Genomic DNA, 125,513 nt, shown 5'->3' on the forward strand with positions numbered 1-125,513 from the left:
TACACTGAAACCTCGGCCTCCTGGGCTCAAGCAATCCTGCCAGCTCGGCCTCTTCAGCAGCTGAGACTACAGGTGCACACCGCCATACCCGGCTAGTTTTTAAATTTTTTGTAGAGACGAGGTCTCCATAAGTTGCCCAGGCTGGTCTCAACTCCTGGGCTGAAAGGATCCTCCTGCCTTGGCTTCTCAAAGTACTGGAATTACAGGCATTAGTCACCACACCCTGCCCTATCTTATAATTCAGAATTATATTCCTACTAGTAAGAAAAAAATATTTAAAGAACTGAGTTAACAAATAAAAAGTAGTAACTTCTCATAGAAACTCATGTAAAATGGCACTCAGAACCTCTAGATAACAATACTTCCTCCATTAATAATATTTTTAAAAACTTGGCCGGGCAAGATGGCTCACACTTGTAATCCCAGGACTTTGGGGGACCGAGGCAGGCGGATCATTGAGGCCAGGAGTTTGAGACTAGCCTGGCCAACATGGTGAAACCATGTCACTACTAAAAATACAAAAATGAGCCAGGCGTGATGGTGCATGCCTGTAAACCCAGCTAGAAGGGAGACTGAGGTGCAAGAATCACTTGAACCTGGGAGGTGGAGGTTGCAGTCAGCCAAGATCATGCTACCATGGCACTCCAGCCTGGGCAACATGGCAAGACTCTGTCTCAAAAATTAATAATAAATAATTTTTTAAAAATCGCTTAATAATTTCACATAAACTTTTAAAACTGTAACATACTAGTAATTATTTATATGACTAAGATAACTGAGAAATTATGAACATTCAAAGCAGAATTGATTTTGCCAGTAAAAAGCATTATGCTGTATAGAAACTACGGAAGCAAACATTAATTTACAGCAATTTACATATTGAAATTAACTTGTATTAACAAACATTAGTAATACGATAACAGGATGGATGGATGGCGGCAGGAGGGAAGAAATTTAAAAAGACCCCTTAGTTCATGAAATGAAGTCAATTCATTACAACACTCCTCCAAGCACCAGAACACTTTCAACTTCATTAATAAAAAATATTAGGCCGGGCATGGTGGCTGATACCTACAATCCCAGCACTTTGGGAGGCCGAAGTGGGAGGATCAATCACTTGAGATCAGGAGTTCAAGACCAGCCTGAACACCATAATGAGACTGCGTTTCTACAAAAAAAAAATTTAGCTGGACGTAGTGGCGCGTGCCTATGGTTCCAGCTACTAGGCAGGCTGACATAGGAGGATGGCTTGAGCCCAGGAAGTCGAGGCTGCAGTGCGCTGTGATTGTGCCACTACACTGCAGCCTGGACAAGAGTGAGACGCTGTCTCAAAAAAAAAAATGTATAAATACATTCTCAGTAGGGGATTCTGAAATGTTTTAATGTACAGAAGTAGATATGCCTTATGGGATATGTATGTATATGCACATACATAAAAATCACTGAACTGCTATCTATCATATAGAATAACCAAGTGTAAGGTAAGGAAACACAACTCTTTACCACCATCAAAGATATTAGTAGGAATACAGAAAGAAAGCTCAATTTTTCTTAAGTGATTACCTTCTATTTTTTGCTATTTGCTCCTGGTCTTACTAATTTATTATTAGAACTTTCTAGTAGGCTGTGAGTTGAATACTCCAATTTCATCTCCCCAGAATAGGGAAGGGGTATGAAGAAATGATGTTTCTAAAATGGACATTTGATCATTAAAAACCTCCCACTTAGAACAACTCCAGCTGTCACTATACAAGATCATCAAAATACATACTCTGTAGCATGGCTAAGAGTGCTGTTCTAATTTCCAGATGCAGAGATATCACCTGGAGAGCTACTTAAAATACAGATTCCGGCTGGGCGCGGTGGCTCACGCCTGTAATCCCAGGACTTTGGGAGGCCGAGGCAGGTGGATCACGAGGTCAGGAGATGGAGACCATCCTGGCAAACACAGTGAAACCCCATCTCTACTAAAAATAGAAAAAATTAGCCAGGCGTGGTGGCGGGCGCCTGTAGTCTCAGCTATTCGGGAGGCTGAGGCAGGAGAATGGTGTGAACCCGGGAGGCGGAGCTTGCAGTGAGCTGAGATCGCACCACTGCACCACTTGCAGTGAGCTGAGATTGCACCACCACTGTTGCCTGTGCAACAGAGCAGACTCTGTCTCAAAAAATAAAAAAAATACAGATTCCTAGGTCCTACTCCCAGAGATTATGTACGCTGAGGGGGTGCCTGAGAATCTGCATTTCTATCAAGTTCTCCAGTGATGCTGATACTGACGCCCAAACCACTTTCTGAGTAACACTGTTGGCTCTTCTGTACACTGGCTCTTAAAGGTCCAGACTCAGCTCTGATCACTTCTCCAAATGCAATATGATCCAGTCACAAAAAATTAACTGTAGTTCCCAAGCACAAGCTCATCCTTGACATTGTCTTCCCAAAACATCTTTTTTAGGGGCACAAATCGCTTCTATAAAACCTTTCCTAGCCTTACTAAAGTTGGTTGTTGCCTCCTCTGAATTCACTCTGCATCTTAACACCTCTAGGAAAGCACTTCCACATTGCATTCCATCTAACTAATAAGCTGTGAGTAGGATCAAATCCTATTTAGATTGTGGCTCCAGAGCTCAGCAGAGTGCCTGGCCCATAGTAAGGCACTCAACATTAAGTGGATGAACAAATGAAACAGGACAATCCAAACCTGTCAATTCTACTATGAGAGACATCAAAGCTCAACTTATAAATAGATATTTGAATTATCTATGTTTCGTAAGATCTTTACTTGGAACTGCTAAGAGGCATTAAGATATGGTAAATATTTCCAACATAGTTTTATGACTACCTTGTAGAATTTCAAAATGGTGACCAAAAATTATTTAAACTCCAGAGGTTATAGTAAAGAGAATGGAAATCAAAGAGGACTTTGTCAGAATTTCTATAGAAAAAAACTAATTGGGGGAAGAAAGATAGGTCTTACCTATGAACAAAGTCTGAAGTGTCAGTAAATACAGATATTCTCTAACAAAATTATCAAACTTGGCATCAAAACTAAATGAACAGATTCCAATAGCATGTGATGCTGGTTTAAAGACTGAATGTCAGTCAGATAGATGCTTGAATCAAAACTGTCTTTATGACTTAAAGGTATTATGTGGACTCTCTATTATGAAAAAGTGAACGAAATCTCATGTTTTCATCCAATGGCAGAGGATAAAACTTCTCCCAGTTAATAAATTACAAAAGGATAGTGGGAGTCAAGTTGTACCAATTAAGAAACCGAATTAGCTAAGTCAGTAGCTAACAAAGAGTGAGGCATTAGAGGGACTTGAAATCCAAGATTTCATCACTTGGAAGAGCAGACAGCAGCTGGTACTGAAGCACAGGTGTCTGCATAGTGTCCTTTGACTTCATTCATTCACCAAACACCTACTGAGTATCTCTCATGCAGGCAGTATCCTTGGCCCTAAGGATGTATACTTAAAGATGACATGGCTTGCGGTCCTTCAGAAATCACAACCCACAATTTATTATTCACTTTTTATGATATCCACAGTAAGAGACAACTGGAATAACGACAGCCCTTCCATAAAAAAGCTTTAGGTTTTTCTCAGTTTTTCTTGGGACAAAGATTCACTTCCAAGGTGATGTATCAAAGAAGCGAATGACAAAAGAAAATGTTCCCTTCTGTCTTTCTCAAGCATGTCCAATTAATAATTACGTACCCTGATAAAAAGCGCAGTCCTCTCGGGTCCACTGCTCTGTAACAGGGCTCCAATAACTGCAAAGAAAGTTTGCTGTAATACAGTCGGGGGCACTGGGAATTCCTCACTCAGTGTTAACTGCTCCACCGCCAAGTTTCTAGCCACGTGACACACGACTTCCTCACCAGTGAGAAAGTCAACAAGATTTCTGATGCCTTCAGTGGGCAAGTCTGGGAACTCGTCTTCAAGAAATTGTGTGAGGCAAGTCTGTGAAAAAGATGTCCCTTGTTCAGATAGTTCTTGATTACTTTTAAGATTCAGAAGCACAGCTTCTTTCTCTATCCCAAGTTGCTGGCGCTTGGCCTCCTCACTTTTAATATAGCAGCTATTAACAAATGCAGTTTTGAGAAGATCTAAGGAAAAGTTTTCCTGTAACCGATGTCCAAAAGCTTGTATTTCTGCATGGTAATCCCAGTTCGGCTTCTCGGAACTGAAAATGTAAAGACAGTAAGAGATGGTAAAGAGAACAACCTGTTACTGTGATATAAAAATTTTTCACTGTGTTGTAACATTATTAATTATATAAAGGAAATGAAAGAAGGTTATACTTCTTTTTAATGCCAGGCTGATATTCTAAATGTTAAGATTGAAGTCAGATAAATATTGGAAGTCCTTTGCTATATTCTACATATATGATCGGATTAATTTTCCCTTTGATCCAATTGTCACATGAAATTGGTTCTTCAATATAAAAGACTAAGCCATTAGCCTAACTTTTAGGTTCCTTATTTCTGCTCTAACCATGAAACTATGTTTTACACCTAAGTATGAAACAAATGATAATTTCACAGAGTCAAGCCATAAACACTAGGTATGTTATATTTACGGTCATCCCTCAATATCTGTAGGGGATTGGTTCCAAGGACTCTCCTGAATACTGAAATTCATGGATGCTCAAGTCTCTTATATAAATGGTGTAGTACAGGCACACTTCATTTCATTGTACTTTGGTCTATTGTGCTTCACAGATTTATTGCATTTTATTTTTACAAACTGAAGGTTTGTAGCAATTCTGCATGTGCTCACTTTGTGTCTCTGTGTTAACATTTTTTAGCAATAAAGTATTTTAAATTAAGGTACATACATTGCTTTTTAGACAATACTACTGCACACTTAATAAACTACAGAATAGTATAAACATAACTTAGGTATGCACTGGGAAATTTAAAAGTCATGTGACTCGTTTTATTGCCATGGTCTAGAACCAACCCTACAATATGTATGAGGTATACCTGTATTTGCATATAACCTATGCACATCCTCCTGTATACTTTAAGTCATCTCTGGATTACTTACACATAACACAATATAAAAGCCCTTTAAGAAACAAAGGGAAGCAAAGTATAAAAAGCTGGGTTGAAAGTCATAAGATATACATATAATGTATACACCTATATAATCTATACAACCCATAAAGTTTCTTCCAACTTTGAGAGTCTAAAATACTTAACCTTATAATAAACAAGGGAATGGGAATTAAGAAGAGATTTTATTTTTTGCCATAATCTTATCTGTTAGAAGACCGTTCCTACTGGTAGGAGTACAAAGTGGATCAACATTTTTTGGAGGGCAATGTTAAAGTACTAATAGCATTCAAAATTACATACTACATATGCATCCCCAAAGGTGAAATAAAGATACACGCTGTTACACAGGTTTTAATGGCAATAATATGGAGCTCATAGGTCCATAAACAGAGCCATAAAAAAGAGTGAGGTACATCTCTTTGTAATGCCATGACAACATGTCAAAGACACATTATTAAAGAGAAAAAGGAAGATGAAGGAATTTAAATTATGTAAAGTATGATCTGATTTGAAGCCATAAAAACTTGTCTCTCTGCCAAACCTGTTACCAGAACAACATTAATTAGGGCAAAAATCTAAAGCTAACTTTTTTTCCTTTTTCTCTAGACAGCAGACTTCAGGTTGTAGATTAATTTTTTTTTCTCCTTAATTTACGATGCTGTGGACCGCTTTCTTCTCGCTTATTGGAATTCTCAGGTATTACAAATGGGGGCCACAACACCCAAGTTCACATAAGGAAGACCTCCGGCCAGCCCCATTTCTCCCAATTTCCAGGAGACAAAATCCTAAATGGTAGTTTCAAAACGTCAGGAGCAGCCTGAAGCTCTACTACCCGCGGCACAAATCCATTTTCTTTGCCTCAGGCCACGCGCCCACAGCTCACGGGTGTCTCTATCGCAAACTTCCTAAAGCTTAATCCAGGGGCGCATCAGCCGCAGGCACAACGCCGCAGGAGGAAGACCCAGTGTCTGCGACTGCCACCCTGACACCCCTTCCCGAGGTGTCTCCTACCGGCGCACGGGCGGCGGCGGGCACCGCAGAAGGCGCAGCCGCTCTAACTCCTTCTGGAAGCGGAAGGCGGCGCGGAATCCCTTCTTCACTCCCCGAACCGGAGGGACCAGCTTGGGGACGACTGGAGCAAGGAGGCAGCGAGGCCCCTGCTGCAGCAATCTTACCAGCCCGGTAGCCATTGCACGGGAGAAAGCGATGGAGGACGGAACGAAAGTAGTCGGGCCAGTGTCCCCGTAACACACTTCCCCCGGAACCCGGGACGCGGAGAGAGGACAGGGACGGAGACAGCCCCCGGGGCGGGGCGACTGAGAGAGGGCGGGGACGGATACAGCCCTGGGGCGGGGTGACGGCAGCCGCCTTGGTGCTGCGCGTGCGCTGGTTCTCGCCTCAGTTGGAGTTGCTTTCCAAGGATCCGGGCTTGAGGGCGTTTGCGTTCAAAAGTTTCTGGGAGAGGTTGCTTCACCCAGTCAGTTTGTCAGTTACTCTCTTGTTCCTTCTTCTCTCATTACAGCAAAACAAACAAAAATCTGTTTCACTTTCAAGTTAAGGAAACATTTAAACCTTCAAAAAAGAAAACATTTTAAATTTATATTTAGTGTTCCACGCCATCAGTACAGCCACTATTGAGCAAGTATTTACCGAGCTTCTATTTTTGACCCAGCACGTCTCCAAAAGCCTTGGAGTTTTGGAAACCGTAGACTCAGAAATGTTGGCTTATCCAAAATTAAAATTTTTCTTTAAAAGCAATCTAATAGTACATCTTTTTAAACATCCAGAAAATGACTGGAAAAAAGAATCATAAAACGGTAACAGTGGAATTAGTTTCTTCCTTCTTTAACACTCTGTAACAGTGTAAGTCTATTGCTTTCCTATCAAACTGTTAATACAGTACAATGTTTAAAAGAACGTATTAAGTCACAAAGGGAGGCTTGTTTGAATTCCCCGTTTTGAGTTGCCTGCTGAACATCTAGACTCTCAAAGAGGCAATGCTTTCTGAGATCTATTTTTTAAAGGCATCTGTGTCTCCAGCAGTCACCCAGATTGAACTCCTGTGTCTTTGATTGTTCTTTCCACAAACCTCCTCTTCGGTCCAGTTACCACCAAGTGGTTTTTCAATTTATTTCCACTGCAGGTACCTGGTGGCTCTCCTCGCCTCTTTCCGTGGTTACTGTAATTGGCCTGGTACCAGCTCCCTTCCCCAGATACAGCTCACTTACCTTCATCTCTGAAACACAGACCACAGGCATGTTATGACTTAGCTGGAGAATCTTCAGTGCCAGGATCATACAACTCAGTTTGGGTTTCTCAGCTTGACCATTTCCAAAGGGAGAATCTAAATGGTTCATCTCAGCTTATAAAAGGGTTCCCTTTGGGAAGAGAGAGAGCAAAAGAGGGACTGAGCTCACACGGTTGAAGGAAATTCTCCAAGAAGGGGTGAAAGGAGGTTACAGTTGACCTTGTTATAATGTATGAAAAGTATTGAAAATTCATGGAACATCAATCCAATAAATGGTAGGAGAAAAGGCAGGGAACTGTCATTTCTGTAGAATTTCATTTATTAGGAAAAATAATCTAAAGCCAGTTGTAGCACAATCATGTCAAGTTAAAATGAGGTGTCTCTGTGTTGAGAGTTTCTCAGTCATACAACAATGAAAGCATCATTTGCAGATTAAAAAAATGTAGGTTCTCAAAAGATTTCTCCTACCAATGCCCTTCATGGAGCTCAGGAATTAACCAGTTTTTAAAAATTTGCTCATACATTTGTTAATTTATTCAATAAACACATAATAGGAGGAGCACTTGGTTCCAGGACCCAGGCTCAGAAAACTTTAAGGAAGAAAAAGGCCAATGTGTTTTTTGGCCCTCAAAAACCTGATTTTTCCTTTAACCTGCTGGTAGCCCTAATTTGATCAAAGCTCACAGATGTCAACAACTTTCAGGTTTTCACTGGGTTAGGGTCAGGTGCAAGGGTGGGGAAAAGTCGCACTTAGGAAGAGGAGGTAAGGTGATTGAGGGTTCACTTTGACCCTTGGGGAACACTTCAACTTTTTGTGTTTTGATGCCAGGGATATTGCTTATATATTCCTTCAGCGATGGTGAGGGCAGCTGGAATACAGGGCACAGAAAGATGGATAACAAAGTTAGTGAATTCTGCTATAGGACCTTCCTGGATGGTGAAGCAATTCTGAACCCCTGAGATTACTTGCCACTACTTCATAGATTAGCTAAGGAATAACTACCAAATAGTGGCCTTTAATCCAACTCATAAGGAAAATTACAGACAGAAATAATTACCATAGGATGAAAATTACTATAGTTAAAACTGTTCAAAAATACAAAATTGGAGTTACTGATAAATATCGATATAGAATCAGTCTTCACCAAAGTTACATCTGTTCAACCTACCTTTGGAAAATTTGACTTGATGGAAATTTTGACTTGATAGATCTAAAAGCCACAACAGAAAACTCACGATAGTAAAACTGATTAGCAAAAAAGCCCTAGTAAACCTGAGCAACGAATAACATCTTAGGAAACAAATGTGGAAAAAAATTCAAGAAAATACATTAAGTAAGCAATAGAAATATGAAAATACAATTAGAAATAGGATACTTGAGCTGTATAGAAAATTGATCAAGACATTTAATTGGTTTCATGGAGCTTATTCCAGAAAACATTTTCTCAAAAAAAATGCATCAGTGTTAATATAACTCTGTTAATTCAGAATTATGGAAGCAAAAACTTTTTTGGTGTGTTAGCAGCCAGCAAGATGGCTCTCAACAAGCCCCACCTCCTGGTACTTACACCCTTGTATATTCCCTTCTCACATTGTGCTGGGATTCGTCTGTGTAACCAATAGACCATGGATGTTTTTATCAGTTCTGGGGTTAGGTAATAAAATACATCATGGCTTCCGTTTTGGTCAGATACCTTGTATTTCTTGGATTAGTCTCCTATCGGGAAGTCAGCTGCTATGTTATGATGTTGCCTAAGAAACTATGTGGAAAAGCTTATGTGATGAGTAGCTGAGGCCTCTCACTAACAGCCATGTGAATGAATGAGCCGTCTTAGAAATGGATCCTCCACTCCCAGTCACACTTTCAGATGACTACCTACTGGCCAATGTCTTGACTGCATCCTCATGAGAGACCCTCTGCCAGAATCACCCAGTTAAGCTGCTCCCAAACTCCTGGCCCTCAGGAAATAAGTAAACATTTGTTGCTTTATGCCACTAAGTTCTGAAGTAATTTGTTACATAGCAACAGATAATTAATACACTTAGGGTCAAATCAACTGGATGAAAATGGCAAAATAAAAAATACTGTATATTCATGAGACTTAGGGGATGGCCTCAGAGTGCTGGGTCTAGATGGAAGTGTGGATTTTGCTGGATGCAGAAGAGATGGAAAGGAGGAACGACATTCCATAACATGCACAAAGTCATCAGGAATGATGATGACTTAGTAAATTCCCCTCCAAAAAGTGAAAGCTACCTGACCCTTTAACCCCTGTAGGTACAGATCCTCTTTCCTGTCATTAGGGATCCTTTTGAGAAACAAGTTCAGGGAATATCAGGGAAGATGTCACAGTGTTTCCACTTTACCCATGTTCCTTAATGTTTCTGCTAAACTGAGCAATGTTTGGATCTGAGAGAGGGATGCCTATGACAGGAAAAAGGAATATTTTAAAGGGTTATAAAAATAAGTAAAAACTGGTAATGAGGGGGAAAGTAGAGATACTAGACCACTATGACTATAATATTGAAACTTTACACTTTTGTTTCGCTTTTTAAATAAAACATTGTAAAAGTGGTTTGAGATTTTTGCAATGTGATCATTATGCTGGTCTGCAGTGTAAACCTTGGGTAAAATCCAGAGGATGGGTTAAAAGAACTCCTGGCAAAACTACTGAACAAAATTATCAAGTCTTCTTTCCTCTCTCGGGTGAAATTGTGTCTCCAAATCTTTTGTCAAGGCCCAAGGAGACGAAGCATGTCCAAAAGCAATAAATCACTGTAGACTTCATTTTCAGTCTATTCCACAGATTTAACATGTATTGAATAGATAAACATTGATTAAGTATACGTTATAACAACTGTTGAAAGACACTGATAAGTTTTTGAAGTATTTCCTCTTGATTGGAGTTAACCAAATTATAGCCATTACAAGTTATAAATTTAAGAATCTGGGCCGGGCGCAGTGGCTCATGCCTGTAATCCTAGCACTTTGGGAGGCCGAGACAGGTGGATCATGAGGTCAGGAGTTCAAGACCAGCCTGGCCAACATGGTTAAACTCTGTTTCTACTAAAAATACAAGAATGATCTGGACATGGTGGCTTGTGCCTGTAGTCCCAGCTATTCAAGAGGCTGAGACAGGAGAACTGCTTGAATCTGGGAGGCGGAGGTTGCAGTGAGCGGAGATAGCAGCACTGCACTCCAGCCTGGGTGACAGAGCAAGACTCTGTCTTGGGGAAAAAAAAGAATCTGGATAATCTGGATACTGCATACGAATAAGTTATTATTTATGAGACTATCATTTATATCATTACATGGTTTATATCTTTTTTGAAAATAATTAGTGAAATATTGCCTTATAATTTACATATGTAATGTCATATTCTCAGTGAGTTATGTCCTACAATCCTCATGACGGCGTTAAAAGAAAAACTTTAGACCAATTAAATTTAAGAGTTTAATTGAACAAGGAACGATGAATCAGGCAGCCCCCAGAACCAGAACACGTTCAGAAAGACTCCAGGACTGTCACATGGTCAGATAACATTTATGGACAGTAAAAGGAAAAAGTATGTACAGAAAATGCAAATGAGGTACGGAAACAGCTGGTGTCTGCTTTATTTAAATAGGGCTGCCTGTGGTTGGGTGAGACTCAGCTACTTTTACAAGAGCAAGTGACAGTCTTTTACACATCAAGTTAGGTTACAGTTCATTGTGTACTGAGAAACCTTTAGGCCAAAATGAAAATATGTACAGCGGAAGCTTTAGTCCAAACTTAATTTAACAGTACTATAAGTTAAGTAACAGTATCACCATAATTGTATCAGTCAGGGTCTTAACAAGAGAGCAAAGGCACACCAGATGGTTCCAGGAAGGAAATTTAATACAAGGAACTAGTTACAAAGGTGTTAGAAGAACTGAAAGGCTTAAGAGATTAGGGACAGCAAGACTGGAGAGACAAAGGGAACAGATGGTACGAGCACAGGAGTTAGGTGAGCCCAATGGGACCAAGAAGCCCAGCAGAGACTGCCTGTTGAGGGCTGGGACAAAAGAGGGAAGCTATAGCCAGTGGGGACTGGAGCCACAGAGAAGGCACACTCCCTAAGCAGGAACAGTGGAGGAGAAATACCCTGGTTTCTTCTTTCCTCCTACCTTCCAATGTTCCACCACTGCCTCCATCATACAAACGTATCAGGAAGCAAGTCTGGGATATGTAGTTTGCAGAAGTCAACCCCCTGCAATATAGACCAAGCGAGGTACACATAGAGTGGATCTGATAGCAACAGGCAAATGGCTAGCCTGTGATTACACTCAAAGTATCTGAAATGTGAATGGTAGAAAGTCAAGGCCACATTAGAGTGCTGACCCATGAAGTTAACATACCTTAGTTCATCCAAATGTTGAAGGTAGGAACTTATTTGTTTTTTTTGCATAAAGGAATATAAAACTATTAACCACTGTTCACCAGTATCTACAATAAAGTAAACAATATATAGTTGGATAACACTCTGATTACTACAAAGTTATTCTTCCCGGCTTTTGTTGAACCAGTAAAGCAAATAACTGAAAATTGAGCCTATATGTAAGGAACGAGTTGGGGGTAAAGAAAAATCATGCAGGTCAATAGATTACAAAAGGTTGTTCACAGATTTGTGGCAGCAGGTCCTAAACTGCCAACATCTCTAACTATCTGATTAGGTTTATATGAGCCAAGTCTTACATATTCCATTCATCATGACCTTTTAGTCAATGTAGCACCAGGGATTTCGACATTTTGTTAAGGAATGGCCACTAGGGAAAGTTTTAAATGTTCATTGAAGTTAGTTGTGTTTAGCTAGTTAAAATACACTAGCATTTGTCTAGTTTCCTTATCTGGATGAGGAAACCTGCTGTGATGGCACTGATAACATTTTTTCTTTTAGGAATTTTGCAAACAAACCACTGCAATTATAGATACTTCAAAATCATCCAATTTAAATTATCCTATTTAGAATTACTTATTTCACTTGAAATGTATGGCTTCAGGAAAATAGGAACTTCTTATTACAAGAAATAATATTGGCATTTATTATTATCATCATTATCATTCTTACAGTACAACTATAAAATACTCCCTCAAGGAAGTCGAGCATGATATAGGTATTTAGAGTCAGAGGAGGTGATGGCAGGACAGACATTTCGAGATCAAGGTCCAAGGTAAGGGCTAGACACGGTGGCTCAAGCCTGTAATCCTAGCACTTTGGGAAGCCGAGGCGGGTGGATCACTTGAGGTCAGGAGTTTGAGACCAGCCTGGCCAACATGGTGAAACCCCGTCTCTACTAAAAATACAACAGTTAGCCTGGCATGGTGGCATGGACCTGTAATCCCAGCTATTCTGGAGGCTGAGGCAGGAGACTCATTTGAACCAGGGAGGCAGAGGTTGCAGTGAGCCGAGAACGTGCCACTGTACTCCAGCCTGGGCCACAGAGCGAGACTCCGTCTTAAAAAAAAAAAAAAAAAAAAAAAAAACAAAGTCCAAGGTAAGAAGCACGAGTTAACAATAAATACCACACGTTATCTCTGCAACACCACTAAAAGGTAACATTATTATTCTTACTTTAGAAATGCACAATTGATAAAGACACTAGCTTGCCAAAGATTTCACTGCTAGTTAACAGCAAAGTTCTCTGACTATAAAGACCATGCTGTTTCTATTGTTAGGGTAAAGTGACTTGTCCAAGATCACATAGCTGTCAGTGGATGGTCACTGGATGGAACTTTATTCATAGATTCCGCCTTCTAACTCAGCAGGGCAGCTCAGAAATCAATTATCTCTGTGTCTGGGAGCTAAGCTATGATGACGCAAAGACGTAAGAATAATACCATAGACTTGGGGGGAAGGTGGGGGGCAGTTAGGGGGTTAGGGATAAAAGAGTACACACTGGGCTGGGTATGGTGGCTCATGCTTGTAATCCCAGCACTTTGGGAGGCTGAGGCTGGCGGATCACAAGGTCACGAGTTCGAGACCAGCCTGGCCAATATGGTGAAACCCCGTCTCTACTAAAAATACAGAAATTAGCTGGGTGTGGTGGGGGGGTGCCTGTAGTCCCAGCTACTCGGGAGGCTGGGGCAAGAGAATCACTTGAACTTGGGAGGTGGAGGTTGCAATGTATCACATGACTACACTCCAGCCTGGGCAACAGAGCGAGACTCTTGTCTCAAAAAAAAAAAAAAGACTACACACTGTGTACAGTATACACTGCTCAGGTGACGGGTGCACCAAAATCTCAGAAATCACCACTAAATAACTTATCCATGTAGCCAAACACCACCTGTTCCCCAAAAGCCATTGATATAAAAAAAAATTCTCTTTGTGTACCTAGAGTCTTTCAGTTCCAAGAGGCTGTGCTAAGACTCTTCCATCACCACTTGAACCCACTCCAATCAGGTTTTACCCCTGCCATTCATGGAAACTTCCATTCATTTCATTTCATTTCATTTGGTTGATCTGCAGCATTTGACACAGTCGATCACTTCCTCCTCCTTAGAACACCTTCTTCCTTTGTCTTCAGGACAACACACACAATATCCATTTTCCTCCTCCCTCATGGAGTCGTGGGGAAGGGGAGCAGGAGGAGGCTGGCTCCTCTCCAGTCTTTTTTTCTGGTTCCTCCTTCTCTTCCAGACCTGTTGATGTTTCCAAGGTTTCTGTCCTCGTACCTCTTTGTTATTTACACACATACTCCTTCTTGGATTTCATGTACTCTTACAAGTGTAAATGCTATACGCATACTTGATAAAATCATTTTGTGTTTAAGCACTGATTTTGCAAAATGTATAAAGGTGAATTAAATTTAGAGCTTAATTTGTTTATGTAAATTGTCTTCAAAATATGTTATAGCTGAGATGTTTTCCATGTGTTTTGTAAGAAATCACACAGAGTAACTGCTTTTTCAATAAACTGGATCCGTGTTACATCTTTGGGTCAGTTCACTGTCATTGTGCAAGATGAGAGTTATGTGGGCCTTACCTTATTGTTCACATTGAACCATTCTGGGTGATGATTTTTCTTATTTGTAAGACAATTCAATACATAAGGCCTATTATAAAGGTACATTAGGCTAGGTGCAGTGGCTCTCACCTGTACCAGCACTTTGGGAGGCTGAGACATTTGGATCACTTGAACTCAGGAGTTCAACACCAGCCTGGGCAATATGATGAACCATGTCTCCACTAAAAATACAAAAATTAGCCAGGCATGGTGGTGCACGCCTCCTCCCAGATACTCCAGTGGCTGAGGCAGGAGAATTGCTTGAACCCAGGAGGCAGAGAGGCCGCAGTGAGCTGAGATTGTGCCACTGCCCCCGAGCCTGAGCGACAGAGTGAGATCCTGCCTCAAAAAAAATAAAAAATAAAAAGAGGGCTGGGCACAGTGGCTCACGCCTGTAATTCTCACAGTTCAGGATGCTGAAGCTGATGGATCACTTAAGGCCAGGAGTTCGAGACCAGCCTGGCCAACATGGTAAAACCCCATCTCTACTAAAAATACAACAATTACCAGGGCATGATGGGCACATGCCTGTAGTTCCAGCTACTCAGAAGGCTGAGGCACAAGAATCGCTTGAACCCGGGAGGCAGAGGTTGCAGTGAGCTTAGATCCCAGCAGTGCACTGAAGCCTGGGTGACAGAGTAACACTCTGTCTCAAAAAAAAAAAAAAAAAGTAAACCAAGGCACAGTAATATTTTAAAGGGCTTATTTGTGCAAACAGCAATTCATGAATTGGGCTGCTCTAAACGGAAGTGTTTCCAGGGCTCTGTTGGAGAAGCTTGGAAGAGTGAATACAGAAATAATGCAAAGAAAATAATTGATTACAGTTATAAAGTGGCTTTATTTGGTCTATCCTGTGGGAAAATCCCGAGTTATTTAATTATAAGTCTGTTGACTGCATCTGAATGGTTGAGCTGAAGTTTTGTTTTTCTTTAATATAGGCATTTAGAAGCAATACCTTAAGTGAAGTTTCACTTACGTTTGCAAATCAAGCAAGGTTAAGATCACTTAGGAAGACTGACTGACTTTGTCTCTTCAGGAATTCTTCAGCCCTGGTTTCCATTTTAATTTAGTTTAACAGGCAAAGCCCTCATTAAAATTTTTGAATAATTATTTGTAGAGAGCCTTTCTCTCACTTAATTTTGACCATCCTGCTGCCTTAAGAGCAAGCATGAACTTGGCTCCTGTACTCTGCTACCACCCAGTGAGCATCTGCTGATCCTGCAGAGGGTGGCCCAGCATATTCCATCCCTGTGCATTTAACTCCCAAAATAATGGCTGCAGTCTAGACCTCTCTACTATTCAGTAGCATATACAAAACTCCTATATTCAGGCTGGGCACGGTGGCTCACATCTCTAATCCCAGCACCTTGGGAGGCTGAGGCAGGTGGATCACCTGAGGTCAGGAGTTCGAAACCAGCCTGGCCAACATGGCAAAATCCTGTCTCTACTAAAAATACAAAAATTATTTGGGCATGGTGGCACGCGCCTGTAATCCTGGCTGCTGGGGAGGCTGAGACAGGAGAATTGCTTGAACAAAGGAGGTGGAAGTGCAGTGAGCCAAGATCGCACCAGCACACTCCAGCCTGGGCAACAGGGCAAGACTCCATCTCAAAACAAACAAACAAACAAACAAAGAAACAAACACCTTCTGTATCCAGCTGTCTACTCAGCCCCTTCACTTGGAGACGTAGTACTCATCTCAAGCTTCCTATGTCCAAAAGTGAATTCCCCTTCTTTCCTTCCAAACCTGCTCCTCCTACATCTTCCACAGATCAGTAAATGGCAGCTCCACTTTTCCAGTTGCTGAACCCACAAATCTTGGTGTCATTCTTAACTTCTTCATATTCCATATTCAACAAATCTCACTGGCACCACCTTCTGGATAAGTCTAGAATCTGATGTCCTCTCACCAGCAGCACCCTTAGAAAGCCACATCATTTCTCAATTACTCTGTTAATTTCTCAATTAACTTCTTGACTGACACCTTGTTTCTACTCTTGCCTTTTAAAATTGAAGGCAGATTAGCCCAGGTGCAGTGGCTCATGCCTGTAATCCCAGCACTTTGGGAGGCCAAAGTGGGCAGATCACCTGGGGTTGGGAGTTCGAAACCAGCTTGGCCAACATGGTGAAACCCTGTCTCTACTAAAAGTACAAAAATTAGCTGGGTGTGGTGGCGGGTGCCTGTAATCCCAGCTACTTGAGAGGCTGAGGCACGAGAATCACTTGAATCCAGGAGGTAGAGGTTGTAGTGAGCCAAGATCGCACCACTCCACTCCAGCCTGGGTGACAGAGTGAGGCTTGGTCTCGAAAAATAAATGAATAAAAATTTTAAAAAATTGAAGGCAGATTAAACCGGCCTTCTGTTCAAAACTCTCCAACGGCTTCCCATCTAATTTAAAGTAAAAACCAAAGCCCTTATCAATGCTCTCTGGGCTCAACATGGTCTGTCTGGTGACCCGTCTGTACTGTCTTTCTCTGAACACTCCCTCACTCTGCTCCAGCCTCATGGGGTGCCTGGCTGTCTCTACAAAACCCCTGGCATGTGCTCACCTCAAGGCCTTAACACATGCTCTTTTCTTTTCCAGAACAGTACTTGGCCCGCATTTCCACATGGCTTACTCCCTCCTCTCCTTCTTGGCTCAAAATGTAACTTTACAGTGAGGCTTTTACTGGCCACCTGTCTCAGGTTGCATTCTCCAGCAGCAGATATGATAATAGAGGTTGGCTCAGAGCGTATTTATTAGGAATCAATGCCTGTGAAGGGAGGGGGAGGTAACAGGATTAGGCAGGAGAGGTCAGCTGCAGTACACGCCTTACAAAGCCTTGTCCCATCAAGGAGGGAGTTCTAGATCAAGTGTTGCCCATCGGTCTGTCTTGATGGTCAGGCTTTTATCTTCCTATCTTGTTCAGTTACTGAATGTGGGCTTCCCTGTGAAGGAAGCAACTGAGACCCAATGGTTCTCAGCATCTGGGGCAGTCCCTGAAGGAGTTGAAGGCTAGAGGCTCTCTGCTGACCACTCTTCTTCCCTGAAAGCAGATCTCTGCAGTGTATTCCTGAATCTATCACACCATCCTATTTAAAATCGCAACATCACCTAGAGTCCCTATCACTCTTCCCTGCTTTATTTTCTCCATTGCATTGAATAGCATTTAACATCTTCTAATATATTATATAATTTATTTTGTTTACTATCTGTTTCCTTCACAGGGATGTAAGTTCTAACAGCAGAGGTATTTTTGTCTCTCTTGAGCACTGCTGCATTTAGAATGGCACCTGGCTCACATCAGGCACTTGGGAAATGTTGGTTGATTAAACAAAGTTGTTCAGTAGCCTGTCTAGTCATTATACTGTACAGCCTCACAAGAACCATGCCTTATTAATCTCATCAGCATACAGCATATAGTAAATGTGCAATATATGTCTGTTGAGTATATGAATAAATAAATTCGTGAATGTTTGTTAATAACTTCATCATGAGAAAGTATTAGTACAATGGTGGCTCATGCCTGTAATCCCAGCACTTTGGGAGGCTGAGGTGGGCAGATTATTTGAGGTCAGAAGTTTGAGACCAGCCCGGCCAACATGGTGAAACCCTGTCTCTAGTAAAAATACAAAATTAGCCAGGCATGGTGGTAGGTGCTTGTAATCCCAGCTACTCAGGAGGCAGAGACAGGAGAATCCCTTTAACCTGGGAGGCAGAGGTTGCAGTCAGCTGAGATCGCACCACTGCACTCCAGCCTGGGTGACACAGCGAGTCTGTCTCAAAAAACCAAAACCAAAACAAAACAAAACAAAAACAAAAGTTCTAGTACATCACTGTACATAGAAGTACCATGTGATTCACATCTGTAAAGTTTTTATTAGCTACCTTAAAAAAATAAGAAGCAGATCATATTAATTTTAATAGTATCTAACTCAATATATCCAAAATAGTATCATCTCAACATGTAATCATTGTAACAATTATTGATGAACTATATTACATCTTTTTTGCTTTGTGCTAAGTCTCTAAAATCCAGTAGTATTTTGCACTTGTACTACATCTCAATTTGGACAAGCCACATTTCAGGTGCTCTATAGTTATGTGGATAGTACAGTTCTAATGCAATTCTGCAATTCAGGTGTCAGAATAATATAGTGGGGTCAGAGGTTTGGAGTCGTTGACTTCCTGAGTCCAAATCTTGGCTCTTGAACTTACTAGTTGTCAATGACCTCTAGCCAAAAACCACCAGGAACAAATGGAGTTGATTGCTGGTTGGAGGGAGAAGACACACCATTGGGAATGGTGAGGTGTCTGGGTAAAGTAGTTTTATTAAAGGATTTGTGTTGGTGTTAGGTGACCTGGGAGGGCTTAAGGAAGAGAGGTTCTCCTCTGGACTGGATGTTGTCAGGAAATGGGTATAATTCTAAGGTTGCATATCTTAATAAATCTTATCTAAATGGAGGAAGACTAGATAGTGGTTAACATTATAATTAATAAAGAAATACGAGTCACTCATATGGGCCAGGATAGGGGGATGTTTGGTAATTTTTGTGGCTTGTACATTGCTCATATTTTGGCCGTGTTTAGATGTGATTATGGAGTGGCTTCGTCTGATGTTTATGTTCCACAGGAAGTAAACACCTCCTAGCAACACCAAAGCTCGGCTGATAGTACCAGGCAGCTCCTGGAGATCAAGGGTTGCTTTTCTTCCTCTCATAGCTATGCAATCTTAAGGTAGTGATCAAACTTACCCGGTTGTTTTCTCATCTCTAAAATGGGAATACAAGAGCATCTATTTCTTCCTCTCTTAAGATTATCAGTATTAAATGAGATCCAAAGACACTGAGTTAATGCCTGGTATATGGTTACCACTCAATGAATGCCATCTATTGTAGTTCAAAGATTCTAAGATGCACTACATTTTTTCACATTTTAACATTTCTGAAAGTGTGTGTCTTTCAAACAATGGCTTCTTCGAATGGATGAAATGTAGTATTGTTATTTCTGAAATCTCTGGTTTGGCGGACAATTCCTTGTCCCCTCCAGGTGCTCAATTTATTCCTGGGTAAATGGCTTTACTTTTAAACCTTCCTTACTTTCCCCGTTTCTCCGCAGGCGCCCTCTGGGGTCCTCTCCCAGCCACAGACTTTTGGTTTGCGCGGCATCCCCAGGCAATACGGGCGGTGCGGCGGCAGCACTCGGGGGCTTACGGCGGCGCGGCGCCCACGAGGCCCCAGCAGCAGAAGGGAAACCGGAGCGTCCGCTCCCGCCCAGTCGTCAGCTGATGGGCGGCCTGCCGAGTAGGCAGCCGCCGTCGCCGCGCGAACATGGCGGCCGAGATCCACTCCAGGCCGCAGAGCAGCCGCCCGGTGCTGCTGAGCAAGATCGAGGGGCACCAGGACGCCGTCACGGCCGCGCTGCTCATCCCCAAGGAGGACGGCGTGATCACGGCCAGCGAGGACAGGTAGGCCCCGGGAGCAGCCGGGGCGGCCCGAACTCCGCGGCGGCGGGGTGTGGGGGCGGTGGGGTCCACGGCCCGGGTCCTTCCTGCGTGAGGGGGTTCCCCCCGGCAGCGCGGCCCCACACCCACTCTGTCCCTCTTAGCTCCGCCGGGTTCCTAGTTCCCTCCCGCCGGTCCTCCAGTCTCGACTTGCACCTTTCCAGCCTGGGACCCCAGTCCCGCCGCGCCCCTCCAGCCCGGATCCCCGGCCACTGCGCTCCTCCAGGCCGGGAACTCTGTCTCACCGCGCCACCCAAGCCCGGGACCCCTGTTCCAACGCGTCTTTCCAGCCCAGGACCCCTGTTCCAGTGCGCGCTACCGCGCCCCTCCCAGCCCACCTCGCACCTCCAGCCCAGGACCCCTGTTCCAGTGCGCCCCAACGCGCCCCTCCAGTCCGGGAGCCTTGTCCCACTGCTCCCCTCCAGCCCGGGATCTCTGTCCCACCGCGCCCCTGTAGCCTGGATCCCCTGTCCCACAGCACCCCTCCAGCCCAGGAACTCTGTCCCACCGCGCCGCTCAAGCCCGGGACCCCTGTTCCAGTGCGCCTCAACGCACCCCTCCAGCCCGGGACCCCTGTCTCACCGCATCCCTCCAGCCCGAGAACTCTGTCTCACCGCGCTGCTCAAGCCCGGGACCCCTCTTCCAGTGCGCACCAACGCGCCCCTCCCAGCCCACCGCGCCCCTACAGCCCGGGACCCCTGTCCCACCGCGCTCCTCCAAGCAGGGAACCCCGACCCGCGGTGTCGCAGTAGCCTGGGACCTTCGTCCCGGTCTCTCTCCCTTGCGGGGTTTAGCCTGGTACTCGGAAGGTATTTCTTGGCCCTCCCGGGTCAGTTCCAGATCGTCTCCTCTGGAAGCCTGGAGGACCGGCAGCTGGTCGCGGCGGGCACTGGTGCCCGGGTTTGCTTCTTTGCGAGGAACCTCCAACCGCCTTCGCTCTCTTCCTTCTCCTGTACTCAGGGATTTCACGCCACGCCAGGCCTCTAGATCAGTTATTTTTGCCATGGCTGCTAGAATACCTGAACTCTTATTTACTAAATAGGTTTTTGTGAAAGTGACTCATTTTTAAAAAGATTTAGATGCATTTATTTTAAAAGGAAGTTTTATTTATATCATTAGGAAAACTAGCATTACTCACCAGAGTAAACTAATAACTAAAACGTGTTAATTGGCGTGCACACAGAGTCCTCTCTTGTACTGTGACATTGGGCATTGGATGCCCACCGTGCTTTGGGAAACACTGATTGGGTCCAGTTTTCTCATTTCTCCTTAGAGGACACCGATGCTGGTGGAGGTGTAGCTTGTCGCTAAGTCACAGAGATACTGGTGAAGCCAGAAATGCAGTCCAGGACTCCCATCAGCTCTGGGCCTGAGTGATTGGATTGGAGCAATATTTATGATTCGACTTTAAACTTTAGCGTCTTTCAAATCCTAAAGATTTACAATGTCAGTAGCTTTCCAGTGGGAATTTGAAGGAAATGACTGATGTTTATTGAATGAAACTGTGTTTCCTTGATGCAATGAGCCGTCTTAAATAGAGATAGTCCACAAGTCCAAAGGCTTTCTGGAGGATGGAAAGTACTGCTGTTCTCTTAAAGCTAAAGGCATAGTCTCTAGCCTTGTGTAATTATACCTTTTGAAGTAACTTGGACCCTGTCCTGAATGGGAAGAGAAAGCATGAAGCCCCCAACTCCTGTTGGTGCTTTGGATTTTGCTTTTGAGGGAGCTTGTGCCTTTTTCCTCAATTAGATAACAAGCTGGTTATGAGCAGGCAGTGGCCTCTCCTTGCTGGTTCACTTGTAGCTGACTTCAAACAAGGAGGGGAGTGATTGGTAGGACCTGGGTGTGGGTGTGTAAAGCAGAAATGAGTGAGAGAGATCGAGTGCATGAAACATGGGGAGAAGATGAGGACCTGAAAAAGGCAAGGGCAGAATAATGACTTTTTTTTTTTTTTTTTTGAGATGTTGGCTTGCTCTGTCACCAAGGCTAGAGTGCAGTGGTGTGATCTCGGCTCACTGCAACCTCCGCCTCCCAGGTTCAAGCGATTCTCCTGCCTCAGCCTCCTGAGTAGCTGGGACTACAGGCGCCCACCACCACGCCCAGCTAATTTTTCTATTTTTGGTAGAGACAGGGTTTCTCCGTGTTGGTCAGGCTGGTCTCAAACTCCTGACCTCAGGTGATCCACACCCCTCCGTCTTCCAAAGTGCTGGTATTACAGGCATGAGCCACTGGCGCCCGGCCGGAATAATGACTCTTGCATGATGTGAATGTAGACGCAAAAGACAGTCTTTAAAAGTTAGCAGCCTTTATTCAGTCAAATATTTTATGCATGACTCATGCGTGTTGGGTAAGTTGCTGAATATTTGAGATTGCTGGTCAGGAGCAGTGCTGATAAATGTTTTTGGAAAGTGATTACTAAGCTGCTCTGGGACTGAAACGTTCTAGGGGAGCTTGCATCTGCTCGCTTTTTCACTCATGCACCGCTGTTATTGCAGAGCCCAGGTAGATGACTGGACCAGGAGGGGGTTGGCGTTTGAGGTTTCTGTTGTGTTCAGGCTCTTGCAACTTCCTTGAAGGGAGAACAACCTTTTTAGTAGGTGCTACACTTCATGAGATGTAGTGAAAGCACATGGGCGTGGGTTTTTTCTTGGTGTTGGCCATGGTGGTTTGTTTTCACATTGTCATAAATACATGTCATGCTCTTCACTCATTTACTCATTCATTTAGAAAAAGTTTTTTGAGTGTCAAGCCCTGAGGATACAACAGGGGTCAAAAGCCACAGTACCTTGGCCAGGCAAGGCGGCTCATGCCTGTAATCCCAGCACATGTGTGGGGCCCATGCTAGACCTGTCGGGGAGAGAGACAGCTGACAGCTAAGTTGCTCTTTCCCAAGGGCTGAACAGTCTAGTGAAGAGATGGCACCTAAGTAGTCAGCATCCGGTGCTGGGAAGACATAGGAAGGGGAGGCTTTTTGGGCTGGGGCCAGGTTATGGGGACAGCCTCCTAGAGAAGGTCTTTGAGCTGGTCTCCATGGATAGAGGAGTGGCATCTAGAAAAAAAGGAGGGATGCACCCCCATCCCAGGCAGAGGAAGGAGGAAAGGACGGGAGGGAATTGTAAGAGAAAGAACCATAGCTATTTCTAGGTGACCAGAGCAAAAGGTGTGCAGTGACAATCACTTGAACCCGGCAGGCGGAGGTTGCAGTGAGCTGAGATCACGCCGCCGCACGCCAGCCTGGGCAACAAGAACAAAACTTTGTCTGAAAAAGTTTTTGTTTTTTAGAGACAGGTATTGCTCTGTTGTCTAGGCTGAGTGCAGTGGTGCGATCGTAGCTCACTGCAGCCCGAACCCCTGGACTCAGCATCCAGTGCTGGGAAGACATAGGAAGAGGAGGCTGCTTCAGCCCCTCAAAATGCTGAGATTACAGGTGTCAGCCACCATGCCTGGCGAGCATCCAGTTTTGGAAAGGTCTTCCTGTGTGACACTCTTAGGAATTTGGATCTTATTTTTCAGGCAGTGCAGAACCATCAAAGAGTTCAAAACAAGCAAATGACATGATCGGAATTTGTAGTTTAGAAATAACAATAGCTAACCTGTTGAAAGTCCCTTTATGAGTACAGAATTGGACCTTATGTGTTATTGGATTCAATCCTCACACTCCCTCCCTGTAAGGTAGATATAGTCCCCTTCTCTTATCAGCAGTTTCAAAATTTAGTGCATTCTAAATGTCAGAAGTGTGTATGTGTGTGTATGTAAATTGGACCTGAAAACTCATTTGGTGCTAAAATTTGGCCTGAACAAATGAGACTATTTGTAATCTTTATGTACTTCATGCATCATAGTGATGTGATCTCGGCTCACTGCAACCTCCGCCTCCCAGGTTCAAGCGATTCTCCTGCTTCAGCCTCCTGAGTAACTGGGATTACAGGCACTCGCCACCACAGCCGGCTAACTTTTGTCTTTTTAGTAAATACAGGGTTTCACTGTCTTGGCCAGGCTGGTCTTGAACTCCTAATGTCGTGATCCACCCACCTCGGCCTCCCAAAGTGCTGAGATTACAGGCACAAGCCAGTAGCTTTTTACATTTAAAGTAGGGTCCAGCTGAAGTGAATTCATTTTACAAACGCTGAAAGCAGTGAGAACTAGCTGAGAGCATTTTGAGAGGAAAAGTGAAAGGTATGAAGGTCTTCCTGAAGTTAGTGTCTGCTTTCGTAAAATCTAGGCCAGTGGTTCTGGGCCAGGGGTGGTTTTTACCCTCAGGGGACATTTGGAAATATCTGGAGACATTTTTAGTTGTCATGACGTCAGGGAGGTGATATGGTTTGGCTGTGTCCCCACCCAAATCTTATCTTGAATTGTAGCTTCCATAATTCCCATGTGTTGTGGGAGGGACCCAGTGGGAGATAATTGAATCATGAGGGCAGTTTCCCCCATACTGTTCTCGTGGCAATGAGTAAGTCTCAGGAGATCTGATGTTTTTACAAGGGAAAACCCCTTTCACTTGGTTCCCATTTTTCTCTTGTTGGCTACCGTGTAAGACGTGCCTTCTGCCTTCCACTGTGATTGTGCGGCCTCCCTAGCCACAGGGAACTGTGAGTCCATTGAATCTCATTTTGTTTATAATTACCCAGTTTCTGGTATGTCTTTATTAGCAGTGTGAAAATGGACTAATACCATATGTGACTAATACTGGCATCTAGGTAGAGGGTAGGGATGCCTCTCAGTATCCTTTTATACCCCACACCAAAGGATTATTGAGCCCCAAATGTCAATAGTGCTGATATTGAGAAACCCCAGTCCAGGCTTCACGTACTTGTTTATCTGGCCTCTCTAGAACACTGGTTCTTTAACTTGAGTGTGCATCAGAATCACCTGGAGGTCCTGTTGAACCTCAGGTTGCTGGACCCCATCCCCAGAGTTTCTAATTTGGAAAGTCAGGTGGGGCCGAGAGTTGGTATTTCTGCCAAGTTTCCAGGTAACGTTGATGCTGATGCTGCTAGTCCAGGGACTACACTTAGAACCACGTCTCTACGAGAAAGGAGGGTTATTTGTCACTGTGCTTGCCTATGTACAATCACCAAGAAAGAATACTGAATACAAAAGTTAGCCAGGCATGGTAGTGTGCACCTGTAATCCCAGCTACTTGGGAGACTGAGATGAGAGGATCACTTGAACCTGGTAGACAGAGGTTGAGGTGAGCTGAGATTGTGCCACTGCACTCCAGCCTGGGTGACAGAGCAAAACCCTGTCTCAAAAAATAAATAAATAAAAATAAAAGAATACTGCTTACATTTTATCCCCCCCCCCCTTTTTTTTGTCACTTTCTGAGGTATATTTACCTGGGGTCATTCACAGATAGCCACCTAGTTCACTGTAATCAAACTACATATGACAAAGCTAGATACGATCAGCCCTCCAAAAAGTATTAAGCAAATATGGAATATCAAAGCTTAATGCCGTTATACCTGGGAGTCACAGGTCATTAGTGGTTCGGGTGGTCAGCTTAGGGTTCTGCTTAGAAACCTTTGTGGATTAAGGTGTCATGAATGGTTAATAGAAAATAGTACTTCTTGTATGAAGTCATTTGTATTTTACTAAAGTAATAATTTCCTTAAGCTCTTTAAATTTCACTCTTTTGCTAAACCTAAATTAGTATTTTTAACTTTAGTTTAAATTTCCTGAACTTTGGAACTAAAAATTTTTGTAAAGTATTATTAATTTTTTTTTTTAGGAGATGAGGTCTTACTGTTTTGCCCAGGCTGGATTTGAACTGCGCTCAAATGATCCTCCTGCCTCAGCCTCCTGAGTAGCAGGAACTACATTGCTTGTGCCGTCATACCTGGCTAAAATTCTTTTTGTTGTTGTTGTTGTCTTTTGTTTATTTTGAGGCAGGATCTCATTCTGTTGCCAAGGCTGGAGTGAAATGGCATGATCTCCACTCACAGTAGCCTCTACCTTCCAGGCACAGCTGATCCTCCCACCTCAGCCTCCCAAGTAGTTGGGACTATAGGCACATGCCACCACGCCCAGCTAATTTTTGTATTTTTAGTAGAGACAGAGTTTTTTCATGTCATCCAGGCTTGTCTCAAACTCCTGGGCTCAAGCAATGTGCCCTCCTCAGCCTCCCAAAGTGTTGGGATTACAGGCGTGAGTCACTATGCCTGGCACCGGCTAAAAAGTAGGACCGTCTTTCTATCTAGAAATTGTATTAAAAAAAAAAGAAAAGAAAAACAAGATAACTTCAGTAGTAAGTTTAAGAATTTGAACTACAGTGATGACTTTCCTGGTAGGGGAAACAGAAAATAAGACTCTGCTTTCAGAACAGAACTAAAATGGTGAGACAGTAGGAACCAGTATGTTTGCTTTTTGGACTTTTTTGCTGTGGACTGCACCAAAACTGTAGACAGTCAGTTGATTGATACAATTTTTAAAAGGTAAAAGCTTTATAAAGCCTTATAAATCAGTTAAGGCTATAGGCCTACCGTCTTCACTTTTGAGAAACAGAGTTTGTGGATGGACGTGCTTATCCTGTTGCATTAGGGGCTTGTAGGCCAAGATTGGTTTCTGCAGGCAACTCAGTTTTGTTTGTCCCAAGTTAAAGATAAATCTCATGTGATTTAAACTGTTTTAAGATATTGCACTTAGGCTGGGAAAGAGTAAAGATTACAGAAAACCAACTTTTAGATGTTTTTTAGCATTTTCCTTTTTAAAAAATTATACCAAATATTTAATATATTTGCTTCCACTTAGATATATCTAAGTTTATTAAGACGGTTTGGGGAAAAATTTGTATATTTACTGATTGTTCACATAGAAACAATCTTAAATAAACAACTTGATTTTTAAGTGTTATGCCTGGGAGGAAGCCTGGCATAGCTGGAATTCAGTAGTTAATACAGAAAACCAGGATGTTAACTGCTGTATTTTCATTGTCATGCAGAGCCTACAAGTAGGCTTTAATTTGTGTTATAAAATAAACTGAAGACCTGAGAAGGCAGGAAGCCTGGGCGGCCACACATTTACTCCTGTATTGTTAGAGTGAGCCTTCATTGTTACAATCATTTTCTTTTTATAGCATAGTTAAGAACAGAGGCTTGGGAGCCAGAATGCCTGTTTGAATCCCAGCCCTGTGAGCTTAGACAAGTTATTTAACCTCACTGTATCACAGTTTTCTCATGTGCAAAATGGACGTGAGTCCATTTTGTACCTGCTTTACAGAGTTTTGTGAGGATTAGGTGAATTAAATAATGTGGAACAGTGCCTGGCCCAGAGAAAACATTATACAGTGTTAGCTGTTATTGTTTTCATTTCCATTTATTTTCCATTTAATTGCTTTAATCTTATCAAAGACTAAACTGGCACAGCTATAGAAGTGTTTTAAGCTGCTATTATTTTCATTCCCATTTATTTTGCATTTTATTACTTTAATCTTATGAAAGAGTAATGTTTCTACTTACTCCGTATGCATGTTTGTGTGTGTGTGTGTGCACGTGCATGTGTGCAAATAAAAAAAATTTCCCTGTTTGAATAGGACAATACCATTGGAGGGGTTGTTTACAATCCTAAATTCTTAGAACTGTCTTTGAGTCATGACTTTTCTTTATTTCCATATTTGGTTGCTTGCAGGTCATGTCAGTGATTAGTTTCCCTGAGACATCTTTCCCCTGCTGTATTTGAGATCCTGAAGATCAGGTTCATTGATTCACTAGAAAGACTGACACGTTATAGTCATACACATGGCTGTGATTTATCATAGCCAAAAGACGCAAAACAAAATCAGCACATGGGATGAAATCCAGAGGAAACCAGACACAAGGCTTCCAAGGGTCCTCTTCCTGTGGAGTCACAGGACATGCTAATTCAGATTGAATTAAGACAACATGTGTGAGATATTGTTTATCAGGGAAGCTCATTAGAGACTTTATTCAGTGTTAGAGGCTGGTCATGTAGGCACCCTTGGCCTAACATGTACCAAAATTCCAGACTCCCAGAAGGAAGGTAGGTGGTCAGCATAAACCACATATTTTATACAGGCATGAAGCACAGTGAGCCATTCTTAGGAGTTAGGGAATGGTGAGGCCCCCTCCGAATAAACGAGGTCCCAGACACCTGCCAAGGGCCAACCTTGCAAGCAAGCCTTTCTAAGGACAGCGGCATCAGGCCTGCTGTGGGAACTCTTTTCTGCCTACCTGCCCATAATTACCCGAGTGTTTGTCCTCATCATCTTTTAAACCTCATCTTTCAAAGCCTGTTAACTGGCTTCCTCGAGTTCCAGCATACTGTACTTGGAGCTGTCCCAGCAATCTCATATCTTTAACCAGGCTTTTATTGTGTCTTTCTCCTGCTCATGACCTTTCATTAGCTCCTTATTTAATCATGTCTATAAAAGGACTTTGGGGGCCGGGTGTGGTGGCTCATGCCTGTAATCACAGAACTTGGGGAGGCTGAGGCAGGCAGATTGCTTGAGGCCAGGAGTTTGAGACCAGCCGGGCTAACATAGTGAAACTCTATCTCTACTAAAAATACAAAAATTAGCCAGGTGTGGTGGCACATGCCTGTAATCCCAGCTTCTTGGGAGGCTGAGGCACAATAATTGCTTGAACCCAAGAGGCAGAGAGGTTGCAGTGAGCTGAGATCGTGCTACTGCCCTCCAGCCTGGGCAATAAAGCCACAAGAATCTGTCTCAAAAAAAAAAAAAAAAAAAAAAAACTTTGGGAACTCCATAACTGGTCCCTGCTAAGCTTTATTTCCACCTTTTATCTCTCACTTATTACGGTTCTTTTGTGTCCAGTAAAGTCAATGTGTGTTCTGCCCCACTCACATCTGGTACATTTCCCACCTGGGTGCCTTGGCCTTCCTCACCAGGAACCTCCCTTGCCCTCTCTCCTGTATTCAGACCCTCCTTTGTCTCCTAGATCCACTTCAAGTTCCACCTCCTCCGTTGAATAATTCTTCCCAGCCCGTCATTCTCTGTCCTTTCTGAGCTTCCTTCAACACGCCTAGTATATTACTGATGATGCCTAGTTAATTACAGTCAGGTATTAGTTCCTGTTGCTTTGTGTTTATTCACCTTATCTTCCCGCATAGTCTGTACTCTACCAGGTACTGCATAACTAGCCACTGGTTGAATGATACAGACTTAACCATTTCTGCACAGTAGACATTTCCTCCGCTGCGTTTACCTTTAATAATATGCTAGTTCTTTCCTAAGAAGCAGATTGTAATGTAATGAATATTTGTTTCTAGAATTTAGGTATTCATCTTCCCTCTCTACAAAGTGTGCTCTGTAAATCTTTCTGAGAGTTATTAAGATATGAGCACATGTATACTGATTTCATGATGTATTTTTGTCATACTTCATGGTGAAATAATCTCTTTAACCATTCATTTTTCTTTGTCAACCACATACTACTTAGCTGAGAACACTTCTCTTCAAGGTCAAGATGAATCTACAGCAGACCACCATCAAAGAAATTTTAAGTAAAAAGTTGACTTTCTCTTTCGTTCTCCTCCTCTTTATACTTGATTTAGATACTTTCCATCAGTAGAGTCCAGTTTCAAAGGTTAATGGGGAGATGAGGGTGCTTGTAGTGAAACCAGTATTGATGGGGGGCATTTTTGGTTTCTAGGTTATGGTTTGTAGAAAATACAGCCTAGTATGGAATTCCTGGGATACCTGCAGTATCCCAAAGAGGCTTCTTACTGCTGTGCTGCTCTCCCTCGCTGAAATCCTCTTCTCAGTTTCGTTTGCTTAACTCCCTCTCATCTATTCGAACTTCTTCTGCAATGTTTGCCAAATCCCCCAACCCACTATCCCACCATTCCCACTCCCTAACATTAATCTACCCTTTTGTAGTCCTCATAGCTCTTACCACATTGTATTATTATTGTTATTCATTTACATATTTGCCTTTACTAATTAAATGGTGACCTTTAAAATTTTTCTGGCTGGGCACAATGGCTCATGCCTGTAATCCCAGCACTTTGGGAGGCCAAGATGGGTGGATCACCTGAGGTCAGGAGTTCGAGACCAGCCTGGCCAACGTGGTGAAATCCCATCTCTACTAAAAATACAAAGATTAGCCAGGCATGGTGGTGGATGCCTGTAATCCCAGCTACCGGGGAGGTTGAGGCAGGAGAATGGCTTGAATCTGGGAGGTGGAGGTTGTGGTGGGCTGAGATCGTGCCATTGCACTTCAGCCTGGGCGACAAGAGTGAGACTGTCTCAAAAATAAAAAAAAATAATAATAAAATTTTTCTAACATGTAAAACAGTGTAAAGCTTATAGTAATGTCTCAAGTGTTAGTTTGATTGAATCAGTCAACAAATCTGTTAGGAAAAAGAAGCATGGAACATAATCTAAAAATAGGCCACTGTCTGGGTGTCATGACTCATGCCTGTAATCCCAGCACTTTGGGGGGCCGAGGTGGGTGAATCACTTAAGGTCAGGAGTTTGAGACCAGGCTGGCCAACGTGGTGAGACACCTTGTCTCTACTAAAAATACAAAGATTAGCCAGGCATGGTGGTGGATGCCTGTAATCCCAGCTACCGGGGAGGTTGAGGCAGGAGAATGGCTTGAATCTGGGAGGTGGAGGTTGTGGTGGGCTGAGATCGTGCCATTGCACTTCAGCCTGGGCGACAAGAGTGAGACTGTCTCAAAAATAAAAAAAAATAATAATAAAATTTTTCTAACATGTAAAACAGTGTAAAGCTTATAGTAATGTCTCAAGTGTTAGTTTGATTGAATCAGTCAACAAATCTGTTAGGAAAAAGAAGCATGGAACATAATCTAAAAATAGGCCACTGTCTGGGTGTCATGACTCATGCCTGTAATCCCAGCACTTTGGGGGGCCGAGGTGGGTGAATCACTTAAGGTCAGGAGTTTGAGACCAGGCTGGCCAACGTGGTGAGACACCTTGTCTCTACTAAAAATACAAAAATTAGCTGGATGAGATGTTGTGCGCCTGCAGTCCCAGCTACTCGGGAGGCTGAGGCAGGAAAATGGCTTGAACCTGGGAAGCAGAAGTTGCAGTAAGCTGAGATTGTGCCACTGCACTCCAGCCTGGGTGACAGTAAGATTCTCTTTCTTAAAAAAAAAAAAAAAAGGCTACTGTTCCTTATTACAAACTGTGCTTCTTTGTGGTTCCTTTGTGTTTCAAGACTTCTAGGCTATGGATAGAGTTTGAGACTTTTTTTTTGAAATAGGGTCTCACTCTGTCTCCCAGGATGGTGTGCAGTGGCACGATCAGAGCTCACTGCAGCCTCCACCTCCTGGGCTCAAGCGATCCTCTCACCTCAGCCTCTTGAGTTTCTGAGACCACAGACATGCGCCAGCATTCATGGCTAATTTTTGATTTTTTTGTAGAGATGGGGGTCTCACTACGTTGCCCAGGCTGGTCTTGAACTCCTGGGCTCAAGTGATCCTCCAGCCTCAGTCTGCCAAGTAGCTGGGATAACAGACATGTGCTACCATGCCCGGCTAATTTATTTTTATTTTTGTAGAGACAGGGTCTTGCTATGTTGCCAGGCTGGTCTCAAGCCCCTAGGCTCAAGTGATCCACCCACCTTGGCCTCCCAAAGTGCTGGGATTACAGGTCTCAGCCACTGTGCCTGGCCAGACTTTTTGTCATGTAAGAAAGTATTGCCTGGATCCTCCATGTACTCCAGCCTGGCTAGATTATTCCTGCTCTTCAGTGATCAGAGTAGTTTCTAGACTTCTTGATGGCACAAGGATCACAAAAAATTGTTTTTATGCTAACAGTGAAGAGATTACAGCAAGAATTGTTTTGAGAAAAAACCAAACAACAACAACAAAAAAAAACATCTGCAGGTTTTCAGCCATCTGGCTTCTGGAAGGGTGGTATTTGTTTAAAGGGGGTGCAAATGCTGGGGCCACCCGGTGGCTTCCTCCCTGGATGAAATCTGCCTGTGGTGACATCAGCAGTCTAATTCTTGGTCACAGACCCTTGAAGCTGTCCAGTAATTCCTCCCCTAGATTGTGGGAGGGGATGGAAATTTCTGTTTTTCTCAGCCAATCTAATTCTCCTCTACACAATGAGGCTGGTTTCTCTGCCTTTTAATTTAGAGAATAAATTCAATAACAATCTAGTGTTTTCTCTCTCCGTTACCGAAGGAGAAAGACTTCTTTTTGCAGCGAGAATGAACAGGGCAGAATTCCGGAGACTCTTTGGAAGGAAATTGCTATTTATTCAATAAAAACAGATGGCACTGATGGCTATGTTGTTGCTTCTCCCTTTCAAGCAAACATCTTAATGTTATAGAAACCATCTAGCATGCCAGAAGTACACTTTTTTTTTTTCCTGTATCCCCTGGAAGTACTGTCAGACTAGGAAAAAATATCCTTTGCTATAGGTGACAGAAATGTTCACAGATTTACCAAGATTTGAATTAGTATCAGCATCCCTAAGAATGACCAGAAATTCAGATTTTCTCAGAATTACTGTTTGCCCAGAGTTTAAAAGAAATCAGGGCTTAATTTGTAACATATAGTCTGTCCTTTTTAGATGATTAATCGATCTCTTTTTATCAGTTTAGAATTTAAAGATGGTTAAATTGCTTTAATTTAGCTGTTTTTGGAGTGATTAGGGTGTGTTTTCAAGAAAGTTTAAAGAAGACATTCAGTTTTAGAGATGTTGCTGTTTCAGGCCAGGTAGAACTTGGCGTGATTTTATAGAAATAATCATGTGCTAGTTGAGTCTGCTTATTAAAGCATGGACATCAATTTCAAGGTAATCGACTGGGCGCAGTGGCTCACGCCTGTAATCCCAGTGCTTTGGGAGGCTGAGGTGGGAGGATCCCGAGGTCAGGAGATGGAGACCATCTGGCTAACACAGTGAAACCCTGTCTCTACTAAAAATACAAAAAATTAGCTGGGCATGGTGGCGGGCACCTGTAGTCCCAGCTACTCGGGAGGCTGAGGCAGGAGAATGGCGCAAACTAGGGAGGCGGAGCTTGCAGTAAGCCGAGATCGCGCCACTGCACTCCAGACGGGGTGACAGAACGAGACTCCATCTCAAAAAAAAAAAAAAAAAAAATAGGTACTCATACTGGTAATACATACTAGAAAATATGTATTGAACCCAAATGTATATCCTTATGGAATTACAGGTTTAAAAATATTTCCAGTGCCCTTTTGGTACGGGGAAAAAAAAAAAAGAAAAAATATTAGGCCAGGTGCAGTGGCTCACACCTGTAATCCCAGCACTTTGGGAGGCCGAGGTGGGCGGACCACTTGAGGCTAGGAGTTCAAGACCAGCCTGGCCAACATGGTGAAACCCTATCTCTACTAAAAATACAAAAATTAGCTGGGTGTGGTAGTGCACGCCTGTAGTTCCAGCTACCTGGGAAGCTGAGGCAAGAGAATAGATTGAACCTGGGAGGCAGAGGCTGCAGTGAGCTGAGATCACGCCACTGCCTTCAGAAAAATATTAATGACTCCTGCAATATGCCTCCTGGTTTGTGAGCCAGTGGTTTTCAGAGGAAAAAATCGTACCTTGAATCTTATCTTTGCTCCTACTATATTGTGGCTTAAATAGATGAGGCTTTCGAGGCTTAGTGATTCCCTTAAATGTATTTTAACCTTGTTTTAATTAGCTCTTTGATAGAGTTTAACAGTAGAAGAAATAAGAAGGAATCCTTCGACTTATTATGATCATCAGGCATATCTTTCAGCAGATCAAAGATTAATCTCCCTGGAATAAACACTTTATTCTTAATCGTAACTGTGGTTATAACTCCACTTTTCATATATCTACTATAGGAAGGTAAAGCATGCAGAAGTTTTATCCTTGGTAGACAGGATGACAAACATTGTATGATATTTAAGAGTAATAACTTTATTTTGTACTTCCAGTGACTGCTTGCATTTTTAAGGATTCAAATTAGCACTTGTGCAAAATGGGAATCCTATATTTCAATTAAGAGTTGAAATGGAGTTATTTGTACTATCTACTTTGAAATCCTTGGCATTCAATAAATGCCAATTGCTTTTTATTTTTAATTTTAACCTCAGATTCCTACGTATTCTTAAAGGTATATTATTTATTTGGAACAGAAAGCATGGTGTCAGTTAGCTCGTGCAGCATAACAAACCACCTCAAAACTCAGTGGCTTAAAACAGCAGGGATTTGTCATTGTCATGAGCCCACAGGTCACCTAGGCAGTGCTGCTAGCCTCAGCCAGGCTCACTCATGCTTGTGGCCAGCCATGGGCCAGCTCTGCTGAGCTTAGCTGGACTCTTTCTCGTGCCTGGGAGTGAGCTCACTACAGGCAGGCCGAGGATGGCTTCAGCTGGGACAGTTGAGCTCTCTCCCATGTCGTCATTTGTCCTCTGGTAGACTGGCCCCTGTGGTTTATGTGATGTGGCAGTCTTCCAAGACAGGGAGTGAGAGCAAACCAAGCCTCTGGACTCAGTGCTAGCAACCCATTCAGCCACATTATTTTGAACATAGCATCACTAGCCAACCCATATTCAAGGCTCAGAGAAGTAGGCCAGGTGCAGTGATTCATGCCTGTAAGCTTGGGAGGCCAAGGAGGGCAGATCACATGAGGTCAGGAATTCGAGACTAGGCTGGTCAACATGGTGAAACCCTGTCTCTACTAAAAATACACAAAATTAGCCTGGCGTGGTGGTGCATGCCTGTAATCCCAGCTACTCAGGAGGCTGAGGCAAGAGAGTCGCCTGAACCCTGGAGGCGGAGGTTGCAGTGAGCCGAGATCAAGCCACTGCACTCCAGCCTGGGTGACAGAACCAGACTCCATCTCAAAACAAAAACAAGGCTCAGAGAAATATATTCCATCTCTTGATGGAGAGAGCTGCAAAATGGCTGATCGTAAGGAGCATGGATACAGAGAGGAGTAAAGAATTGAGCACATTGTGTTTTAAATTGTTTCACCACAGGCACTTACAAACTATATTGCACACTGTAGCTAGACTGGGCTAAATCTAGACCTGGAGGTAGTGAGAGACTTTGTTGGAATCACCACTCCTATTTAGCACAGAGGTCAGTATTTCTTTGAACTAAGTGAGCTTTGAAGTTAGACCTGAACTGTTCCATACTCTGATTTATTTGGGGGGAAAAAGTAATTTAATGCTTCTTATTTCCTTATTGTTTAGGAGTTACTGCTTTGGTGGATAAAGTGTGGATTTCTAAAAAGCCTTTTAAAAAGTTTTACTGATTTACCATATAAGGCTGCTTTGCTTTGAATTGTTTACTTTGGTAATGTTTTCAAAGGTGAACTTCCACCGTCTTCTGATAAGAGAGAAAGTTGGTCAAGCAACTAACTGAAGTCAGTGTGATGCAGTGCTGCTGTTGGTTTCTATGATTTTCAGACTATCTCTCCTTGCTTCTGCTTCCTTAAGTGTAGAATGAAGGCAGAAGCGCCTGCCATCCCTGCTATCAGGATGTGGCACCTCGTTCTCAACAGACCATAAGCTTTTCATAAATCTCTCTCTCTTTTTTTTTTTTTTTTTAGAGAAGGTGGTAGAGTAGAGGGAAGTTCAGGGAGGTGCAGGGAGGTGGGAAATCACAGAGTTGCTTTTCATGAATCTTGATGTGTGTCTAGAATGCAGGAAGTGGCCTTGTGTGTGCCACAATAGTTCAGTGTTGTGAGCTTGCAAGAAGTTAAGCAGGAGGTTGGGCGTGGTGGCTCACACCTGTAATCCCAGCACTTTGGGAGGTCAAGTTGGGCGGATCCCCTGAGGTCAGGAGTTCAAGACCAGCCTGACCAATATGGTAAAACCCCATCTCTACTAAAAATACAAAAATTAGTTGGGCATGGCGGTGGGTGCCTGTAATCCCAGCTACTGGGGGGCTGAGGCAGGAGAATCGCTTGAACCCGGGAGGCGGAGGTTGCAGTGAGAAGAGATCGAGATCACACCATCGCACTCTAGCCTGGGCCTAAAGAGCAAAACTCTGTCTCAAAATAAAGAAGTTAGAAGTTAGGCAGGGACATATGTTGCTGGAGGCACAGTTTATTGCCTTGTAACTTTCAGGCCCAAGAGGTAGGTGCCTTTTGAGAGCATCTTCTCCTTCACTGTCCTTCTGCATCTGATGTCTTTGCCAGCTCTCCTGGCCCTGCCTTCTGCTCACTGCTCCTTTGGGCACGATGCTGTCAAGGCCCCCGGCTACCCAGGCACCTCTAGTCTGGTGTCCAGTTCCATGTCTCCTTTTTGGTGCTGGGGCTGTCTCACCTCTGCAATAACATCTGCAGACATGTCAAATCCCCTGACTCATTGAGGGCAGATGGTGCTCCAGAATCCCAAGCCTGACCCAAGGCACAAGTTCATGTCGAAGGCCAGCATAGGCCAGGGTGAGCATCCTCAGTGATGGACATCTGAAGCCTCTGGTGTCTGCCTTATTGGAAAAAGGAAAGTCATGCCACTATATTTGAAATTGCTTCTGATTCCAGTGACTTCTGTTTTTGCTTTTGGTGGGGACAGCAATTTAAAGGATACACTCTTAGGGAATGGAACATTTTTACATGTAGAATTTTAGGTAGCCACTCTTGAAAATCAGACAAAATAAGTCCCTAAGTGCCTCAAGGCTCATTGCGCAAAGTGTTTAATTGTGGCTCACTGGGGAAGTCAGCAGGTACCCTGCTGTTCTGTCAGAACTCAGCCTCCGCGTCTTTTCTCTGGGGTTCTCACAAGAAGCCCAAGACATTGTCTGCCTTGGAGGGGGGTTCTCTTCTCCTCCCCTTCTCCTGTCCCTTATCAGCCTCCCTACCTGCCCTGCCCAGCCTGATGTAGTATGGATGCCTAATTTAGTTATATGATTTGATACAAGCATACCTTGTTTTATTGTGCTTCTCAGATACTCCATTTCGTACAAATTGAAGGTTCATGGCAACCATGCATCAGGCAAGTCTATCTGTGCCATTTTTCCGATATGTTGTGCTCACTTTGTGTCACTGTGTCACATTTTGGTAATTCTTGCAGTTTTCCAAACTTTATTATTATATCTGTTGTGGTGGTCTGTGTTCAGTGATTTTTGATACTACTATTGTAATTGTTTTGGGGAGCCACAAACTGTGCCCATATAAGATGGCAAACTTAAATGATAGTGTGTGTGATCTGAATACTCCATCAACTGGCTGTTACCCTGTGTCTGTCTGTCTGTCTGTCTCTCTCTTTCCCTCCCTCCCTCCCTTCCTCCCTTTCCCCCTCTCCCCTCAGGCCTCCTTATTCCCTGAGACACAATATTGAAATTAGGCCAGTGAATAACCCTACAGTAGCCTCTGAGTGTTCGAGTGAAAGGAAAAGTCACTTGTCTCTAACTTTAAATCAAATGTTGGAAATGATTAAGCTTAGTGAGGAAGGCACATCAAAAGCTGAGACAGGCCGAAAGCTAGGCCTCTTGCACCAAACAGCCAAGTTATGAATGCAAATGAAAAGTTATTGAAGGAAATTAAAAGTGCTAATCTAGTGAAAACATGAATAAGAAAGCAAAACAGCCTTATTGATGATGTGGAGAAAGGTTTAGTGATCTGAATAGAAGATCAAACCAGCCACAACATCCTCTTAAAGCCTCATCCAGAGCAAGGCCTTAATCCTCTTCAATTTTATGAAGCCTGAGAGAGGTGAGGAAGCTACAGAAGTAAAGTTTGAAGCTAGCAGAAGTGGCACATTAGGTTTAAGGAAAGAAGCAGTCTACATAACATAAAAGTACAAAGTGAAGCATCAAGTGCTAGTGTAGAAGCTGCAGCAAGTTATCTAGAAGATCTAGCTAAGATAATTGGTGAAAACAACTACATTAAACAATAGATTTTCAATGTAGACCGAACAATCCTTTTGGAAGAAGATGCCGTCTAGGACTTTCATAGCTAGAGAAGAGAAGTCAGTGCCTGGCTTCAAAGCTCCAAAAGATAGGTTGACTTTCTTCTTGGGGCTAATGCAGCTGATAACTTTTAAGTTGAAGCCAATGCTCATTAACCATTCCAAAAATCCTAGGACCATTAAGAATTGTTAAAGCTACTTTGTCACGTGCCCTATAAATGGAACAACAAAGCCTGGATGACAGCATTTCTGTTGACAGCATGGTTTACTGAATATTTTAAGCCCATTGTTGAGACCTACTGCTCAGAAAAAAAGATTCCTTTCAAAATATTATTGCTTATTGGCCAGGAACGGTGGCTCACGCCTGTAATACCAGCACTTTGGGAGGCCAAAGCAGGCAAATCACTTGAGGTCACGAGTTTGTGACCAGTCTGGACAACATGGCAAAACCCTGACTCTACTAAAAATACAAAAATTAACCAGGCATGGTGTTGCACGTCTGTAAGTCCAGTTACTTGGGAGACTGAGGCGTGAGAATCTCTTGAGCCTAGGAGGCAGAGGTTTCAGGGAGCTGAAATCGTGCCACTCCACTCCAGCCTGGGTGATGGAGTGAGACTCTGTCTCAAATATATACATATATATATATACAGATATATATCTACACATACACACATTTGTATATATATAAAAATATATACCCACACACACATATATATATTTACTTATTGAAAATGCACCTAGTCACCCAAGAACTCTGAGGATGGAGACATACCAGGAGATTAATGTTGTTTTCATGCCTGCTAATACAACACTCATTCTGTAGCTCGCGGATCAAGGAGTAATTTCAACTTTCAAGTTTTATGATTTAAAAAATAACACTTTTGCTGGGCACAGTGGCTCATGCTTGTAGTCTTAGCACTTTGGGAGGCTGAGGTGGCAGGATCACTGGAGCCCAGGAGTTTATGACCAGCCTGGGCAATATAATGAGACCTTATCTCTACAAAAACCTTAAAGTTAGCCAGGTGTAGTGGTATGTGCCTGTTGTCCCAGTTACTGGGGAACCTGAGGTGGGAGGATCCCTGGAGCCTGGGAGGCATAAGTTGCAGTGAGCCATGATTGTGCTACTGCACTCCAGCCTGAGTAACCAAGGGAGACCCTGTCTCAAAAAAAAATTTTTTTATAAGGCTACAACTGCCATAGATAGTGCCTCTGATAGATCTGGGCAAAGTAAGTTGAAAACCTTCTGGAAAGGATTCACCATTCTAGATGTCATTAAGAACATTCATGATTCTTGAAAGAAGGTTAAACTGTCAATATTAACAGGAATTTGGAAGAAGTTGATTCCAACCCTCATGGATAACTTTGAGGGGTTCAAGCCTTCAGTAACTGCAGATGTGGAAATAGCAAGACAATTAGAATTAGAAGTGGAGTATGTAGATGTGACTGAATTGTTGTAATTTCATGATAAAAGCTAAATGTATAAAGAGCTTCATATGGATGGGCACAGAAAGTGGGTTCTTGAGATGGAATCGACATCAATGAAGATGCCGTGAACATTGTTGAAATGGCAGCAAAAGATTTAGAATATTCCATTAACTTAGTTGATGGGGGAGCAGCAGGCATTGAGAAGATCGACTCCAATTTTCAAAGAAGGCCTTAATCCTCTTCGATTTTATGAACCCTGAGAGAGGTGAGGAAGCTACAGAAGTAAAGTTTGAAGCTAGCAGAATTGGCACATTATGGGTAAAATGGTATTAAGTTGCATTGCATGCTACAGAGAAGTCTTTTGGGAAAGGAAGAGTCAATCGATGCAACAAACATCATGGTTGTCTTATTTTAAGAAGTTGCCACAGCCATGCCAACCTTCATCACCGACCATCCTGACGGATCAGCAGCATCAACACCGAGGCAGGACCCTCCACCAGCAAACTGATTACCCCTGGCTGAAGGTTCAGATGGTCATTAACTATTATCCCTCGCCGAAGGTTCAGATGGTCGTTAACTATTATCCCTCGCTGAAGGTTCAGATGGTCCTTGACTATTATCCTTCGCCAAAGGTTCAGATGATTGTTAATTATTACCCCTCGCTGAAGGTTCAGATGATCATTAACTATTATCCCTTGCTGAAGGTTCAGATGGTTGTTAACTTTTTTTTAGCAATAAAGTATTTTAAAACTAAGGTATGTACGTTGATTTTTAGGTGTAATGCTACTTCACACTTAACAAGCTATAGTGTAACCACAACTTGCCTGTGGGAAACCAAAAATTTGTGTGACTCACTTTGTTGCGATATTTGCTTTATTGTGATAAACCTGCAGTATCTCTGAGGGTTATAATAATCTCTGTGGTACGCTTTTTTTTTTTTGGAACAAAAAAGCTGACCATTTCATAAACATTTTCTTGGGACACCAGGTCTTCATAACTATTTGTAATGATTATATAAGCTATTGAATTACTCTAGCATTAACCGATTTCATTTTTTAACATATTTTCCCCATTTTTACTCCTTGGATAAGGCTTATATGAAGTTTTTTAAATTTGTAGGTCTTTTTTTATTCTATTAAATAATTTTTATAGAACCAATTTCCAAGCCTGGAATTCCTTAATCAAAGTTTATCATTAGTGGTGTTGTCATTATTATTATTGGGCAGTTGTATTTGTTTCTCTCTCTATTGGAGCAAAATTCTTGCCCAAGAGTTAGTTCTAATTTACAATTCTGACAAAGAAGTATGAGAGCCCTCAAAGTGGCATTTTGTTATTGTTCTGAGTTATTCATTTGCTTTCCCTGCACAGTAGTACATTTTAAAAACATTTAAATCTGAAATATTTAACATAAGAAAGAATCAATTTGGGAATTTTATTTACTTGGAAAATAAATGAATCATCTATAGTGCTGAACAATGATAAAGTGATGGAGCCAGGTGTGGTGGCTCACACCTGTAATCCCAGCACTTTGGGAGGCCGAGGTGGGCGGATCGCTTGAGGCCAGGAGTCCAAGAGCAGCCTGGCCTACATGGTGAAACCCCGTCTCTACTAAAAATACAAAAATTAGCCAGGCGTGGTGACACATGCCTGTAATCTCAGCTGCTCGGGAGGCTGAGGCACAAGAATCGCTTGAACCTGGGAGGCAGAGGTTGCAGTGAGCTGAGCTTGTGCCATACCACTCCAGCCTGGAGTGAGATGGAGTGAGACTCTGTTAAATAAATAAATAAATAAAGTAAGTAAGTAAGTAGGTGATGGTAGTGGCATGCATACCCTGTAAGTGATATATGTATAACATAGTCATATGTGGAGATAGCTTTTCTCATTTGTTCCTGGAATATATTGCAGCTATAAGTCCTTGCTTCTCTAATTAAAGATGCAGAGGAGATAGGCGATAGAAGTCCTCCATAGGAATGGTAGCATGGAGGAGTTTGGAAAACATTTATTAGGCTCTGAAAGCAATAACACGGTTCCTTTTCAAGGACCTTTTGGAAAAATATCAGACTATTGTTTTAAAACAACTTAAAAATAGAGCTTGGAAAAGAATGAACACATTTCTAAGGTTGTGGTTTTAAGGAAAGATTTCTTTTTCCCAGATTGCTGTGGTCCTGGAATATAAAAGAAAATCTAGCCATTAGAAAAAATGGGCAGAATAAGCAGCAGGAAAAACCTCAGATGAGTTTATGTGGGTGTAAAATTGTCAAAATATTAAAGGAAAACATAAGCCGTTTTATCTTAGTGGAGAGAGTGGTTTAGACATTCAATCTAGACAGAACATATTGTGATTTCTACAAAAATAATACCATCTGATCTTGACACTTTAGTTTATTTATTTGTTTACTTTTTGAGACTGAGTCTTGCTGTGTCATTAGGCTGGAGTACAGTGGCGTGATCTCGGCTCACTGCAAGCTCCGCCTCCTGGGTTCACGCCATTCTCCTGCCTCAGCCTCCCGAGTAGGTGGGACTGCAGGTGCCCACCACCACGCCTGGCTAATTTTTTGTATTTTTAGTAGAGACCGGTTTTCACCGTGTTAGCCAGGATGGTCTCGATCTCCTGGCCTCGTGATCCACCCGCCTCGGCCTCCCAAAGTGCTGGGATTACAGTTTATTAATATCATCCTAGACTTTTAAATAGTTTGTTCCTGTAAATATTACTAAACTGTATTATTATGTTGCTTTCAACTTACTGAATAGTAGATTTTACTTCCAATTTACTGGATAGTAATTTTTTTAGTCTGGAATTTGTTGTATTTTAAATAAGTGGCCCAACTTAAAACTATTTTTACAACCATTTGGTAAATATTCTGAACATGATACAAAATGCATTCATATATTACTCATAGAAATGAGCATCTCTGTTTAATAGATAGGTTCTTGGGGTACAATAGTGTTAAGGGTTAAACTTAACATTGGTCTGATTTAACCTTGGAAGAGGAAGGGTCTGGTTTGAAAAGAGATGGAAGGGAATGCCAGGTAAGGGTGTGAAGACAAAGGTCGCGCCAACCATCCAGGCTAGTTGCCTCATTTAGAACCTGATTCCCAGACAAGGAGGAGGGCCTTCTCTCAGCTGGGATGTGACCGACAGCTTTCAAACAAAAAACCCCAAGAGATCGTGGAAGTCTTGACAGTTTCCTAGTTTATTAGTTGGGTCCTAGCATGGGTCCAATTTGTGCCAACCAAACTGTATGCTGATGTTTGTCTTCCAAAGGAAGTAATATTGTGTTCAAAATGCTGGAGTCTAAGTAGATTCGATTTTGACTTTGGGCTAGTTTAAGTATTCTAAAACTGTATGAAATTAACATTAGACTTTTCCAGGTTAAATACTTGGTTGGAAGAGACAACCTTTAAGATTTTCTTCTCCCAGCAGAGTTCTCTGATGTCTGAATTGTGCCCGCCCCCTTTCCACGAGCACCAAGGAAGAGCACATGCCACTGGAAGCTTTGGGCCACCTACACATTCATGACCTAAGATGCTGGGATTGATTCGAAGAGGTTTAGGACGTGTCAGCATTCCATTCTTCCTTTGACCTAAAAAAGTCGAACACGCAGGCGGCTGGCAGATTTACTTTGTGACTGTACAAATGAAGCCTGTGAGTGTGAAGTGGTGCTACATGAATCCTTGATCTCCAGGTGCCTTGGCCTTCGTCACCGTGTGTTTGGAGGTGGAGGAGAATCGTTGGACAGAGTTAATGCTTAGCAGGAAGTTGGCCTTTTTGTTTATTGCAATGGTTTTGGCTTCATCCCCTATGTTGGAATATATCCATAAACATTCTGATTTAAGTAATATGGAATAGAGTCAAATATTGCAGTAATAAATTGGTCATTCATGTCTAAGGATCATCATTGGATGGAAGCATCCACTGATTCGTTTAGATGAAGAAGTTATGCCGAGATGGCATCCATCCTGTGATCTGCCCAGAAAACACTGTCTAGAGAGAAGAGTTCTTGGTAGGGTGGGGAGGAAGGCAGATTTAGGGCATAACCTGAGCTGGACATATTCGGGGAACGTGAGGATGACAGTTCTCTGGGATGCAGGCTGTGGGATGGGGAGTCATAGGCACTAAGGTTGTCAGTTGAATCTGGATTCGAGACAACCACTGGTGGGTTCTGAGCATAGGAGCACTGTGATCCAGGTGGCTCCCTGGGAGAGGTAGCTGGGGGTCAGCACACTGGAGATGGAGCAGAGGGAGGCAAGAGTCCACTACTCCTGTGAGAGCAGGCTGACTGCTGTGTGAAAGATGGGACCTAGACTGTGGTAGTCATGCTGAGGATGACAAACGTGATATATAGGAATTATTGTTTACTTCTTAAAAAACAAACAGTGACACCATTAACACACCCAAAGGAATGAGCAACAGCCAGGTGTGGTGTTACACACCTGTTGTCCCAGCTGCTCAGGAGGCTGAGGTGGGAGGATCACCTGAGTCCAGGAGTTCGAGGCTTCAGTGAGCTATGATCACACCACTGCACTCCGGGAGACCTTGGGTGACGGAGTGAAACCCTGTCAAAAAAAAAAAAAAAAAATCTTTAAAATATTCTCAAATATCTATACATACCTTTTAGTTTGAATTAGGATTTAACTAAGTCTACATATTTTAATTACTTGATAGACCTCTAAAATCTCTTTAATCATAGGTTTGTCCTTCCTCTCTATTTTTTTTTCCCTTGCAAGTTATTTGTAGAAGAAAGTGAGTCATTTCTCTATGGAGTTTCCTGCAGTCTTGACTTTGCTGAATGGTACTCAATATGTTCCCATGTCCTGTGTATTTCCTATCAATTGGTGGGTGGATCTAGAGGATTGATCCAGTTGTGTTAGCCCTAAGCCTTGTTTCTATCCAGTTCACATACAGAATAGCGTTAATCTCACTGTGGTGCTAAGTCATCTTATTTGTTTGGATAAATAAAGACCAACTACTAGTTTTACTTTAATCATATATGATAGTGTGTACAGATCTTGGGTAGAGTTGGACAGGTTCTAACAAATACATATACCCGTGGTCACCAACACCCGGAGCCTTGCCGTTCCCCTAGGAAGTTTTCTTTCTTCCGGTTGCATTCAGTCTTCCTCTTACCCCAGAAGCAACCACTATTCGGATTGTCCCTCTGGTCTCTGACCAGTTTTACTTGTATTTTTTGTTGTGTTCTGCATCAGTGATTTTAATAAAGAAAAACCGGCTTCCAAGGAAAGATAACCAGGCCCACTGGTCTGCAGTCCTGTAAACAAAGTGATGTGATGCTTAGCTGAAGGCGAGGATAGCCACTGTCAAGAGTACCTTGTGTTCCGTACGGTTCAGCCGCTCTGTTTTAAGCAAAGATAAGCCTTGCCCATCTTTTTCCCTTGAGGAGGGATGCATCCACTGAGGCAAGTGAAAAGTGAAAAACTCCATTTTTCACCAGATGGTTTTACTTTGAGCTCCATTTTCTTGTCAGGATCCTGCACCAGCCATGCCTAGTGAGACTTTGTTTTATTGCAAGGTTTCCCACTGCCAGCGTGTTCATACACAATGGGGCACTCTTCCTCCTGAAAGGAGAGGTGGCTCTGGAGTTTACATGCAGCTGTGCAGGTTCCACCCTGTTCTTCTCTTGGGCAGCGACCCACGTCCCTTTCTGGGATGTGTTTTCATGTGCTGCTGAAAATCATCTTTCCATGTAAATGTTTTCTGGCATACTGCACGTGTTATTAATACTTCCTCCTTAGGAGTTTCTCTCACATTTTAGAAGTTCTATGTTTTGGCCACCAAGGAACATCCCTTTGCCATATACTGTGCAGCCCTCATGGGTCTGTGGCCGCGTGGGCCCAGCCTGCTGGGTGCGGTGGGTGCTTCCTGATCCCCCCGGGCACACTTGAGCAGCAGGTCACTGGTGTGCTGGCCCTGTTGGATGTCCCGCTGCCGATGCTTCTTAAAGATCTTCTGAAAGCCTTCAAATCGCATAAGTGTTGTCTTTGCGCATTTTCATGTTTGCATTGAAAATATTTCTTCAAGTTTGATTTTGTGTTGAATTTTTGCTTACAGCCACCAGCTGCACAGCTTTCCTCTCGTGTGAATGAGGACATGGGGACTCAGGTGGTAGTCCCTGAGAAGGTCTTATCATGCCCTTCATTGCCACAAACAAATGGTCTCCGCCTTGTGCTCGCGTAGGTCTGGCTTGCAGGCCTTGTGGTAACTGGCTCTGCGTCGAGGACAGAGTGGATAAACCTCCTGGGAAGTGCTATGGTCAGGGGATGTGAGGGTCTCCCTGGTCTCAAGGGTCAGGGAGGACATTGCCTCCAGGACACGCTACTTATGCATCCCACCATCCAGTTTTACTTGGCCTCAAAACTGGAAACATATGGTATCAATATTTAGGCTTCGTGTATTTTAGGTTAAGGGTGTAAACATGTATTCAGCTCCTACTGTATGCCAGAATCTACATTGCTGTTAGAAATATAAAAATGGGTCAGGTGTAGTAACTCATGCCTCTAATACCAGCACCTTGGGGTCCTGAGGTGGGCGGATTGCTTGAGCCTGGGAAGTCGAGGCTGCTGTGAGCCGTGATTGTACCACTGCACTCCAGCGTGGGTCACAGAGCGAGACTGCATCTTAAAAAATAATACATAAGAGCCGGGTGGATGACTTATGCCTGTAATCCCAGCACTTTGGTAGGCCAAGGCAGGTGGATCACTTGAGGTCAGGAGTTCGTGACCAACCTGGCCAACATGATGAAACCCTATCTCTACAAAAAAATACAAAAATTAGCTGGGCTTGTTGGCATGCGCCTGTAATCCCAGCTACTTGAGAGGCTGAGGCAGGGGAATCCCTTGAACCCAGGAGGTGGAGTGAGCCAAGATCGTGCCACTGCACTCCAACGTGGGTGACAGAGCGAGACTCTGTCTCATCAATAAATAAATGAATGAGAAATATAAAAGTGATTGTCACAGAGTTGGCAATGGGGACAATAAGCTGGTTATGAGTACAGAGGCAGAGTGGGGTGATCACCCGCGGAATCCCCGATGTCCTAGAGATGCAGGAGATGGAGAGGCCTGGCACCCAGAGGCCTTCAGAGTGCAGGAGCAGGAACCGAAGGGCTCCCATTGTTTCTCTGAGGTCATAAACCTGAATATGAAACTTTGGCTGTTTTGGTCGTTTGTCATTTTCCTGCATGTGCACAGGATTTCCTCATCGCCCTGTGCGTGTTCTGATGAAAAAGATCCCCAGAGATGTTGTGTGGAATGATTTCCTCCGGGGGGCGGAAGGCAGAATGCCATGCCCAAGCCTGAGCCTGCTGTGTACTCCCGGTGTGTGTGGCGCCCCTCTCCATGCCACTCCTCCATGAGCCTCTTCCCACTCACAGCCACTGCCTTCCTCTCGGCCCAGATGGTCAACCACCAAGTGCACACAATTTGTTTTTACCAAGAAAAGCAGTTAACAGTTCTGTTTTCTTTCAATGTCATTATGTAATGAACATTTTTTTTTTTTTTTTTTTGAGACAGAGTGTCACTCTGTCGCCCAGGCTGGAATGCAGTGGCGTGATCTTGGCTCACTATAAACTCTGCCTGCCGGGTTCACGCCATTCTTCTGCCTCAGCCTCCCAAGTAGCTGGGACTACAGGCGCCCGCCACCATGCCTGGCTAAATGTTTTTTGTATTTTTGGTAGAGATGGGATTTCACCGTGTTAGCCAGGATGGTCTCGATCTCCTGACCTTGTGATCTACCCGCCTGGGCCTCCCAATGTGCTGGGATTACAGGCGTGAGCCACCGCACCCAGCCGAACATTTTCATATTATTAAAATGAATTGAAATCCTTACTCCTAGGTACTGCATAACTTATATCATCATACTTTATGTGACTATATATAGTATGTATGTGTATATGATGTGCATATATGATATACTATATATGTATCTGTATATAATATATATGTTATATACTATATATGTATGGGTACATATATGTATATATTTGTCCAGTTTGTCCAGTTAATTTTATAAGGTCAGTTAGGAAATAGTATTAAACAAATTTTAAAAATTAAATTCTCATGGAACACAAAAGATAAAATTACTAAAAACTACTCCATTTTTTCTTTTCTTTTCTCCACAGAACCATCCGGGTATGGCTGAAGAGAGACAGTGGTCAGTACTGGCCCAGCATTTACCACACAATGGCCTGTAAGTAACTGAACTGTTCCATTTGAGAGAAATGTCTCTAATGTTATTGATGATTTAAATTTCAAAATGTCGGCTGGACACGGTGGCTCACACCTGTAATCCCAGCACTTTGAGAGGCCAAGGTGGGTAGATCACCTGAGGTCAGGAGTTCGAGACCAGTCTGACCAACATGGCGAAAGCCCGTCTCTATTAAAATACAAAATTAGCTGGGCGTGGTGGTGTGTGCCTGTAATCCCAGCTACTCAGGAGGCTGAAGCAGGAGAATCACTTAAATCCGGAGTTGGAGGTTGCAGTGAGTCGAGTTTGCTCCACTGCACTCCAGCGTGGGCGACAGAGTGAGACTCTGTCTCAAAAAAATAAAAATAAATAAGTTTCAAAATGTCTGATTAAATATTGCTGCTAGATTTCAAAATGAGTTTCTTAGTTGCCTAATACCTCTGACAGGCTGTAATAAACTGCAGGAAAATCCTTTTCTTTTGCAAAGGAAGTTGAGTCTATGGCTTAACTGAATTAGACTTGAGCAAAACTGAAAAAAAAAATAGGAAAATGAACATGTTCTCCTCAGTTTTTCTTTGTCTTAATTTGGCCAACTTATATTAGTAGTAACTTTGTCCTTTGTAGTAGCCAATATTGACACGAAAAAAGGACTGTGCCCTCTACAGCGTCATGACTACCTTTGCCCAACCTTTTCACCAACCTCTGGACCTATTGAGAGACATGGTCCAAGGTACAACACATTCTAAATAGAGAATTTTCTCAGCAGTCAGGTGTGTTCTATAAATAAATCTGGATGACGAAGCTTCTGCTTGGAGCCTTTAAAGCAGCCCTGGAGGCCAGGCGTGGTGGCTCATGTCCGTAATCCCAGCACTTTGGGAGGCCAAGGCAGGCAGATCACCTGAGGTCGGGAGTTCGAGACTAGCCTGGCCAACATGATGAAACCCCATCTCTACTAAAAATACAAAATTAGCCAGCTACTCAGGAGGCTAAGGCAGGAGAGTCGCTTCAACCCGGGAAGCAGAGGTTGTGGTGAGCCGAGATCACACCACTGCACTCCAGCCTGGGCAACAAGAGCAAACTCCATCTCAAAAAAAAAAAAAAAAGCAGCCCTGGGATATACTGACATAAAGTGACACATAAACTTTAACCCTTGATGTGAATCTTAGCAGCATCACCATCCTTATCTCCCACTTCTTTTCTTCAACCGTTCTTGAAAAGAAAGCCCTGTAGACAATGCCTGGATGTCACCAAAGTTCAAACGGGGAGTCAGCTCCATTATACCAAGTAGCCAGACAGAAGGCCTCCGTAGCTGCTAATTTCCTTGAGGCCTGGTCCTTAATGAGTGATTTTCCTCAGTTAAGAATTTTAATACACAGAGGACCCCCACTAAGAAAAGAAAAAAGGCTTCAGTGCATGCTTGATGGTTTGTTACTGAAGACCATTATCAAGTTTTCCAAAGAAGAGCTCTTGACAGTGGTTGCAGATGCTGCTGATGCTGTCCACTGCTTTCTTAAGAGGTATTCCAGGGCTGTGGAGTTTGTTATAAAGACAGAACAGCCAGTTGTTCAGCAAACTACATCTCATCAGCTTGAGTGCCTTTCAGGCACTCTCTCCTCTGGTAGCACTTTCTCCTTTACACATATATTTCATTGTGCATGCAGCATTTAGATCCTGTAATAATTTTCACAAAAAGTTAGTAGTTTATTAGGGTTTTTTATTTTTCTGCCTTCTACCAACAGCCTGGGCAGGCTAGCCAGCTTCTCTGTCTTGGTAGTCATTCAGTGAAATTGAGAGAGACCTTTTGGAACCCTGGCATAAAGATAACTATTATGAAAGGAACAGTAAAGCTTTATAATACGTAGGACATTTGAAGACTTCTTGAAAACCTGGTCATAATTTATTGTGCCAAGTGTGCCAAGCAGTGGCATCTCTTCTGTTACCCATGTCTACATGTACTGTGGATGCATAACCTTGGTTCTCACATTAAATTCTCACCTTGAGATATGAAGTAACCGATGTCTTAGTGAAGGTGTTTATGGAGCCTGTCTGATAAATTTACTTTGGAAATTTTGGCAGCAGGGTAGAGGTAGGTGGGACATCCTGGGCCTCTGAGCCCACCTGTGACCCAACCCGCCCCAGTCTCCCAAAAAGACTTGTTAGGCTAATTCCTTACTTTCCAGTGACCCAGAGATAGATCTGAGAGCTGGAAGTAGCAACAGCCCGAGGAACACATATCAGTGCAGGGAAATGTTTTGTTATCATTGTGGAAAATGTTGTTAATACTATGGCTCTTATGCTTCCCACTCTTCCCTTCCTTCATAATTAGCTTTTTGGTCATAGCTTAATCTCCCTGAGTCCTTAATCTTGAAGTTCATTCTCATTAGAATAGAGACAGAGACTGAGATGGATTTTGTCCCATATTTAGTTCAGTTACTCCTTGACCTGCATTTCCCCCAAATATTTTGTACAACTTTCTGATGAATTTCTCTCCCAGGGCACCAAAACCTTAGCAGTAGAAATGTGTGTTCTCTCTTGGCTGTTAGATCTCAAGCAAGTGGCGGTGGATCTCTCTGTCTTCATCCCTTTCTAACTTGGCTTAACTGTCCCCTCCTGAAGGAGCTTCTAGCTCAGGAAGGAGGAACTTGAAAGAACAGACACAGCTTCGCAGTGGGTAGTCGACACCTGTATGTTTGTATCTGCACATGTTCACTGTGTTACTTCTAGATGCTTCTTTATTGCTTCTGTTTGGACCTGTATCTGCTGATAAAACTGCAGGTACACCACAAGAAGAAAACAGAGTGAACGAATTGTGAAAAATAACTGCTTATCTGTTTTAGAATGACTTTTTATTTCAAAATTAAATTTAGAATATGAAAAAGCAGAATGCCATGTTAGTTCTAAAAGCTATCTGCAGATTATCCAATTTAGGATGTCTTAGTGGTTATATCCACTAATTTAAACTTTTTCCTGTGACTTGACAGAGTGATCAATAAGCCAAGCCTTATTATACTGCTATATGCAGTCCAATTATGTTCTTTCTATAACATGACCTCACATAAAAAAATAACGTTCAGACTCTGCTTTAGCTGAAGAAAAATGGTAACTCTTGGCTTCTATCTTTACTGTGTATTTCGTGCCTTTTTTTTTGGTAATATAGTTTTATGAAACCATCACAACAGCTATGCAAGGCAGATAATATTTTTACCATTTTGTGAACAAGCAAGCTGAGGTTAGAAGGGTTAAGTTGATTTCTTGTCATTGGAATTCCAATCCATGTTCATCTATGACTCCAAACCTATGCTTCCCACCACAGTGATGGGTAGGTCCACAAACTTTTTAGGCAAAGGGCCAGACAGTAAACATTTGGACTACATGGGCCAATCACTGTGGCACTTACTCAAGTCTGCCTTCCTAGCATGCAAGCAGTCATAAATAAGACATAAATATGGCATGTGAGCAATCATAAGTTATACATAAATGTAGCATGCAAGCAATCATAAATGAAAGGGTCTGACTGTGTTCCAAAGGGAAAAAAAAAACTATTAACAAAATATGCAGTCAGCTGAATTTGGCCCTGTGGTGTGATCCAAAGTTTTAAACATTTGATTTTGGACTGCAATGATGGCTTTTTAAAAGTTCATTGACTTGGCTGGGCACGGTGTCTCAGGCCTGTAATCCCAGCACTTTGGGAAGCTGAGGCAGGCTGATCATTTGAGATCGGGAGTTCGAGACTGGCCTGGCCAACATGGTGAAACCCCGTCTCTACTAAAAATACAAGAATTAGCCTGGTGTGGTGGTGGGTGCCTATAATCCCAGCTACTCGGGAGGCGGAGACACGAGAATCGCTTGAACCGAGGAGGCAGAGGTTGCAGTGAGCTGAGATTGCACCACTGCACTACAGCCTTGGTGACAGAGCGAGACACCATCTCAAAAAAAAAAAAAAAAAAAAAGCTAACTGATTTGAAAGATGATTCCTGTTTTGCTTTATATCCAACCCCTCCCCTTCTATATTACATTTATATTGCTTATCTCAATTAGAAACCTCCTTTCCAGGGAGAGAGCCAGGATATCACTATATAATACAAAACAAACTAAGGAAACCCTTTTTTTCTTTTTCAAATGTTGTAATTGTCTAGCTTCATAAAATTACCCAGCACTTTGTAATTTTTACACAAAAGAGGGATTTTACATATTTATGTTGTTTGTTATAGGGTTGGGCATTAAAAAAATTGAAAAGAAGCTTAAAACTAATGCATTTAGTGCCATCTAGAAAGCAAGCAAAATGATGACAGTGAATCTCTGAACGCATCAAAGCATGATTTGATTTGTCAAAGATAAGTGTATGCATGGTTATTAAAGAGCATTTTGATAGTATAAAGATATGTATATTTATCTTTGTGGTCATAATTCTTAAATTTGATTGTTCTTTTCATCTCAAACATCTGTATGGTGGATAAGGAGTATACAGGCTCATAGTCAATTCTAATTGTTTTGTGCACAATTTCAGTATGTACCTTTCAGAGTCAACTACACAGTTCTTGGATGCAACTGAAACAGTCTCTATGGTCTGATCATGCAGTTAGCTATGTTTTCGCTTTGGGGTACAATCCAGTATTGTAGTTTACTTCCTTTGGCGAGGATATCGGCCTACGAGAGAGAGAGAACTTTAAACTATATTCAAATGATGACTTCATTTAAAAGACGTTTTTTCTTTTATCTTGTTTTTTTTTTTTTTTTTGAGATGGAGTCTCACTATGTTGCCCAGACTGGTCTCAACTCCTGGCCTCAAGCAATCCTCCTGCCTTGGCCTCCCAAAGTGCTGAGATTATAGGCATGAGCCACCATACCTGCTCATCTTTTACAAGAAGTTCTATTCCAAAGTAAATTCAAATTTGTTTGTTTTGTTTTGTTTTTCCCTAGCATGCATTTCCTTGTTTTGGTTCTTCCATTGCTAACTAAAATTCCTTAGGCTGAAACAAACCCAAATATATATTTTTTCAAATGTTCCAATTTATAAATCACTTTAATTCTAATTTTTGGTAAAAGGAGACAATTTAGAATTTCTCCTTTCTGAAACTCGTTCTCTAGCCTGTGATTTCTGGAAGTGGGTAGGTAGAACATGGAAAGAATGTTTACATGAGGAGAGGCAGCTGTTCTCCCAGTCACATAAGACTGCTATGGCCAAGGAAACCTGTGTGCACCTCACAACTCACATATGCCATATATCTGCACCTCACATATGCTCACATATGCCATAGAATAGGAATTCTGGTGCTGGGAACCCATCTTTGCACAGATTCTAGCTACTCTTTGACATTTGATGGGAAGGGTGGCAGGGGCAGGATGACCTCCTGAGTGTTTGGGCAGCAGATCACACACTGCAAGCCCTGGTCCCCAAGGCTTGCCAGACTACAGGTAGGACTTTCAGTCAGATGAAACTTCATGCTGGCTCGCTTCACCCAGCATTATAGAAATAACAGAAGATTTGTGAAAATAAGGTTTTAAACTAAGGCAACAGAGAGAACTTTAATAACATTTCCAATTTACGTAATTTTTAGAAAACATTTTTGCTCTCTCTCTGTGAACCTAAATAATATAGTTCTTAATCAGTCACTTTGAGGAATGACTTAAAGTGCTTAGCTTTGCTGGTAATGTGCTCTTTGTCTTTCTGGCAGCTCCTTGCTCTGCTATGGCTTACCATCATGACAGCAGACGGATATTTGTGGGCCAGGATAATGGAGCCGTAATGGTAGGTAGCTTTTAGAATGTATTTACTATATTCTTTATATTATATTCTTTATATTGACCTCCCATGTCCCTTATTGGCCTGTTAACTTTGGATTAACAATGAATGCTTGATTGTTTGGCATGAAAAATGTTTAATTTAGGCCAGGCACGGTGGTTCACATCTGTAATCCCAACACTTTAGGAAGCTGAGGCGGACAGATCACTTGAGCCCAGAAGTTTGAGACCAGCCTGGGTAGCATAGTGAGACCTCATCTCTACGAAAAATCAAAAAAATTAGTTGGTAGTGGTGCATGCCTGTGGTCCCAGCTACTTGGGAGACTGAGGTGGGAGAATGCCTTGAACCCAGGAGGTCAAGGCTGCAGCTAGCTGAGATTGCACCACTGCACTTTCGCCTGGGCAACAGAGGGAAACCATGTCTCAAAAAAAAAAAAAAGTTTAATTCAGTATAGATATTAGGTCAAAATGGATTAAGTTGTTACTTAATTTTAAACTAGTTCCTTGGAACTCAGAATGCTGTCGTAATTGATAGCTGGGTGCTCGGACTGACCCACAGATCATAGCCTTCATAGAGTGAATATGTCACCTACAGTAATCCCTATCCCTCAGCCGTGATGGTGGAGAGCCTCTGTGTGTGTGTGTGTGTGTGTGTGTGGCCATTCAGCCAGCAACTCACAGAACTCTTTAAGGCAATACTTCTCAAACTGTCTTTGGCAAAGGATCTGATATTTAAGTTTCTAGTCGATTATAGATTGGCATTTTTGTGGGTCGAATTGTATGCATATATTTATTCTTAATTGAAACATAACTTATATAACATAATTATATTTACCATTTTAAAGTATATAATTCTGTGGTCTTATAGTATATTCATAAGATTGTGCAATCATTACCATTCTCTAATTCCAGAATATTTTCATCACCCCTCCCTGCAAAAAAATCCCATATCCATTAGCAGTCACTCTCCATTGCCCCTTCCCCCAGCTCCTGGAAATCACTAATTTACTGAATCCAAGGATTTGCCTATTTTAGACACTTTAGATAAATAGACTCATACAACATGTGTGGCCTTTTATGTTTGTCTTTCACTTAGCATGATGTTTTCAAGGTTCACACCTGTTTGAATTAATTCATTCTTTTGGCTGTGGAATAGTATTCCATACTGCACTTGGTTTATCCCTTTATTAGTTGATAGACATTTGGGTTGTTTTCACTTTTTGGCTATTATCAATAACGTTACTATGAAAATTCAGGTACATATTTTTTGTACATATTCCGGCTCTCCAAATCCTTGCTAACACTTGTCATTTTCTGCTTGTTTTGTTTTTGTTGTGGTCATCCTGGTGGATGTGAAATGGTACTAGATTGTGGTTTTGATTCGCCTTTTCCTAATCACTAGTAATGGTGAGGATCTTGTTAGGTACTTGTTGGTCATTTATATCTTCTTTGGAGAAATATCTATTCAAGTCCTTTTTCCATTTTTAAGAGTATTTTTTAATTGTTGAGTTGTAAGAGTTTTTTCTGTATGTTAGATACTAGACCCTTATCAGATATATGTTCTGCAAATATCTTCTCCTAAGAGCTGCCTTTTTACTTTTTTATTTTTAAAGTTTAGTGAAGTCCAATTTATGTATTTATTTTTTTTGGCTACTTAAGCTTTAGATACCCTATCTCAGAAGCCATTGCCTAATCCAAGGTCATTTATACCTATAAAGATAAGTATAAATCAAGATTTACACCTGTATTTTCTTCTGAGAGTTTTATAGTTTAGCTTTACATTTAGATCTTTGATTTACTGTAAGTTAATTCTTATATGTGGTATCACAGAGGGGTTCCACATTTATTCTTTTGTATGTGGACATCCAGTCATCCCAGCACCAATTGTTGAAAAGACTATTTTTTTCCCATTTAATTTTCTTGGCATCTTTGTCACAGAGCCAGCCGGCAGAGAGCCAGGGAAGTTTCCAGAAGTCAGTGTCCAGAAGACCCAAGTGGGAAGGATCTCTGTGCATCAGAGGACTCAGAGGAGGTTATAGTGGCTTGCTGGTGTGGGGTGATAGAGAGGCACCCTAGGAAGATTGGAGAAGTGGGCAGAGGCCACCAGGTCATGCAGGGTGTTGTAGGTCTGGGTAAAGCTTTAAATTTTAATGTAATTGCAGTGAGAAGCTGTTAAAGTGTTTTCAGCAGATGAATAGCATGATATAATTTACATTTTCCAAAGATCCCTCTAGCTGCTGGGTGGAAAACGGATTGAGGGGCGGCCAGAGTGGCAATGGGATAATCGGGCTGTTTTAGCGGTCTGGGTGAAAGGACAGTGGCCATGAAGAAGGACAAGTGGATGGACTTGAGATAAGTCTTGGAGACATCTGAGATAAGTTGACTGTGTAGAGGAGAGGAAGAGAAGTCGGGTGGCAGCCAGGTATTTGGCTTGATCAGTTGGGTAAGAAGTAGTATTGTTTGCTGAGAAAGGTAAGGCTGGGCTGGGGAGGCAGTTGGAGGGAGGGGGACAGTGAGAGCCAGCCTCGTTTGAGATACCAGTGAGCTTCTGACTGGCCATGTGAAGTTGGCACAGGATAAACAAAACGAGCCCCGGAGAGGTCTGGGCAGAGGACATCATCATCAGGTCATTTTTCAAGCCACAAGAACGACTGAGTAGCTGGGGAGGGAATGAAAGAAGTCGGGGCCCAGACCTGAGGCCTAAATAATGACAGTGTTTTGGAGTGGAGTTGAAGGGGAGGCCAGCCAGGGAGGAGGGGAAGTGATGATCCTTCAGTGTGACTTTAAGGGGCCCAGACCACCTTATGTAAGCTGAATTTCCTGACCTTGCATAGTCACGCCAGTCATTGAGGGGACTTACGAAAATACAGATTCCCCAGCTCTTTACCAGACCCAGAGCTTCGAAATCACTAGAGAGGGACCTGGGGATCTGTATAATAAGTAGCAAGTCCTCTAGGTGAACCCAAGGATCAAGTGCTTTAGGGAAACTACATGGTTTCGCTAAAACCATTGAGGAGCAGGAGCAGGTTTCTGGTTTTTGTCAGCTCAGAAATGTGTAGCAGGCTTTGAAGGGACAAGGCTGAAAGTACAGGTGCCAGTTAGGAGGCTGCCTCGGATCCCAGTGTGAGATCATGAAACACCCGGGTAGGGAGGGAGAAGAAGCCGGTGGCCTCAAGAACTGTCTGGGAAGCAGGGCTGGGTGTTTGAATAAAGGTGCGTGTTGAAATAGCCTCTTTAAGATGACTTTCAGGTTTCTAGCCAGGAGTTAGCTGCTTCAGAGACAGAAAAGATGCTGATCTTTTTGGGGGAAAGGTATTGAGTTAAGTTTTGAGAACTGAACTTGGGTGTGTGTGCCTGAACCTCAGGGTTTGGTCTGGGCAGGGGTTGGGAGTTCCCTGAATGTTGATGTCAGTGGAAACTACAACAGTGGCTGCCGTGAACTAGAAAGAGCTGGTAGATTGAGAAAAGCAGAGGGCCAAGGTCACATTCCTAGGGAAATGTCAGTATTTAAAGAAAAGCCAGAGGGCTGGGAGCCTAAAGGAGAGACAGGAAGAATAGGCAAGGAGGGAGGAGAGCCAGCCAGGACAGTGCAGCCACGGAAGCCAGAGGGCAGTGAGTTTCAGGGAGGAGGTGAGTAAAGGTATCAAGGGCAGGAGGGAGAGGATGAAATTAGGCCTGGGCAGTGCCCTTGGGATGGCACTTAGAAGGCAGCTGCTGATAACAAGAAGAGCCTTTCCATGCAGTGGGGTAGCCCTGGTGAGCCATGGACTGAAGTGTGACTCGAAGATGAGGGAGCCAGAGAGCCTGAAGGTAACCAGGGTGGGCCGGTCATTAGAGAAGCTTTTGGCTGAGAAGGGGACAACGAAAGTAGAAGTATAGTTATATGAGAGTTTCTTTTTTTTCACTGAAAGAAGCAGCCTTGGACCAGGTGTGGTGGCTCATGCCGATAATCTCAGCACTTTGGGAGGCTGAGGCAGGAGGATTGAGCCCAGGAGTTGGAGACCAGCCTGGGCAATATAGTGAGACCTCATTTCTACAAAAATTTAAAAAATTAGCTTATTGTGGTGGCATACCCATGTAGCTCCACTACTCAGGAGGCTGAGGTGGGAGGATCACTTGAGTCTGGGAAGTGGAGGTTGCAGTGAGCAGAGATTGCACCACTGCACTCCAGCCTGAATGGCAGAACAAGACCCTGTCTCAAAAGAAGAAAAAAAAAAAAAAAAAAAGGAAAAAGCAGCAGCAGCCTTGAGGTAAGGGTCAAGAAGAAAGATCTAGTAGAAGGGACAGGCTCCCTGCCCATGCAGTTCACACAGCAGCAGGCGGCAGGCGAGGGTGCTGGAAATGCATGACACACTAGTGAATGCCAAAGCTCTCCATTTTAGCCTTCAGTAAATTCTATGGGAATATCATGATGATGTGCATGCACATATATAACGAGAAGCCACTAAGTACAAGCTTCACATAGTGCAGTAGTGCAGTGTTGGTGCATTTATCTCCCTAGGGACCCTTTTTGTGGCCTTCAAGGGGAGACTGTCATTAGGATGGCACATAAGAACTGTTACAGTTGTTCAATGGAAAGGGGCAAGGCCAATCTAATTTAACATTAGTCAGCAGTTGATCAATTGCTCTTCCACTGAATACAGATGAATATATACTGTGCTGATACATTTTTTTCTACTTTGCAAAAACAAGATGGAGAACAAGAAATCTGTATTCTTTTGTATGCTTTTTTTCCCCCTCACTCTGGTCTGTCAACAATTCATAATATCTATGTCAATTTAGCATTGATCAATAATAGTATTCTTGGCTGGGCGCAGTGGCTCATGTCTATAATCCCAGCACTTTGGAAGGCCAAGGTGGGTGGATCACTTGAGACCACGAGTTCAAGACCAGGCTGGCCAGCATGGTGAAACCCTGTCTGTACTAAAAATACAAAAAAAATTAGCCAGGTGTGGTGGCACGCACCTTTAGTCCCAGTTACTCAGGACTCTGAGGCACAAGAATCGCTTGAACCCAGGAGGTGGAGGTTACAGTGAGCTGAGATTGCATCACTGTACTCCAGCCTGGGTGGCAGAGCGAGACTCTGTCTCAAAATAATAATAATATAATAATAATAATGGTAGTACTAGTCATTAGTGATTTTTCTTTAGAGTTTTATTTTTATAGTTTTATGTTGAGGTTGATTTTTTTTTCAATAAAACATATGTACTTTAAATTTCTTTTCCAAGTTATAAAGGATTACATCTATAGAAAATTTGGGGCCAGGTGCAATGGCTCACGCCTGTAATCCCAGCACTTTGGGAGCCCAAGGTGAGTGGATCACCTGAGGTCAGGAGTTCGAGACCATCCTGGCCAACATGGTGAAACCCCATTTCTACTAAAAATATAAAAATTAGCTGGGCGTGGTTGTGCACTCCTGTAATCCCAGCTACTCGGGAGCCTGAGGCAGGAGAATCGCTTGAACCTGGGAAGCAGACGTTGCAGTGAGCCGAGGAAGCAATAAGAACGAAACTCTGTCTGTAAATAAATAAATAAATAAATAAAATTTGGAAAACACGGGAGTATAAAAAGAAACCAAAAACCACCCACAATCTCAACACTTCTTTTTTGTTGTTGTTGTGTGTGTTTGTATATTAAATAGGTGTACTTTCCCCCACTAAATTGCTGAGCTACCCAGCGCCCTGTTTTTACTTTGCTGAGAGCTCTGTTAGTGAGGGGTCTTTGCAGTTTTGCTTTAATATGCAGTGTCTTGAGGGGATTTTTGTGTTCCTAAGAGAATACAGTTTTGTAGTAGGAGGGAGAAGGAATACGGAGTGCTGATTTGGGCAGGAAGAAGTGGACACAAATCCCATGCTGGTCAGCAGCACTTACTTTTATTCAATTAGGTCTGTTCTCCCAAAGCAATGTTGGCCTGAGGACAGGTCTGATGAAAGAAGCAATTCATATCATTCCTAAATAACTCATCTTAAGTCCCAGGTCTTGTGAGAATCATTTTTGGATTTTACTTCAGTTTTGAAAGTTAATTTTCTGTTGTTTTATAAAACCATAACTCTTTCAAAAATTTTTATTTTGTGCATTTGCTTTTAGGAATTTCACGTGTCTGAAGATTTTAATAAAATGAACTTTATCAAGACCTACCCAGGTAATTATAATACATATTATCTTGCGTACACATACATGTAGACATACACAAAACTAGAACATCATTTCTTATGGTGCAAATTAGATTTTCACATTAACTTGTTAGTTTTGTTACCCCCACAATGCGAGAGACTGTTGTCTTTTAGTGATATTTCAGCTTTTTCTTGCTCATTAGCATTTAAAATTTTGTGTATCAGGCACATTATCAGATTTAATTAACCATTCTTTTATTATTGGATATGTGTACTGCTTCCATTTTTTTGATAACACACACTACTCTTCATACATGTATGTGTGTGCATATAACTGTGAGTGTGTGTACAGTTTTTTGATATGTATATACATGTGTGTGTGTGTGCGTGTGTATTCTTGAATAAGTGTATACACATATGTGGGGGGGGTATTCTTGACTGTTACTCTGACTCTAATCCTATAATTCATTTGTTTCGTTTTGTTTCATTTAAATAGAGACGAGGTCTCAGTATGTTGCCCAGGATGGTCTGGAACTCCTGAGTTGAAGTGACCCTCCCACCTCAGTCTCCCAAAGTGCTAGAATTCAGGTGTGAGCCACCACACCTGGCCAAATCTGTAATTCTGATTATTGAAGACAAATCCCTAAGTGCTCAGTGAGGAATTTTTTTTTTTTTTTTAAGACAAATTCCTACAAAGTGGAATAACCAGGTCAGACATTAAAAAGTTTTTTAAATGCCCTAGATTTACTTTGCAAACTGCTTCACAGCAATAGTGCAAGTTTTTACAGTCCTGCGAATGGCGACTGAGAATATGTGTTCGTGACGTCTTCACGATATTGCTGCCTTATAATTTCTTTTTCCTGTTTAATAGTCAAGAAAGTTCTCAATTTGAAAATGATTTAAGCTTTATTTAATGTTGACCACTTGTCATATTTTCTGAATGTCTGTTTATGATTTTGTGCGTATTCCCAGGGAGGTGTAGTGTTTTCTTACTGATTTGTAAGCACTTTTCACTACAAAGCTATCAATACTTTGTGGCATCTGTGACATATACCTTTTTTTCAGTTTTTACTTTATTTAGTAAATTTCCGTATTTTAAAACTTAACAAAAGCAAGATCCCAATGACAACTTCAGATTGAAGTTGCAAAACTAAAGCATTTTGATGAAGTTGTGGATTCCCATCAGACCAATTAGCTGATTCCCAGAAACGTCACCAGAAGACATAACATGTAGCCTCATTTTATTCACTGTATACGTCTAAAATTTTATATTTAATCCTTGTGGATAAAGGTAAGAATTAGAGTGTAGATGTTTTACGTACGTGTTCATCTTGGTGAAATGTGGTCTAATGATAGGATACTTGATCAAGAAGGCCAAATTGCTTTGCCTACGTATTGTTTCACCTGTTCCAAATTTAAAAGAGGAGAAAAGCGTCCAAGTGCAGTGGCTCACCCCTGTAATCCCAGCACTTTGGGAGGCCGAGGCAGGTGCATCACTTGAGGTCAGGAGTTTGAGGCCAGCCTGGCCAACGAGGTGAAACCCCGTCCCTACTAAAAATAACAAAAATTAGCCGGGCGTGATAGCACATGCCTGTAGTCCCAGCTACTCAGGAGACTGAGGCAGGAGAATTGCTTGAACCCGGGAGGTGGAGGTTGCAGGGAACTGAGATAGCACCACTGCACTCCAGCCCGGGCAACAGAGCGAGACTCTGTCTCAAAAATAAATAAATAAAATAGGAGAACAGTGATGCAGCAATGCCCATATATTTGCTCTTGGAGTATGTTGGTCAGGGAAACTGTTTTGTGACAACGAATGATAACACTTTCTAATCTTGCATTGAGTAATGTACTACTGGCATCATGGTGTTATTATAACACCAGAAATAACTTTGAATTCTCAGCTATCATGCACGGGTTTATCTTTAAAATAATCAAGAATCTGTAAGTTCCTTTACGAGGTATATACCTACGAGTTTGGAGACCTTTAAATGCCTGATTTGGAGACCCTTATGGTCAGTGTTTTTGTCAAAAGGCAAATTCCTTAATAAATTATTTCACCTGGCCAGTTGTGGTAGCTCCCACCTGTAATCTTAGCACTTTGAGAAGCCAAGGAGTTTGAGACCAGCCTGGACAACATAGACCGTACCTCTGTAAAAAATTAGCCAGCCATGGTGGCGCACACTGTAGTCCCAGCTACTTGGGAGGCTGAGGTGGGAGGATCATTTGAGCCCAGGAGTTAGAGATTACAGTGAGCCATCATCAGACCACTGCACTCTAGCCTGGGCAACAGAATGAGACCCTGCCCCTCCTTTAAAAAAAAAAAAAAAAAAGAATGTGTGTGTGTGTGTATTTTTCATCTGTCATTAAGGATGAAATTATTTCATATTCACATCTCATGTTATTTTTATCTATATTTTGGTTGTCAAAGTTCTTTTTTTTTTTTTTTTTTTTTTTTAGAAAGAGCCTCACTCTGTTGCCCACACTGGAGTGCAGTGTTGCGATCTCAGCTCACTGCAACCTCCGCCTCCAGGGTTCAGCCGATTCTCCTGCCTCAACCTCCCTAGTAGCTGGGATTATAGGTGCGAGCCACCATGGCCAGCTAATGTTTTGTAGTTTTAGTAGAGACGGGGTTTCACCATGTTGGCCAAGCTGGTCTTGAACTCCTGGCCTCAAGTGATCCACTCGCCTCGGCCTCCCAAAATGCTGGAATTATAGGCATGAGCCACCATGCCCCGCCAGTTGTCATAGTTCTTTATGGGCTATAAGGCAGCATAGGGTTCTTTTGCAGTGGTTCTTGGACCTTTATATTTCATTGACTAATAACATTTTAGAAAACGTTTGGAGGACTAATATAGGGATTGCTGTACTTTTTATTTTGCCAAGTGAGAGTTTAAAAACTAAAAATGAAGCAAAATAAGCATGACTATATCTCACCATACTTTCACAAAAGAAAGGACATCTAAAAAATACAAAACAACAGAAAGGATGTAATCTTAGAAATAGGATAGTTCTTCCCAGGAAAAAATAGTTGACTCTTCACTACAGCATCTTTACCACAAACTAGTTTAAACCCTATGACTATTTGGCCCGAGTTTAACAACTACAGGTTTAGTGGAAAAAGTGTTTTGAGTCAGACAGACCAAATTAATCTATCACTTATTAGACTTTGGGCATATATTGATATTGATATTTAATTTATATTTATAAATATTTAATAAATACTTAATATTTGCTTCTCAGTTTTCTTATCTGAAAATCAGTATAATAATACATACCCTGTAAGTATTTATGCAAATTAAATATTAAAGCAGAAAAAGCATTAGGCTCCACATCAGATGCTGAGACAGATCTTACGAGATATGGCCTACTCAAATTTAATATTTTTTTCAGTTTTAAATTTTTATTTCTTAATTAGAGACAAGAGTCTCACTGTCTTACCCAGACTGGAGTGCAATGGTGCAAACATAGCTCGATGTAACCTCCAACTCCTGGGCTCCAGAGATCTCCCACCTCAGCCTGCTGAGTAGCTATGACTATAGGCAAATGCCACCATGCCCAGCTGGTTTTTAAAAATTTTTTTGTAGAGATGGGGTCTTGCTTTGTTGCCCAGGCTGGTCTCCAACTCCTGGCCTCAAACAGTCCTCCTGCCTCGGCCTCCCAAAGCATTGGGATTATAGGTGTTGAGCCACTGTGCCCAGCTGAATTTAAGATTAATAGCTATCATAGCATTCTTTAAGTTTCAGAATCCTTCATGAGTATGTCATTGTTCAATGTAACCTTTTAGCGGTGGATGAATCTGACTTTCACGTAGACTTTTGGGGAGAGTCCCTCAGTTCTTCCTAAGCAGTCTGTACAGCTGAGAGCGAGGTCAGCAGTCTCTCTGTCTGGCCTTTGACTTCATTCGTCAGATTGGATGCTTATTAAACATCTACTGCATGCAAAGTTCTGTACCAGATGAAGTAGAAGGCGGGTTACACTGCCCCAGTGTGGCTTATAATTGACCTGGAAATATTTCCAGAGTTAGGTAACAGACAGAAAACCTTCCTCATTCTCAGCTGTTATTTTGGAACAGAGAACTTCACAAAAGCTTTGTCTTTATGAATAATAAAATGTTACACACTGATAAAAAGTATTCCAGAAACAAAATACATAACACCACTTTTTAATTTTAGAAAACTGCCATTGCTCTTATTTAGAATGCCAGTGTTTTCGGAAGGTTCAAAACACTGAAGTTACAGACGATTAAAAAAACATTGCCCTGTTACAACTGCTGCTTTCCACATAGTCCTCGTTCATAAAGTTTTTTAGAGCAAAGTAAAAATGTTCTCTTGAGCATAGCAAAAAAAAAAAAAAATTTATATATATATATATGTACACACACACACACACACACTAAGGTATTATTTGATTTCTCTTTGGGCATTACTCTTGAATGATTCCTAGCTTCTGGTGGCCCCGACTAGGGGGAGCAGAGGGCAGGGCCTTGGAGAGAGCCTGTGCTAGTGAGTTGTTGAGCTGGAGAAGGTTGTCTGAAATATATTCACAGAGGATAGGCATTTCCAGTACACTCTTGTACACAACTGTGTCCTGGCTGAGCAGATTGAGAGATTGAGCCTCAGTTCTTCCCCATAGAGTGCTGTTTCTGGAGATGACATCTCTTCACCTTTCTGTTCCTGCAGCTCATCAGAACCGGGTGTCTGCGATCATCTTCAGCTTGGCCACAGAGTGGGTCATCAGTACTGGCTACGACAAGTGTGTGAGCTGGATGTGCACGCGAAGCGGGAACATGCTCGGGAGGCACTTCTTCACGTCCTGGGCTTCGTGTCTGCAGTATCCTTCAGAGCCACGGACCTCTCCTTCCCCTGGCCTCTGCTTCTCAGTGTTTGGTTCTGAATCTCATCCCAAACTGCTAATTGAAATCTAAAGACTGAATGAAACCTATTTAAGTTTGGGCAAAAGTAATTGTGTTTCTTTTTTTTTGCCATTGAAAGTAATTGCAAAAATTGCAATTACTTTTGCACCAACCTAATACATATTTCACCGAAAATCCAAGAACTTCCATATTTGCTGTTCTTGCTGTAAATTGGGTTTATTAAAAATAATAATGAAATGAATTGTTCTCTGCTGGGAGGTGCTATAGGTTTTTAATACAAAACTATGGAAAACCCAGGCCCATTAATGCAAACCCTTCCTCTCACGTCTTTGCGTTTCTCATGGAAATACTTTTTATTGTGTGAAGAAAGGAAAACAGGAACTTGTCTGCTAGTAATTGGTTATTTGCAGACTCTGTAAGTGTATATACTGAATATTAAGGGTTTATAGCCTTGGGGTTTGTTCCTAAAGGGGCTACAAGGAATTTTACACAAAATTTTTGCTTAATGCTTTTTTGTGTGTGGAGAGGACCCATAATCCTTATAAAACTCTCAAAGATGGCTCAGGATCCCCCAAAGTGCTGAAAATCACTGCCTAAAAAATTCCTGCTGCTACATGGAATTTGCTTCCTGTAGAGCTCGCCCTTACCTAAGGATCTCCCCGCCTGCTGTGTATCTTAGTGATGGCAAGATCAAGGTTATCAACAACAGACAGACACCCTGTGGTAGTTTCTCTCTCAGAGTTGAATGTCTGGCATAGTACAATTCCATCCATCGAAAGCCTTTCTTTACAATGTTTGCCACAAATGAATGCACAGCGTGAAATATTTAAAATAGTACCATATGCTTTAGGATCAAACAAGCAAAAAATACTCAGATACAGTGTGTGCTACATAAGCATTTGTGTTATGTGCTAGGCCTCTGATAATGGATTTGTGGAAAGTGACACAGAATCACAGTCATGCCCTAGTTTACAGTGCTCTTTTTGACTGTGTTTTGGAAGAGTGATAGTTACCCTGTTGTAAATAGCTTTCGTATTATAAATACTAGTTAACATGTTGTGTATAAATTTCTGGTTTTCCAGAAATATCTGTGGCCACAAATTGAGAAAGTAATGAGTTGTGACCAATAGTTAATATATTTTCTAAATTTAAATGTACTACCGCCACAAACAACTGCGTTTTGGATTATTGAACTATCCACAGTAATTTAAAGTGAATCATCCTCTTCATTTATAGCTAAATTCTCTAGGCCAAAAGAAACATGGATTCATGTCTTGTATTTACTGTCAGATTTGCATTATTTTCAGAGATATTTCATAAATAATCATTACGTTTCAGAGCTTTCTTGCTGTTTTCAGTAGTTAGCATTCTTTTCTTTTCTTTCTTTTTTTTTTTGGCTCTGTCACCCAGGCTGGAGTGGTGCAGTGGTATCATCTCAGCTCACTGCAACCTCTGCCTCCTGGGTTCAAGCTGTTCTCTTGCCCCAGCCTCCCAAGTAACTGGGATTACAAACGTGTGCCACCGCACCCAACTAATTTTTTGTATTTTTAGTAGAGACGGGGTTTCACCATGTTGGCCAGGCTGATCTTGAACTCCTGACCTCAAGTGATCTGCCCACCTCAGCCTCCCAAAGTGCTGGGATTACAGGCATGAGCCATTGCACCCAGCCCAGTAGTTAACAGTTTCACCCTTTGACACTTTATTGTACTTGATTATGTCTACTTGTTTTTGTGTGTGTCTGCACTACCAGCTCTTTTTTTATTGCCAGTTCCTGGGATCTTGGTTGATATAGTAACAGGCACTCAATGAGTTCTTGTTGAATGAATGAATATAAACTTTCTCAGTAATAACAGCTGTTTTAATGTTTACCTTCAATATTTACATACTGCATGATTTTCAGTTGGGTATTTCCTTTTTTGTTATAGTTTTAGGTATATGCTTATTCTCTTTAAAATGCATGTTTTCTGACTTTGGAAACTAACTTTGACCAATGCTGGTGTCTCTCTTATGAGAGGATTTTCAGGTGATTTCTGTTCTACATCCTTGACTGCTTCTCCCCAGATATGACTTTGACACTCAGTATGCTTTCGTTGGTGATTGTTCTGGGCAGATCACCCTGCTGAAGCTTGAACAGAACACGTGTTCAGTCATCACAACCCTCAAAGGACATGAAGGTAGGCTGTAATATCACCCAAGAGTGTTTTTTGCCTAACTTGGGCATTCAAATTCAGTTCTCTGTCGCCCGGGCTGGAGTGCAGTGGCCGGATCTCAGCTCGCTGCAAGCTCCGCCTCCTGGGTTCACGCCATTCTCCTGCCTCAGCCTCCCGAGTAGCTGGGACTACAGGCGCCCGCCACCTCGCCCGGCTAGTTTTTTGTATTTTTTAGTAGAGACGGGGTTTCACCGTGTTAGCCAGGATGGTGTCGATCTCCTGACCTCGTGATCCGCCCGTCTCGGCCTCCCAAAGTGCTGGGATTATAGGCTTGAGCCACTGCGCCCGGCCCAAATTCAGTTCTCTTCTATGTGGATTCATGAATGCTCTGTTCCTCATGATCTGTCAGATTTCATTTTGATTGAGCCAGATATGAGATTCAGAGTGAAAACTAAGTGAAGGTGGGGTGATGGGTTCATTTCATATTGTCGAAATCCCTTCTAAATTGCTTGTGTGGATAATACTTTCTATGTTGCTTACCTTTTTAAATTAAGTTATGGCTGGCACATTGGTTCACACCTGTAATCCCAGCACTTTTGGGGGCCAAATTAGGTGGACCACTTGAGGCCAGGAGTTCAAGACCAGCCTGGCCAACACAGCAAAACTCCCTCTCTACTAAGAATACAAAAATTAACCAGGCATCGTGGCACATACCTGTAATCCCACCCCTGGCTACTTGGAATGCTAAGGCAGGAGAGTCACTGGAACCCAGGGGGCGGAGGTTGCAGTGAGCCGAGATTACAGCACTACACTCCTGCCTGGGTAACAGAGTGAGACTCTGTCTCAAAAAAATAGAAATAAAAATAAAATAAGTTATCGTGTTGACAAGACCTTTAAAATTACTTCTAACTGGTAAAACCTTTGGAAGAGTTGTTATTATTACTTTAAAAAAATTTATCAGTTTCTAAGCCCCTGAGCAAGACCTGATAAATACAATTAGAAGAAATGTGTGGGCTGGTTCAGCCTCTGCTTGGGAAACATACCCTGCATAGCGACTGAGGGGAAAGAATTATTGGGTGGAATTTCATTTCTGTAGTGCAGTGGGTTAGTGAAGCTCTGTGGAGAGGTTTTTAAAGTCTGTTGATTGTATGTGACTGGCCACATACACACATGTAATAAAGAGGTTTCATTAGATGCTGTATTGGGCCATTCTTGCATTGCAATAAAGAAATATCTAAGAATGGGTAATTTATAAAGAGAAGAGGTTTAATTGGTTCGTGGATCTGCAGGCTGTACAGGAAGCATGGCACCGGCATGCTTCTGGTGAGGGCCTCAGGAAGCTTATAGTCATAGCACAAGGTGAGGTGTGAACTGGCACATCACATGACCAAAGCAGGAGTGGGGGTGTGGGGGTGCCACACACTTCTAAACAACCATATCTCAAGGGAGCTCATTTACTATCTCAAGGAGAGCACCAAGGGGATGGCACTAAACCATTCGTGAGAAATCCACCCCCGTGAGCCAACTACCACGCCCCACCTGCAACACTGGGGATTAGTTTAACATGAAATTTAGAGGCCGGGCCCGGTGGCTCACACCTGTAATCCCAGCACTTGGGAGGCTGAGGTAGGCAGATCACTTGAGGTCAGGAGTTCGAGACCAGCCTGGCAACATGGTGAAACCCCATCTCTACTAAAAATACAAAAAACATTAGCTGAGCATGTTGGCGGGCACCTGTAGTCCCAGGTACTCAGGGAGGCTGAGGCAGGAGAATCTCTTGAACCCGGGAGGTGGAGGTTGCAGTGAGCCAAGATCATGCCACTGCACTCCAACCTGGGTGACAGAGGGAGACTCTGTCTCAAAAAAAAAGATAAAAATAAAAAATATATATATATATATCAACAAAATTTAGAGGGGACACATGTCTAAACTGTGTCAGACGCTAAGCTGTAATGGATTGAAGTTTTCATACCGATCACAAGATCAAATTCTGATATGTGTCACAAAATACAAACTTTGAGGCCCTCTGGTTTATGGAGAACGGGGGAGTTGCTGAAAGAATTAATGATGAACTTATTTATGACCATAGTTAGCGTTTTAGTTGTAACGAGTTATAATAAATGTACACTATGCTTTCTATGTAATCTATTTAGGTGAAATAGAGTATATCAAATCAAGGACCCTGTAGGGGAAAAGAAGAAAAGAGAACAGCAAGTTAAAATGGATTTGGGCAGGAAAGCAGAGGCCCGTGAAGAAACCACTTTCCGTTTATGACTAATTCTCTCATGACCCCCAGGCTCGTCAGTTTTTTCAGGGTTGCTAAAGGCAGAATAGGTCTGGTAACTACTTAGTAGTTTTCATGTTGAAAGACTGTATTTATCTGCTTTTAGGCCTCTAACTGAAATGGATGGCACATAGATTACACAGGGTCAAAAGTCATGTGAAACTAACCCCTGAAGCCTTTGCAGAATATTTGTTTCTGCTTTTGTTCTGTTTTTGGAAAGTGTGTGTGAGAAGTAGTTTCTGTTTGCTTTTGAATATGGCATCATTAATTTTCTGTATACCTACCAAAATTATTATTAGCTTGTGTGGCTGGTTCAGTTTTACTCAGTTGATTAATAATATTTTTTCTAGACAAACAGCAGTTGATGAACAGGGAAAGGATCTACTGAAAGATCCACCTGTATGTAGAAAGAAAGATTTCCTCAAGGGTTTCAAATTTGATACGCTAGCCAATATAAAGTATGAGATGGGAAGTTCAGATTTTTCACTTAAATTACTTGGCATAATTGTGTAGTATACAACAGACTTTTTTCTGTGGTACTTAATTTTCTTAAACATAGACATCTTGGAGTAAAACACCCAAAAGATTCCAGAGACCCAGAATAATCTATATTTTTTTATCTTGTGTAGGTTGGACACAGTAAACTTTACTGGTTTTTCTCGCTAAATATTACTAGCATTTTTTTTTCCAGTAACTTTTTCTGAACATTTCATATGTAAGCTACTTTGTAATTTTTGGCACAGAACAAGGAAAAACTTCTTTAAAAATCTTTGTATTCCAAGCAGTTTTTTTTTTTTTTTTAAAGACAGAGTCTGCCCAAGCTGGAGTGCAGTGGCGCTATCTTGGCTCACTGCAACTTCCACCTCCTGGGTTCAAGCAATTCTCCCTCCATAGCCTCCTGAGTAGCAGGGTTTACAGGAACCCGCCACCATGCCCAGCTAATTTTTGTTTTTTTGTTTTTGTTTTTGTAGAAACAGGGTTTCACCATGTTGGCCAGGCCTAGTCTCGAACTCCTGGCCTCAAGTGATTCGCCCTCCTCGGCCTCCCAAAGTGCTGGGATTACAGGTGTGAGTCACCATGCCCGGCCCCAAGTAGTTTGATGCACAATTGAAAATTCTAATCTTACAACTGTGGATAATGATGCTGTGTCTCCTGTATGACTCATGATGGCATGGTTGAATGACCCGTTGTACACCATGAAGGAACCTTTTTGCTTAAAGACTCAGCTGGTCTTAGTTTGGTCTTCAGCTGTCAAATGTATGCCTCCTGATGTAGAGTTATATTTTACCTCTCCTCCCTCCCCTCTCCCCTGCCTCCCCCTCTCTCTCTCTCACAAATCCCTAGGTAGTATCGCCTGCCTCTGGTGGGACCCTATTCAGCGGTTACTCTTCTCAGGAGCATCTGACAACAGCATCATCATGTGGGACATCGGAGGAAGAAAAGGCCGGACGCTCTTACTTCAGGGCCATCAGTGCGTGACCACTTGTGGGGGTGGGGAAAGAATCCGAGTTAGTGGGGAGCTAGTGAAAGGCATTAGTAGTCTGATAACACTTTCTGCAAACCCCGCCTTCTAAGATGGCAATTATCATTGATAGCGCTCAGTTCACTTTTAACTGCTTTCTGTCAGCCCTAAGTGTCTGATGTTTAGTAGCAAAACAACAATAACAAAAAACGAGTACAGGGCTTTCTTCCTTCTTAGTCCAAAGAGCACTTGCCACTTTCTCTCTTAAGGAGTCACCTCGTTGAAATATCTGATTAAGGCAGGCATAGAACAGAGATGCAGGTGAGGACTTTGACCATGGAAGGTTACATGTAACAAGATACTAAGCTGTTCTTGAGCTGGGAGCCTAACTCGTTTTTTGTTTTTGGTTTTTTTATTCTAAAAGATACTGAATTGAGAAATAATGTCTAGTTTGACAGTGGAATTCACCTGAGTGATACCATTGTATATTTAGGACCTTGCCCTCTATCCCTGAAAGAAAAAGAAATACCTCTTCACCCCACTTTCCTTTCTTTCCTTTTTGGCTAGGCTGCAGCTGTTACTGTAATCACAGTCAAGCTGAAAATTAGCTGAGGAAACATATTGTACACTATAACAGGCCAAGAGCTTGTTTCCTTGGGCATCCTAAAGGGTAGTATGACAGGCATGCAGGAGGGACAGAGGTCTTCACCCCATCTGTGTGTGTGTCTGTGCATACTAGCGATCTTTGTGGTGTTGGACTCCTTGTTCATATGAATTGTGTTCAGTAAGGGAGTTATACCTCCTTTGTTCTTTTTTGTTTCTGAACAAATAGATAAATTTTATGCATCTGAAAGGGAAATCATGGTGGTTGGTCCTGAAAACCATAGCCTTCATCAAATCTCTGGCCTACAATTCTTAATGACTGATTTGAAAGTACTCGTATATTTTATAGAAAGTATCATTTTGTATTATGAATTATAAAATGCCAAGTGAAGTTTATATTAGAATTCATTTTACCATGCTGGATAGTCAATGGTAAAATACCACTTGCTGGTTTTAATGAGAACTATTTGAGCCTAAATGAGATAGTTTCCACATAGAGACAAGTGACTATTGTGTGTGCTGTTTGCAGTGACAAGGTACAGTCGCTGTGCTACCTTCAGCTCACCAGGCAGCTCGTCTCCTGTTCCTCGGATGGCGGAATTGCAGTGTGGAACATGGATGTTAGCAGAGAAGAGGTAAGAGACAAGGGCAAGTCCAGGCCGAAGGGGAGAGACCTCCCAAGAGCCTGGCTTCTTGGCTTTTCACCCAGCGAGCTGTAAATGCCGGTCCAGGTGCAGACAGTCCCAACTTCCCCTTCTGCTAATGGGTTCTTTCTGACAAGGTCCTTTGTGTCATTATGCACTGCTTCCTTCCTCTACTCATTTGAGAGTTTCTACCAGTGACATGCAGTATATACAATCAGCATTTAGGCTGGTTCTCAGCCTTGAGCAATACACTGAGAGAACACTTTGAGACAGATTTCTGGCATGTCCAGGGATCTGGACTGCACAGAGGTCCTCTGAAGCACCATTGTGGTCCTGTAGGAAACCCTGCGGTATGCATCAGTGACTGCTGTCAGGGGCATAGCTAAACACTTGACATGTTTCTAGGAAAATATATTTCCATTGCTCTGCTCTTACTTCCCACATTGAGTTCTAGTTCACTGAGGCCATGTCGACATAGTAATCTTTTCAGGTGACCTAATTTCTAACTTGGTTGGGCCACTAACTAGTTGTGAGACCTTACTTGGTTAAGTGCCTTAATTTCTCTAAGTATCTGTTCCCTCCTACATAAAGTGGAATTGTGGAATGAAATGACTTCTCAGTTGTCTTCCAGTTCTTTAGACAGACAGTCTAATTGTCTAAACAATCTCTCTCTCTCTTTTTTTTTTTTTTTTGAGACAGGGTCTTGCTTTGTCACCCAGGCTGAAGTGCAGTGGCATGATCTTGGCTCTCTGCAGCCTCAACCTCCCAGGCTTAAGCGATCCTCCCACTTCAGCTTCCTGAGTAGCTGGGGCTATAGGCATACGCTACCATGCATAACTTGTTTTTCAATTTTTTTTTTTTTTTTTTTTTGGTAGAGACAGGGTCTTGCTGTGTCATCTAGGCTGGTCTCAAACTCCTGGGCTCAAGCGACCTTCCTGCCTCAGTCTCCCAAATTGCTGGGATTATAGGCATGAGCCACTGTGTACATCCTCTTTTTTAAATATTTTGAAGAATGCTGCAGTGAATATTCTTGACCTTGTCACTGTGTGATTGATCAATTATTTATTTCAGACACATTTCTGGAAATAGACCTTCTGGGTCCAAGCATATATACATTCTTAAGGCTTTTTATAGATGTTGTCAAATGATTTCCAATCAAGGTTTCCATTCTCATCTCTGCCTGCACTGGCATTATCTTTCTTTTCTAAGTGACGTCTATAACTTATGATGTTGTTAGCAGAAAAAGTTGATTCCAGAGAAGATTTTAGACCATAAGGGACGTTAATGACTTGCAGTTTAACTTTGAAAATCTTTGTTGGGCACCTACAGGGTGTCCTTACAGTCGGGAAACGTAAGTGAATGTATATAATAAATGGCTCATTGATATTGCATTGCCATACCTACTGTGTTGCACGACATTACATGATCTGCTCAGGATCCTGTCCTTTATGGCAACGTGTTGTTCAGTGTGCTGTGCACCATTGTAACAGACATTTTGCGTTGATGCAGAATTCCCACCAATCCCTGCACATGTGTCTGCTTTGTGTTGTCTCTGATTCTTTGTGAGTCTGATTCTCACTGATTAAACCTTCATTTTTAGCATATTCCAGTAGAAGTAATCAAGGGGGCTTTCGTCTACTTTTTTTAAATGGTGACATTACTCATTTACAGACTTTATGGCTACCATACACAAAGATACTTGCCACAAGAAATTTGTAATCTAGTGGAAGAAATAGACTACCCTATAAATAATAAAATACAGTCTGTAATCCAGAGACGTACTGATTGTGAGACTTTTTTTGTAACTTTGTAAAACAAGTCAAATAGAGGAAATTTGGATTACAAATTTCTGGTTTATATCTCTTTTTGAATTTTCTAAAAAATATTTGGTAAGGCGTAGAATATTTTATTATGAAATGCAGATACACTGGCTCAATAGTATAGGATGTGGCTGGCACAGTGGCTCATGCCTGTAATCCCAGCGCTTTAGGAGGCTGAGGCGGGTGGATCACCTGAGGGTCAGGAGTTCAAGGCAAGCGTGGCCAACATGGCGAAACCCAGTCTCTACTAAAAAATATAAAAATTAGCCAGGCACGGTGGTGGGTGCCTATAATCCCAGCTACTTGGGAGGCTGAGGCAGGAGAATCACTTGAACCCAGGAGGCGGAGGTTGCAGTGAGCCGAGATCATACCACTGCACTCCAGCCTGGGTGATGAGCAAAACTCTATCTAAAAAATGTGTGTGTGTATAAAACAGGATGTATAATACTGTATTTTCAAAGATTTATTTGGACTGTGTTTTATGTTTTATCAGCTGCTAGTTATATGCACCAAGAACAGCTAGTATACTGTTCTGTTTCCTGGCTCTTGGCCTATTGTTTTTCAGTCTTATTCTGAGAGAGCAGAAAACTCGAAGAGAGAGAGAGGCTGTATTCCCTGGATGATGAGGGGAGGAGACCGTTGGTGCCCAGCACTGCTGGTGGCTTTCCTGAGGGTTTCACAACTTAGATTTTTAACCTGCTGTTTTTATCATCGGTAAATTCTTTTAGAAAAAGTATTTAGAAAGTAGAAGTGGGATTCCTGCCTTCAAAGTGCATCATTGTGGACTGTATTTCTATATCTAGGGAAAGAAAAAAGTCCCATCAATCAAGGTGTTTCCTGTGTGCACAATTCACTGCATCTGTAGAAGAGACAGGAAGGCAAGTTGTGTCAAAAAGATGCATTATTTTTAGTAGATTTTTTGTTTTTTAATAACTTAGAAAATGTATTGCAAGGATAAACAGGCTGTAGTCTATAAGGTTCTGACCCGGCCTTAGGGTTTTTAGGGCTTTTTTTTTTTTGAGGCAGGGTCTAACTCTGTCACCCAGGCTGGAGTGCCGTGGCAAGACCTCAGTTCACTGCAACCTTTGCATCCTAGTTTCAAGTGATTCTCCCACCTCAGCCTCCCAGGTATCTGGGACAACAGGCTCATGCCACCATACTGGTACCTGGCTAATATTTTGTATTTTTAGTAGAGAGGGAGTTTCACCATGTTGACCAGGCTGGTTACGAGCCCCTGGCCTCAAGTGATCCGCCCGCCTCAGCCTCCAAAAGTGCTGGGATTACAGGCGTGAGCCACGGTGCCCAGCCTTTAGGGTTTTATAGGACTTTCTTAGACTAGGGCATAGAGGATTGGTCCCAGATCCTCTAGCTCTGCAATGCTTGCCTGGAATTTCTCTCCAAGTCCCCTGTCAATACTAACTGGAGCATTTACTACCCACTGTGGCTTCAGCCACTATGCTGTCGAGTTGGAAGCAGATTTGCCTCCCTGCCAGGTCATAATAAGGGATCATTTGTTGGAAGTAGGCACAAAATATATATGAGCAAGAAACAATAATTAGAGAGAATGAATCTTCTTGAAAAGATAACTTTATTTTAAAATTAGTAGATTACAGAATGTATAGCCTTTTATATACTAGTGCAATGTGACGAGTACAGCAATTAGTGGTAGTAGAACAATGGAATTTATTCTTGTCTTTGTTCAGATTTGGCAGGTGGAAAATGATGTGGAAAAGAGAGTGATGCAATTATAATACCTAATTAGTACTCTCTCTTGCTCTTCTCAGCACAAAACGAAAGCTTCTCCTTAGATAATAAGTATATACTAGGATGGCTCATGTTAGCTTATAGTGTAACGCTATATTCTGAGTATTAAACGAAATAAAGTTAGGGTATCTCTTATATTAAGATATGTTCTAAAAAGCTATTTGTTTCTGATTTTGATTTTAGTTTGTTTTCGTAAATTATTTTAAGCATATATTTTCGTCACTGCAACCTCTGCCTCCTGGACTCAAGCAATTCTCATGCCTCAGCCACCCAGGTAGCTGGGACTACAGACATGTGCCACCATGCCTGGCTAATTTCTGCATTTTTAGTAGACACGAGGTTTCATCATGTTGGCCAGGCTGGTCTCGAACTCCTGGCCTCAAGTGATCCACCTGCCTCAGCCTCCCAAAGTGCTGGGATTGCAGATGTGAGCAACTGTGCCCAAAGTTATATTCTTTCTTAAACCCTTAAACAGAATCATGCTCCCTGAGGCAAGAGCTCAGATCTGTAGGTTGCCATAGCCCAGGACCATGTTTGGAGACCCCCACATGTAGAAGTGGATAGGCCTCGTATGCAGAGACTATGTGGAGCATAGGGATACACCCAGAGATGCAGGCTGGACTCCTGGATCTCCCCAGGATCTGCATCTGCTCATTAACAGTTGCTTTAATCTCTGAGCCAGTTTCATTGCCTGTAAAATAGGGATAGTGTTGCTCTGTATCTCCTAGGACATATGAAAATTAAGTAAAATAAAAAAACATGAAACACTTGGCACATTGCCTGGACTTAGATGTCACTTACTGTATGCCAGGTAGTATTCTGAACACTTAATATTAACTCACTTAATTCTCACAATCTTATGAAGTATATACTACTGTTATCCCATTTTACAGATGTATTAGTCTGTTCTCATGCTGCTAATAAAGATATACCTTAGACTGGGTAATTTATAAAGGAAAGAGGTTTAATGGACTCACCATTCCACATGGCTGGGGAGGCCTCACATTCATGGTGGAAGATGAAGGAGGAGCAAAGTCATGTCTTACATGGTAGGCAAGAGGGCATGTGCAGGGGAACTCCCCTTTATAAAACCATCAGATATTGTGAGACTTATTGACTACCAGGAGAATAGCATGGAAACAACCCACCCCCATGATTCAATTACATCCTACTGGGTCCCTCCCATGACACGTGGGGATTATTACAATCCTAAGTGAGATTTGGGTGGGGACACAGAGCCAGACCATAACAGTGGATGAGGAAACCTAGGCACAGAGAAGTTGAGTCATGTGCCTGAGAACAGTGCTGACAAGTGGCAGATTGACAAGCCAGGATTTGAAGGCAAGAGATCTGACTCCTAGACTTGGTGATTATAGCTATGACTATTAGAAATGAATTGAGAGGCCAGGCACAGTGATTCATGCCTGTGATCCCAGCATTTTGGGAGGCTGAGACAGGTGAATCCCCTGAGGTCAGAAGTTCGAGACCAGCCTGGCCAACATGGTGAAGTCCCAACTCTACTAAAAATACAGAAAATAGCCAGGCATGGTGACAGGCATCTGTAATCCCAGCTACTTGGGAGGCTGAGGCAGGAGAAACACTTGAACCCGGGAGGCAGAGGTTGCAGTGAGCCAAGGTCGTGCCATTGCACTCCAGCCTGGGTGACAGAGCAAGACTCCATCTCAAATAAATAAATAAATAAATAAGTAAGTAAGTAAGTAGGTAAGTAAGTAAGTAAATAAATAAAATTGAGAATTTAAGCCAGGCGTGGTGGCTCATGCCTGTAATCCCAGCACTTTAGGAGGCCGAGGCGGACAGATGAGTTGAGGTCAGGAGTTTGAGACCAGCCTTACCAACATGGTGAAACCCCCATCTCTACTAAAAATACAAAAAATAGCTGGGTGTGGTGGTGGGCACCTGTAATCCCAGCTACTTGGGAGACTGAGGCAGGAGAATCGCTTGAACCTGGGGGGCGGAGGTTGCAGTGAACCGAGATCATACCAATGCACTCCAGCCTGGGCAACAAAATGAGACTCTGTCTCAAAAAAAAAAAAAAAAAAATTGATAATTTAAAAATGACTTATCTGTATATCTTTTTAAAATCCTTGCTTGAAATTGAATCACTTGATAACATTAAAATGTTAGGAAATCCATTGATGTACTGCTTAACAGACATTGCTGGAGATAGAGGCCTTTTGTGTTAAAGGAGTGCTCTGGGTGATTGAAACATAATTCAAATGCCAGCCCCTTATGAAGACAATCACTTTGATGAAAATGTACAGCTGGGCACAGTGGCTCATGCCTGTAATCCCAGCACTTTGGGAAGCTGAGGCAGGCAGATGACTTGAGCCCAGGAGTTCAAGACCAGCCTGAGCAGCTTGGAGAAACCATGTTTGTACAAAAAATTTGCTGGGCGTGGTGGTGCATATCTCTAGTCCCAACTACTAGGGCAGCTGAGAGGAGGGAGGATCGCATGAGCCAGAGGTTGAGGCTGCGGTGAGCCATGATTGTGCCCCTGCAGTCCAGCTTGGGTGACAAAGCGAGACCCTGTCTCAAAAAAAAAGGAAGTGTAAATTTGATGTAATTTACTAATTTCTTGATGCAGGCTCACCATTCTGACCACAAATGTTGCATGCGTGTTTCATGATGATACAATTTTGTATCTGTGTAGAAAACTATTTCATGTAGGACTGAGAATGTTTTTCCTGAAACTGTTCTTGCCTTCAATTCTACCCACCTTAGTCCCTTTAATCTGTTATGTCCTAGGAAACAAATTTTAAAAATTTGTGGATCAAACCAGGCCAATAATGTCATAAATGAGAGGCTAAGGGGGGAGAAGATGCAGACATTTCTTTCAGTGATTTTTCTTTTTTAGCTCAAGAAAAATAGAAAATTTAATCCTCCCTGTGTTTTGGTTGAGAGCAGATTTCTGAATTCCAGACCAGTAAAGTTTGTTTTAAGATTTTTGTGTTAAGTAATACCTAATAGACACTGTGTGGTCAAGGGAAATAGAAAATCCAACCATTAACTGGAGACAAAAGAAAGAAGTAAATTTCTAAAGCACTGAGCAATAATGGGCAAGTTTGCAAATCAGTTCTTTTTTACACTTAACATTTTTGTGCACTAAATTAAACATCGAATTCCCTGCTGCTAAGTATGGGGGATATAAACTGGAAGGAACTTTCATCTATCGTTCTGTTTCCATTAAAGCCTTCATTGTATCATCCTTAAAGCACATTAGCCCTTACTGGAGTTGTTTGGAGATGGCTTAGTGAATACATTTGTGTGCTGTTTTTTGGTCCATGTGACTGCGGTTTTGCAAGAGTTACACTTGGGCATGTCCCAGACATAAGCTAGGAAGTTATACTTACTTTCCTTCCTCCGGCAATTAAATATCCTGTGCCCCTGGCAGCACGGCCTGCTGCGTCTCACTTAGGGCCAGTGTCCCCAGGTAGTATCCCCACACAGCCGCAGCCTCCATCACCACCTGCCTTCTATTGATCACAGAAACAAAGAAGTAATTCTATATCAAGAAAATAATTTTTCTCACATAGATACACATCTCTTTATTTTTCTTTCATCCCTTCTCATCACCAACATTCCCCAGTTATTTAAGGAAACCTTTCTTCTATCTCAGCCTGTTTCAGTCTACTTGTGAGTGCCTTCTGCACACACCTCCCGCCAAAAAAAGACCTTTCTAATGTCTGTTATATGTAGAAATATTTCTAGTGACAGATCCAAAATAAGAAATAGGAAGGCCAAAAGTTTTGATGCAATGGGAGACAAAATGAAGAACTAGGGGCACCCATCATTCAAACCACTAAATATATTAATATATATTTTAGAAAAAATATTTTCTATCTATTTTTGTTGCACCTATATAATGTTAAGTGATTGGGCTTAAACATTATATAATGTTTCTTTTTGTTTTGGGGTTTTTTTTTTTTTTTTTTTGAGACGAAGTTTCGCTCTTGTCGCCTAGGCTGGAGTGCAGTGGTGCAATCTCTGCTCACTGCAACCTCCACCTCCCGGTTTCAAGCCATTTTCCCACCTCAGCCTCCTGAGTAGTTGGGATTATAGGCGTGCGCCACCATGCCTGGCTAATTTTGTATTTTTAGTAGAGATGGAGTTTCACCATGTTGGTCAAGCTGGTCTTGAACTCCTGACCTCAGGTGATCTGCCTGCCTTGGCCTCCCAAAGTGCTGGGATTACAGGTGTTAGCCACTGCGCCCGGCCTAAATAGGCTTTTAACAAGTTTGTCTTAGAATTGGGTATAGTTTGTAATTTTTTGTTTAGAGAAATATTTTTTTTTATTATTATACTTTAAGTTCTAGGGTACATGTGCATAATGTGCAGGTTTGTTACATATGTATACTTGTGCCATGTTGGTGGGCTGTACCCATCAACTCATCAGCACCCTCAACTCGTCAGCACCCATCAACTCATTGTTTACATCAGGTATAATTCCCAATGCAATCTCTCCCCCCTCCCCCCTCCCCGTGATAGGCCCCGGTGTGTGATGTTCCCCTTCCCAAGTCCAAGTGATCTCATTGTTCAGTTCCCACCTATGAGTGAGAACATGCGGTGTTTGGTTTTCTGTTCTTGCGATAGTTTGCTGAGAATGGTGGTTTCCAGCTGCATCCATGTCCCTACAAAGGACTCAAACTCATCCTTTTTTATGGCTGCATAGTATTCCATGGTGTATATGTGCCACATTTTCTTAATCCAGTCTGTCACTGATGGACATTTAGGTTGATTCCAAGTCTTTGCTATTGTGAATGGTGCCACAATAAACATACGTGTGCATGTGTCTTTATAGCAGCATGATTTGTAATCCTTTGGGTATATACCCAGTAATGGGATGGCTGGGTCATATGGTACTTCTAGTTCTAGATCCTTGAGGAATTGCCATACTATTTTCCATAATGGTTGAACTAGTTTACAATCCCACCAACAGTGTAAAAGTGTTCCTATTTCTCCACATCCTCTCCAGCAGCTGTTGTTTCCTGACTTTTTAATGATTGCCATTCGAACTGGTGTGAGATGGTATCTCATTGTGGTTTTGATTTGCATTTCTCTGATGGCCAGTGATGATGAGCATTTTTTCATGTGTCTGTTGGCTGTATGAATGTCTTCTTTTGAGAAATGTCTGTTCATATCCTTTGCCCACTTTTTGATGGGGTTGTTTTTTTCCAGAACCTACAAAGAACTCAAACAAATTTAGAGAAATATTTTTAAGTTTTTGTTTTGTTTTGTTTTGTTTTTTGAGACTGAGTCTTGCTCTTGTTGCCCAGACTAGGGTGCAATGGTACGATCTTGGCTCACTACAACCTACGCCTCCTGCGTTCAAGTGATTCTTCTGCCTCAGCCTCCCAAGTAGCTGGGATTACAGGTGTGCGCCACCACGTCTGGCTAATTTTTGTATTTTTAGTAGAGACGGGGTTTCACCATGTTGGCCAGGCTTGAACTCCTGACCTCATGTGATCTGCCTGCCTCGGCCTCCCAAAGTGCTGAGATTACAGGCGTGAGCCACCACACTTGGCCTATTTTCTAGGTTTTTTAACAAATTAGAGACTGCTTCCTCTGTTTCAACAAAAATGCATTAAGAACCTACTGTGTGACAGACTGTGGATAGATCAAGATGAATAATACAAAAAAATAACTCACTGGTTAGAGGGGAGAAGAAACATGTACCGAGATTTACAAAACCAGAGCTTGCTGCCCAGTGAAGGCTGCAGGACTCCTGTGTGGCCCCAGGAGGAAGGGACCTGCTGCTGTGGCTGGGAAGGGAAGGGTGGCAAATCTGCCGGCATAGTCTCTACCCAGAGCAACTAGGTGATGGGATTTTGTTGGATCTCTTCTATTAGTCACCTGTGACCCTGCAAGCCTTTCCAAGTGGTAGGTCACCAGATTCTGCTGCATGCATTGGGTTTTTACTCAACTGGATTTAGAGTTCAAACATCTCCAGCATAAAAAAGAAATACATAAAGACAACCCTTAAGGGTTCACAGTAAAAACTGATTTACTCCCTCCTATCTATAGATTACAAATTGAACAACCCTGTAACCGTGGCTAAAATTGTCATGATTACTTAACACACAATTAAGGCTGGGTGCAATGGCTCATGACTGTAATCCCAGTGCTTTGTGGGGCTGAGACAGAAGGATTACTTGAAGCCAGGAGTTCAAAATGAGCCTGGGAAACATAGTGAGACCCTGTCTCTACAAAAAAATTAAAATAAAAAATTAGCATGGTGACACACGCCTGTGGTCCTAGCTATTCGGGAGGCTGAGGCAGGAGGATCATTTGAGCCTGAGAGGTCAAGGTTGCAGTGAGCCATGTTCACGACACTGCACTTTAGCCTGGGTGACCGAGTGAGACCCTGTCTCAAAAAAGACCCTCCCGCACACACACAATTAAACATAATATTGAATAATTAAATATAATATTGAATATGACAACTAGCTAGAATATTTTGTGGAATTAAAAAGAAATACTAACTGGCTGGGCATGGCTGCTCATGGTTATAATCCCAGCACTTTGGGAGGTCAGGAGTTTGAGACCAGCCTGGCCAACATGGCAAAACCCCAAGTCTACTAAAAATACAGAAATTAGCCTGGCATGATAGTGCATGCCTGTAGTCCCAGCCACTTGGGAGGGTGAGGCAGTAGAGTCCCTTGAACCCAGGAGGCGGAGGTTGCAGTGAGCTGAGATCACATACTGCACTCCAGCCTGGGCGACAAAAAAAAAAAAAAAAGAAGAAAAGAAAGACTAACCCCGGCAAGGTCTAGAACTGTTGTATTAATTTTGAAACGCGGAAGTAAACGTAGACACACTGATGTTGGCTTTGACTTTCTGCTCCCCCAGGCTCCTCAGTGGTTGGAAAGTGATTCTTGTCAGAAATGTGAGCAGCCCTTTTTCTGGAACATAAAGCAGATGTGGGACACCAAGACGCTGGGGCTGAGACAAGTGAGTAGCCACTGTTGAGTCATCGCTGGTGTGATTGTGTATTTCACTATTTGCATACTTAATCGGGGGCTTTTTTTGAATCACACTTTGTTTTTGCAAATGCTATTAATTCCTGCATTTTCTGTGTCTTCATCATTGTGTGACTAATAATGAGGAAGACCTTTCCCGGGGCCAGTGAGACCGCTACCTCACTGTTCTGTTGCTCGTCCTGTATTGGAAAGGCAGGGGTGCGTAGAAAATCCTGAGAACCTATTTTTAAATAGATAAAAGATCTTTCAGTTTAATACTATTACTTATTAAAGTCAGTGTTTTGTGCTAGCCAAGAACAAAGTTGGAATAAATTAGGTCATACAGTTATATATACCTTATGTTGTCACAAACAGATAAAAAGTAATAATTTAGTCCTCACTTGAATGCCTGACCCTATGAGTTTAGATTATTTTAAATTGTTCCCTTATAAGCATACCTGGAACATTTTTATTAAGCATGTTTTGAGTACTGGTTTTTAAATTTTTTTAATTAAAGAAATATGTTCCAAATAGCCTGTAGATTTCAAAGGTGCTATTAACTTCAGGGATTCTTGTAATACTAAAGTTCTACAACAAACAAGCTAACAAAACAAAAAACAAACCCATTTCCACAGCAGCCTTGAAGGTAACCACTCAGGGTAAATATGAATTTGTGCAGGTAAGTAAAAAAGATGCTGATTTTATTCCTTTTATTATTGGTTTCACCTCTATGAGAGATTAGCCTAAAGTTTGTATGTGTTAATAAACTTTTTTGGCCCTGCTTAGTGGCTCATGCCTGTAATCCCAGCACTTTGGGAGGCCGAGGCGGGTGGATCACCAAAGGTCAGGAGTTTGAGACCAGCCTGGCCAACGTGGCAAAACCTCGTCTGTACTAAAAATACAAAAATTAGCTGGGTGTGGTGGCGGACGCCTGGAATCCCAGCTACTCGGGGGGGCTGAGGCAGGAGAATCACTTGAACCTGGGAGGCGGAGGTTGTGGTGAGCCAAGATTGCGCCACTGTACTCCAGCCTAAGTGACAGAGCGAGACTCTATCTCAAAAAAATAAATTAATAAATAAACTCTGAAAAGTTTTACAGAGCTACTCCACAATAAGGTCTCATATGAGACTGGTGGGCAAGAAGGGGATTATTTTAGTGCTCAGACCATTATAGAGCTCTGAAATAGCACCTGAGTTCTGTCTGTCGTTAGCCGAGTTCTCACAATGCAAGGCTGATGGTAATTAGTGAAGTATAATTAATAGGAGAAGTATTCCCTACTTATAAAGGAAGCACAGAGAAATGGATTTTACTCCCATTTATTAGCAGTTAAGAGAGAAGAGGTGCTGGTCACTAAACTGTTGGTGGTAAAAGAATATGTCAAAATCAGTAATAATAATTGGACTATTTTGTAATGTTCTTGAGGCTTATTTCCAGAATCACAGTTTGAGAGATTTTAAAATATAGCAAAACATATGATTATGGGCATTAGTTTCTTAATGAGAGTGTAGTGCATTTAAAACTTATTTTAGGCCCGGTGTGAGGCTTACGCCTGTAATCCCAGCACTTTGGGAGGCCAAAGTGGAAGGGTGGCTTAAGCCCAGGAGTTTGAGACCAGCCTGAGCAACATGGTGAGACCCTGTCTCTGTAAAAATAAATAAATAAAACTTATTTAAAATAATAATGCCTTGTTTATTATGGAGGAATACATTTTTCTTTCCCCAAATCTACAGTGATTAGACTCCTAAATGAACTAAATTTGGTGTTAATAGTATTGTTTGTTAACATGTAGACAGATAATATGAATGAATGAAAAGCAACATTTGACCAGTACAGCAAGGTTTTTTGGAAATCCTTGACTAGTGTCAAAATGTCTGTCTTGTGAGCGTTAATTGATACATTGAATTGGGGTGATTACCATTCAAGGCATATCCTCCCCTGTTCGCTTACTCTAGAGGGAAACCATGTGCTTTAAAGCAAAAGCTAGGCTGGGCGCTGTGGCTCACGCCTGTAATCCCAGCACTTTGGGAGGCTGAGGTGGGTGGATCATGAGGTCAGGAGCTTGAGACCAGCCTGACCAAGATGGTGAAACCCCATCTCTACTAAAAATACAAAAATTAGCCGGGCGTGGTGGCAGGTACCTGTAATCCCAGCTGCCCGGGAGGCTGAGGCAGGAGAATCGCTTGAACCCGGGCGCCAAAGGTTGCAGTGAGCCGAGATCATGCCACTGCACTCCAACCTAGGCAACAGAGTGAGACTCCATCTCAAAACAAAACAAAAAACAAAAAGGCAAAAGCTAACACCCTGTTTTCCTCCTCCCGGTCACCCGTGAAGCATCACTGCAGGAAATGCGGGCAGGCTGTCTGTGGGAAGTGCAGCAGCAAGCGCTCAACTTACCCAGTCATGGGCTTCGAGTTCCAAGTCCGGGTTTGTGATTCTTGTTACGACTCCATCAAAGACGAAGAGTGAGTGTTTGCATATTTTTGTCTCGTTGCCTCTTATTACATCTGTCTAATGGTTCTCTGAAATGTGAAGAGCTTCAGAAGTGATACGGATATGCTTAGCCATGTGTTTGTTTCTCCTGAATTTCCTAAGCCATTTTATTTGTTGTTTGTTTGTTTTTTGAGACAGAATCTTGCTCTGTCACCCATGCTGGCGTGCAGTGGCATGATCATGGCCCACTGCAACCTCCGCCTCCTGGGTTCAATCGAATCTCCTGCCTCAGCCACCCAAGTAGCTGAGATTACAGGCACCCCCACCACCTGGCTAATTTTTGTATTTTTAGTAGAGATGGGGTTTCACCATGTTGGTGAGGCTGGTCTCGAACTCCTGACCTCAAGTGATCTGCCCACCTTGGCCTCCCAAAGTGCTAGGATTACAGGCATGAGCCACCGCGCCTGGCCCGTAAGCCATTTTTGAAGAAAGGACCTGCCCTAGCTTTATGACTTAAGACCACCACTGTGTATCTGAAGCTGCCCCTCTGACTGGGCAGCTTTCTCCTGAACATGATGAGGAATGCTGAGTTACATGGTCCAGTAACTGAGTGCACACCCTGAGCCTCCATATCCCACTGACTGCCGTGCAGGGATAAGTCCATGCACCTGTGGATGGCAGTGGTTGAGCTGGTTCTCTATAGAAGTATCTAGTCCCTAGACCTTTGTTCACACATGCATGTAAATTTACTGGGAAAACTCTAGAGACCAATGTTCTTTCTTTCACAAAAATCTGGCCTAGCAGTCTATTTTTAAATTGCTCTTTGTGTGTAAGACACATCTGTTTGTTTACTCCACTCTGCACTGATTTTTAGGCAAATCTATTAGGACAGAACCACCATTTTCTTTCCTTCCCTTTGAATCATCTTTTAAAGCAGCAGAGGCAAGTGTTGGCAGAGGTCCACATTGGAAAGCTAGTGCATCACGACTGGTGTTGGTAAATGAACTAGTGATGGGATTGGGGCAGCTGGGCTTTGGGGCAGAGTTGAAGCCGGTGCTGTAAGAGGCACTGCTCCTGTGCATGGCAGAGGTTTCAGGGAAAACTGCAGCTCTCTGATGAATGTTTTGCCCATGGTCTATGATTTTATCCAATGCAGTTCTTCTTTTATAATGAAGATTCTTGTTTTTATATCTAGGAATGTATCAGCCTTTCCAGTTTAAAAAAAACCAAAAAACATTATTTTGGGAGTTTTATAAAACGGTCTTGTAATTTATCATGCTTTCTGTCATCATTAAATTATAAGGTTAGTTTTCAAAACCATAGCCACAATTTTAGGAGCAAATTTTAACACTATAATGAGCATTTACTTTTTTATTTTGGAGACTGAGTCTTGCTTAACTGGGCTGGAGTGCGGTGGCATAATCTTGGCTCACTGCAGCCTCCACCTCCAGGTTCAAGCAATTCTCCTTGCCTCAGCCTCCTGAATAGCTGGGATCACAAGTGTGTGCCACCACACGGAGCTAATTTTTATATTTTTAGTAGAGAAAGGGTTTCACCATGTTGACCAGGCTGGTCTTGAACCCCTGACCTCAAGTGATCCACCCGCCTCGGCCTCCCAAAGCGCTGGGGGTACAGGCGTGAGCCACTGCACCTGGCCATATTTGCTTATTTTATGTTGCTAAAAAGGCTTACCCCATTAGCTCTAGGTACAGTCAAGTACATTTTCAGTGATCTCTTTTCTCTTGTTAGTCGGACTTCTCTAGCGACCTTTCATGAAGGAAAACATAACATTTCCCACATGTCCATGGACGTTGCCAGGGGACTGATGGTGACCTGTGGGACTGACCGCATTGTAAAGGTAAGCTGGCTAATTGTCTGTCAACATCTCAGTTGAGATTGCCTGTTATCATGCTGTGAATGTGCGGGAGACAGTCACTCTTTCTGATTGGCAAGCTTTATAAGCAACTGATTGCCAGTTTAAACCCTTGAGTAATAAATTGCTTGTCTGCGAGTTTCCATGCACTCAGTGGTGGTCAATCCCAGTGGCACCTCCCTCTGCAGTGTCTGTCTGGCAGAGTGAGTCTGGCACCCTGTATATCCCCATGGGTGGAGCTCACCTCAGGGTTCTCCCTTGCTGGCCTGGGCCCTCACCCCTGACCCATCTCAAGACATTCCTACCTTTGCCAATGTTCCTTTTCATCCTGGGTAGAATGCGTCCTCATTATAAGGAATAACCACACATTTTAAAAATTAAATCCCTGAGTCACTAACATATAAATTGAAATGAAGTGTTTTATACTTAATACCACTCTTTTTTTTGAGATGGGTCTTGCTCTGTTGTCCAGGCTGGAGTGCAGTGGCACAATCACTACTCACTGCGGCCTTCACCTTCCAGGCTCACGCAGTCTTCCCACCTCAGCCTCCCAAAGTAGCTACAATTACAGGTGCCTGCCACAGGCTTAGCTAATGTTGGGGGGATTTTTTGTGGAGATTGGGTCCTACTATGTTGCCCAGGCTGGTCTCAAACTCCTAGGCTTGAGCAATCCTCCCACCTCAGACTCCCAAAGTACTGGGATTGCAGGCATGATCCACCATGCCTGGCCTAAGTACCATTCTTCAGTGGTGAAACTGTGAGATATTTTATATTCCTGATGGGCTTTTCTAAAAAAAAATTTGAATTTATACTAAAACATTATTATGATGTAATTTTTATGTGTAAAGACACTACCTATAGGCTTTATTCACATTTTAGTGGACTACATTGTTTTATCTTTCTAAAAATCTTTTTGTTTGAGACACGGTCTCTCTCTGTCACCCAGGCTGTAGTGTAGGGGTGTGATCTCGGTTCAGTGCAACCTCTGCCTTCTGGGCTCAGGTGATCCTCTCACCTCAGCCTTCTGAGTGGCTGGGACCACAGGCATGTGCCACCACACCAGGCTAATTTCTGTATTTTTTTTTTTTTTTTTTTGCTAGAGGGGTTTTGCCATGTTGGCCAGGCTGGTCTCGAACTCCTGGGCTCAAGCGCTACACATGCCTCGGTCTCCCAAAATGCTAGGATTACAGGCATGAGCCACCGTGCCCAGCCACCTGGCCTCTTTCTGTAAATCTCTTTTTTTTTTAATACTTTAAATTCTAGGGTACATGTGCACAATGTGCAGGTTTGTTACATATGTATACATGTGCCATGTTGGTGTGCTGCACCCATCAACTCATCAGCACCCATCAACTCATCATTTACATCAGTTATAACTCCCAGTGCCATCCCTCCCCCCTCCCCCATCCCCATAATAGGCCGTGGTATGTGATGTTCCCCTTCCCATGTCCAAGTGATCTTATTGTTCAATTCCCACCTATGGGTGAGAACATGCGGTGTTTGGTTTTCTGTTCTTGCGAAAGTTTGCTGAGAATGATGGTTTCCAGCTGCACCCATGTCCCTACAAAGGACACGAACTCATCTTTTTTTATGGCTGCATAGTATTCCATGGTGTATATGTGCCACATTTTCTTAATCCAGTCTGTCACTGATGGACATTTGGGTTGATTCCAAGTCTTTGCTATTGTGAATAGTGCTGCAATAAACATACATGTGCATGTGCCCTTATAGCAGCCTGATTTATAATCCTTTGGGTATATACCCAGTAATGCAATGGGTATATACCCAGTAGTGGGATGGCTGGGTCATATGGTACATCTAGTTCTAGATCCTTGAGGAATCGCCATACTGTTTTCCACAATGGTTGAACTAGTTTACAGTCCCACCAACAGTGTAAAAGTGTTCCTATTTCTCCACATCCTCTTTCTATAAAACTTAAGGAGGTATTATGAAAGAAGAGAATGAGAAAATTCGTTATTTTGACACCTTTTCGGGTTTAACAGTCGTTTGTTTCTCTATGTTGACTCTTGCCATTAGACCTGGTTATCACTGCTGACTTTTCCGTGTTCCTTCCTTGTAGATCTGGGACATGACGCCTGTAGTGGGCTGCAGTCTGGCAACTGGGTTTTCTCCACACTGATCTGAGAGCTGGGCGACATCCACAGCTAAGAACAGCAGCTCCACCAAATGAAGTCCTTCCCGCGCAGCTCCACAGTGCTGTCTCGTGAATGGACAGTAGCCACTTACAAACAAATCAACATTTTTAGAAAGGAAATGTAAAGGTGTGTTTTGGGGCATTTGCGGAACTTACCTGTGGGGACTAATATGTGAAAGGTCTATCTGTTGTGGTTCCCTGAAGACTGGAATTACTTCAGTGAAACTTCCGCATGAACAGTGAGCTAATGTGTAGTGAAAAAATGAGCTAGCAAATGAGTTTTAGCAGGGACAAAAAGTGAAAAAAGTGAACACTTAGAACTTTCTCAAAGCAGTCACAAGTACAGACACTTCACTTAGCCTAGGGGGCCTTCCAGGGTTCTTGTGGCTGTTGTCAAAGCAGGAGCTGGGGGAAGGAAGACTTGTTCTCTCTTTCTTGAGGGGTGGCATTAGGAACTTACGAAACCAGAGACCTTTCCCTATGAGCTGGCAGTATGTGAATATCCTCTACACTTAGTTATTGATAAACTTCTTAAAGAGATCTGTTATTTTCAGATAGTGCCATAATCTGCGCTTAGCATTGGCTTTCTTCAATAGTTTCTCTTTCCAGCCAGTATGCCACAGGTGAACTTTTGAGGTTGTCATTAAGTAAGTTGTGAAATTTCTCTAATAACCAAGGCAGTCCACATTCTTCCCTTTCCCCCAAATTCTGAGGACAAAACTTTTTTATGGTGCTGTTAACACGGGAGTCACACAGCCGCCTGATTTTTTCTCATTTTCATTAGTAATAAGTGATGGAAAACCCAGCCACCATTGTGATGCGAAATGATCTGTCTGTTGCCTGGAACAGCCCAGTCCTCTTAACTGAAACAGCATTCTACTTGTTGTTCCAAGATGTACTTGTTGTTCCAAGATGAGCCTCTGCAATATTCTGGCAATTTAGTATACCCCCACAAAAGCACTCTACAGCTTTTACACTATTTTGACTTTGAGTTATAACTAGTATTATTCATGTTTTCATAAAAAGAAGTTAGTGACCCAGAACTGTCACAATAATTCCCAACTCGCAAATTGCTTTCCTAACAACTAGCAAAAGGTGTTGTTCATAAAGGCATTTCTAAAGCTTTTGGGTGCTGTGTACCAGGATGAGGAAGAGAAGAAATGAGGAGCCTGTCTTTTAATATTCCAGTATGTGTGTGTGATTTTTTTGGCAACAGTACATCGTATATCTATTTCTCTAGGTATATGGAAGGAAGTGGAGAAGGGCCTACCTTTTTAAAGGACAAATATAAAAATAGATAGCAACAGTATCTTTGCTAATCTTACGAATGGATATTGATTTAAAAAAAACAAAAACCTCAGTACTGCATCACTGTGTTGGGATCATACCAAGACAATAGGGTCATTCCATGTGATAAAACTAAAGGACTAAATCTGTTTTATAATGACGCCTTAGAGGGACTGAAAAGTTTAAGGAGGCAATTAAACTAAGATGTCTTAATGGCTGTGTGACACTGGTAAGGAAAGGAAAGGGGCTCAGGCGTATCATGTACTGGAATGACCTGCATTCAACGTTGACTTATCTTCAGGAATAAGACTGAAGAGTTTTGTTGTTCCTTAGAGTTTACGTGTTACATCACCTAAAGAGATTTCTTTTAAAAACTTTCTAGACTCTTTGCAAAATGTATATTACTAACATAGTGTGGAAGAAAAATTGAGTAGTGGTAAGTTTTGTTCAAACACCATGTTGAATGTTAAGCTTCCTGTATTAATTTTAGTTCAGTTAATGGTTCAGCCCATACAAAGGTGCTATCCTAGGGATTTTATGAAGTCCTGAAAGGAAAATAGAATATGATCAATTCCTTGCCCTGTGGAAGAGTGCAGAACTGTGGTTTTGTTTTCCTTTGACTTCTGTAAAATGTGACCGGTTGACATCTGTGGTAGTTTGAACAGAATATCTCACAGCTGCTGAGTTTACTCCATAGCTTTCAAACCTTTTTCATTTTAAGAAATTCTTGAAAAAGCCTACGTTCCATGGGAACATAAAGTTATTATAGTGCCTCCGAAGGGGTTAATATAAATCAAGGAGGACATTTATATTTAAGGAAGAATTGGAATGACGTATCTTGGAAAAGGAAAGGCAGATGTTTCTGTACAGCTTGTCCTCCACCAGACCTACCATCATTTTTCTTTTTAGAGACAAACATGACAGGCTTGTCTTGTCTCTCTCACATGCTAGGTAGCAAATGGGGTGATATTTTTATAGAAGTGGGCAAACATTATTTTCTCAATTTTACTGAGTAGGCACAGAAGAAAAGTACAGATAGTCTGATCGTTATTGCCTTATTTTGACAGCATTTCTCTTAAATGGGTCATTTAAATTAGTTCTTCAAGTAACAGTTTACTGGTTCCATTCCTGAATATGCAGGCTAATTTGTACAGATAGGGATTAAGGAATACAGACTATTAGAGAAGATCCTTATATTTAGATCTAGTACATATGTGATAAGGAAATGCCGATTCTTCATTATAAACAAGGTTTAAAACTACTCTTTCTTAGTCCAAATGATCGCAATACCCCTATAGCATTAGGTAGAAACAAATTATTCATTACATTGTAAATCTCTTTACCATGTCCTAGCTCTGTCCTGCTATCTAAAGGATATAAAGAAATAATATTGCTCTAGAATGTACCACTTTGTTCTCCCATGAAAGAATTCAGTTTGTTAGTACCTATATTTTTAAACTGGTGAAACTGACCCAAATATGTAATAAATACCATAGTAGCTCAGACCCGAGGAGATATTTTTCTAAAATCAGTTTTCATTAAAGTACTTTCTACTTCCGTTACTGGATATGGTATCTCCTAAACTGTAAAAGAACAAACAAACAAACAAACAAACAAAACTGTTACTCTAATGATAAACCATCTGCTCATCCTAAGTGTGAGGCTTAACAAATAAGTAATACATGCTATATTTATTCAAGTGTCTATTGCTTAATTGTTAATTGTGAGCAGATTTATTGAATGCCTATTCTATTTTCTGCAGTTTACAATACAATAACTCTTGGAGTAAGCTGAAGTTTAATTGTGCAACACATTTGTATTAGAGTACAATTTAAAGTGTTTTTCTCTATAGCCTTTTCTGACAGGGGAAGCAAAGGGTAATGTTAATTAGTACACTTTGTTCTTGTATTAGCTATGTTTCTATGAAATATGGTGCCCTGTGTATCCCAGAGATGCTAGAAAACTTTGTTCTTTGCTCCTATTTGTGGGTTCTTTTTTTGTTTATGTGTTTTTGTTTTTTGTTTTTTTCAGAAAATGCACACAATAAAACATTCCTTGCTTGTTCCTATGTTTGCCTAATACCACTTTTGTTGTAGTCGGCCTGGACGTAGGGCAATAACAGTAGCAACCATTTATTCGGCACCCTCTGTGCTGGGTGCTTTCACTCCATTATCTTACTCAATCCTGGCAACACTTGGGCAAGGCATTATTCCTCCCATTTTGCAGATGAGAAAACCAAGAGAATTTGTGTTGTTAAGTCTGTCTGTCTGACTTGAAAGCACACGCCTTCTTCCTGCCTCTGGCCTGAATGTGCTAGCATCATTTGTGTTTTCTGTAAGGGAGGTGGGTATTACTGTCTCTGCTGCCTGAGGTAGCAGTCAGCATAAGTGCAGGATATTTAGGCTGTCTGACTACACAGAGCCATCTGCTGATACCAACATCAAGCTCTACTTCTCCTCAGCAGCTCAGTTTTGTGAGTGAACACGTGTGGTTCAGACCCAGAAGAACTGATACCTCAACTAAACCAATAAGAGATTGATTTAGAAACCAGAAAGGCAGTGAATAGTATGTTTTTCAAAATAGATATGGCTTTCTTTTCTCTCATCACCGAAATATTATCTTACTATAATAAGAAAAGGAGGCTGGGCACAGTGACTCATGCTTGTAATCCCAGCAGTTTGGGAGGCCAAGGCGGGTGGATCACGAGGTCAGGAGTGCAAGACCAGCCTGGCCAAGACGGTGAAACCCCATCTCTACTAAAAATACAAAAAATTAGCCAGGCGTGGTAGCAGGCACCTGTAATCCCAGCTACTCAGGAGGCTAAGGCAGGAGAATCACTTGAACCCGGGAGGCAGCGGTTGCAGTGAACTGAGATTGTGCCACTACACTCTAGCCTGGACAATAAGAGGGAGACTTCATCTCAATAAAATAATAAGAAGAAGAAGAAGAAGAAGAAGGAAGAAGAGGAAGAGGAAGAAGAAGAAAGAAGAGGAAGAAGAAAAGAGGAAGAAGAAAGAAGAGGAAGAAGAGGAAGAAGAGGAAGAAGAAGAAGAGGAAGAAGAAGAGGAAGAAGAAGAAGAAGAAGAAGAAGGAAGAAAAGAAAGAAGAAAGAAGAAAGAAAGAAAGAAGAAAGAAGGAAGAAAAGGAAAAGAACCAAAAAGTATAAAACAAGTTGTTTTTAAAATCATCTCATCCTACCACCTGGAGAAAACACCATTAAGCTTATCCTGTATATCTTTCCAATGTTTTTTTAAATGTCTCCATAGATACGTAACACATACTTAGAGATACGTTGTTTTAATTGGACCATACTTGTTTTTCCACTTGATACATTATGGATAGTTTGCCCATGTCAAAAAGTAGAGCTCCATGTTAGTATTTTTTATGACTGCACCGTTGCAGTAGACATTCGCTCTTGCCATCATCTGGACACGCGTTGGGATCCCACGTCTCCAGCTGAGGTCAAGAAAGGCCCTTGTAACTTGCTTTTGGTAAATGAAACATGGGCAGAAGCTCCTTACTACAGGTGAGAGGCTGTGGTACCATGACACATTATTCTATGCCCCTCATGAAGCATGTGTTGGTGAAGTGTAACGCTAAGCCATTCTACAGATCACAACTGCTCTAGGACTGCAGTGGACTTTGCATGATGGAGAAATAAATCATTCTTTTAGCCCACTGAGGCAGGGGTGTGTGGTATGTGTGTCAGGGATGGGAGAGTGGCTAGGGATTTGTGTGTGTCAACTACAGCATAATATTAGCATGTATAGCAGTATTCCATTGTCCTACTATGTGGCTAAACTGTCATGTATTTTACTAATCTCATAAAATTAGATTATATATGTTTAGATTATCATTTTAATTAAAACACTAAATATTTTAAAAAATTTTTAATTTAAAAATATACAAGCTCAGCATGCTTATATGTTTATTTTGCTCACTTTTCCAATTATTTTCTGAGGATAAAGTCTTAAAAAGTGGGAATTGCTAGGTCAGAATATGCATGTTATTAAGTTTTTTATTGTTATTGATATTATCCTCACACTGTTGCCAAGATTTGAATTTGTGTTTTTGGATAGGCAATAAAAAGATATCTCTTAGTGTCTTAATTTATGGAATGGCAGTTAGTTTACAGTGAAAATAATATCACTTTCCCAAGTGGAAAACTGGAAATTCTGAGGCCAAAGTCCAGCCTCCTTTTCTAGTAACCCTGTATTGCAAAGCAATTATTTACTTCTTATATTCTCTAAAGAGCAGTGATTCTTAATTGGTGTTTTATAATACCATATTTTCTTTATTTTGAAATTTTTTTAAAAAATTATACTTTAAGTTCTGGGATGCACATGCAGAACCTGCAGGCCTGTTACATAGGTATACTAATGGTGGTTTGCTGCACCCATCAACCCATCATCTACATGAGGTATTTCTCCTAATGCTATCCCTTCTCTAGCCCCTCACTCCCTGACAGGCCCCAGTGTGTGATGTTCCCCTCCCTGTGTCCATGCGTTCTCATTGTTCAACTCCCACTTATGAGTAAGAACATGCGGTGTTTAGTTTTCTGTTCCTGTGTTAGTCTGCTGAGAATGATGGTTTCCGGCTTCATCCATGTCCCTGTAAAGGACATGAACTCATCCTTTTTCATGGTTGCATAGTATTCCATTGTGTATATGTCCCACATTTTCTTTATTCAGTCTACCATTGATGAGCATTTGGATTGGTTCCAAGTCTTTGCTATTGTGCACAGTGCTGCGATAAACATATGTGTGCATGTGGCTTAATTCTTTCTAGAAAGTACATTTTATTTTTTAATTTTTGAGATGAAGTCTGGCTCTGTCACCCAGGCTAGAGAGCAGTGGCATGATCTCAGCTCACTTCAACTTCCACCTCCTGGATTTAAGCGATTCTCTTGCCTCAGCCTCCTGAGTAGCTGGGACTACAGGCACATGCCACCATGCCTGGCTAATTTATATATTTTTAGTAGAGACAAAGTTTCACCATGTTGGCCAGGCTGGTCTTGAACTCCTAACCTCAAGTGATCTGCCCGTCTTGGCCCCCCAAAGTGCTGGAATTACAGGCATGGGCCATTACCCTGGCCTAATTTTTATCCAAAATGGATTAACATTAATGCACAGCAAAGAATGGAGGGGTGCCCCAAAATCGAGCTAATAAATTTGAAAGAACCTGAGACTCAGTCTTCTAGAGTACAGCTGTTAAACCTATGATGCTCTTAAAGGACTTTTACTTAAATCCTCCTTTGTAACAGGGATTACTGTCTCTTCCTATAATCTTGAGAATAGCCAATAGCTTTGCAGACTCTACCGTGAAAATCAAACACAACTAATAAAAGTTACAAAACAATCGCATGATTTTAGTATTTCAAATTTCCAAGTATCATTCCTTTATTAAATAAATATGATATTGAGTTTTGGCAAGATAATAGTAAACAACCAGATTTTTTAATACATGTAGAATTTCTTTGGTTAATCCTGTGATATCAAGATTGTAGGCTTGCATAATTTGTTGAGTTCAAAATACCTTAACTCGACCGGGCGTAGTGCTTCACGCCAGTAATCCCAGCACTTTTTCAGGCCGAGGCGGGCAGATCACCTGAGGTCAGGAGTTCAAGCCCAGCCTGGCCAACATGTTGAAACCTCGTCTCTACAAAAATGCAAAAATTAGCTGGGCATGATGACGGGTGCCCGTAATCCCAGCTACTCAGAATGCTGAGGCGGGAGAATCACTTGAACCCAGGAGGTGGAGGTTGCAGTGAGCTGAGATTGTGCCACTGCACTCCAGCCCGGGCAACAGTGCAAGACTTTGTCTCAAAACAACAAAAAAACCTTAATTCAGAGAAAGGAAAATTGTTTTTGAACAATTTTACATTTATTTAAATGATTCTTCTAGATCCACCACATGCTTAAACTCTTGTTGTGAGACTCGACCCATGCATGATAATGGCCTATAACCTGCCTTTCTACTCTAGCTTGGAAGCCTCTGGAAGACAGGGGCTGGTCTTTTTATCCTCAGTGTCCATCACAGAAGACCTGCTCAGTCCCCGATCTTTAGACCTTTGATTTAGATCTTGTTTTCATTTATTCCACAGTTTGGAGAGCAAAACTGGATACGTTTCTTCCCATGCTTTGAAAATGCCACATTAGGCTGAATGTGTGGAAAGTTCTATTGTGCAATTTTCCTCAAGCTGTTGGGGTTAGAGGAACTCATTAAAGAGCAACTTTTATAATTAGGAACATCTGGTTGAATGAATACACTGTGGTGTTAGGAAGAAAGGGAGAGAAAAAGGAAAACATACAGTCAGGCAGAAATTTGTTCATTTCTGGACTTACCTGTATAAAAACAATTTTTTGCTCAGGTGATTTGAGGACTTATTTCTAAGTTATTCATGTACTTTTTTTTTTTCTCGAGACAGAGTCTCACTCTTTTGCTCAGGCTGGAATGCGGTGGCGCAATCTCCGCTCACGGCCAACTCCGCCTCCTGGGGTCAAACGATTCTCCAGCCTCGGCCTCCCAAGTAGCTGGGATTACAGGCATGTGCCACCATGCCTGGCTAGTTTTTATATTTTTAGTAGAGATGGGGTTTCACCATACAGACCAAGCTGGTCTTGAAATCCTGACCTCAAGTGATCCACCCGCCTCAGCCTCCCAAAGTGCTAGGATTACAGGCACGAGCCACCACGCCTGGCCTATTCATGTACTTTCATATTTCTTGTATTGTCAGGCATATATTATCTATTATCTGAGGGAGTCGTATCAGCTGTTATCTGTCAAACAAATCTCAAGTTGAACTGTGTGCCGACAACATAGGTGAGCTTGCAGACATAAACCTTGGCACAGGCCTAATGGCACTACCTTCCAATAGACCCCCGCAACAGCCACTTCTCACCATTCTGCTGCTACTCATGGGGCAGCCCACACTCATCTATTCCAGTAGCCCACTGGATTAGTCAGGGTTCTCTAGAGGGACAGGACTAATTGGATCGATAAATCTATGAAGGAGAGTTGATTCACACGATCACAAGGTGAAGTCCCATCATGGGCTGTAATAGGTCTGCAAGCTGAGGAGCCAGGAAGCCAGTCCAAGTCCCAAAACCTCAAAAGTAGGGAAGCCGACAGAGTAGCCTTCAGTCTGTTGCTGCAGGCCCGAGAGCCCCTGGCAAATCACTGGTGTAAGTCCAAGAGTTCAAAAGCTGAAGAATTTGGAGTCTGATGTTCCAGGGCAGGAGGCATCTGACACAGGAGAAAGAGGCCAGATGATTCAGGCAGTCTAGGCCTTTCGTGTTCCTCTGCTTGCTTTCATTCTAGCCATGCTGGCAGCTGAGTAGATGGTGCCCACCCAGACTGAGGGTGGGTCTGCCTCTCCCAGTCCACCAACTCAAAGTTACTCTCCTTTGGTAGCACCCTCATAGACACACCCAGGAACAGTACTTTGCATCTCTCAATCAAGTTGACACTCAGTATTAACCATCAGCCGGGCGCAGTGGCTTATGCCTGTAATCCCAGCACTTTGGGAGGCTGAGGTGGGTGGATCACGAGGTCAGGAGTTTGAGATCGGCCAGGCCAACATGGTGAAACCTCGTCTCTACTAAAAATACAAAAATTAGCTGGGTGTGGTGGTACACACCTGTAATCCCAGCTACTTGGGAGGCTGAGGCAGGAGAATCGCTTGAACCTGGGAGGTGGAGGTTGCAGTGAGCTGAGACCGTGCCATTGCACTCCAGCCTGAGCGACAGAGCAAGACTCTGTCTCAAAAAAAAAAAAAAAAAAAAAGTAACCATCACACCCCCTAACCACTCTCATGGTTCCTGCCCCTGCCACTGCCGGCTTGTTCTCAATGCTGCTGTCAAAACATGATTCAAATCATGCCATTCCTGTACCAAAAAAAAAAAACTTCACAGCTCCCCTCCCATTCATAGTAGAAGTTCCAGTTCTAAAATGTCCATCATTCTCTCCCTGGCATCTCCCACTACTCTCCCTGCTGACTCCTATCAAGCCACACAGTTCTCTGTGTTATCCTCCCTCTAACTTCTATAAGAACAGGGAATTTGTGCATACAACAACATGAGCACAGTGTCAGGCATGTAGTAGGCACTTAATACTTAATGATGCTTGTATATGTATAATTTAGGTGCTCTATGCATAAATGAAAAGGAAATTATGTGGATTTGCTTAGGGAGTGAGCCTGTAGTGAAAGTTTTGAATGGCTGTTCCCCTACCGTGATCATTCCTACCCATCCCATTACACCTGCCAAGCTATCGTCACAATCTCCAAAGGCTGAAAGGAGCATTTAAAGGAAGGTTTAGGAGAGATTATAAAGGATAAATACATGAGAGATGTGATGAGATTTTTCTTGTCTTTCTAAAATATCAAACTCCAGTTCTGCAGGGTCTGATCATCATTACGCCTTCTTTAAGACAACTTCACTTTGCAGCTTATGTTTGTGTGTGTGGTGTCCTGGTTTTAAAATATTTCTGCAAATGTCTATTTTTTATTTTTTGAGACAGGGTTTTGCTCTGTCACACAGGCTGGAATGCAGTGGCATGATTATAGCTCACTGCAGCCTCAAATTCCTGGACTCAAGTGATCCTCCTGCATCAGCCTCCTGTATAGTTGGGGCTAGAGGAATGCACCACCACATTCAGCTTTAAAAAAAAAAAAATTGTGGAGACAGGGTCTCACTGTGTTGATCAGGCTGGTGTCAAATGCCTGGCCTCAGTTATTGTACTGCCTCAGCCTCTGAAAGTGTTGGGATTACAGGCATGAGCCGCCACACCCAGCTCTGCACATTTTCTTATTTATTTATTTATTTTGAGACGGAGTCTGGCTCTGTCACCCAGGCTGGAGTGCAGTGGCCTGATCTTGGCTCACTGCAAGCTCCGCCTCCGGGTTCACGCCATTCTCCTGCCTCAGCCTCCCAGGTAGCTGGGATTACAGGCGCCTGCCACCACGCCTGGCTAATTTTTATTTTTTGTATTTTTGGTAGAGATGGGGTTTCACCGTGTTAGCTAGGATGGTCTCGATCTCCTGACCTTGTGATCCGCCCGCCTCAGCCTCCCAAGGTGCTGGGATTACAGGCGTGAGCCACTGTGCCTGGCCTAGCTCTGCACATTTTCAGACCTTCCTTCCACCTATTGAGTGGTGGGGTCTGTGTGTCCCTCTCCTTGAATTGGGGCTAATCACTAATAGAATCACTAACAGAATATGACAAAACTGACACTGCAATGTCTGAGGCTAGATTAGAGTATGTCATGCAGTTTATATCTGGCTCTCTATGGGGAGCCAGCTCCTGAGACCGCCAGGTGTTCTGGTTGACAACTGAGCTGAGTTCCCAGCCGACCACCAGCAGCATCACCTACCAGCCACGTGAGTGTGCCATCTGGACATCCAGCCCCACTGAGCTTGCAGTGTGGTTGCAGATCCAGCCGGCAATGGTTGCAGATTTCATACAACAGCATGAAAGGCCCCAGGTGAGGATGGTCCGGCTGAGCTCTTGAATTCCTGACCCACAAAATAGTGATCAAAATAAAATGGCTGTTTTAAATCACTAAGTTTTGGAGTGATTTGTTACACAGCGATACTAACCTGAACAATAGGCCCCTGGTCTCTTAATTCCTCATCTCGGGGGCAGAAGGCAGAGCAGTTTTCCAAGCAGAAAAAGTGATGTGGTTAAGGAACCTGCCCAACCTAGTCAGTGTAGAGCCAGGATTCAATTCCAGCCCTTGTTGGCTCCAATGTGTGCTTATTCTTTCTGCTAGAGCACTCTAGAAACATTCTTTCTCAACTGGAAGCTTATATGCTGGCATTCTTAGTATTTGCTGTCTTTGTGTGTGTTTGTTTGTTTGTTTTTTGAGTTGGTGCTTCCACTCTGTCACCCAGGCTGGAGTGCAATGGTGCAATAATGGCTCACTGCAGCCTCCAACTCCTGGTCTCAAGTGATCCTCCTGCCTCAGCCTCCCAAGTAGCTGGTCAGGCGTGCACCACATGCCCAGCTAATTTTTGTATTTTTTGTAGAGACGTGGCCTCCCTATGTTGCCCAGGCTGGTCTTGAGCTTCTAACTTCAAGTAATTTTCACACCTGGCCTCCCAAAGTGCTGGGATTACAGGTGTGAGGCATGGTGCCCAGCCTGCTTCTTTCTCACATTTACTGCTGTCTCTATATAAGTCAGAATTAATTGTTGCTTAATGGATGTCACTGCTTTCTGAATTTCCCCTCTCCCATATCAATAGATACTTCAATATATTTATATCTACAGTCCACTTAATTCATTTACCCATTTATTCAATTTGAATGGTCTCTGTTCTTGTTGTTTACTGTGTGGTATAGCTTGAACACATTGCTACTTAAAACTGTTAAAGCCAGGTTGCTTTTTGTGCTAACAATTTTTAAATTGTAGATAAATAATTTCTAACTGTAAGTATTTAAGTATCTATGGTTTCCAAGTATTGGTATGTAAATGGCCAACCTGTAGTTTATTGTATTTTTGCTGTGTTGACTTCTGAACCATTATATTTAGTTTTTATATTGTTTACATTTTTACATTTATATTTACACTAATAGCACCAGATGTTCTATTAATCAGGAATGCCAGATAAAATATGTTTTTACATCTTGCTAGACTTCTATTAATATTACATGGACATATTTAATAGAACAAAGATATTAATGAAATGTAGAAATGCAAGCAGCTTAGGCCACATGAATAAATGCCTTTGCCTGCTAACATCTTCAGCCTTTAGCATGTGGGGTGTGGGGTGGGGGAACTAGTCTGAAATACTTGGTTAGATGCCTTTATTGTCTATTGAGAAGAGGAGGCTACAGACATTTCATTATCCCATTGCAGAAAGCCATACCAAATATTTCATTTTAGAAGGATGAATGTGGGCTGAGTGCCGTGGCTTGTGCTTATAAGAGGCTGGGGAGGGAGGATGGCATGACTCCTGGAGGTTGAGGCTGCGTTGAGCCTAGATCACACCACTGCAGTCCAGCATGGATGACAGAGACCCTGCCTCAAAGAGAGAGAGAGAGAAAAAAGAAAGAAAGAAAGAAGGAAAAGAAAGAAAGAAAGAAGGAAAAAATAAATAGAAGAGTGACATTGTCCACTGAGAGCTCTGATGAAGACAGCTGGTAACTATAGTACTTCCTTTGGCATGTAGGCTATGTGCAAATTACAACGGCTTCAGAACACCTCAAGGCTTTTCAACCTTGACTTTTTAGTTTTAATTACAACTTAAATTCAGTGGAATCCTATTCACCTTCAGTCACTCTCTGGTGTCATCAGTTGGTGCAAAATTTAAGGAGGTTCTGCCTCTTAGAATCTTGCAAGAGCAGGATTGATACCCCTCAGTCTTGACTCCTTAAATTCTCCACCCTAGTGGCCAGGCTTTCCTCACCTTAATCCCAACCCTGAGTCACATTACCCTGATTTGCTTAGTATTTATCACAGTCTGAAACTACCCTGTTCATTTATTTACTAATATCAGTAAATTATTTGAGATGGAGTCTCCCTATGTTGCCTACGCTGGTCTCCAACTCCTGGCCTCAAGGGATCTTGGTCTCCCAAAGTGCTGAGATAACAGATGTGAGCCACCATGTTCAGCCCATAGTCTTTTATTTTATTTCATTTTGGGATAGACTCTTGCTCTGTCACCCAGGCTGCAGTGCATTGCACAATCATGGCTTACCGTAGCCTCGACCTCCAGGGCTCAAGACATCTCCTGACCTCAGCCTCCCAAGGAGCTGGGACTATAGGCATGTGCCACCATGCTTGGTGATTTTTCTAATTCTGGCATCCTTCTACATACATTAGCTGCTTTCTGCTGTAAGAAGAGCTTTTTCTTTACCTCATCTGTTTACTTGTTTATTTATAAATAAATAAATCCATATTGACCTATGAGTTTTTATTTTGCTCAAAAGATTATGATGCTTAATTATTACTATTTATTTTGTTGCTCAAATTGTTCTAAAATTTGCCAGTGGGAGCCCTTTCAGGCTGGTTCCCTTGTCCTCTTGACCTGTCACTTTCATTCTTTGTGTACTTCCTTGCTTTCTAGCACAAGGAGACATTTCAGATTTTTTTGGTACTCTCCTCGTGTCAGCTGTGGTATGTGCCATTTCTTCAAAAAGCTGTGGTTCCTTTCATGGTAGTTAGAAACCAGATCCGGGTGCTGAGTGTGTTCACTGCTTCTGTGGTGTGCCTACTTCTAGGCCTTCTCAATGGAGAGAGCTTAGGAACTATTAATAGGTGTATATATCTACACACACAGATAGACTTACACACACGTGTACCTACATAACCTGCACACACAGATGTATATTTCTGTACCTCTATTCTGCAGTCTTCATGATAGCTTCAATTCTAATCCAACACTACAGGGCTCATACATCATCCTCCCTTTCTAGATTTATAACTCCCTTCCACGACTGTGAGAAACCTATCTCCCATTATTCATAATAAATCTGTTTGTTGAATCCTAGAACATACAGAAAATAGTTTCAGATCTCCTAATGCATACCTCCAAGAAGAAGAGGAGGAGGAAGAGGAAGGAAGAGGTGGAAGAGGAGGAGGGGTAAAGACAAGAAGTTGTTTCCTAATTCAAGTTCAATATTTAAGAGTTATTCATCTTGGCCAGGTGCAGTGGCTCACACCTCTAATCCCAGCACTTTGGGAGGCTGAGGCAGGTGGATCACCTGAGGTCAGGAGTTTGAGACCAGCCTGGCCAACATGGTGAAAAAAAAGGTGGAGGTTGCAGTGAGCAGAGATCATGCCACTGCACTCTAGCCTGGGAGACAGAGTAAGACTCTGTCTCAAAAAAAGAAAAAGAAAAAAAAGAAATGTGCATTTTAACATAGGGTTATTTCAAATCTTTTTTTTTTTTTTTGAGGCAGGGTCTTGCTCTGTAGCCCAAGCTGGAGTGCAGTGGCATGATCTTGGCTCACTGCAACCTCCACCTCCCAGGCTCAAGTGATCCTCCCGCCTCAGCCTCCCGAGTAGCTAGGATTATAGGCATGTGCCACCACACCCAACTAATTCTTTGTATTTTTTGTAGAGACAGGGTTTTGCCATGTTGCCCAGGCTAGTCTTGAACTTCTGAGCTCAAGCAATCCACCTGTCTCGGCCTCCCAAAGTGTGCCACTGTGCTTGGTCCTTCTTATTTAATTATGACAAAAAAAAAAAAAAACTAAGTCCTAATTATGCAATGATGTAAAATGTGTGCCTGGTATCTGAGAATGTAAGGTAAATATCATTCACATGACTCCTTACAAATTTTTTAGAAAAATTTTAAACATTGTTTTACAAAGACTGAGATTATACTTGTGTGAATTTGAACCATTTAAAACTTTGGTAACGTAATGGATAAAGAGTAAGAAGGAACTTTTATATATTTTTTTAGATTTCAAATCTTCAAAGGTAGTTTTTTAAAAAAATCTATCTTTTTTAAAAAAAACTAAAATTTTTTTAATCTAGCGTTTTATATGTTAAAATGTATTAACTAAGGATAGCATACAATTAAGCACCTAATTGTGTTGAAAATGCAATTGCACATTTAGAAAAATTCTCCCTAGTTAATGAAGTTGTTTCTGTGCTCTTATAATCATTTCAATTGCTCTTTAATCTTTCTATTTAAACTATGTGTCTACATCTTAATGAATCCAGTGGAAGCTTCTAATTAAGTGCATAGTGCTGGATTTATTTACACCAATTGCCTAAGTCTCAAAACCAAGTCACAGCAGGATCCAGGAAAGCAGTTACATCTCAGAGAATAAAACACAGTTACAGAATTTATTCCAGTGTTTACACTAGAAGTGAAATACTGAAAACATAAAAGGAAGTGGGTGTGCTTTGAGTAAGTCTTGAAGCGTACTTAACTTTTTTCCCCCCCATCAAGGGCCTTATTAGAGTTAATTTAATGAACAACAACAACAAAAAAACATGATTCGGCTGGGCGTGGTGGCTCACACCTGTAATCCCAGCACTTTGGGAGGCTGAGGTGGGCAGATCATGAGGTCAGGAGATCAAGACCATCCTGGCTAATATGATGAAACCCTGTCTCTACAAAAAATTAAAAAATTAGTCAGGCATGGTGGCATGCACCTGTAGTCCCAGTTACTCGGGAGGCTGAAGCAGGAGAATCACTTAAACCCAGGAGGTGGAGGTTGCAGTGAGCCAGGATCGTGCCACTGCACTCCAGGCTGGGTGACAGAGCGAGACTCTGTCTCAAACAAAACAAAACAACAAAAACACATGATTCAATATATTCTTCGAGGCATCTCTGATGAAGTGAAGGAAATTGGTTATTACCCAAAGCCAACTGGTGATTTTAACAGAGTCAAGTTAAAAGATAGGGCATTGAAGATACAGATGGATCCCTGCCTCCTGGACATTACATTGAAATATAAAGAAATGAAACAGGGAAATGTAGCTGAAATCTGGTGTCAAGTGACAATTAATAATCTATTTAAATATTTTTTATATAAATCTATAGTTTTATTAAGACAAAAACTGACAGTGTAGTATGAAGTTTACATTTAAACAAAGTTTATACAGAAATCTAACACATGCCTAAAAGGATTTTACAATGTAGCTCTAGATGCAAGTCTAGACAATATCAGGAACTGATGGATCTCATGACTCAAGACAGAGCATTTTGGGTATCAGTTACTTCTTAGGATTTCTTAAAAAAATTTTTTGTGTGTGTGTGTGTGTGTGCGTGTGTGTGTTTTAAAGTGAACCACTGCCCAATATGAAAGTTTAATCTTCTCCTGAGACCAAGGTTTTTGAAATCACTAAACTCTTCGATCAATTCAGTGAAACTTGTGCTGTCAGTGACTGAACTCTGCCAACAATGGTTTCAGAGTTCAACGCTCAAAAAAGAGAACAGCTCCAAGAGTTCTCCCCACTAAAAATGGCTCCAAGAGTTCTCCCCACTAAGAGCATGGGCCCTTGTCTTTCCCTACTGCCTTATCTCCTCTACCACCCTCTTCCTCTTCCCTAACACCTCAACCAGTGGCTTGGATGAACAAGCTGATACTTATAACTTCATTACTGGAAAAGAAAGGGTCTTCTAATTTCAGGAATTAGCACCTCTGAGACAGAATAATCTGCTTGTATACTCTCCAATAAAAGACCTTCCCTCCTCATCGATTTCCATCTCCAAAATGGCAACTTTGGTAACTTATGAACTGACTTAGTCCTTTGCAGGAACAGCAATAAGTTTAGGCAGGGAACACCTTGACTTACAGGTTTCAGACATTCACAGCTTTTAAACAGTCTCTCACAGTCCTTATTTATGGTGCCAGTGACATTTTTTTTTAAGGTAAAATATTCTGGACATAGAAGCAAATCATTAGTTGTCTGTTCTTTTCCATTGCTTCACCATTTCCCTATCAGGCCCCAAATGTTAATCAAAATGATGCTACCCATCCCGTCTCCCCGCTCTCCATCCCTCCCTCCCCCAAATAATACACCAGTAATAGCCAAAGACTGCACACATGCTATGCTCTAAAAATGCAGAGTTACCACTATTGGGAAGAAGGCTGTGGGTTGCGGAGATGCTCTTTGAAGATCTACAGTGTTTTTTTGCTCTCCCATACCCCCAATTCTGCAAGTTTTGTCCTTCATAGGAGGCCCTTTGCTTTTCTCAGCAAAGTGCAGAAAAGGTTGCCTTGAAGCACTTACCCCCTTTCCCCTCCACTGGGATGGGTGTGTCAACTAGACAGCTTGAAACGGCTTTAAAGCACTTGGGCTGCTGCAGGGCACAGAAACTATACTGGCTCTTCAAAGGACATCTTCTCAAGCCACCTCTGTGGTGTCAAGACAAGTAGAACACCCTTCCCTTCCCACTTGAAACCCACAGTCAGATGTGACAGGGGTGGTACTCAGGAGCGTTAATTCTTGTCATCTTTTTTGTCATCATCCTCCGAGGGGTAGGAATGCCACGTCCGCCTTTCCTCATAGAAGGATGTGACAACCTGTGGGCACTTGACATTGGCTGCCTTGGCAGGGACCAGGAAGCCTCATCAGAGTTTTTCCATTTCGTCAGGAACATGAGCTCTCCACTGGAGTCTGTAGCTCCAATAATCCCCTCGGCTCCTCAAGCAAAGCCTGCTGGCTTTTCTGACTCGCCTTTCTTCTTTGGTTTGCTCTCCTCTCCCTTATCTTCAGAGTCAGAATCAGCTTTGCGCTTACCTCCCTCTGATTTCTCTGTCTCATGTGCTGTTTCCTGTGACTGCAGAAACTCAGCAAGGAGGTCGGGGCAATCCAGGTTCTCTTCTGGCTCCCATGTGTTGTCCTCATCTGAGAAGCCCTACCACTTTAGGAGGTATTCCACTTTGCCCTCTACCCCTCGATGGTCGAGAACTTCTTCCACCACATATTCCTCTTCCTCCTCTTCTAGCACCTCCTCCACTTTCTTCTTGCTTTGTTTTTTCCCCATAGTGCCCGCCAGCTTTCTGGTGTAAAGGGTGACGCTGCTCAGAGCAGCGCCCAGGAGCCCGAGAAGAATCGGTGCTGCCCTCCTGGCGCGTCGCATCGGGTCGGCTGGGGGAGTGGCGCCCAGGAAGGCAGCAAGCCGGGCGGCCGCAGTGCAACCCCTCACTGAAGCGGCGCACCGCAGGCCCGGGCAACGGCCCTCCCCTCGGCCGAACAAAAGAACCTGGCACGCAGCGCTGCCCGCCGCCCGCCCGCCGATAATCTATTTAAATCTTAATAAAAATTCCAAAGTCTTTGAGGAATATACAAGATTTCATAAGAAGGAAAAGTCCATCTTCCTGGGAAACTTCAGTTAATTAGAGATGACTCCTTGCTGAGGTTGAGTGGGGATTGCCAGTTAGTTAAAGACCAGTTAGATCGATGGGTGAAGAGGCTTCTGGGGGTTGTGTCAGTCATTCCAAGATGTATTCAACAGGAACCAAGCAAAATGGCGGAACAAGTCAACTGCTGAGGTAGGGTCCACATGGTTAGTACAGGAGGATAAAACGTTTGGAGGGAAAAAGAGAAGCCTTTCCCTGCTTCATCCTATTGACCTTTTGGCTAAAGAGACGTGATTGAAAAGGAAGTGGCTGATGCCCTAGGTGGAGAGGACAGTGCGAGCAGCTGGCTGTGGTCTCACGTGGGTTGCATTGTTTGTGTCCTGGGTCCTTTCCTTTTCTCTTTCCTTTTCTTTCTCCTTACTTTTCTCTTTCCTTTCTCTTTCTTTCCTTTTCTCTTTCCCTTCCCTTTCCTTCCCTCTTCTTTTCTTCCCTTCTTCTCCTCCTCCCCTCCCCTCCCCTTTCCTTTCCTTTCTGTTCACGTCCTCATTTTGGTAGAACACCTCCGATAAACTTCTTCTTTTTTTGAGATGGAGTCTCGCTCTGTTGCCAGGCTGGAGTGCAATGGCGTGATCTCTGCTCACTGCAACCTCTGCCTCCCGGGTTCAAGAGATTCTCCTGCCTCAGTCTCCCGAGTAGCTGGGACTACAGGCGCCCGCCACCACGCCCGGCTATTTTTGTATTTTTAGTAGAGATGGGGTTTCACCATGTTGCCCAGAATGGTCTTGATCTCTTAACCTCGCGATCTGCCTGCCTCGGCCTCCCAAGGTGCTGGGATTACAGGCGTGAGCCACAGCGCCTGGCCTCCATAAACTTCTTAAGGAAGAATGCCTGGGAGATGATTATGTTTTTAGTCTGTGATATGGTTAAGCATTTTGTCCTCACCCAAATCTCATCTTGAATTATAATCCCCGTAATTCCCACATATCGAGGAAGAGACCAAGTGGAGGGAGGTAATTGGATCATGAAGGTGGTTTCCCCCATGCTGTTTTTCTGATAGTGAGTGAGTTCTCACGAGATCTGATGGCTTTATAAGGGGCCCTTTCTCCTTTGCTTGACATTTCTCCTTCCTGCCACCTTGTGGAGAGAACCAGCTACAGGCAGTTCTTTATAACAGTATGAAAATGGACTAATAGTGGCCGGGCACCGTGGCTCACGCCTGTAATTCCAGCACTTTGGTAGGCCAAGGAGGGCGGATCACCTGAGGTCAGGAGTTCGAGACCAGCCTGGCCAACATGGAGAAACCCTGTCTCTACTAAAAATATTATATTAGCCAGGCATGGTGACGTGTGCCTGTAATCCCAGCTACTCAGGAGACTGAGGCAGGAGAATCTCTTGAACCTGGGAGGCAGAGGTTGCAGTGAGCCAAGATTGCACCATTGCACTCCAGCCTGGGCAACAAGAGTGAAACTCCGTATATATATGTATATATGTATATATATGTATACATATACATATACTATATACATATATATTCTATATATACATATATGTGTATGTATATATATAGTGAGTGTGTGTGTGTGTGTATGTATATATTTGCTGTCAGCCTATGATTTTAGGTTGTGTTCCTTTGAGGCCAAGCCTGTCTGGATGCAAAGTTGGTCACCTTTCTTTACAAGTAGGCTGCTCTCTCCTTTTCCAAATGGCCTGGCATTACTGCTTTTATTGTGTGAGCACCTGAGTCCAGAGAGGGCAGAGAAGGTAAAGGTGAAGGAGGGGGAGAAGAATTCCCAATATGCATTGTTATTCTTTTCCAATCAAAGTACTAAATTCTTTACCTGGATTATTTTATTTAATCCTTTAAATAACTCCTTGAGGTAGGAATTTATTTTTATTCCCATTTTATAGGTGAAAAAATGGTCCTCAAATTCTGCTTTTTCCCTTTCCCAAACACATCCTTTTATTGCCTGCCCAGGGATTCTGGGCTCCCAGAGGTGGCCAAAAGGAGGGGCTAAGGAACACGTTCATGACAGCCTAGGGTAGAAAGAGCTTGGACTTTGGCCTCAGACTTATCTTGGTTTGAATTCCAGTGCTGCTACTCACTGGCTATGTTAACACTTGCAAGTTATGCAAACACTGTGGACATTCACAGGTTTTATTTTCTGTAAAATCAAAACCAGTGTGCAATGATATAATGTTTGTAAAGATTAAGACATGTAAAGTAGCTCGCCCGGTATCCTTGGTGGATAATAAATATTGGTTTCTTTCTGCTTCCTTCTTTCAATTGGAGATGATGGAGATGAACTGGAGCTTGAAGCTGCCTTGTGGAAGGAGATGGAGGAGAAGGAGCCTTTGTGGGAAGTGACTGGGAAGGCAAAGCTCACCCTGCAGTGGCGAGTTGCCATGTGTAGACTGGTTGTTGCATCCTGAGTTCCTGGTTCACGGCCTAAAAAGAATGTAGGGTGAGGCTGGGCACAGTGGCTCACACCAGTACTCCCAAACTTTGGGAGGCTGAGGTGGGAGGATTGCTTGAGTACAGGAGTTTGAGACCAGCATGAGCAACATAATGAGATGTCATCTCTACAAAAAATACAAAAATTAGCCTGGTGTGATGGTGCATGCCTATAGCTCCACCTTCTCATGAAGCTGAGGCTGGAGGATCACTTGAGCCTGGGAGACTAAGGCTGCAGTGAGCAAGATCATGCCACTGCACTCCAGCCTGGGTGATGAAGTGAGACCCTGTCCCAAAAAAGAAAAGAAAAAAAGACTGTAAGGTGTTTTTCCAAAAGGCTAGTACTGGGCAGTGCCAGTCAGTTCTCTGACCCAGCCCTTAGAATACTTGTTACCCCCTAGTTTCCTGGAAGAGGGAACTATAAAGACTGAATGAGCAGGGTGGGAGGTGTGGGTGAGGCCCCACTCTCCGGGGTGGCCAGGATGCCTCAGCATGGGAGACACCCTCCAATGGAGCTGCGGGGCTGAGAATCAAGGTCCAGAAAGGAAGAGTATCTGGAACCCAGGAACATTCCTCAGGGGGATCTTTTTTTTTTTTTCTTTTTTTGAGATGGAGTCTCACTCTGTCGCCCAGGCTGGAGTGCAGTGGTGTGATCTTGGCTCGCTTCACCCTCCACCTCCCAGGTTTGAGCGATTTTCCTGCCTCAGCCTCCCGAGTAGCTGGGAGTACAGGTATTTTGTATTTTCAGTAGAGGCGGGGCAGAGTGAGACTCTGTCTCAAAAAAAAAAAAAAAGAAATGTTTGGAAAGGCATCAACAAAATATACTTACAGAATTAATGAATGAAGAACATTCATAACCCTGGTGCATAAAGAACATTTTCCCACATAATGCTTTCAATTTTCTCTAGGTCAGAAGGTGGGGAAAAGCTCTTACTGGTAGCTATTACTCAAAATGAACACAGGAGGTCTCCACTGCCATGCCTTGGCCTAAAAGGATCTTCATTTTCCTTGGAAGTCATTTGCATCTGCCTCTCATAAGACTGTTAACTTAGTCCTTAAGGTTCAGAACAAAAATAGAAAATGTTTATGTGGGCCGGGCGCAGTGGCTCACACTTATAATCCCAGCACTTTGGGAGGCTGAGGCGGGCGAATCACATGAGGTCAGGAGTTTGAGACCAGCCTGACCAACATGGTGAAATCCTGTCTCTACTAAAAATACAAAATCAGCTGGGCGTAGTGGTGCTTGCCTGTAATCCCAGCTACTCGGGAGGCTGAGGCAGGAGAATTGCTTGAACCCGGGAGGCGGAGGTTGCAGTGAGCCAAGATCGCGCCATTGCACTCCAGCCTGGGCAATAAGAGTGAAACTCCGTCTCGGGGGTGCAGGGGGGTGGAAAAAGAAAACATTTATGTGCTGCTCTGGGAGATTCATTTTGACCAGATATCCAACTCTGAGCATTCAGGCTCTGATTTTGCCTGAAAGTGTAAGTTTTATGCCAGAGAACCATCTAGGCAAATGTTCAGTGATGACTAAATGGCAGAGATGGAAAATGTAAGACATTCCCAGTCACCTCCCAAGGAAAACGATTTCCTGTGTTGCACATGGAGGATCGGGTAAGCAAGCACCCCACTGCTATGGCCTGGGAGGGGGGCACCATTTGAGAAAGGATTCAAAGAGAAAAAAATGAGACTGGGTGTGGCGGCTCATGCCTGTAATCCCGGCACTTAGAGAGGCCGAGGCAGGAAGATCACTTGAGCCCAGGATTTTGAGACCAGCAACATGGTGAGGCTCTGTCTTCACAATAAATAGAAAACTTAGCTGGGCGTTGTGGTGAACGCCTGTGGTTTCAGAACTACTTGGGGGGGCTGAGTTGGGAGGACCCTTTCAGTGCAGGAAGTTGAGGCTGCGGTGAGATATATAATTGCACCATTCACTCCAGCCTGGGTGACAGAGAACCTGTCTCAAAAGAGAGAGAGAGACAGAGAGAGAGAGAGAGAGAGAGGGAGAGGGAGGAACAGGGCTGTGTTCACGAGTTCTTTACCGATGAGGACTGATGAGGTTTGGGTGCCATTCTGCTCAATAAGCTAAAAGAAACAGGATGTTTTCTAATAAAATTCCATCTCTGTATCAGAGCCCAGCAGGCCTGCCTCACCTGGATCTCCTCTCACCTGCTGCTGCCTGGATTCAGTCTCAGGCACTGTCTGTCTCTCCCATGCCCTTCACCTGGTTGGTCTCCTTTCAGGCTTCAGGGTAAATGTTTCTTCCTCAAAGAGTCTCTCCCAGAATTCCCCTATCTCAGTAGATCTCCCCATTATTCTCTATCACTGGCCCCTGGTTTTATCCATCAAAGAACTTTCATTATTTTTATTTTATTTTATTTTTTGAGACAGAGTCTTGCTGTTGTCGCCCAGCCTGGAATGTAATGGCGCAATCTTGGCTCACTGCAACCTCTGCCTCCTGGGTTCAAGCAATTCTCCTGCCTCAGCCTCCTGAATACAGGTGCATGCCACTACGCCTGGTTAAGTTTTGTATAAACTCACCTAGGGCAGGAGTACCATCTGTTTCATTCACTGGTGCATACTGTTGAAAGGAAAACTTCAGCTGAATTAAATTTAAAGGAGTTTAATTGAACAAGGAATGATTCGTGAATCGGGCAGACCCCCAGAATCACAGCCGATTCACGGAGACTCCAGGGTTGCCTTACGGTCAGAACGAATTTATAGACAAAAAAAGGAAGTGATGAACAGAAATCGGCAGTGAGGTGCAGAAACAGCTGGATTGGTTACAGGTTGGCATTTGCCTTATTTGAACACAGTTTGAATACTCAGCGGTCTGTGAGTGGGTTGAAGTATGGCCACTGGGATTGACTCAGGTGTTGTTACAGGTGCATGCTCCCAAGTGAGGTTTTCAATCTTGCCCGCCTATTAAGCCAGGTTGCAGTTTATCTACAAGGATTCAAATATAGAAGTATGGAGTCCTTCTCAGGCCATATTTAGTTTGCTTTAACAATGTGTACCTAGCACATAGTAGGTACGTAATGCAGAATGGCTGAATCGAGCTTAATAAGGAAATAACTAATGGTGGGTGAATGAGGTGCTTGTGAATAAGGAAAGTGGCACTAGGAGCTTCTAATCATTTAACGATTATTAATACATTAATAGAAAATTAATGCAAGTTCCCCAGTCATTTATGTCCAAAAGTGAGGTATATTATCTGCCTTAAATCTGGTATTCTTTACCTAGATCAGCCTTCAAGGCTTCACTTGTGATGAGAGAACTGGGTATGAAGCAAGTGGGCTGAAGCGAACAGAAAAAGAATTTACTCTGAAGCCTGTGGAATGTGTTTGTCATAGGCAGAGAGAGAGAGTCGGAACTCTAAAGCCTCTACTGGTCATGGGGTAGATGCGGTCCAATTAAGTTCTTTGCATTTGCCTAGGACAGTGGTTCACAAATTTTGGTATCAACGAGAACAGTTAACTTCTATTTATTTATTTATAATAGATGGGCTATGCACCCTGAAGGAGGAAAGAGGAGATTGAAAGTTCAGGAACACAACAAGATGAAAACAACATTTTTGTTTTGAGACAGGGTCTCACAGCTGGGTGTGGTGGCTCACACCTGTAATCCCAGCACTTTGGGAGGCCGATGCAGGTGGATCACAAGATCAGGAGATTGAGACCATCCTGGCTAACATGGTGAAATCCCATCTCTACTAAAAGACAAAAAATTAGCCAGGTGTTGTGGCAGGCACCTGTACTCCCAGCTACTCAGGAGGCTGAGGCAGGGGAATTGCTTGAACCCAGGAGGTAGAGATTGCAGTGAGCCGAGACCATGCCACTGCACTCCAGCCTGGTGACAGAGTGAGACTCCATCTCAAAAAAAAAAAAAAAAAAAGAGATAGACAGGGTCTCACTCACTCTGTTGCCCAGGCTGGAACACACTGGCCTTATCTTGGCTCACTGCAGCCTCAACCACCCGGGCTCAAGTGATCCTCTCACCTCAGCCTCCTGAGTAGCTGGGACTGCAGGCATGTGCCACCGTGCCGTGCTAATTTTTTTTTTAATTTTTATTTTTAGTAGAGTTGGGATTTCGCCAGGTTGCGCAGGCTGGTCTTGAACTCTTGAGCTCAAGCTATCCACCCACCTCAGCTGTCCAAAGGGCTAGGATTACAGGCATGAGCCACCGCGCCTGGCTAGAACAGTTAACTTTTATCAAGCACTTCCTAGGTACCAGGCATCACGCTAAACACTTTTCAGGTAATTATTGTGGTTAATTCTCACAAGAAAACTGTGAGTTGGGTACTAATATTATTTCCATTTACCGATGAGGAAACTGAAGCACAGAGAGGTGCTGTAATTAGTCCAAGCTTGCTGTGGTTTGAGTGTGTTGCCTCAGTGACTCTGCACATCAAGCCTGGGGCCACTTCTCTGGAGGAAGGGTTTCCATGGCTTCCCTGAGGCCTCAGCAGGCCTTGGCCCCTGGGTGTGTGAGTTCTCTCTTTGAATCCTGGGAACCTTGGCCCACATCCGGGGTGGCAACTCCACACCTCAGGCTGGACCAACAGATGTGAATGTGGTGTGCAGGACAGGGGGCCCTCTTCAGAATTTTGCCCACAAACAACCACGGTTTGGGTAGAATAAGTACAGCTAAATGGGTGGAGAATGAAAGACAGGCATAAAGGAAAGCTCTAAGTCCAGATACAAAGTGGAGGCTGCGAGGATAAGGGCAGTGGAAAGACCACGGGCTTGAGAGCCAAGATAACCCAAATTAGCATGCCAGTGCTTTGCTAGTGAGATGATCTTAACAAGTTACTTAATCATTCGGAGTCTGTTTTCTTGCTGATAAAAGAGAGATAATAACCTACACAGAAGACCTGGAACTATCTCAGTGCTTTCTAAAATATGTTAGGAAAGAGGAAACAAGTGTCAAGGAAAAGAATGTGGTTTAAGAAAATAGATAAAAGGAAGATGAGTTTGCAGAGAAAACCTCCATGCTGAATGAATTCCTGGAAATTGATTGCTTCATCCGTGCCTAACATCTCTAGGTCAAAGGGGCAGAATGTTTGACTTAAAGATAAGATGAACAGCCAGGACCTATTACCAATTTAACATTGTTTTTAGACTCACATCAGAAAAAGCTAACACGAAACTACATTCGTAAGGTGGCATAATATCATAAGGACAGAAATTAGAAAGTAAAGTACTTGATTGCCTTATTTTTTTACTATTATTTTTTAAACAGAGATTGGGTCTTGCTATATTGGACCAGGCTGGTCTTGAACTCCTGGCCTCAAGCAACCCTCCTGACTTGGCTTCCCAAAATTTTGGAATTACAGGCATGAGCCACTGCAGTAGCCCTGACTGTTTTAAATAGAAGAAGGTAAAGTATTTTCTCACAAAAATTTCTGAATGTGGGAGGCAGCCTACTGACATTTTTTCATGTAAAATCTCCACTTTACAGATCCACCAAATACCAGTATGCTTTTATATTCCTTACCCTGCAGAATCCTATGCATGTGACCAAGCAAACCCTGCTTCTGTGTGTGATGATTGTTCTGCTTGTTTGTTGAGTTTCATGTGAAATTTGAGTGGGGCTCGCACTGCTGGTGATATCCCAAGGCATCTCATTCAGCTCTCATCATTGCTTTTATTTATTTACTTTTTTTTTTTTTTTTTTTTTTTTTTTGAGACAGAGTCTTGTTCTCTCACTCAGGCTGGACTGCAATGGTGCAGTCTTGGCTCATTGCAACCTCTACCTCCTGGATTCAAATGATACTCAAGCCTCAGCCTCCTGAGTACTGGGATTACAGGTGCCCACCACCACACCCAGCTAATTTTTTTTTGTATTTTTAGTAGAAACAAGGTTTCACCATGTTGGCTAGGCTGGTGTCAAACTCCTGGCCTCAACTGGTCTGCCCACCTCGGCCTCCCAAAGTGTTGGGATTACAGGCATGAGCCACTGTCCTCAGCCCACCATGGCTTTTAAACGTGCTTGTAAGACTTCACCATCCTCACATGCTTTAGAAAAAGGTATTTTGAGCAGTGAGTGTGCAAGGCAGGTTTTCCATGCTGAATTTTATCATTTTAATTAACAATAGTTAACATTTTCCACTAGTGTTACCAGAAAGGGGTCCCTATCCAGACCCCAAGGGAGGATTCTTGAACCTTACGTAGGAAAGAATTCAGGGCAAGTCCGTAGAGTAAAAGTGAAAGCAAGTTAATTAGAGAAGTAGAGAAACAAAAGAATGGCTACTTCATAGAGCAGCAGTATGGGCTGCTCAACTTAATATACTTATAGTTATTTCTTGATTATGTGCTGAACAAGGGGTAGATTATTCATGAGTTTTCTGGGAAAAGGACAGAGATTTCCCAGAACTGAGGGAACAGACTATATAGGGTAACCTCTATATAGGGTCTTTTAGAGTATATAGACTATAGTCTTTTAGACTATCTAGGATAACTTCTATATAGGGTAACTTTACAAATGCCATGCACTTATAAACTGTCATGGCACTGGTGGGAGTGTCTCTTACCACGTTAGTGTAATTGTGATATAATGAGCAGTAAGGACGACAAGAAGTCACTTTCATCACCATCTTGGTTTGGGCTGGTTTTGACCAGCTTCCTTACCGCATCCTGTTTAATCGGCAGGGTCTTCGTGACCTGTGTCGCATGCTGACCTCCTATCTTATCCTGAGACTAACCTTCTGGGAATGTGGCCCAGGAGGTCTCAGCCTTATTTTCCAAGCCCCTATTCAAGATGGAGTCACTTGGGTTCAAACACCTCTGATGGATGGGTACGGTGGCTCACACCTGTAATCCCAGTATTTTGGGAGGCTGAGGCGGGTGGATCACCTGAGGTCAGGAGTTCAAGACCAGACTGGCCAACATGGCGAAACCCCGTCTCTACTAAAAGTACAAAAATTAGCAGAGCATGGTGGCACGTGCCTGTAATCCCAGCTACTCAGGAGGCTGAGGCAGGAGAAACACTTGAACTCAGGAGGTGGAAGTTGCAGTGAGCTGAGATTGTGCCACTGCACTCCAGCCTGGGCAACAGAGTGAGACTCTGTCTTAAAAAACAAACAGACAACAACAAAAAAAACACCTCTGATACTAGTAGTAATAATAGCTATACTTATTGAGTACTGACTAATCCTACCAGCATCTTTAGGAGGCATAGGAATTATTATCTTCATTTTACAGATTAGGAAACTGAGGCACAATGAAGTGAAGTATCTTGCCCAAAGTCATTTGGCTGGTAGGAGAAGAAGCTGGACCAGTGCTCAAGGTTTCTAGCTGCAGATGCTTCTCTTCTGCTGTAAGACAATCCAGGGCTCAGCACAGGACTATAAATCCACAATACCCTGGGTAAGGCTTAGCTCTCAAACATTTCGCTTTCCAATTCACTTGAGGGCTAGGTGACTGATTGTTCTCCATCCTCCCCAACCCTCCAAGCCCCCAACCATGCTACGGATTTTGAATCACCATCCTTGAGGTTTGTTTGGTCCCTTGCCCAATATATACATTTATCTAGTGACTGCGCTCATGATGAACCTACACATGGTCATAGGATTACACAGGGAGTTCACCTAAAAGCTACAAAACCAAAGATTACTCATCAGGAGCACCAGGGCTAACGATTCTCTGGCTGATGTTGAAATTTAACACCAACTGTGGAGTTCAGTGTGTTGGATAAGGGGTTGGCAATGTGTGATACTATCAAGCTTCAGACCAAACCAAAGACCTTTCATGTATGAAGCTCTGTCTGACACAGCTCTAAACATGGCCCCAAACACCACTTTGTTGTACTGAGCAATTACCTCCACCTTCTCCTGGAGTTCTAGGCCAGTGGATATGTCAAATAGCCATAAGCACCTTTTATCTTTTTCTTTTCTTTCTTTTCTTTTCTTTTTTTTTTTTCTGAGATGGAGTCTCACTCTGTCGCCAAGGCTAGAGCTCAGTGGCACGATCTCGGCTCACTGCAACTTCCATCTCCTGAGTTCAAGCAATTCTCATGCCCCAGCCTCCTGAGTAGCTGGAACTACAGGTGCATACCAACACTCCTGGCTATTTTGTATTTTTTGGTAGAGATGGGGTTTCACCATGTTGGGCTGGGCAGGTTGGTCTCAAACTCCTGACCTCAAGTGATCCACCTGCCTTGGCCTCCCAAAGTGCTGAGATTTCAGGTGTGAGCCGCTGGGCCTGGCCTAAGCACTTTTTATAGTGTGGCAATTATTTGAGCATTCAGATTTCCAAAGTAGGATGCATGTGGATGGTGAGTAAATGGTAGCAGTATTCAAATAAGAGTGGGATGCAGCAGTCAGGAATGATGCCCATTCTTTTAAACCAAGACCTTGAGTGGGGAAGGCAAGTCAACCAACACTGACTGTAGGATCAACTCAAAAGCTGGTCTTTACATGGGAACACATTCTGGTTGCTCTAATGGCTTTAAGTCTTAGCATCCATTACTCCAACATATACTGTGTTTTTGACTGTGACTGTAACTACCAGCCCATATCTAAGGTGCATTTGCATGTCATACTTTTCCCTTTTTGATGTAGCCGTGATAACCATCAGCATGCTTTGTTCAAGTACTTCATATTCAGTAGGACTTACCAGATAAGAAACTCAGGAGCTGCTCCTCTCTTAGCCAATGAGAAACTCAGTTGCTGCTCCTCCCAGGGGCACTTATCTTTAGTTGAGTTAGCCTTTAATCAGATTGCCATTATGACTGGGCTCTGTTCTGAAAGAAAGACCTCATAAATCTTGTTTGATGATGCCAAGTCAGTCATGTCTATTTGCAGATTTCAAAAATTATTTCTAAGAATTCAGGCTAGGTGTGGTGGCTCATGCCGGTAATCCCAGCACTTTGGGAGTCCAAGATGGGCAAATTACTTGAGCTCAGGAATTGAGACCAGCCTGAGCAACATGGTGAAACACCATCTCTACAAAAAAAAAAAAAAAAAATGACAGGCGTGGTGGTGGGTGCCTGCGGTACCAGCTACTCAGGAGGCTGAGGTCAGAGGATTACCTGAGCCCAGGAGGTCAAGGCTGCAGTGAACCAAAATTGCATCACTGCACCCAAGCCCGGATGACAGAGTAAGACACTGTCTCAAAAAAGAAAAGAAAATAATTCAATAGCCATTAGGGTAGGCTTTGCATAATCACATAGACAAAAATGTCCTCTTTTGCTGGGCATGGGGACACACACCTGTAATCTCAATACTTTGGGAGGCCGAGGTGGGTGAATCACCTGATGTCAGGAGTTTGAGACCAGCCTGAGCAACGTGGTAAAACACCATCTCTACTAAAAATACAAAACAAACTAGCAGGATGTGGTGAATCATGTGGTATGTTCCCTGCTACTTAGGAGGCTGAGGCATGAGAATCACTTGAACCTGAGAGGCAGAGGCTGCAGTCAGCTGAGACTGCACCATTGTACTCCAGCCTGGGCAACAGAGCCAGACTCCATTCCACCCCCCTACCCCCCAAAAAAGTCCTCTTTTCCTTTGAATATATACTCTTTCTTTTTGTAAAGACAATCTACCATTTTATATTAGTCTGTTCTCATGCTGCTAATAAACACATACCCAAGACTGGGTATTTTATAAAGGAAAGAGGTTTAATTGACTCACAGCTCCACATGGCTGGGGAGGCCTCACATTCATAGCAGAACGCAAAGGAGGAGCAAAGTCACATCTTGCATGGCAGCAAGCAAGAGAGAATGAGAGCCAAGTGAAAGGGGGAACCCCTTATAAAAACAACAGATCTTGAGAGATTTATTCACTACTACGTGAACAGTATGGGGGAACCTCCCCCATGATTCAATTATCTCCCACTGGGTCCCTCCCACAACACATGGGAATTAGGCGAGCCACAATTCAAATGAGATTTGGGTGGGGACATAGCCAAACCATATCATTCCACCCCAGCCCCTGCAAAATCTCATGTCTTTACATTTTAAAACCAATCATGCCTTCCCAATAGTCCCCCAAAGTCTTAACTCATTTCAGCATTAACTCAAAAGTCCACAGTCCAAAGTCTCATCTGAGATAAGGGAAGTTCCTTCCACCTATGAGCCTGTAAAATCAAAAGCAAGTTAGTTACTTCCTAGATATAATGGGTGTACAGGTATTGGGTAAATACACCCATTCCAAATGGGATAAATTGGCCAAAATGAAGAGGCTAAAGGTCCCATGCAAATCCAAAATGCAGCAGGGCAGTCAATTCTTAAAGCTCCAAAATGATCTCCTTTGACTCCATGTCTCATATCCAGGTCACAATGATGCAAGAGGTGGGTTCCCATGGTCTTGGGCAGCTCCACTCCTGTGGCTTTGCAGGGTACATCCTTCCTTACAGCTGCTTTCATGGGCTGGCATTGAGTGTCTGTGGCTTTTCCAGGCACATGGTGAAAACTGTCAGTGGATCTTTCATTCTGGGGTCTGGAGGCTGGTGGCCCTCTTCTCACAGCTCCACTAGGCAGTGCCCCAGTGGGGACTTTTTGTCAGGGCTTCTACCCCACATTTTCCTTCCTCACTGCTCTATCAGAGGTTCTCCATGAGGGCCCCACCCCTGCAGCAAACTTTTGCCTGGACATCCAGACATTTCCATACATCCTCTGAAATCTAGGTGGAGGTTCCCAAACCTCAGTTTTTGATTTCTGTGCACCCACAGGCTCAACACCACGTGGAAGCTGCCAAGGCTTGGCGCTTGCACCCTCTGAAGCCATGGCCTGAGCTGGATCTTGGCCCCTTTTAGTCATGGCTAAAGTGGCTGGGACACAGGGCACCAAGACCCTAGGCTGCACATAACATGGGGGCCCTGGGCATGGCCAGGAAACCATTTTTTCCTTCTAGGCCTGAGGACCTATGATGGGAGGGGCTGCCTCAAAAGTCTATGACATGCCCTGGAGGTATTTTCCCTATTATCTTAACAATTAACATTAAGCTCCTCATTACTTATGCAAATTTCTGCAGCTGGCTTGAATTTCTCCTTGGAAAATTGGATTTTCTTTTCTATCACATGGCATCATCAGGCTACAATTTTTCCAAAATTTTATGCTGTCTCCCTTTTAAAACTGAATGCTTTTAATAGTACCTAAGTCACCTGTTGAATGCTTTGCTGCTTAGAAATTTTTTTCCACCAGTACCCTAAATCATCTTCCTTAAGTTCAAAGTTCCACAGACCTCTAGGGCAGGGGCAAAATGCCACCAGTCTCTTTGCTAAAACATAGCAAGAGTCACCTTTACTCCAGTTTCTAACAAGTTCCTCATCTCCATTTGAGACCACCTCAGCCTGGACTTCATTGTCCATATCACTCTCAGCATTTTTGTCAAAGCCATTCAACAGTTCTCTGGAGAGTTCTAAACTTTCCCACATTTTCCTGTCTTCTTCTGAGCCCTCCAAACTCTTCCAACCTCTGCCTGTTACCCAGTTCCAAAGTCGCTTCCACATTTTTGGGTATCTTTATAGCAGCGCCCCATTCTATCAGTACCAATTTATTGTATTAGTCTGTTCTCACATTGCTAATAAAGACATATCTGAGACTGCATAATTTATAAGGAAAGAGGTTTAATTGACTCACAATTCCACGTGGCTGGTGAGGCCTCACAATCATGGTGGAAGGCAAAGGAGGAGCAAAGTCAAGTCTTGCATGGCAGCAGGCAAGGGAGAATGAGAGCCAAGTGAAAGAGGAAACCCCTTATGAAAACATCAGATCTCATGGACTTACTCACTACAAGGAGAATTGAATTATCTCCCACTGGGTCCTCCTTTCTATGACACATGGGAATTACGGGAGTTACAATTCAGGATGAGATTTGGGTGGGGACACAGGCAAACCATATGATATTTATAGTGTGATAACATTTGAATAGTATTAATTGGTAGATATAGGTGGTATGGTTTGGCTGTGTCCCCACCCAAATCTCATCTTGAATTGTAATTCCCACAATTCCCACATGTTGTGGGAGGAACCCAATGGAGGTGACTGAATTATGGGGGCTGGTCTTTCCTGCGGTATTCTCGTGATAGTGAATGAGTCTCACAAGATCTGATGGCTTTAAAAGGGGCATTTCCCTGGATAAGCTCTCTTCTCTTGTCTGCCACCATGTGAAACATGGCTTTCACCTTCCACCATGATTGTGAGGCCTTCCCAGCTACATGGAACTGTAAGTCCATTAAACCTCTTTCTTTTGTAAATTGCCCAGTCTCAGGTATGTCTTTATCGGCAATGTGAAAATGGACTAATATGATAGGTCATCTGGATTAAGATGCCATCAAACCCCTAGTGCAGAACATGAAAGTGACTCTAGGTATATTTGTCTCATTCTTTAATAATTTTACATTCTCACAGTTTCACATTGTGCTACGTCTACACAAATCCTAAGGATGTCATGAACAAACAATAAGGCAGATCAACCCTTGGTGATATGTATGTAGCTATGTTTTTTTTAATTTTAATGAATTTGTGGTCTTTAGAGATAATGGGCAAAAGTAATTTATGGATGGACCTGGAGCCTGGCAGTCCAAGCCTTTTCCTGAAGAGGGAGGGACCTACTCAAGGCATCCACTGCAGAGCACATCCCTGGTGACTGTAAACCTGTGGCATCTGGCTTGCTGGCTTTTGCACTTTCCTTAGGGATCTGTCTGGCACCCACCATGGCTCTGGCTCTGGATTCAAACCCCTCTTTTCATAAATCCTGACTGCATGGAAAGCATGTTGTAAACATGCTCATGTAGAAATGGAAACAACTGGAGAATTTGTATATGGGCCTTCCCTGGTGATTAATTTCAATTGGCAATAAGAGCCACAACCTAAAGGAATTGAATGTTTGAGGAATTCAAAGAGTCGCTTCTATGGGGGCATGTGTGTGTGTACATGTGCACATGTCTATGAATTAAGTTATACACAGACTTTGAATTTCATGGCCAGATGACCAGCTTCTTCTCAAATCTGAAAAAAAAAAAAATGCATTTAAAGTTTCACCCAATTGGGCTCGCAGCTGTTTGAACAGTTTCTTCCAGCATTATGTCCCTATGCCCTGCAGCCTAATATCTTCTTAAGTTCATCTCCCCCCAGGCACAGCCTTGTTCCAGCCACACAGTAAACCCTTGCCCTGTACTCTGCCCCCATCATCCTCATCCTGACTGAGAACTAAGCTCTGATTTTTTTTATCTTGCCCAAATTCCTATCTAAGGGGTCTGGAGAGTCATGCCCTACAACCATAAATTCTCATCAGATGGGTTTTATTTAGCCCTATATATCATGAGTTACTTTCCAACCTGACTGTGGCATAACATTACAAGACAAGGAAGAAAATAAAAATATTTTACCCCAAAACATATTTCTTTGCCGTATCTTGAAAGGCCCTGCAAAGTTGTCCTTTGTGGGAGAAGATTTGCATCTGCGAAGAATCTCCATTAACATAGCTAGATCTTTTTCTTCCAGGTGCCCCCTGCCCCCCTGTCCCACAATAGTAAAGATATTAACTAAAAGTCTAGCACCTTTTAAAGATCTGAATAGGAGGCCGGGCGCGGTGGCTCAAGCCTGTAATCCCAGCACTTTGGGAGGCCGAGACGGGCGGATCATGAGGTCAGGAGATCGAGACCATCCTGGCTAATACGGTGAAACCCTGTCTCTACTTAAAAATACAAAAAACTAGCCGGGCGACGAGGCGGGCGCCTGTAGTCCCAGCTACTCGGGAGGCTGAGGCAGGAGAATGGCATAAACCCGGGAGGCGGAGCTTGCAGTGAGCTGAGATCCGGCCACTGCACTCCAGCCTGGGTGGCAGAGCAAGACTCCGTCTCAAAAAAAAAAAAAAAAAAAAAAGATCTGAATAGGAAACCTTTGTCATCGGTTGTCTCTAAAGGCAGCCACTGCAAAAAGAACTTTGTCCTCCACAATCTTTTATCTTAATCTGAACATTTCCTTTCTATCAATCCCAGGTCTTTAGACAAACTCAACCAATTGTCAAGCAGAAAATGTTGGAAGTTCCCTCCTACCCCGCCCGCCTTTGAGTTATCCTGCCTTTGGGGACCAAACCAATGTGTTTCTTAAATGTATTTGATTGATGTCTCATGCCTCTCTAAATGCATAAAAGCAACCCACCCCAACCACCTTGGGCACATGTTCCCAGGACCTCCTGAGGACTGGGTCCACGGGCCATGGTCACTCATATTTGGCTCAGAATAAATCTTTTAAAATATTTTACAGAGTTTGACTCTTTTCATCGACATGACTCAAAACCCTGTGATAAATCTTCCTTGCCTAAATTATTTGACTGGCATAAGTTGTCTTCAAAGTATGGGTATCAACCTATACTAGCAGGTTGAAAACATCTACTTTCCTAACTTTCTCCATGTTCCAGCTAAACTAGGGGGTGAGTGTGAAGATGAGAGCTGTCTAAAGACTGAACTTGGGTATGACAACATGTAGAAGTTTGGAAGATAAGAGAGATTCAATAACAAAGGGACATGGCCAATGAAGTAGAAGGAGAGCCCAGAGAGGGGTGCTGTAGAGGCCAAGAGAGCAGTGTTTCTTCCTGGAGAGGGTCAGGAGCAGTGTGGTCAAAGGCTGCTGATGTGTGAAATGAGATGAAGTCTGAGTGTTGCTCATCGGATCAGACAGTGCAAGCTCATGGTGATCTCATCGGTAATCTTATAAAAGTATCTTGGTGGAGTATGAGGGCAGAAGCCTAATGAGAGTGGATTGAAAGAATGTGGGATGAGATCACACCACACCCAGCAGGAATTTATTCCTAACTCAAGAATCACATGAGTTGTCATTACTGATAGGGATTGGTGAAACGGAGACTCTCATATACCAGTGGAAACCCAGTACAATCTTTCTTGATGAATAGATAGATACTGATGCAATAAGCCCTGATTGTGCAACTGCACTTCATCCTGGGCAACAAAGCAAGACCCTGTTAAAACAAAACAAAACAAAAACCCTAAACAACAACAACAAAAACACACACACAAAACCCTTTATGAATTTATCCTGATATAACCGGAAGCTTAGACATAAATTTTATGCACAGGACTTCTGTTGTAGTATTTGTAAAATAACAACTGGAAACAATCTCTGTATTTCATTTTAAGAACATAGACTCCAGGAATTATATTACTTATACAATTATAAGGAAATAGAAAATGAACAACCCAAAATGGCCTATTAAATGTCCTTTAAGTATCATGGATTTTTTTTTTTCTTTTTTAAGTTAGAAATTGGCTGTTGCGGTGGCTCACACCCGTAATCCCAGCACTTTAGGAAACTGAGGTGGGCGGATCACTTCAGGTCAGGAGTTCGAGACCAGCTTGGCCAACATAGCAAAACCCCCCATCTCTACTAAAAATACAAAAAATTAGCTGGGTGTGGTGGCACATGCCTGTAATCCCAGCGACTCGAGAGGCTGAGGCAGGAGAATCGCTTGAACCCGGGGAGATGGAGGTTCAGAGAGCCAAGATCATGCCACTGCACTCCAGCCTGGGTGATAGAGTGCAACTCTGTCTGGAAAAAAAAAAAAAAAAGCTAGAAATTGATATTGGGAGATTCTCATGTATAATAAGTGAAAAGTCCACTATGACTATCCTGGTTGAAGCCACCATATCATCTCTTGAAATGTTATGCCTATTAACAAGTCTTGCATCCTCTCTCTTCTGCCATGGTTCTATTCTTGACACTGTAGCAAATAGGATTATGGAATTATTAATTATTATTATTATTATTTAGACAAAATCTCACTCTGTTGCTCAGGCTGGAGTGCAATGGCATGATCTTGGCTCACTGCAACCTCTGCCTCCCGGGTTCAAGTGATTATCCTGCCTCAGCCTCCTGAGTAGCTGGGATTACAGGCATGCACCACCATGCCTGGCTAATTTTTGTATTTTTAGTAGAGATGGGGTTTCACCATGTTGGCCAGGCTGGTCTTGAACTCCTGACCTCAAGTGATCCACCTGCCTTGGCCTCCCAAAATGCTGGGATTATAGGCGTGAGCCACTGCATCCGGCCAGATTATGGAATTATTAATAAACATCTCTAAAGCGTGATCTTGCCACTTCACTGCTTGTGTAATCCTTAAATGGTCTCCATTTCTTAGTCTCTCATTCTGAATCATTAATGAGACCTCCAAGGACCTGCATAATCCAACCCCTTCCTCAACTCTGGCTTTCTTGCTGCAATATTCTGTGGCCACTCCTGCTCCAGGTCTCTTGCTCATGACCAGGCTGTCTCCTCTGCTTCAATTGCTCTTTGTGTTTCATTTCTGCTCCAGACCAGCTTAACTCTCACTCATTCTTCAGGCCTAAGTTTATACTTTTGTTCCCTGACTCTTTTATGTCCTGAATCAACTTGGCCACAAGTGACAACCCAAATTGGTTCAGGTAACTGCAAAGTCCAGGGTTAGCATCAGGTTTGATGTAGGCCTCAAAAAGTGTCACTAGGATCTGTGTATCTCTCCTCCTCTTAGTCCAATCCTTGATGTTGGCTCCATAGAGAAGCTCAGCCTTCATGGTGCTAAACTGGCTGCAGCAGCTCCAGCTTCCTCCTTTGCATTCAAGCCTAACAGGAAGAGTGGATGCACTCCAAGAGGGTTCCACAAAATGTCCCAGAATGTACTCTGGTTTTTTTTTTTTTTCTGAGACAGAGTCTCACTCTGTCACTTAGGCTGAAGTGCAATGGCACAATCTCGGCTCACTGCAACCTCTGCCTCCAAGGTTCAAGTGATTCTCCTGCCTCAGCCTCGTGAGTAGTTGGGATTACAGGTGTACGCCACCATGCCCGGCTAATTTTTGTATTTTTAGTAGAGATGGGGTTTTGCCATGTTGGTCAAGCTGGTCTCAAACTCCTGACCTCAGGTAATCCATCCACCT

At 42.6% G+C, this 125,513-nt stretch overlaps 2 protein-coding genes and 1 pseudogene across 3 annotated transcripts in view; 1 reads left to right on the forward strand and 2 right to left on the reverse strand.

Annotated features, from left to right (window-relative positions):
* Nucleotides 1-6,338, reverse strand: part of MRPL44 (mitochondrial ribosomal protein L44) — a 12,814-nt gene extending 6,476 nt beyond the window's left edge. For both annotated transcript variants that reach the window (XM_033230057.1, XM_033230056.1), the window contains exons 1-2: nt 6,075-6,338; nt 3,718-4,186 (exon numbers count right to left, since the gene is read on the reverse strand). In XM_033230057.1, coding sequence (XP_033085948.1) covers nt 3,718-4,186; nt 6,075-6,253 — 648 coding nt within the window. In that variant the 5' untranslated portion in view covers nt 6,254-6,338. The remainder of the gene's footprint in view (nt 1-3,717; nt 4,187-6,074) is intronic.
* Nucleotides 6,339-19,514: 13,176 nt separating this feature from the next.
* WDFY1 (WD repeat and FYVE domain containing 1) lies at nt 19,515-91,488 on the forward strand. The gene is made up of 12 exons (XM_033230058.1): nt 19,515-19,788; nt 47,183-47,250; nt 52,923-52,996; nt 59,077-59,131; nt 63,782-63,932; nt 66,037-66,149; nt 69,754-69,880; nt 71,004-71,109; nt 81,570-81,671; nt 84,011-84,141; nt 85,859-85,967; nt 88,063-91,488. The coding sequence occupies exons 1-12, from the start codon at nt 19,652-19,654 to the stop codon at nt 88,120-88,122; spliced, it is 1,233 nt and encodes a 410-aa protein (XP_033085949.1). The 5' UTR covers nt 19,515-19,651; the 3' UTR covers nt 88,123-91,488.
* A 13,823-nt stretch (nt 91,489-105,311) lies between these two features.
* Nucleotides 105,312-106,066, reverse strand: LOC117094456 (annotated as a pseudogene).
* Nucleotides 106,067-125,513: the final 19,447 nt, after the last annotated feature.

The sequence above is a fragment of the Trachypithecus francoisi genome, unplaced genomic scaffold, assembly GCF_009764315.1.
Source record: "Trachypithecus francoisi isolate TF-2019V2 unplaced genomic scaffold, Tfra_2.0 Lachesis_group13, whole genome shotgun sequence".
NCBI lineage: Eukaryota > Metazoa > Chordata > Mammalia > Primates > Cercopithecidae > Trachypithecus > Trachypithecus francoisi.

Coding starts and splice junctions, on each gene's coding strand:
- WDFY1 (XM_033230058.1), top strand. CDS start 19,652: ATGGCGGCCGAGATCCACTCCAGGCCGCAGAGCAGCCGCCCGGTGCTG. Junction 52,997..59,076: donor AGGATAATGGAGCCGTAATG/GTAGGTAGCTTT, acceptor ATTTGCTTTTAG/GAATTTCACGTGTCTGAAGA. Junction 84,142..85,858: donor GACTCCATCAAAGACGAAGA/GTGAGTGTTTGC, acceptor TTCTCTTGTTAG/TCGGACTTCTCTAGCGACCT.